Genomic DNA, 144,179 nt, shown 5'->3' on the forward strand with positions numbered 1-144,179 from the left:
AATGAATAGTTGGCTTAATTAAAAAAATCAAGTATGATTTGATTTACCTGTATGAGACTAGACTTCTCAAAAAAGCATAGAGACAATCAACAGCATGTATCTTATGAATTTTTATGGAAACTAGAATTAGTGGATTTGTAAAGCACTTAATACTATATCTAGAAGGTTGAAAATGACTTTTAATAATGGCAAAAAATATCTATGCAGAGGTAAAATTTTATGATAATAAACAAAACAGATGTCTGAAAACTTTCAGGAGTGAAACAGCTGAAAAGAAGTTCAGAAGCCAAGTTCAAATCATCCTATACCTTATATATCCATGCAGAGAGATCATAAGAACCTGTAATTTATAAAAATTGCCAAAAAGTCATACTGTAGATATTATCACACTTAATGGAATAGAAATCATGATTATGGCAAGGAAAGAGTATGCCTTATCCACAGGAAATGTCCAAAATATAAAAGATATCAGCAGTAGACCAATAAATAATTTGTATGTATAGAAATACAACTGATACAGGAAATTGATGAAAAATTTCAGGGTGAGGATAAATTAAAGGCTAGATATGATATTTTGAGGGATAATTTGGAATATTGGAGATTTTTAAAAAAAGAGTAATTAAACTAAGAGTGATCCAACAGAGTAAGTTTATTTAATTATAGTAACTTTCAAACAATGACTTTGAAATAAACTAAATTTTATAGGAACAAATGAAAAAATATTTATTTCTATTATAATGTAATTATGAATATCAGGATGATTGGATGATTTTTCTCCCATTCTTAATTGAAAGAGAGGCTTCTATGTCAACCCATTAGTCTTCTAAATAGTTCACTATCATATAAACGATATTTCAAGTGTAAAAATTATCAAACACCATAACAATTAGTTACAGTATATGCTAGATAATATATTAGACTGGTTTCAGTCTTTTTCTAAAGGAAAAGAATATGTGGGTACAGAATTATTTTGCACAAGATACTTTGCATTTGCATTTTACCTATTTGTAAATCTTTATCTTTTAATTAATTTATTTTTAATTGAAGGATAATTACTTTACAGAATTTTGTTTCAAATAATTTCAATCATTATTTGAAACTATGGGAAGTATAAAAATATAAGGAAAACTCACCATCAATTCTACCATCTACTAAGAGTAACACTAAGTATATATATCTTTAATATTTCCTCTTTTTAAACTCACTAAATTTTATTTAAAACTTACTATTTTATATTTATTTACTTCTTATTTTGATATATATTTAGACTTAATGAGGAGTTTCAAAAGAACTACAGAGAATTTCAGTATGCACTTCATTCTAAATTCCTCTAAGGATAACATCTTACATAACCATGGTACAATGATCAACAGTATGAAATTGATGGTGTTTTGATGCTATTAACTAAATTGTAGAATTGATTCAGATGTCATCAATTTTTCTGATAATGTCCTATTATGGTTCCAGGATTTTATCTAGGATAGATTATATTTAGTTGTTATTTCTTCTTAATCTTCTTCAGCTTATAATATGCCTCAATCTTCTATTTTATAGCCTTGACACTTTTGAAGACTACTGTTTAAATATTTTGAATAATGTCTCTCAATTTGATTTCATCTGATGTTTTATCATAATCAGATTATGCTATAAAATATTGGGAAAATAATCATGGATATACTTGAACAAAATTGAAAGTAGGCCCTTAATTTTGAAACTTGATTTTCTCAATATATTATGTCATATGCTTTTTGGTCATATCAGTGACAATTTTCATGGACATTCTTTTCTCATTGAGGAAATTATAAGGAAGTAATCAAATCAGTTCAGTTCAGTCACTCAGTCATGTCCGACTCTTTGCAACCCAATGGACTGCAGCATGCCAGGCCTCCCTGTCTATCACCAACTTCTGGAGTTTACTCCAACTCATGTCCATTGACTGGGTGATGCCATCCATCCATTTGATCCTCTGTCGTCCCCTTCTCCTCCCACCTTCAGTCTTTCCCATCATCAGGGTCTTTTCAAAGGAGTCAGTTCTTCACATCAGGTGGCCAAAGTACTGGGAGTTTCAGCTTCAGCATCAGTCCTTCCAATGAACACCCAGGAATGATTTCCTTTAGGATGGACTGGTTGGATCTCCTTGCAGTCCAAGGGACTCTCAAGAGTCTTCTCCAATACCACAGTTCAAAAGCATCAATTCTTCCACACTCAGCTTTCTTTATAGTCCAACTCTCACATCCATACATGACTACTGGAAAAACCACAGTTTTGCCTAGACAGACCTTTGTCGGCAAAGTTATGTCTCTGCTTTTGAATATGCTATCTAGGTTGATCATAACATTCCTTCCAATGATTGAGCATCTTTTAATTTCATGGTTGCAATCACCATCTGCAGTGATTTTGGAGACCCCCAAAATAAAGTCTGTCACTGTTTCCACTGTTTCCCCATCTATTTTCCATAAAATGATGGGACTGGATGCCATGATCTTAGCTTTCTGAATGTTGAGTTTTAAGCCAACTTTTTCACTCTCCTCTTTCACTTTCATCAAGAGGCTCTTTAGTTCTTCTTTGCTTTCTGCCATAAGGGTGGTGTCATCTGCATGTATGAGGTTATTGATATTTCTCTCAGCAGTCTTGATTTCAGCTTGTGCTTCTTCCAGCCCAGCATTCCTCATGATGTACTGTGCACTTAAGTTATTTAAAAAGGGTGATTATATATAACCTTGATGTACTCCTTTCCCGATTTGGAATCAGTTTGTTGTTCCATGTCCAGTTCTAACTGTTGCTTCTTGACCTGCATATAGATTTCTCAAGAGGCAGGTCAGGTGGTCTGGTATTCCCATCTCTTTCACAATTTTCTGCAGTTTGTTGTGATCCACAAAGCTTTGACATAGTCAATAAAGCAGAAATAGTTGTTTCTCTGGAACTCTCTTGCTTTTTCAATGATCCAGTGGATGTTGGCATTTTGATCTCTGGTTCCTCCACCTTTTCTAAAACCAGCTTGAATATCTGGAAGTTCACAGTTCACATACTGTTGAACCTGGCTTGGAGAATTTTGACCATTACTTTCCTAGCATGTGAGATGAATGCAATTGTGTGGTAGTGTGTGCATTCTTTGGGATTTGCTTTTCTTTGGGATTGGAATGAAAACTGACCTTTTCCAGTCCTGTGGCTGAAGTAATAATTAGATTACACACACACACACACACAATATGGCAACATATACATAACATAAAAAGGTAGTTATAAATCATTAATGATGTTTAATATCATCATGGATGACTAGTTGGCTAGTCAGAATTTGAGATGGCTTTGCAAGGTACAGGAAAGGGTACTAATTTAGGTAGGTTGTAAGTAAGCATCAGGCAAAAAAGGTGATTTAGAAATATGATGGGCACAGGATGGCAAGAAGATTATCCATCTAATTTTCAAAACTTTTCACAAGTCATTATATTCTAACAGCATAACTATGAAGTATCTCTCATTAACTATTTTAATTAATGAAATCAATTGAGACAAGAAAGAAATTTAATTATTCTTTACTAGACTGCCTTCCGTAAACAGAGTAAGAAGAACCAAATTCAGACAATTTGAATTTCTAATTTTATTGTTTTTCTATAATATTTGGGCTTTTTATTTTAATAATATTGTGACAGTGTTATTTGCTCAGTCGTGTCTGAATCTTTGTGAATCTACGGTTTATATAGCCCACCAAGATTCTCTGTCCATGGAATTCTTCAGGTAAGAATACTGGAGTGGGTAGCCATTCCCTTCTCTAGGGGATCTTCCCAGCCCAGGGATCTAACCCATATCTCCTGCATTGCAGGCAGATCCTTTACCATCTGAGACAATTTGGTATAAATTGGTGATGTAATAAAAATAATTCCTTCTAAATCATAATTTCTCTGTTTCGAATTTCTATTTTTAATTTCCTCAAGGAAATCAACCCTGAATATTCACTGGAAGGACTGATGCTTAAGCTGAAGCTTCAATCCCTTGGCCACCTGATGTGTAGGGCTGACCCAGTCTTTCCTGATGCTGGGAAAGATTGAGGGCAGGAGAGGAAGAGAGTGACAGATGATGAGATGGTTGGATGGCAGCACTGACACAGTGAAAATGAGTTTGAGTAAACTCAGGGAGATACTGGAGCACAGGGAAATCTGGCATGCTGCCGTCCATGGGGTCGCAAAGAGTGGAACATGACTGAGCAACTGAACAACAACAGTTTGCTTGATCTCTTAAACAGCTGAGACAGTTAACATTCTTTGCTTTGGTTCAGAAATTATATTTTTAAGTCTTTGAATACCTATGAATATTTCCTTTTGGTTGTCTTTACATGTAAGAGAATACTTGTATAAGGAAATATTTGAGGGTTAACATCTTTCATCAACATGCTACAGATACTGCTCTTATGCAGTTCAGTATTACTGAGAAGACTGACAAAACCCAGATATTTATCATTATTTCTAGATTACTTAGTAAGACAACAAAACATATAACAAATTTTAAAAAATAGTTTGATGCACAGAGATTTCATGTAATTTTAATAGGCAGTGCAGTCACATTTTCTGTACAAATATACACACACATTATGTTATCTCATGCCCACTATTATCCATTTGCCTAGGTCTCCCTATGTGATCCACAAGTAATCCTTGTTATTAGTTTCTTATGTATCTTTCCAGCATTTTATATTTATATATCATACATAAAATTTCTATATACAGTATATTTTCTTATTGAATACCAAATGAAGTCTAGTATTTATACTGTTCTATATCTAACATTTTCATATAAAATAAACATTGCAGATCTTTCCATAGAGAGTTTCATTATTATTATTTTTATAAATATATTGCAGTCTAATATCTTGTATATAGACTTCAGAGTCAGGAAAAATATTTAGTAACTATGAAAAGAGTGCATCAAGACTGTATATTGTAACCTTGTTTGCTGCTTCATATGCAGAGTACATCACGTGAAACGTCAGGCTGGATGTTTCACAAGCTGGAATCAAGATTGTCAGGATAAACTCAACGACCTCTGATATGCAGATGATATACAATAATACTAATTCACTAGTACTAAAACCTAGACAGCATATTAAAAAGCAGAGACATTACTTTGCCGACAAAAGTCCATAAAGTCAATGCAATTGTTTCTCCAATTATTATGTATGGATGTGAGAGTTGAACCATAAAGAAGGCTGAGCACTGAAAAAGTGATGCTTTTGAACTGTGGTGTTGGAGAAGACTCTTGAGAGTCCCTTGGACTGCAAAGAGATCAAACCAGTCAATCCTAAAGAATTAAACCCTGAATATTCATTGGATGGACTGATGCTAAAGCTGGAGCTACAATCCTTTGGCCACTTGATGCAAAGAACCAATTCATTGGAAAAGACCCTGATGCTGAGAAAGATTGAAGGCAGGAGAAGAAGGGGACAACAGTGGGTGAGATGGTTGGATGGCTTCACTGACTCAATGGACATGATTTTGAGCAGACTCCGGGAGATGGTGGAAGACAGAGAAGTCTGGCCAGCTGCAGTCCGTGGGGTCAAAGAGTCAGACATAACTGAGTGACTAAACAATAGCAAACATGGCAGAAAGTGAAGAGGAATTAAAAAGCCTCATGATGAGAGTGAAAGAGGAGAATGAAAAAGCTGACTTAAAACTCAGCATTCAAAAAACTAAGATTATGTCATCCAGTTCCATCACTTTATGGCAAATAGATAGGGAACAAGTGGAAACAGTGACAGATTTTATATTCTTGGGATCCAAAATTACTGCAGGTGATGACTGCAGCCATGAAATTAAAATGCTTGCTCCTTCGAAGAAAAGCTATGACAAACCTAGACAGTACCTTAAAAAGCAGAAACACCACTTTGCTCACAAAGTTCTGTATGGTCAAAGCTAGGCTTTTTTCCAGTAATCATGTATGGATGTGAGAACTGGACCATAAAGAAGGCTGAGCACCAAGGAATTGATGCTTTTGAATGTGTGGTGCTGGAGAAAAAACTTCAGAGTCCCTTGGACTGCAAGGCGATCAAACCAGTCAATCCTAAAGGAAATCCACTCTGAAAATTCTTTGGAAAGACTAATTCTGAAGCTGAAGTTCTAATACTTTGGCCATCTAATGTGAAGAGTTGACTCACTGGAGACCCTGATACTGAGAAAGACTGAGAGCAAGAGAAGGGGGCACCAGAGGATGAGATGGTTTGATGGCATCACTAACTCAATGGACGTGAAACTGAGCAAGCTCCTGGAGATAGCGAAGGACACGGAAGCCTGGCATGCTGCAGTCCATGGGGTTGCAAATAGTCAGACATGACTTAGGGACTGAACAACAACAACAGTGATATACATTAGGATAAGAAATCAGATAATTACTAACAATTTATCTTCATCTAAATGAATGTGTAGTGAGACAATGAAAAATTGTGTGGAGTGAAATTCAGTGAAACTGTTAGTTACTCAAGTCATTTCAGACTCTTTGAGATCTCAGGAACTTGTATCCCACCAGGATCCTCTGTCCATGAAATTCTCCTGGCAAGATTACTGGAGTGGGTAGCCATTCCCTTCTCCAAGGTATTTTCCCAATCCAGAAAGAATATTCTGACTTTTTCATCTGTCTAATGTCCTTGGCACTTAATTACAAAATGTCATTATTGCGCCACAATCACTGCACCTAAAAATTTTTAAAATAATTCTAAAGGGAGCTGTTGTCCCAGTTGAGAATCACTCTATCACAGAATAACTAATACTAAAATTTCTGCCTCATGAATGTTTGATAATGAGTGAAAACACAAACTTTCCTAAGACTAGAGTAGTTATAAAGAGTAATTGTGATTTGTATCCACCTACCTTTTGATTAGTCTTGTCTATCAATTGAATGACCTTTTGTCATTTGTCCTTTTGTCCATAGAGAGAATGTTAGAGAATGTTGTGAATCAGCTAGGTCTTTTCACACATCATTTCTGCAGTTGGACCAATGCTGTGTTTAAGGTTGGCTTAAAAATGTACCATCTGGTATATTCTGAGATTGATCTAGATGGTAAGATGTTATAGTAAATGACCTTCTGACACTCAGATGTTACAATTTCTATTATGAGATATTCACTAAATATTTATAAAAACCCTTAGGATAACTGAAGAAAACAAATCCCAATTATAATGCACTTCCCATGCTGCTATTTCAAACAATTATCTGCTTTCATAAAGACAACATTTTTGGGGGAAATAAAAGGTTTGAAGAGTTTGGGTTGTCATCCTTTCACTCACATTTCACAACTGATTTTGAGAAATAAAAGGACATGTCATATTAACTTTGCTTGTGTTGAATGATGTAGATTGTAGTTTCTGTAACTAAGCACGGCCCAATTATAGTCATGCATTCAGTGCTAAAATGTGACATTATATCAAATACTAGACATTTTAATTCATATTTTAGTACTTTCAGGTGGTTGTATAAAAACATTAGTCATCATAAGCTGTTCTGTGCTCAATAATGTAAGATCACATGCCTCTTCAACTTACCTCTGGAAATCAAGATTCATTCTGCTTGATGCTCTCATCTCACCATAAGTTGTGAAAAACAGAAATACAAGATCATAATTTAATTTCACATCAGCTTCTAGTCTTCTAAAATTTTCTTCTTTTGAAATACATATATACAAGTAAATGTATTCTCATCATGAAATCAGTGATTTTAAAAAGTTTGATAAACCAAATAACTGTTGGGCTATTTTATAAACTAACCATATTTTAATTATAAATATATATATGCATTTTGTGAACCTTGACTTTATGGATATTGATATTTTTATTGGGTTCATTTGCGAGCACCCTGATGAAAATGTTATCTTGTTATATATTAAGAACCTTAAAATGTCTGACTTTTGAATAAAAAAAATATTTGGGAAATATTTTCTTTGCTAATTATTACCTGAGGAAACTTGGTCATATTCTTTAAACTTGCTACACTTCTATTTTCTCATCAGTAAGGTATAAATACAAGCATCTTTCTTCCAAGGCTAATGAAAGGAATCATCATTAAATATATATTTTTTGTGCACATAAACCCTTGGTAAATGCCATTTCTTATAATACCACTTCTCTTTTATATAGGGCTTCCCTGGTAGCTCAGACAATAGAGAATCTGCCTGCAAATAGGGAGGCCTAGTTTCAATCCCTGGGTGGGGAAGATCTCTGGGTAAGGGAATGGCTACCCATTTCAATAGTCTTGCCTGGAGAATCCCATGGTCAGAGGAGCCTGCAGGGCTACAGTCTCTGGGGTTGCAAAGAGTCAGACATGAATGAGTGACTAACACTTTCATTTCACTTATATGTGATACTATTTTCTTTAATCTCAGCCATAATGATTCCTCTGTTCCCACTTTTTCCAAACACTGTCAGTTGATGTCTTTTTCTCTTAGGCAGAATGTGAAATTACTATTGATAAAATTCACAGGAGTCTTAAATGCAGCATATTCAAAACAGATACTTTAGCCCAAATTACTGAAGGGTTTCATGTGAGACCACTGTTGTTAGCAGTGCATACTGAGAAAAAAGAATTTTCCACATATTCTAAGTTTTTTAAATTTTAGAGAGATTTAATATACAGGTTATCTCCTGAAGAGACAGTGAAAATATTCTGGAAACCTAAGGCCTGGGAAGTAAACTCTAACCTAGCTATTGTTTGTGGAGAAGGCAATGGCAGCCCACTCCAGTACTCTTGCCTGGAAAATCCCATGGATGGAGGAGCCAGGTAGGCTGCAGTCCATGGGGTCGTGAAGAGTCAGACAAGACTGTGATTTCACTTTCACTTTTCACTTTCATGCATTGGAAAAGGAAATGGCAACCCACTCCAGTGTTCTTGCCTGGAGAATCCCAGGTAGAGCCTGGTGGGCTGCCGTCTGTGGGGTCACACAGAGTCGGACACGACTGAAGCAACTTAGCAGCAGCAGCTATTGTTTGAGAAGAAAATCTAACTCTAGCCCTTCTATCGAAAGGCTCTGTGCTTTTTTGATTTAACATTCAGTTCAGTTTAGTCACTCAGTCATGTCCGACTCTGTGTGACCCCATGAATTATAGGACGCCAGGCCTCCCGGTCCATCACCAACTCCCGGAGTTCACCCAAACTCATGTCCATTGAGTCGGTGATGCCATCCAGTCATCTCATCCTCTGTTGTCCCCTTCTCCTCCTGCTCCCAATCCCTCCCAGCATCAGAGTCTTTTCCAATGAGTCAACTCTTTCATGAGGTGGCCAAAGTATTGGAGTTTCAGCTTTAGCATCAGTCCTTCCAATGAACACCCAGGTCTGATCTCCTTTAGAATGGACTGGTTGGATCTCCTTGCAGTCCAAGGGACTCTCAAGAGTCTTCTCCAGCACCGCAGTTGAAAAGCATCCGTTCTTAGGCACTCAGCTTTCTTCACAGTCCATTTTCACATCCATACATGACCAGTAGAAAAACCATAGCCTTGATTTAACATTATGTTGCCATTATTACAAATTCTTAATAATTTTTAGCAAGAGTTTCTGTAAATTATGTAGTTGGTCTTGCATACACCAATGAGAACATAGATCCTACAAAATGTGCAAAGATAATGTGAATATCCTAAGCAAAACTTTACCATACATATTTTATGATTCCAATCAGGTAAAATAAAACAGACAAAATGAATTAATTTAGTTAGAAGTCAGTGGAGATTTTAATAGCTAGAATTGGATCATGAGAGATTCTGTGATATAGGTGAATCACATTTCATAATTGCAGTCTAATTGACACTTGTATGTTCACTTCATGAAAATTTATTGAGCCATATTCAAATACTTATTCATGTTGCTTGTGTATATTGCACTTCAATATAAAAATTAAATGAAGATCACTGAAATCTTGTTGTGTGAAAATAAGCAAATAGAAAAAGGGAGAGGAGGAAGAGGGGGAGTAGAAGATATGAAGAATGAGTTACGAAATTTAAATATAACAGAATAATAAGCCAGTCCTTGTTTCATATAGTCCCCTCTTTCAGGATGATATAGTGCTCCCAGACTACCAGTTCTTAGTCTCCCTTCCTTGGCAGTATGTCATCATGATACTCAGGATTGGACATTTATAAATACATGGAGCTGTTCTTTGTTTTGTATTTTTAAAATGTTTAAGTTATCAAGCTAATTTATATATGATATAATTCACCTATTTTACTTTCACAACTCAATAAGTTTTGATGACCATGTACCACCAGGAAACCATCATCACACTCCCACACCCCCAAAGGTTCTTCAAGCCGCTTGGAAGGAAATTCCCAGCTATCACCACTAGCCTGAGGTAACCATCAATATTTTTTCTATTACCATTGTTGTACATTTTCAAGAATATGAAATACAAGGGGTAATATAGTAGGTATACTTCTAAGTTTGGCTTCTATAACACATCATAAAGCTTTTGAGAGTCATCCATGTTGTTATATGTATTAATAGGATTTTTTTCCTTTAAGTTGCCAAGTAGTATTTTCATTGTAACAACATGCCAAACGTTGCTTGTCCATTCATTAGTCTGTGGGTGTTTTGGTTATTACTACTTTTTGGTGGTTGTGAATAAAGCTGCTATAACATTAGTGTACAAGTTCTGTGTGGATTTGCATTTTCATTTCCTTTTTAGTAGATACATAGGACCGTTGTTGCTAGGTATACTTAATGAAATTGTCAAAATGTGATTCAAACTGGTAATACCATATTGTATTCATACTGGGCTGGGGAAGGAAATGGCAACCCACTCCAGTATTCTTCCTGGGAAATTTCACGGACAGAGAATTCTGGTAAGCTACAGTCCAGAAGGTCATTAAGAGTTGGACATGACTTATTAAATAAGCACACACACATTCACATTGGAATTCCCAGGTGGCTCAGCCGTAAAGAATCTGCCTATCAATTCAGGAGCCACGGGAGACACAGACTCAATCCCTGGGTTTAGAAGATCCTCTGGAGGAGGGAATGGCAACCCATTCCAGTATTATTCTTGGAAGATCTCACAGACAGAGAAGCTTGGCGGGCTGCAGTCTAGGTGGGTCACACAGAGTCTGGCACAACTGAGCATGTGCATATTTTTTATTCACACAAGTAATGTATGGTGGGCTTCCCAAGTGGTGCTAGTGGTAAAGAACTTGCCTACCAATGCAGGAGACATAACAGATGCAGGTTTAATCCCTGGATTGGGAGGATCCCCTGGAGGAGGGCATACCACCCTACTCCAGTATTCTTGCCTGGAGAATCCCAAGGACAGAGGAGCCTGGTGGGCTACAGTCCATGGGGTCTCAAACAGTCAGACACAGAACAGAAGTGACTTAGCACAGCAGGCAAAGCATGAGGATGAATTATTCCAGATCCTCTATGATACTTGTTATTGTCATTATGTTTGATTTTAGCCATTTTAGTTGGTGTGTAGTTGTAACTTCTTGTGATTTTAATTTGCAGTTATCTAATGTCTACCTCCAGAGAAGGCAATGGCAACCCACTCCAGTACTCTTGCCTGGAAAATCCCATAGACGGAGGAGCCTGGTAGGCTGCAGTCCATGGGGTCATGAAGAGTTGGACAATTACTGCAAAACTTCACTTTCACTTTTCACTTTCATGCATTGGAGAAGGAAATGACAACCCATTCCAGTGTTCTTGCCTGGAGAATCCGAGGGACGGGGGAGCCTGGTGGGCTGCCGTCTGTGGAGTCACACAGAGTCAGAAAGGACTGAAGCAACTTAGCAGCAGCAACAGCAATGTCTACCTCTGTTTCATTGACTACACTAAAGCCTTTCACTGTGTGGGTCTTAACAGACTATGGAAAGCTCTTAAAGAGATGGGAATACCACACAATCTTACCTGTCTCTTGAGAAACCTGTATGTGGGTCAAGAAGCAACAGTTAGATACATGTCTGGAACAACTGATTGGTTCAAGATGGAGAAAGAAGTATGACAGGGTTGTGTGCTGTGACCCTGTTTTTTTTCACCTATACACTGAGTACATCATGAGAAATGCCAGACTCTATGACTGACAAGCTGGAATCAAGATAGGCAGGAGAAACAGCAACAACCTCAGACATATGGATAATACCACTCTAATGACTGGAAACAAAAAGGGACAAAAGAGCCTGTTGATGAGGGTGAAGGAGGAGAATGAAAGAGCCAGCTTAAAACTAAATATTAAAACAAAAACAAAAACACAAAAACTAAGATCATGGCATCAGGCCCCATTTAAAAAAAAAAAAAAAACTAAGATCATTGCTGCTGCTGCTGCTAAGTTGCTTTAGTCGTGTCCAACTCTGTGCGACCCCATAGACAGCAGCCCACCAGGCTCTCCCATCCCTGGGATTTTCCAGGCAAGAACACTGGAGTGGGTTGCCATTTCCTTCTCCAATGCATGAAAGTGAAAGAAAGTGAATTCACTCAGTTGTGTCCGACTCTTAGTGACCCCATGGACTGCAGCCTACCAGGCTCCTCAGTCCATGGGATTTTCCAGGCAAGAGTACTGGAGTGGGGTGCCATTGCCTTCTTCGTCAGGCCCCATTACTGCATGCCAAAAGAAGGGGAAAAGTGGAAGTAGTGACAGATTTGCTCTTCTTGAGCTCGCGAATCATTGTGGATGGTGACTGCAGCCATGAAATCAGAAGATGATTGCTTCTTAGCAGGAAAGCTGTAACAAACCTAGACAGAGTGTTGAAAAGCAGAGACATTACTCTGCTGATAAAGGTCCCTGTAGTCAAGGCTGTAGTCTTCCCAGTGGTCATGGATGAGTGTGAGAGCTGGACTGTAAAGAAGGCAGAACACCGAAGAATTGATGCATTCAAACTGTGGTGCCAGAGAAGACTCTTGAAAGTCCCTTGGACAGCAAGGAAATCAAACCAGTCAATGATAAGGGAAATCAACCCTGAATACTCGTTGGAAGGACTGATGTTGAGGCTGAGGCTCCAGTATGTTGGTCATCTAATGCAAAAAGGTAACTCATTGGAAAAGTCCCTGATGCTCCAAAAGATTGAGGGCAAACGGGGAAGAAAGCATCAGAACATGAGCTGGCTGGATGGCATCACCGATGCAAGGGACATGAACTTGGGCGAACTTCATGAGATGATGAGAGACAGGGCAGTCTGGCATGCTTCAGTCCATGTGGTGGCAAAGAGTCAGACATGACTGGGTGACTGAGCAATGATGACTACATTTTAGATTTCTTCTTTAGATATATTTTAGTGTGCTTATTATTCATATATCTTCATTGAAAAGTTCCTTTTAAATGTTTCTCTTATTAATAAAAAAAATTGATGGTTTGGCTTATTTTCAGTCGCAAGAGTTCTTTATGTATTCTAGATATAAGACCCCTACCAAATACATGTTTTGTTAATACTGTCACCAGTCTGTGGTTTGCCTTTTCATTTCTTTCTTTCTTTTTTCTTATCTTTCAAATAGGAAAACAAATGTTTATTGATAATGCTCAATTTATAACATTGCTTTTTAACAGTTCTTTTTAAAGCATATCTAAGCCTTCTCCTCATGCCCCCAACCTTCCCCAGCATCAGAATCTTTTCAAATGAGTCAACTCTTCACATCAGGTGGCCAAAGTGTTGGAGTTTCACCTTCAACATCAGTCCTTCCAATGAACACCCAGGACTGATCTCGTTTGGGATGGACTGGTTAGATCTCCTTGCAGTCCAAGGGACTCTCAAGAGTCTTCTTCAACACTACGTTCAAAAGCATCAATTCTTCGGTGCTCAGCCTTCTTTATAGTTCAACATTCACATCCATACATGACCACTGGAAAAACCATAGCCTTGTCTAGACAGAACTTTGTGGGCAAAGTAATGTCTCTGCTTTTGAATATGCTGTCCAGGTTGGTCATAACTTTCCTTCCAAGGAGTAAGCGTTTTTTAATTTCATGGCTGCAATCATCATCTGCAGTGATTTTGGAGCCCAGAAATATAAAGTCAGCCACTGTTTCCACTGTATCCCCATCTATTTGCCATGAAGTGATGGGACCAGATGCCATGATCTTGGTTTTCAGAATATTGAGCTTTAAGCCAACTTTTTCACTCTCCTCTTTCACTTTCATCAAGAGGCTCTTTAGTTCTTAACTTTCTGCCATAAGGGTGGTGTCATCTGCATATCTGAGGTTATTGATATTTCTCCCAGCAATCTTGATTCCTGCTTGTGCTTCTTCCAGCCCAGCGTTTCTCATGATGTACCTGCATAGAAGTTAAATAAGCAGGGTGACAATATACAGCCTTGATGTACTCCTTTTCCTATTTGGAACCAGTCTGTTGATCCATGTCCAGTTCTAACTGTTGCTTCCTGACCTGCATACAAATTTCTCAAGAGGCAGGTCAGGTGGTCTGCTATTCCCATCTTTTTCAGCATTGTCCACAGTTTATTGTGATCCACACAGTCAAAGGTTTTGGCATAGTCAATAAAGCAGAAATAGATGTTTTTCTGGAACTCTCTTGCTTTTTCAATGATCCAGAAGATGTTGGCAATTTGATCTCTGGTTCCTCTGCCTTTTCTAATACCAGCTTGAACATCTGGAAGTTCACAGTTCATATATTGCTGAAGACTGTCTTGCAGAATTTTGAGCATTACTTTACTAGCATGTGAGATGAGTGCAATTGTATGGTAGTTTGAGCATTCCTTGGCATTGCCTTTCTTTGGGATTGGAATGAAAACTGACCTTTTCCAGTCCTGTGGCCACTGCTGAGTTTTCCAGATTTGCTAGCATATTGAGTGCAGCACTTTCACAGAATCATCTTCCAATATTTGAACTAGCTCAATTGGAATTAGAGTTCTTATATCAGGATTATAATTACTGACAAACTTTACTTTTTGTACATAGTATGAGATAAGTTTTGAGGCTTATTTATTTTTAAATGAACATGCAGTTATTTTAGCACATTTTCTTGAAAAGATGATCAATACCATACTTGTGGAAGATCAGTTGGTCAGCCAATCTCTGGCCCTGACCTTGTCTCCCTTTATAGTCTTATAAGAATAAGTTTTTGTATTTTATTATTTCACTATGAGCTTAGACCCTGCTGACTTTACCCACGCCTCCTCATACACACACACTCTGTTTTCATCCCCTTGGATGGGTGCTTCCAAAACACTTAACTGGGGCCCCAAGACAAATCACACCCTCCACTTCTCTCCCTCCATCACCTAACTTCACTTCATTTCAGTCACTCAATCATGTCCAACTCTTGCCACCCCATGGACTGCAGCATGCCAGGCTTCCCTGTCCATCACTAACTCCTGGAGTTTTCTCCAATTCATGTCCATTGAGTTGGGGATGCCATCCATGCATTTCATCCTCTGTGTTCCCCTTCTCCTTCTGCCTTCAATCTTTCTCAGCATCAGGGTCTTTACCAAGGAGCTAGTTCTTTGCATCAAGTGGCCAAAGTATTGCAGCTTCCTCTTCAGTATCAGTCTTTCCAGAGAATATTCAGGACTGATCTCCTTTTAAATAACTAGTTTGATCTCCTTGCAGTCCAGGAGACTCTCAAGAGTCTTCTCCTATATCACAGCTCAAAATGCAAATTCTTCAGTGCTCAGCTTTCTTTACGGTCCACCTCTCACATCCATACATGACTACTGGAAAAAACATAGTTTTGACTAGACTGATGTTTGTCACAAAAGTAATGTCTCTGCTTTTTAATATACCATCTTGTTTTGTCATAGTTTTCTTCCAAGGAGCAAGCATCTTTTAATTTCATGGCTGCAGTCACCCTCTGCAGTGATTTTGGAGCCCAAGAAAATGAAGTCTGCCATTGTTTCCATTGTCTCTCCATCTGTTTGCCATGGAGTGATGGGACCAGATGCCATTATCTTCGTTTCCTGAATGTTGAGTTTCAAGCAGGCTTTTTCATTCTCGTCTTTCACTTTCATCAAGAGGCTCTTGAGTTACTCTCTGCTTTCTGCCATAAAGGTGGTGTCAGCTGCATATCTGAAGTTATTGATTTTTCTCCCAGCAGTCATGATCCGAGTTTGTACTTCAAGCAGTCCAGCTTTTTGCATGATGTACTCTGCATACAAATCAAATAAGGAGGGTGACACCTTGAAATACTCCTTTACCAATTTGGAACCAGTCTGTTGTTCCATGTCTGGTTCTAACTGCTACTTCTTGACCTGCATACACATTTCTTAGGAAGCAAGTAGGTGGTCTGGTACTCCCATCTCTTTAAGAATTACCCACAGTTTGTTGTGATCCACACAGTCAAAGGTTTTGGCACAGTAAATAAAGCAGAAATATATATATATATATATTTCTGGAAATCTCTTGCTTTTTATATGATCCAAATGGATATCGGTAATTTGATCTGTGGGTCCTCTGTCTTTTTAAAATCCAGCTAGCACATCTCAAAGTTCTCATTTCACATATTGTTGAAGCCTCGCTTGTTAAATTTTGAGCATTACTTTTCTGGCGTGTGAGATGATTACAATTTTTCAGTATCTTGAACATTGTTTGGCATTGCCTTTCCTTGGGATTGGAATGAAAACTGACCTTTCGCAGTCCTGTGGCCAGTGCTGAGTTTTCCAAATTTGCTGGCATATTGAGTGTAGCACTTGCACAGAATCATGCTTTAGGACTTGAAATAGTTCAGCTGGAATTCCATCACCTCTACTAACTTTGTTCCTTGCTTCCTGTGGCCCACTCGACTTCACACTCCAGGGTGTCTGGCTCTAGGTGAGTGATCACACCATCGTGGTTATCTGTTTCTTTAAGATCTTTTTTGCATAGTTCTATGTATTCTTGCCACCTTTCCTTAATCTCTTTTTCTTCTGTTAGGCCCATACAATTTCTGTCCTCAATTGTATCCATCTTTGCATGAAATTTTCCCTTGGTACCTCTAATTTTCTTGAAGAGATCTCTAATCTTTCACGTTCCATTGTTGTCCTCTCTTTGCACCTAGCTTGGTCCTCCAAAAAGAGGAAGAAACAATACATGAATTATGATAAGCTCAGCCATTTCTACCCTGGTGATCCACTTGCCCTTCCTTCAGGCAGAAGCTGGCCCAAATTATCTTTTAAGTCTAAGCCATGTACTCTATCTTCAAGAATGTATTTGTTTTGGAAACACTCCATTTCTGTACCCTCCCATATGTCTGCTGCTGTGCCAAAATGCCCAAGATTACTAAGAAGGACTAAAGTGAAATCGGTGGTCAGCTGACATGAGCCTAATCACAGCCAACACACGTATGTATATAAAGAGCAGAGGTACACAGTATCACTGCCAGGATTTCAGGAATTACATCCTACAGTATTAATCTGACTGGTGACCGAGGTTGCAGTAACGGCCCAGTGAGAACTGCAGCATCAAAGATATGCTCAAGAAAGGGGCATTCTGGAATTTTCTGATGTCTGTCCACAAGCCTTTCTCTGGACAGCATGGAAATGAGGTGGAATCAGTTCCCCTGCAGCCTTTACTGTCCTATGAGAAGATCTAATCCCTCCCCACCTTCTTCCCATTCTTTTGGACAGCTTAGATTTCAGGGAAAATTAAGGAGTATTTTGGGTCCATACCCGTCTTGATCTTGAGCCCTGGGCCAGGCTCCTCAAAAAATGTTTCAGGGTATGATGGGCAGGTGTTTGGTAGGTGGGCATAAGGCTTTGCTTACTTCCAACTATCCCATTACAGCTTCAACATAGTAACAACCCTAGTCACTAGCTGCACTCTCCATGGTCTTTGCACCACCCAGGGGTTGCATACTGGGGTTGCCCAATATTTACATGTCTCTTCTTCTCCACTGCTCTGGAGAAAGTACCAGAGGATGCCCCTCAATAAAAGCATCTGTGAATTAGCCATTCTCATATCACTCCAGGGATATGTTTACTCCCAAATTCAGTTGACTGATCTCCTGCAATATTATGTAACAGCTCCCCAGGGAGGGCACAATCCTCTGTTCCATCCCTTTCCCACTAATCCAAGTCCTTGACTAAGGGTTTGTGGACAAGAATATCAAAGTCAATACTGTGTCTACAGACATAGCACTCTCAAAATCAAGCAGCAAACAGGCCAAACATCTGAAATACTTATTGGGTTACTACATGGCCAAGATTCTGTCCAAGGTGGATAAAACCTTGACTTTGATGGACAGCCATTCATCTTCTTAAAGCCCAGGAGGCTAGGGTGGAAAGAAGAGGTTGGATCTGAATAGCTCTTCTTGTTTTCTTCCCAAGTTGATCTTCCTCAACTCATCCATGTACCTCTCTGTTCAAGATCATTTGTCACCACACTCTCCCTGAATCTAGGCTGAGTGAAGGAAAATCTAATTAACTCCTTAGTACAATAAATTAACTGGGAAGATAGAGATAGCACTTATTTTTTGGAAGGTGGATAGGGTTAGAAAGCTGAGAAATTAAGACTGGATCACATATAGTCTTCGTGGTTGTGAGGAAAATAACAATAAAAGAACTTACATCAAAAACAAGTATCAATGATCTTATATGTGTAAATCTGTTCCCAATCTATTATATCATTTATCTATATATCTCATTTTACCCTAACCTAACATTTTACTGGTTCAGTTCAGTTCTTTCACTCAGTCAGGTCCGACTCCTTGCAACCCCATGAACTGTAGCACGCCAGGCCTCCCTGTCCATCACCAACTCCTGGAGTCCACCCAAACCCATATCTATTGAGTCGGTGATGCCATCCAACCATCTCATCCTTTGTCATCCCCTTCTCCACTTGCCCTCAATCTTTCCAGGCATCAGGGTCTTTTCAAATGAGTCAGCTGTTCCCATCAGGTGGCCAAAGTTTTGGAGTTTCAGCTTCAACATCAGTCCTTCCAATGAACACCCAGGACTGATCTCCTTCAGGATGGACTGGTTGAATCTCTTTGCAGTCCAAGGGACTCTCATGAGTCTTCTCCAACACCACAGCTCAAAAGTATAAATTTTTCAGTGCTCAGCTTTCTTTATAATCCAACTCTCACATCCATACATGAACCAGAAAACCATAGCCTTGACTAGACAGACCTCTGTGGACAACATAATCTGCTTTTTAATATGCTGTCTAGGTTGGTCATAACTTTCCTTCCAGGGAGTAAGCGTCTTTTAATTTCATGGCTGCAATCACCATCTGCAGTGGTTTTGGAGCCCAAATAAACAAAGTCAGCTACTGTTTCCATTGTTTCCACATCTGTTTGCCATGAAGTGATGGGACCAGATGCCATGACTTCATTTTCTGAATGTTAAACTTTAAGACAACTTTTATATTCTCATCTTTTACTTTCATCAAGAGGCTCTTCGGTTCCTCTCACTTTCTGCCATTAGGGTGGTGTTATCTACATATCTGAGGTCATTGATATTTCTCCCAGCAATCTTGATTCCAGTTTGTGCTTTCTCCAGCCCACCATTTCTCATGATGCACTCTGCATAGAAATTAAATAAGCAGGGTGACAATATACAGCCTTGATGTACACCTTTACTGATGACTGTGGTTGTATATCAAGTCTTAAAATCAAGTTGTAGAAGTCTTTTAGAACTGTTTCTGCTTCAAATTTTTCCATTATTCTAGCTCCCTTTGAATTTCCACATAAATTTTCAATTTTAATTAGGTTTGCATTAAATCTAAAGGTTAGGAGAATTTGATGTCTCCTCAATTATGAAAATAGGATCTCCTTTTTAATGTCTTCTTTGATCCCTCTCATCAAGGTTTTATAGTTTTCAACAGAAATGAAAGGTTTATATGTTTGTTGTACATAATTGATTGAATTTGTTTCTAAGTATTTCATGCCTTTTAACATTATTTAATATGCTATTTTAAGATTAAATTTTTAATTGTTTTAACTAATATTCAGAAATATACTTAATTTTTGTATGTTAGCCCTGTGTATTGTGACCTTGCTAATTCTTATTCTAGTAGTGTTGTCATAGACTCTATAAGAATTTCTATACAGAAAATCATTGCATTTGTTATATGTTGGAATTTTTCATTTTCAATATTTTTGCATTTTGTTTCCTTATATTGCTCATTATCATTATCATTATAATAGAGAAAGGGGCTATATTATAAAAGAGAATAATGATAACATCTCTGCCTTATCCTAATTTTAGGGAGAAATTGTTCAATTTTTCACTGTTTAGTTCAGGTCAGTTCAGTCGCTCAGTCGTGTCTGACTCTGCAACCCCATGAATCGCAGCATGCCAGGCTTCCCTGTCCATCACCAACTCCCGGAATTCACTTAAACTCACGTCCGTCGAGTCAGTGATGCCAACCAGGCATCTCATCCTCAGTCTTCCCCTTCTCCTCCTGCCACCAATCCCTCCCAGCATCAGAGTCTTTTCCAATGAGTCAACTTTTCTCATGAGGTGGCCAAAGTACTGGAGTTTCAGCTTTAGCATCATTCCTTCCAAAGAACATCCAGGGGTGATCTCCTTTAGAATGGACTGGTTGGATTTCCTTTAGAATGGACTGGGTGGATCTCCTTGCAGTCCAAGGGACTCTCAGGAGTCTTCTCCAACACCACAGTTAAGTTTGCCATTAACTGTGGGTTGTTCATGGATGACCTATATTGGGTTGTGAAAATTTTCTGATATTCCTAGTTTGCTGACAGTTTTTGTTATGAAATGGTAAATACTGTAAGATATTTCATAAACATCAATTGAGAAAATCATTTGGTTTTCCATTTATTTTCTTAATGTAGTGAATCATATTGGTTGATTTTCTTTTTTTTTTTTTGTAATTCTAGTTTTTTATTTTTTAAATTTTAAAATCTTTAATTCTTACATGCATTCCCAAACATGAACCCCCCTCCCACCTCCCTCCCCATAACATCTCTCTGGGTCATCCCCAGGGTGGGATGATTTGGGAGAATGACATTCTAACATGTATACTATCATGTGAATTGAATCGCCAGTCTATGTCTGACGCAGGATGCAGCATGCTTGGGGCTGGTGCTTGGTTGATTTTCTAATGGCAAACCGATCTCTAATTTTGAGTAAATCACACTTAGTCATGAAGTATTTTCTTTTTGTATATTTCTGGATAGGATTTACTAATGTTTGTTAATGATTTTTGCACCTATATTTTTGAGGATTACTGATTAGCACTAGTCTTTTCTTTTTGTAATGTTTTAGTATCAGGTTAATGTTGACCTCATAAAATAAGTTGGGGATGGTTGCTCTCGGGAAAAACTCATGTAAAATTTTACTATTTCATCATGAGGCATTAAATAGAAACCACCAGTAAAGGCATCTGGATTTGATGCTTTTTGGGAAAACTTATTGTTCCTTTATTTTATTTTATTTTTTATAATATAAGGGTTTTTTTTTTTAATTTTAAAATCTTTATATCTTACATGCATTCCCAAACATGAACCCCCCTCCCACCTCCCTTCCCATAACATCTCTCTGGGTCATCCCCATGCACCAGCCCCAAGCATGCTGTATCCTGTGTTAGACATAGACTGGCGATTCAATTCTTACATGATAGTATACATGTTAGAATGCCATTCTCCCAAATCATCCCACCCTCTCCCTCTCCCTCTGAGTCCAAAAGTCCGTTATACACATCTGTGTCTTTTTTCCTGTCTTGCATACAGTGTTGTCATTGCCATCTTCCTAAATTCCATATATATGTGTTAGTATACTGTATTGGTGTTTTTCTTTCTGGCTTACTTCACTCTGTATAATCGGCTCCAGTTTCATCCATCTCATCAGAACTGATTCAAATGAATTCTTTTTTACAGCTGAGTAATACTCCATTGTGTATATGTACCAAAGCTTTCTTATCCATTCATCTGCTGATGGAGATTCCTTAAAAAATTGCAAATAGAACTACCTTATGACTCAGCAATCCCACTGCTGGGCATACACACCGAGGAAACCAGAATTGAAATATAAGGTTTTTCACATTATTTTTGAGCAAGCCTTGGTTGCTTGTATTTTTTAAATAATTTTTAAATCACATCTACATTGTATAATCTATGGATTTGGCTTTTAAATAATATTCTCTTATTATATTTCTAATGTCACTGTTCTATATAGTGATACCTCATTTTTTATTCCTGTTTTAGTAACTTATGACTTTACTTTTTTTTTCTTTATCACTTTGCTTAGATGTTTGTCAATTTCAGTGACCATTTTAATAATTCCTACATAGCATCAATGGTTTTCTCTATTATTTTTCTATTCCACTGATTTCTGTTCACATTTTTATTATTACTTTCATTCGGCTTACTTTCTGTTCACTTTGCTTTCTTTGTCTAGATTCTCAATGACTTTGGACTTTTCTTCTTCACTATTAGCATTCAATACTATAAATGTCCCTATAAGTATTTCTTTAACTATTGCCCATGTATTTTGATATCGTCTATTTTCATTTTAATTCACTTCAAAATAATTTTAACTTCCTTTAGATCTCTTCTTTGATTAATGCCATTTATAAAAAAAATGTTATTAAATTTTCAATAATGTAAGAAAATTTTTAGTTACCCTTCTGCTATCAGCTTCTAGCTTAATGACATTTTAGCCAGATACTATAGTTTATATAATTTCAATATTTTTAATTCTTGAGATTTATTTTTATGGGCCAGAATATTGTCTGTCTTCATGAGTTATCCATATGTTCTTGAAAAAAATATGTATCCTGTTGCAGTTGTGAGTTCTATAAATGTTGAGTGGGTTGATTTGTTCCTAGCATTATTCAAGTCCATTAAATCTTTACTGATTTTTTGGGCTATTCTTCTATCAATAAAAGAGAAGCACAGAAATGTGTTCCAAATTTCTATTTAATGTCTTTTCCTCGGCCTGGAGAGCTTCTGTTAACATCAAGTACATATCTGTTGTCAATTCATTCTTTCATCTTTTGCATGTCTTATGGGTTTTTATTCTACCTTAATATTTGAAAGACATTTTCTCTGGTTTTCCGTTCTAAGTTGAGTGTGTGTGTGTGTGTGTGTGTGTGTGTTTCCTCCCATGGTTAACTTTAGACTTTACAGATGCAATTTTCTTGTCAAGTTGCTTGCAGATGTTTTCACAAGAGGGTTAAAATTTAGATTGTTGATTCAATTTTAGATTTTATTGCATTCCTTCAGCGTGCATTGGATTTTGATCTGGCACACTGAAAAATCACTTGTGACTAGTGTGATTCTATCAAAGCTGTTATAATAGATTCAGAGCAGCTGTACAGTCCCACCGACTTAGCCCCATTATTAAGCTGTAAATCCTTTTGTAGAAGAACATTACAAGGACATTTTTCTACCTCAGTTCAGTTCAGTTCAGTCACTCAGTCGTGTCTGACTCTTTGTGACCCCACAAACTGAAGCACGCCAGGCCTCCCTGTCCATCACCAACTCCTGGAGTCCACCCAAACTCAAATCCACTGAGTTGGTGATGCCATCCAACCATCTCATCTTCTGTTGTCCACTTCTCCTCCTGCCCCCAATCCCTCCCAGCATCAGGGTCTTTTCAAATGAGTCAGCTCTTCTCATCAGGTCGCCAAATTATTGGAGTTGCAGCTTCAAAGTCACTCCTGCCAATTAACACCCAGGATTGATCTCCTTTAGGATGGACTGGTTAGATCTCCTTACAGTCCAAGGGATTCTCAAGAGTCTTCTCCAACACCACAGTTCAAAAGCATCAATTCTTCAGCACTCAGCTTTCTTCACAGTCTAACTCTCACATCTATACACGACCACTGGGAAAACTATAGCCTTAACTAGACAGACCTTTGTTGACAAAGTAACATTTCTGCTTTTTAATATGCTGTCTAGGTTGGTCATAACTTTCCTTTCAAGGAGTACGTGTCTTTCAATTTCATGGCTGCAATCATCATTTGCAGTGATTTTGGGGCCAAGAAAAATAAAGTCAGCCACTGTTCCACTGTTTCCCCATCTATTTCCCATGAAGTGATGGGACTGGATGCCATGATCTTAGTTTTCTGAATGTTGAGCTTTAAGCCAACTATTTCACTCTCCTCTTTCACTTCCATCAAAAGGCTTTTTAGTTCTTTGCTTTCTGCCATAAGGGTGATGTCATCTGCATATCTGAGGTTATTGATATTTCTCCCGGCAATCGTGATTCCAGCTTGTTTCCTCCAACCCAGCATTTCTCATGAAGTACTCTGCATATAGGTTAAGTAAGCAGGGTGACAATATACATCCTTGATGTACTCCTTTTCCTATTTGGAACCAGTCTGTTGTTCCATGTCCAGTTCTAACTGTTGCTTCCTGACCTGCATATAAATTTCTCAAGAGGCAGGTCAGGTGGTCTTTTATTCCCATCTCCTTCAAAATTTTCCACACTTTATTGGGATCCACACAGTCAAAGAATTTGGCATAGTCAATAAAGCAGAAATAGATGTTTTTCTGGAACTCTCTTGCTTTTTCAATGATCCAGTGGATGTTGACAATTTGATTTCTTGTTCCTCTGCCTTTTCTAAAACCAGCTTGAACATCTGGAAGTTCACAGTTCACATATTGCTGAAGCCTGGCTTGGAGAATTTTGAGCATTACTTCACTAGCATGTGAGATGAGGGCACTTGTGCAGTAGTTTGAGCATTCTTTGGCATTGCCTTTCTTTGGGATTGGAATGAAAACTAACATTTTCCAGTCCTGTGGCCACTGCTGAGTTTTCCAAATTTGCTGGCATATTGAGTGCAGCACTTTCACAGCATCATCTTTTAGGATTTGAAATAGGTCTACTGGAATTCCATCACCTCCACTAGCTTTGTTCATAGTGATGCTTCCTAAGGCCCACTTGATTTCACATTCAGGATGTCTGGCTCTAGGTGAATAATCACACCATAGAGATTATCTGTGTTGTGAAGATTTTTTTTGTACAGTTCTTCTGTGTATTCTTGCCACCTCTTAATATCTTCTGTTTCTCTTAGGTCCAGACAATTTCTGTCCTTTATTGAGCCCATCTTTGCGTGAAATGTTCCCTTGGTATCTCTGATTATCTTGAAGAGACCTCTAGTCTTTCCCATTCTATTGTTTTCCTCTATTTCTTTGCATTGATCACTGAGGAACGGTTTCTTATCTCTCCTTGCTATTCTTTGGAATTCTGCATTCAAATGGGTACATCTTTCCTTTCTCTTTTGCTTTTTGCTTCCCCTCTTTTAACAGCTATTTGTAAGGCATCCTCAGACAGCCATTTTGCTTGTTTTCATTCCTTTTCTTGGGGATGGTCTTGATCCCTGTCTCCTGTACAATGTCATGAACCTCCATCCATAGTTCATCAGGCCCTCTTTCTGTCAGATCTAGCCCTTTAAATCTATTTCTCACTTCCACTGTATAGTCATAAGGGATTTGATTTAGATCATACCTGAATAATATAGTGGTTTTCTCCACTTTCTTCAATTTAAGCCTGAATTTGGCAATATGGCATTCATGATCTGAACCAATCTGCTCCCAGTCTTCTTTTTGCTGACTGTATAGAGCTTCTCCATCTTTCGCTGCAAAGAATAAAATCAGTCTGATTTTGGTGTTGACAATCTGGTGATTTCCATATGTAGAGTCTTCTCTTGTGTTGTTAGAAGAGGGTGTTTGCTATGACTAGTGCATTCTCTTGGGAAAACTCTGTTAGCCTTTGCCCTACTTCTACTTCATAGGAACACAAATTCTTCACAGCCTTGTGGGAGCACAGGACATTCCATAACCTTTGTTGTACTTATTTTCTTGGCCCTATGGTGTTTTTCCTCATGTGCATGCAAATCAGCACTTATCCAAAAACTGAAGAGGATTACTCTGCCTATGTCAGGAACTTCCATTTTCTTTAGCACTTTCCCCCCCAAATTTTCACTACTTTTCCCTCCTTGAATTCTGGTCTCTGTCTTCTCAAATTCACCTGACTGACATCCTATTTTTGTATTCTCTTTCCCTGCTCTACAGTTTGGAAACTGCCTTCAGCTAGTAATCCAAAGTGATCATTTATTTCTCTTCTATCTGAAATCATAATGTTGTCCTGCCTGTTTTCCAGTGTCTGAAAAAAATGTGGTTTCACATATTTTTCTGGTCTCAAAATAGCAAGCATTTCTATAAATCCAGAAGTCTGTTTTCTCACTGTTCCTTTTTCCTCCCTTTTAGAATGTATGCTTCACCTGTACTGGAAACACTCACATCAGTTAAGATTTAAAAGCATTAGATTTATTTGAACATTTAAAGTCTGATGGGTATGTATGTTACATGTATTGACATTTTCAGAGTAGCATGTATATACACATCAGAATACACTGTAGTCAGTAATTAAGCATGCCAAGGTACAAGATACAGATAGACTGATCTAGGAATAACTCCACAAAGATTCATACAGTTAATTCTAGGCCTCTTCCTCCCCAATCTTGCAATTACTGTCCTTGGTTGCCACATTTTGAAACATTTCATGGTTTCTCTGGTATTATTTCTCCCTTGCTAAAGTACTTTAATAAAATTTAGTTTGTTTGACTGAAAAACATGTTTCTCATTATCTCTGGCTAACAGGATTTAAGAATAATTAACTCTAATTTGTTCACAGAAAACAAAGTCCTACTTTTGGTACGCATACTTTGGTATATGAATATAAATATTTTTATATACACTGTGTTTTTTCCAGTAGTCATGTATGGATGTGAAAGTTGAGCCATAAAGAAAGCTGAGCCCTGAAGAATTGATTCTTTTGAACTGTGGTGTTGGAGAAGACTCTTGAGAGTCTTGGACTGCAAGGATTTCAAACCATTCGATCCTAAAGGAAATCAGTCCTGAATATTCATCAGAAGGACTAATGCTAAAGCTGAAGCTCCAATACTTTGGCTACCTAATGCAAAAAACTGACTCGTTGAAAAGGACCCTGACGCTGGGAAAGATTGAAAGCAGGAGGAGAAGGGGATGACAGAGGATGAGATGATTGGATGGCATCACCATCTCAATTGACAGGAATTTGAGCAAGCTCCAGGATTTGGTGATGAACAGGGAAGCCTGGCATGCTGCAGGCCATGGGGTCACAAAGAGTCAGACACTACTGAGCGACTGAACTGAACTGAAGTACAAATTGTACTCTATTTAGCTTGCAAACATTCCAAGGTCTGGGGTATAAAATTGTATGCAAGCATCTCTGGCATCTGATGTTTTCGATAATTAGTTCAAAATTAAAAATTCAACTTAGAATATTTTTCATTAACTAAAATATTCATTACAAATTAAATATTTATGTCCTCCCATGCCAAAATTCACATTTGAAACCCAACCCCAAGAGTGATGGTGTTTGGGGATGAGGTCTATCAGAGGTAATTGGAGATGAGGTTATGAGTGTGGACCTTTGGAATGGTATACATTCCCAGATAAGGGGGCCTCCCTGGTGGCTTAGCTGGCAAAGAACCTGCCTGCAATGCAGGAGACCTGGATTTGATCCCTGGGTTGCAACGATACCCTGGAGAAGGGAACAGCTCCCCACTTCAGTATTCTGGCCTGGAGAATTCCATGGACTGTATAGTCCATGGGGTTGCAAAGAGTCGGACACAACTGAGCAACTTTCACTTTCCCTGATAAGAAGAGACACTTGAGAGTTGGCACTCTCTCTCAGCCATGTGTGGATAAAGTGAGAAAGTAGCCATCTGCATGTCAGGAGAAATGCTCTCACCAGAACCTGACTATGATGGCACTCTGATATCAGACTTCCAGCTTCCAAACTGTGAGAAAATAAATTTCTGTTAAGTCTCTCAGGTCATGGATTTTGTTATGGAAGACTGAGCTTTCCAATGCAATGTTTATGATATAATTTAAGTGGGAAGAGCATTTAATAAGCCTATGTATATAGCATGATCACCATTTTATTTTCAATCTATATACATACAGCATTATTTTATACAAATGCATCTACATGAAAAGCAGGTTGTGAGATTGTGTGTGATTGTTCTTGGTTTTAATTTAAATATTATGCCATTATATACAATGTAGAAAAGTCTACAAACATTTTGAAATTGAACTTTATCGTATATTCTATCAATTCTCTTCCCCATACTGCGTGCTGTTTCTCATATGTAAATAATAAGCAAAGCCAAGACCTGGTTCTTACTGTGGGTTTCTGCTTCCCTATTATCACCCAGGAAGTCTCTTATCCATCCAATTCTTTCTTATTCCCAAAATGAGTGCCTCAGGCTGGACCTCATTTTCTTTTAGTTATGAGTGCCCTCCTTACTTGTACTGTAGCCAAACTGACTTACCTTTCTAAAACATAAATCTGAGTGGTTTTAAAGTTTCCCTTAAAGGCTTCCCATTAATACACAAAATAAAAATAAAACTTATAGTTAGTTTCATTTAAATACTGCAGTCAAGTAAATTACTGAGGAGGAATGATTTTTGGCTTTTTGAAATCTAGCTTGCTGTGACTTCTCAATTGAGATGCCAGCAAACTGCATTCCTGTGACTTGGGAAAGAAAACATGGATATGTTTAAGTGCCACCTCAGGCAAACAGCTTACAATAAGCTCTTCAACGGAGTATGTTTTGGCACAATCATGACTTTGTTTCCTTCTTGAGAGAGGTAGGCCAAAGAAATTGGGTGTTTAGTGACTGATTATCTGTATAGGATAGTCTGTGTAGGTTTATATAACATTGTGTGTGTGCATTCAGTCACTCACTCATGCCTAACTCTTTGTAATCTTATGGGCTGTAGCCTGCCAGGCTCCTCTGTCCATGGAATTTTCCATGCAAGAATACTGTAGTGGGTTTCCATATCCTTCTCCAGGGGATGTCCCCAAACCAGGGATCAAACACACATGCTCTTATATACCATTAATTCATATGAATTATACTTTGGCCATCTGATCCGAAGAGCTGACTCATTTGAAAAGACCCTGATGCTGGTAAAGATTGAAGGCAGGAGGAGAAGCGGATGACACAGGATGAGATGGTTGGATGGCATCACGGACTCAATGGACATGAGTCTGGGTAAACACCAGGAGTTGGTGACTGACAGGGAGGCCTGGCATGCTGCAGTCCATGGAGTCGCAAAGAGTAGGACATTACTGAGTGACTGAACTGAGCTGATTGATGCTTGCAGGGCTCTTTAGAAAGTCTAACTTTAAGGCATGAACATAATAAACAAAAGATGGGTATCAAAAATAATGTAATATCATTATTTTTAATTTCAAAAGTTTAAAGTGTTCTATTCAAAAATTTTGTATTGAGCATTTCCTATTTTACAGGGACTCCAGTTTTAGAAACATGAATATTAGTCAGAATGTAACATGTATTGCTTTAAATAATTAATATCACTGTAAATAATATATTCCTGTAAAATATTACCAAGTTTAGCAAATCCAAATTATTTCAAGTTTCTGAGTTAGGGAAAAAAAAATGTTTCCTGTACACCATTTATCATATCTATCTACCTGATCTAGGCATAAGCATTTTGCAATGTAGTATTCAGTTTGCAAATGCTCCTGATATTGGAGTGGAGTAGGAGACATAATGCAAAATGCAAAAGTAGGAAGCCAAGAAACACCTGGAGTAACAGGCAAATTTGGCCTTGGAATATGGAATGAAGCAGGGCAAAGACTAAAAGAGCTTTGCTAAGAAAATGCACTGGTCATAGCAAACACCTTCTTACAACAACACAAGAGAAGACTCTACACATGGACATCACCAGATGGTCAACACTGACATCAGATTGATTCTATTCCTTGCAGCCAAAGATGGAGAAGCTCTATACAGTCAACAAAAACAAGACCAGGAGCTGATTGTGCCTCAGATCCTGAACTCCTTATTACCAAATTCAGAAAGAAATTGAAGAAAGTAGGGAAAACCGCTAGCCCATTCAGGTATGACTGAAATCAAATCCCTTATGATTATACACTGGAAGTGAGAAATAGATTTAAGGGTCTAGATCTGATAGATAGAGTGCCTGATGAAATATGGACTGAGGTTCATGGCATTGTACAGGAGACAGGGATCAAGATTATCCTCATGGGAAAGAAATGCGAAAAAGCAAAATGGCTGTCTGGGGAGGCCTTACAAGTAGCTGTGAAAAGAAGAGAAGTGAAAAGCAAAGGAGAAAAGGAAAGATATACCCATTTGAATGCAGAGTTCTGAAGAATAGCAAGAAGAGATAAGAAAGCCTTCCTCAGTGATAAATGCAAAGAAATAGAGGAAAACAACAGAATGGGAAAGACTAGAGATCTCTTCAAGAAAATGAGAGACACCAAGGGAACATTTCATGCAAATATGGGCACAATAAAGTACAGAAATGGTATGGACCTAACAGAAGCAAAAGATATTAAGAAGAGGTGGCAAGAATACACAGAAGAACTGTACAAAAAAGATCTTCACGACCCAGATAATCATGATGGTGTGATCACTCACCTAGAGCCAAACATCCTGGAATGCAAAGTCAAGTGGGCCTTAGAAAGCATGACTATGAACAAAGCCAGTGGAGGTGACAGAATTCCAGTTGAGCTATGTAAAATCCTGAAAGATGATGCTGTGAAAGTGCTGCACACATTATGTCAGCAAATTTGGAAAACTCAGCAGTGGCCACAGGACTGGAAAAGGCCAGTTTTCATTCCAATCCCAAAGAAAGGCAATGCAAAAGAGTGCCTAAACTACCACACAATGACACTCATCTCACATGCTAGTAAAGTAATGCTCAAAATTCTCCAAGTCAGGCTTCAGCAATACATGAACTGTGAACTTCCAGATGTTCAAGCTGGTTTTAGAAAAGGTAGAGGAACCAGAGATCAAATTGCCTACATCTGCTGGATCATGATAAAAGCAAGAGAGTTCCAGAAAAACATCTATTTCTGCTTTATTGATTATGCCAAAGCCTTTGACTGTGTGGATCATGATAAAATGTGGAAATTTCTTAAAGAGATGGGACTACCAGACCATTTGACCTGCCAGACTACCTGTCCTGCCTCTTGAGAAATTTGTGCGCAGGTCAGGAAGCAACAGTTAGAACTGGACATGGACCAACAGACTGGTTCCAAATAGGAAAAGGAGTACGTCAAGGCTGTATATTGTCACCCTGATTATTTAACTTATATGCAGAGTACATATGAGAAATGCTGGGCTGGCAGAAGCACAAGCTAGAATCAAGATTGCCAGGAGAAATATCAATAACCTCAGATATGCAGATGACACGACCCTTATGGCAGAAAGTGAAGAGGAGCTAAAAAGCCTCTTGATGAAAGTGAAAGAGGAGAGTGAAAAAGTTGGCTTAAAGCTCAACATTCAGAAAACGAATATCATGGCATCTGGTCCCATCACTTCATGGGAAATGGGGAAACGGTAGAAACAGTATCAGACTATTTTTGAGGGCTCCAAAATCACTGCAGATGATGACTGCAGCCATGAAATTAAAAGACACTTACTCCTTGGAAGAAAAGTTATGACCATCCTAGATAGCATATTCGAAACCAGAGACATTACTTTGCCAACTAAGGTCCGTCTAGCCAAGGCTAAGGTTTCTCCAGTAGTCACGTATGGATGTGAGAGTTGGACTGTGAATAAGGATGAGTGCTGACGAATTGATGCTTTTGAACTGTGGTGTTGGAGAAGACTCCTGAGAGTCCCTTGGACTGCAAGGAGATCCAACCAGTCCATTCTAAAGGAGATCAGCCCTGGGATTTCTTTGGAAGGAATGATGCTAAAGCTGAAACTCCAGTACTTTGGCCACCTCATCTGAAGAGTTGACTCATTGGAAAAGACTCCGATGCTGGGAGGGATTAAGGAAGAAGGAGAAGGGGACCACCGAGGATGAGATGGCTGGATGGCATCACTCACTCGATGGACATGAGTTTGAGTGAACTCTGGGCATTGGTGATGGACAGGGAGGCCTGGCGTGCTCCAATTCATGGGGTTGCAAAGAGTCGGACACGACTGAGTGACTGAACTGAACTGAGGAGACATAATTACTTCATCCATGATAACTGAAACGATAGTATACAAGTACAACTTAAAGGTGAGGGTTTATACTTGGTAAATTTTTTTATTCACTACACAGGACTGGAAAAGGTCAGTTTTTATTCCAGTTCCAAAGAAAGGCAATACAAAAGATCCTCAAACTACTGCACAATTGCACTCATCTCACATGCTAGTAAAGTAATGCTCAAAATTCTCCAAGCCAGGCTTCAGCAATATATGAACCGTGAACTCCCTGATGTTCAAGCTGGTTTTAGAAAAGGCAGAGGAACCAGAGATCAAATTGCCAACATCCGCTGGATCAAGGAAAAAGCAAGAAAGTTTCAGAAAAACATCTATTTCTGCTTTATTGACTATGCCAAAGCCTTTGACTGTGTGGATCACAATAAACTGTGGAAAATTCCCGGACCACCTAACCTGCGTCTTGAGAAATCTGTATGCAGGTCAGGGAGCAACAATTAGAACTGGATATGGAACAACAGACTGGTTCTAGATGGGAAAAGGATAACGTCAAGGCTGTACATTGTCACTGTGCTTATTTAACTTCTATGCAGAGTACATCATGAGAAACACTGGACTGGAAGAAACACAAGCTGGAATCAAGATTGCAGGGAGAAATATCAATAACCTCAGATATGCAGATGACACCACCCTTATGGCAGAAAGTGAAGAGGAGCTAAAAAGCCTCTTGATGAAAGTAAAAGAGGAGAGCGAAAATGTTGGCCTAAAGCTCAACATTCAGAAAACGAAGATCATGGTATCCGGTCCCATCACTTCATGGGAAATAGATGGGGAAACAGTGGAAACAGTGTCAGAGTTTATTTTTGGGGGCTCCAAAATCACTGCAGATGGTGACTGCAGCCATGAAATTAAAAGATGCTTACTCCTTGGAAGAAAAGTTATGAGCAACCTAGAAAGCATATTCAAAAGCAGAGACATTACTTTGCTGACTAAGGTCCGTCTAGTCAAGGCTATGGGTTTTCCTGTGGCCATGTATGGATGTGAGAGTTGGTCTGTGAAGAAGGCTGAGTGCCGAAGAATTGATGCTTTTGAACTGTGGTGTTGGAGAAGACTCTTGAGAGTCCCTTGGACTGCAAGGAGGTCCAACCAGTCCATTCTGAAGGAGATCAACCCCAGGATTTCTTTGGAAGGAATGATGCTAAAGCTGAAACTCCAGTACTTTGGCACCTCATGAGAAGTGTTGACTCATTGGAAAAAACTCTGATGCTGGGAGGGATTGGGGGCAGGAGGAGAAGGGGACGACCGATGATTAGATGGCTAGATGGCATCACTGACTCGATGGACGTGAGTCTGAGTGAACTCCGGGAGATGGCGATGGACAGGGAGGCCTAGCGTGCTGTGATTCATGGGTTCACGAAGAGTCGGACACGACTGAGCAACTGAACTGAACGGAACGGAAGTTTTAGTTATTTTCTAAGCAAGGAGGTGTTTGACAATTACAGATACCTTAGACATTAACTAGACTCTCAGATTCCTGGAGGAGCATAAGCCCTGGGAAAGAGGAGATAAACAGATAAAGATGAAAACAGTAATTTTGCAAAATCGTCTTTCTCAACAGGCTTTATTTCCTAGTTGTTGAGCTGTATTATAGAACACAGAGCCACATATAAATTTTATTTTCTAGGAATTTAAAATAAGCATAAGCATAAAATAAAATAAGTATTAAAAAATACACTCTGCTTTTTATCATATCACGATCATATTAATATAAAGCAAACCTCTGTCTCAATATTGGCTAAAATAGAGTTGTAAAAGAATTGATTTACTCAACCTTATTTTGAGATTAAACATAAATATTTATGAAGTACATTTTTAAGGATTATATATTTAAGATACAATTTTATTGCTAGTATATTTTGATTATATAATATATCCTTTATTTTTAATTAAATGCAACCCTTATTGGCTATGAGTTGCACTTTGCTTATCAATAGCAAAGGCAGTAAATAGATTTAAGGTAAGATATCAATACATAAACATTCTTAATGAAAAATCTTCCACATAATTCATCGAGTCTTCTCCCTTCAAAGAAGTGATGCATGGAGAAGAGCAAGGACAAACAAATCAAACTATTTAAATAAAGAAAAGCCATTAATCTGGGCTACAGGTATATATTCCAGGAAAGTAAGTAGAACAGACCTTTCTACAAATGCCTGGCATTCCTTTCCATTACTCTCTGTAACTTTTTGTTTGTTTGTTTGTTTGCTTGATCTTTTTACAGAAATCTGATTATAATTTAGTGTTGTAGGCCCTCATTAGTATGATATGCTGCTGCTGCTGCTGCTAAGTCCCTTCAGTCGTGTCCAACTCTGTGTGACCCCATAGACGGCAGCCCACCAGGCTTCCCCATCCCTGAGGTTCTCTAGGAAAGAACACTGGAGTCAGTTGTCATTTCCTTCTTCAGTGCACGAAAGGAAAAGTGAGAGTGAAGTCACTCAGTTGTGTCCAACTTTTAGCAACCCCATGGACTGCAGCCCACCAGGCTCCTCCATCCATGGTATTTTCCAGGCGAGAGTACTAGAGTGGGTTGCCATTGCTTTCTCCAAGTATTATATGAGAAGACAATAAATATTTAGTAGGATCAATAATAGTGATATCTAACATTTAAGAGTACTCTGAAAATTAAAAAGCACTTTTTATACACATTGTTTCTTTAATTATCAAATTGTTCAGTCACTCAGTCATATCTGACTTTGCAACTCCACAGATTGCAGCATGCCAGGCTTCCCTGTCTTCCACTATCTTCCAGAGTCTGCTCAAGTTCATGTCCATTGAGTCTGATGCTATCTAACCATCTAATCCTCTGCTGCCCTGTTCCCCTTTTGCCTTCCATCTTTCCCAGCATCAGAGTCTTTTCCAGTGAGTCACCTTTTCACATCAGGTGGCCAAAGTATTGCAGCTTCAGCTTCAATATCAGTCCTTCCAAGGAATATTCAGGGTTGATCTCCTTTAGGATTGATTGGTTTGATCTCCTTGCAGTCCAAGAGACCCTCAAGAGTCTCCTCCAGTACCACAATTTGAAAGCATCAGTTCTCCAGTGCTCAGCCTTTTTTATGGTCCAACTTTCACATATGTATATGGCTACTGGAAAAACCACAGCTTTGGCTATAAGGACCTTTGTTGGTAAAGTGATGTTTCTGCTTTTTGATACACTGTCTAGGTCTGTCATAGCTTTCCTTCCAAGAAGCAGCATTGTCTAATTGCATGGCTGCATTACCATCCACAATGAGTTAGGCGACCAAGAAAATAAAATCTGTCACTATTTCCAATTTTCCACATCTATTTGCCATGAAGTGGTGGGACCAGATGCCATGATCTTTGTTTTTTTAATGTTGACTTTTACCAAATAACCTTTAATAAATAAATGTACTTCTCCAAAAATATTTTCCAACTAATCATCCACCCACTGTTCTCTCCTTGTGGTATTATGAAGGTAATATTTACAAAAAGAGAGTCTATTGCAATTATTACTAAGCCAGTGAGTTAATTAAAACATAAAAAGTACATGAAAATGAAACCAATCTAACACATAAAATTATTTCTTTGGCATTGACTTAGGATATACCTTGGGCTTCCCTGGTGGCTCAGATGGTCAAGAACCTGCCTGCATTGCAGGAGACCTGGATTTTGTCCCTGAGTTGGGAGGATCCGCTGGAAAAGGGAATGGCTACCCACTCCATTATACTTGCTTGGGGAATTCCATGGGCAGAGGAGACTTGCAGGCTACATTCCATGGAGTGGAAAGAGTTGGATACAACTGAAGGACTAACACTTTTACTTTTCACAAGGATATACATTTCCATATATACAATCAAAGGAATAACTTTTTTTTTAATGTAATGTTAGTCATGACTGTATAAAGAAAATGGAAATTTATGCCAGTTAATACAGCAAACAGAATTGAAGACAAATAGTAAACTAAGACATAATATATGTAAAACATATAAAATTAGTTAATTTTCAATTTGTGTGTTTTAATTTATGCCTGATTTTGTCCTAATTGGATGTGGTAGACATAACACACAAGAAGCTTCAACAAAAAACAAAACAAAACCCTAATGATCCATGTATTGGACATGAAATATAAAGAAAAAAAACAGAAATGGCTGATAATATATAAAAAGTTGCTCAGTCACATCAATAATTAAACATGCAAATAAATAATAGTATATAGATCTCTCCTATCATGATTAAAAATTCTCATAACAGCATTATTTTTAACAGTAATAGTATAGGATAAATCAAGATGTTCTTACAAGAACACTGTTAGTTGAAAACAATGAAATAAATTAGAGTTCAAAATGTGTCGTAACTTATCCATCAATGTGAGAAAGTGAGCACAGTATTAAACAAAATGTTGTAAATAGCACATTTTATGCATGTCGTTATGTATATGTAGAGACTTTCATTTTATATGCAGTATCTCAGATGAATACATACATATCAAATATTGGAAAGGATTCAAATCACAAATATTTGTATTAAACCAAAGATTTTACTTGGAGAATCCAGACACGCTTATTATGAAAATATTCATTTTATAATAAGTTTTGGGCCGGCTCTACAACTACAGAAGGAAGTAAAATTATTAATCTTTTTGCAAAAGTATGAAAATACTTTCTAAAAAGAATTCTGATTAAGATAACCCTTTTGAAACTTTTATCTCTTATTCAATGTTAATTAAGTACGATTGGGACAGAAATGCTACAACATTAACAAGTATCCTTTCAAAACACAGAGCAGAACCTCAAATCTAAAAGCAGTTTTTCTCATGCTGTATGTTAATCTTCAAACAAGGAAGACAAAAAAAATGCTAAGTAGATGACTCTATTGAGAAAACAAGGTAAACAGAAGAACAGATCAGAGCATTTAATTTACACATCTGCAGCTGCTTTAAATGCTATTTGATAGGTAGTGCACTTATAAATCTGTTGGAAAGAACTGATCATCCAGAAGAACATACACACACACGCACACATGCACAAACATCTTATGAATTCCATTCTATGTGTGTGTATTTCTGTTAAGTAGAAGAGCTATAGGGTATTTGTGGTTTCCAACAAAGATATTTAAATCCTCTATGTCATTATGTTACCTTTAAAGATATTCTTAGAAAAAAAAATTATGTCCCTTGTACCAAGCTCTAACAGAAAAATGCTGTCACAATTCAGATTGCATATTTTAAATACATTTCCACAAATAAGTCCAACAGAAACCTTTTACAAGAAGTTTTGTTTTTTTTTTTTTCTTGGCTGCAGCACGAAATCCACTGAACTGTCTCTTTTCTCAAACATAACTTATATCCCCACTGATTATTTAGAAACAGATTACCCAGTTTATAAGTTTTCTAGGTGTTTAACTTCGTTCTTCTTACAGTTTTTCTTGTTTTTCAAGTGGGTCAATAGCTATGCTACTACCCTTAGAATGCAGCTCAAATGGAGCATACATTTTGAAGTTCAAATAGATCATACTGAATATATTAACTAGGTCACACATTAGATATGAAGTCTTCAACAAACAGTTTTGAAAAGTCCATTGTCTAGGAAATAAAAATAGTGACTATGGACTACTTATTATGCACTGGTCACTCATCTAAGCTGCATTAACTCCTGCATCTTGTGTTTCTTGCCCAGACTCTTGAACAAGTTGAGCAAGAGCTTGGACTTCTGATAAAGCTTTTCCAATATCACTATAATATGAAGGAACCTTGAAAACATTATGTTAACTAAACACCTAAGGACAAATATTGCATGTTTCCAAGTATATGAACTGCCAAGAATAGTGAATTTATAGAGGTAGGTAGCAGAGTACATATTACCAAGGACTGGTCAGGGGTAATGGGAATTACTGTTTAATGGTTACAGGACTTCTGTTTGATGATGAAAAGTTTCTGGAAATGGAAAGTGGTGATGACTGCACAACATTAAGAATGTAGTTAATGGCAATAAACTGTACACTTAAAAAATATTTAAAATGGTAAATTTTGTATTATGTATGTTTTACCACAAAATAATTGCCCCCCCAAAAAGTCATTTTATGGATTCTATTCTACAAAACAAATTTTAAAACACCACTTCTCCCCATTTCATCATTTACTTCCTTACTTCAAGTCACTCTCATCTTTAATCCAAAATTTTGTACTTGACCCACACTGATTTTTCTATTTCTGTCCTTGGTCACTTCATGCAGCTCCTTACAAAACATCCAGTGCCAGCATTTAAAGCATAAAACAGATCATGTTACACTTGAAATCTTCCAGTGACTGTTTCACATAGAGTCACCCCCAAAGTTCTTCACATAGGTTTTAAGGACTTACATGATCTGATTTCCCCATTAACTTTTTGTCATACCAAAGTAAGAGTGATGGAAGTGGTCTGCCCTGAGGAGAGGTAGGTTTTGTCATTGACATTGTGTACAGATACATGATGACAGTTGAAAGCTAAACTGCTTTTAGTCAGTTTTATTACAAGTTATAAGTTTTCTACCCCTTTAGGCTTCATCCAGGATTGGGCATCTGCCAAAGACTCCTTGCTGTTCCTTCGGACTCTAGCATTTTTCCTTTTTACATTCCACTCTGTCTACTTTCATTGCATTACCTATTGATGAAATTGACTTAACAAGTGTAGACTCAGGGCTATTGCACTTGCTGTTCTCTCAGGTTGGAACACTAGGTTTCTGTTAGCGAGGCAAGCTTCCTCATCTACATCAGGCATTATTTCACAAATCACTTTCTCTATATGGTCACCTTGACTACTCTTTTGCAAAGTACACTGTCACCATCATACCCTAAATTCTTTCCATATTCATTTCTTTGCAGGTTTTACCATCTAACAGATATCTTTCACTTATTTACTGTGATTATCATTATCTTGTCCACAGAAGTAAAAACTTTTGAGTGCAAGGATTTTTCACCTGGGGGTTCAATGTTATAAGTCCAACAAAGAGAGCACAACCTGGCTCACACTAGATACGTGATAAATTCTTGTGAGTGAAGGGAGGAAAGAAGGAAATCATTGATGTTTAACCATATACCCAGTAGATCTAAATATAACTATCTGCTTATCCAGAACACATATGAAAATATCAATTATCACTAGTAATTGAAACAAAATAAAGTTAATGATAAGCTTTCATTTTATCAATTATCAAACTGAGAAACATATATAATCGCAAATGGGTTAGTAAAGGAACATTATCCATCAGCGGGCAGACTGAGTACTCATATCTTTATCCATTAGAGAGCAGACAGAATGAAAACCACAGTCACAGAAAACTAACAAAACTGTTCACATGGATCACAGCCTTGTCTAACTCAGTGAAACTGTGAGCCATGCTGTGTAGGGCCACCCAAGACAGAGGGGTCACTTTGGAGAGTTCTGATAAAATGTGGTCCCTTGGAGAAGGGAACAGCAAATCACTTCAGTATTCTTGCCTTGAGAACCCCGTGAACAGTATGAAAAGGCAAAAAGATATGACACTGGAAGATGAACTCTCCAGGTCAGTAGGTGCCCAACATGCTACTGGAGAAGAGTGGAGAAATAGCTCCAAAAAGAATGAAGAGACAGAACCAAAGCGACACACAATTGTGGATGTGACTGGTGAAGTAAAGTAAAGTTTGATGCTGTAAAGAAAAGTATGGCATAGGAACCTGGAATGTTAGGTCCATAAATCAAGTTGAGAGAGTAACTTCTTCAGTTCAGTTCAGTCGCTCAGTCATGTCCGACTCTTTGCGACCCCATGAATCGCAGCACGCCAGGCCTCCCTGCCCATCACCAACTCCCCAAGGAGGTAAAAGGAGGTCACAAATAGGAGAAAATGACAAACTTTTTTTTTTTTTTTTCTACTTTGCTTTGTCTTCAGTTAGGTTCAGTTCAGTCGCTCAGCTGTGTCTGACCCTTTGTGATCTCATGGACTGAAGCACACTAGGCCTCCCTGACCATCACCAACTTTCAGAGTTTACTCAAACTCATGTCCATAGAGTCAGTGATGCCATCCAACCATCTCATTCTCTGTCATTGCCTTCTGCTCCTGCCTTCATTCTTTCCCAGCATCAGGGTCTTTTCCAATGAGTCTGTCACTGTTTCCACTGGTTCCCCATCTATTTGCCATGAAGTGATGGGATCAGACCCCTTGATCTTTGTTTTTTGAATGTTGAGTTTTAAGCCAGCTTTTTCACTCTATTTCACTTTTATCTCTTTAGTTCTTCTTCACTTTCTGCCATAAGGGTGGTGTCATCTGAATATCTGAGGTTATTGATACTTTTCTCGGCAATCTTGTTTCCAGACTGTGCTTCATCCAGTCCAGTACTTCTCATGATGTACTCTGCATATATGTTATAAACAGGGTGACAACATATGGCCTTGACATATTTCTTCACAATTGGGAAACAGTCTGTTCTTACAAACTCCAGTTCTAAGTGTTGCTTCTTGACCTGCATATAGATTTCTCAGGAGGCAGGTCAGGTGGTCTGATATTCCCATCTCTTGGAGAATTTTTCTCAGTTTGTTGTGATCAAAGGCTTTGGCATAATCAATGAAGCAGAAGTAAGTAGACGATTTTCTGGTACTCTCTTGCTTTTTCAATGATCCAACGGATGTTGGCCATTTGTTCTATGGTTCCTCTGCCTTTTCTAAATCCAGTGTGAACATCTGGAAGTTCACAGTTCAAGGACTTTTGAAGCCTGTTTTGGAAAATTTTGAGCATTACTTTGCTAGTGTGTGAGATGAGTGCAATTTTGCAGTAGTTTGAGCAATCTTTGGCATTGCCTTTCTTTGGGATTGGAATGAAAACTGACCTTTTCCAGTCTTGTGGCCACTGCTGAGTTTTCTAAGTTTGCTGGAATATTGAGTGCATCACTTAAACAGCATCATCTTTTAGGATTTGGAATAACTCAACTGGAATTCCATCACCTCCACTAGCTTTGTTTGTAGTGATGATTCCTAAGGCCCACTTGACTTTGCACTTCAGGATTTCTGGCTCTAGGTGAATGATCACACCATTGTGATTATCTGGATCATGAAAATCTTTTTTTTTTTTTTTTTGTATAGTTCTTCTGTGTATTCTTGCCACTCTTCTTAATATCTTCTGCTTTTGTTAGGTCCATACCATTTCTGTCCTTTATCGTGCCCATGTTTGCATGAAAGTTTCCCTTGGTATCTCTTATTTTCTTGAAGAGATCTCTAGTCTTTCCCATTCTAATGTTTTCATCTCTTTCTTTGCACTGATAACTGAGGAAGGCTTTCTTATCTCTACTTGATATTCTTGGAACTCTGCATTTAAATAGGTATATCTTTCCTTTTTTCCTTGACCTTTCACTTCTCTTCTTTTCATAGCTATTTGTAAGGCTTCCTAGGAAAACCATTTTGACTTGTTGCATTTCTATTTCTTTGGGATAGTTTTGATCACTGCCTCCTGTACAATGTCACAAACCTCGGTTCATAATTCATCAGGCACTCTATCAGATCTAATACCTTGAATCTATTTATCACTTCCACTGTATTGCCTAAGGGATTGGATTTGGGTCATACCTGAGTGGTCTACTGGTTTTGCCTACTTTCTTCAACTTAAGTCTGAATTTTGCAATAACAAGTTCATGATCCGAGCCACAGTTAGCTCCTGGTCTTGTTTTTGCTGTGGTTATGAGAGCCGGCTCACTAAGCGCGGGTGGCTGCGAGAAGAGCTACCCACGTCCGAGGTCAGGGTCAGCAGCCTAGAGTGAGAGGCAGCGATGGCGGAGGTACGACCAAGAGGAGCTACCCGGTGTCCGAGGTCAGGGGCGATGGCCGAAAGGAGCTACCCCACATCCGAGGCCAGTGGCGGCCGGGAGGAGAAACCCCGCATCCGAGGTCAGGGTTGGCCGGGAGGAACACCCTGCGTCCGAGGTCAGGGGCGATGGCTGAGAGGAGATACCCTGCGTCTAAGGCCAATGGCGGCCGGTAGGAGAAATCCCGCGTCCAAGGTCAGGGGCAGCCAGGAGAAGCCACCTCGCACCCGAGGCCAGGGGCGGCGACCCTGAGGAGCCACCCCGAGCCCGAGGCTAGGGACAGCAGCTGGAAGGAGCCACCCACGCCCGAGGCCAGGGCCTGCAGCTGGGAGGAGCAACCCAATGGTGGCTGCGCAGGTGCAGGAGGGCCTAGAGGAGCTATCACACGTTGAAGGTCAAGAACGGTGGCAGTAAGGAGATACCCTTCATCCAAGGTAAGGAGCAGCAGCTGTGCTTTGCTGGAGCAGCCGAGAAGAGATACCCCAAGCCCAAGGTAAGTGAAACCCAAGTAAGATGGTAGGTGTTGCAAGAGGGCATCAGAGGGCAGACACAATGACCATACTCACAGAAAACTAGTCAATCTAATCACACTAGAACCACAGCCTTGTCTAACTCAATGAAACCAAGTCATGCCTGTGGGGCAACCCAAGACAGGCGGGTCATGGTGGAGAGGTCTGACAGAACTTGGTCCACTGGAGAAGGGAATGGCAAACCACTTGAGTATTCTTGCCTTGAGAACCCTATGAAGAGTATGAAAAGGCAATATGATAGGATACTGAAAGAAGAACTCCCCAAGTCAGTAGGTGCCCAAATGCTACTGGAGATCAGTGGACAAATAACTACAGAAAGAACAAAGGGATGGAGCCAAAGCAAAAACAATATCCAGCTGTGGATGTGACTGGTGATAGAAGCAAGGTCTGGTGCTGTAAAGAGCAATATTGGATAGGAACCTGGAATGTCAGGTCCATGAATCAAGGCAAATTGGAAGTGGTCAAACAAGAGATGGCAAGGGTGAACGTCGACATTCTAGAAATCAGTGAACTAAAATGGACTGGAATGGGTGAATTTAACTCAGATGACCATTATATCTACTACTGTGGGCAGGAATCCCTCAGAAGAAATGGAGTAGCCATCATGGTCAACAACAGAGTCCAAAATGCAGTACTTGGATGCAGTCTCAAAAATGACAGAATGATCTCTGTTTGTCTCCAAGGCAAACCATTCAGTACCACAGTTATCCAAGTCTATGACCCAACCAGTAATGCTGAAGAAGCTGAAGGTGAATGGTTTTATGAAGACCTACAAGACCTTTTAGAACTAACACCCCAAAAAGATGTCCTTTTCATTATAGGGGACTGGCATGCAAAAGTAGGAAGTCAGGAAACACCTGGAGTAACAGGTAAATTCAGCCTTGGAATGCAGAATGAAGCAGGGCAAAGACTAATAGAGTTTTGCCAAGAAAATGCCCTGGTCATAGCAAACGCCCTCTTCCAACAAAACAGGAGAAGACTCTAACATGGACATCACCAGATGGTCAACACCAAAATCAGATTGATTTTATTCTATGCAGCCAAAGATGGAGAAGCTCTATACAGTCAACAAAAATAAGACAGGAGCTGACTGTGGCTTGGATCATGAACTCCTTATTAGCAAATTCAGACTGAAATTGAAGAAAGTAGGGAAAACCGCTAGACCATTCAGGTATGACTTAAATCAAATCCCTTATGATTATACAGTGGAAGTGAGAAATAGATTTAAGGGCCTAGATCTGATATATAGAGTGCCTGATGAACTATGGAATGAGGTTCATGACATTGTGCAGGAGACAGGGATCAAGACCATCCCCATGGAAAAGAAATGCATACAAGCAAAATGGCTGTCTGGGGAGGCTTTGCAAATAGCTGTGAAGAGAAGAGAGGTGAAATGAAAAGGAGAAAAGGAAAGATATAGGCATCAAAATGCAGAGTTCCAAAGAATAGCAAGAAGAGATAAGAAAGCCTTCTTCAGTGATCAATACAAAGAAATAGAGGAAAACAACAGAATGGGAAAGACTAGAGATCTCTTCAAGAAAATTAGAGCTACCAAGGGAACATTTCATGCAAATATGGGCTCGGTAAACGACAGAAATGGTCTGGACCTAACAGAAGCAGAAGATATTAAGAAGAGGTGGCAAGAATATACAGATGAACTGTACAAAAAAGATCTTAACGACCCAGATAGTCATGATGATGTGATCACTAATCTAGAACCAGACATCTTGGAATGTGAAGTCAAGTGGGCCTTAGAAAGCATCACTATGAACAAAGCCAGTGGAGGTGATGGAATTCCAATTAAGCTGTTTCAAATCCTGAAAGATGATGCTGCACTCAATATGCCAGCAAATTTGGAAAACTCAGCAGTAGCCACAGGACTGGAAAAAGTCAGTTTCCATTCCCATTCCAAAGAAAGGCAATGCTAAAGAATGTTCAAACTACAGCACAATTGCACTCATCTCACATGCTAATAAAGAAATGCTTAAAATTCTCCAAGCCAGGCTTCAGCAATACGTGAACCGTGAACTCCCTGACGTTCAAGCTGGTCTGAGAAAAGGCAGAGGAACCAGAGATCAAATTGCCAACATCCTTTGGATCATGGAAAAAGCAAGAGAGTTCCAGAATAACATCTATTTCTGCTTTATTGACTATGACAAAGCCTTTGACTGTGTGGATCACAACAAACTGTGGAAAATTCTTAAAGAGATGGGAATACCAGACCACCTGACCTGCCTTTTGAGAAATCTGTATGCAGGTCAGGAAGCAACAGGTAGAACAGGACATGGAACAACAGACTGGTTCCAAATAGGAAAAGGAGTATGTCAAGGCTGTCTATTGTCACCCTGCTTATTTAACTTCTATGCAGAGTACATCATAAGAAAGGCTGGACTGGAAGAAACACAAGCTGGAATCAAGATTGCCGGGAGAAATATCAATAACCTCAGATATGCAGATGACACCACCCTTATGGCAGAAAGTGAAGACGAGCTAAAAAGCCTCTTGATGTAATGAAAGAGGAGAGCGAAAATGTTGGCCTAAAGCTCAACATTCAGAAAACGAAAATCATGGCATCCGATACATCACTTCATGGGAAATAGATGTGGAAATAGTGGAAAAAGTGTCAGACTATGTTTTTGGTCTCAAGAATCACTGCAGATCGTGACTGCAGCCATGAAATTAAAAGACTCTTACTCCTTGGAAGAAACGTTATGACCAACCTAGATAGCATATTCAAAAGCAGAGACATTACTTTGCTGACTAAGGTCCGTCTAGTCAAGACTATGGTTTTTCCTGTGGTCATGTATGAATGTGACAGTTGGACTGTGAAGAAGGCTGACCTCCAGAGAATTGATGCTTTTGAACTGTGGTGGTGTAGAAGACTCTTGAGAGTCCCTTGAACTGCAAGGAGATCCAACCAGTCCATTCTGAAGGAGATCAGCCCTGGGATTTCTTGGGAAGGAATGATGCTAAAGCTGAAACTCCAGTACTTTGGCCATCTCATGAGAAATGTTGACCCATTGGAAAAAACTCTGATGCTGGGAGGGATTGGGGGCAGGAGGAGGATGAGTGGCTGGATGGCATCACGGACTCAATGGACATGAGTCTGAGTGAACCCCAGGAGATGGTGAGGGACAGGGAGGCCTGGTGTGCTGTGATTCATGGGGTCGCAAAGAGTCGGACAAGACTGAGCGACTGAACTGAACTGATACAGCTTCTCCACCTTCGGCTGCAAAAATATAGTCAATCTGATTTTGGTATTGATCATTTGGTGATGGCTTTGTATAGAGTCTTCTTTTGTGTTGTCGGAAGAGGCTGTTTTCTATGACCAGTGTGTTCTATTGGCAAAACTCTGTGAAGTTTTGACCTGCTTAGGTCTGTATTCCAAAGCCAATTTGCCTGTTATTCCAGGTGTTTCTTGACTTCTTACTTTTGCATTTCAGTCCCCTATAATGAAAAGGATATCTCTTTTGGGTGTTAGTTCTAGAAGATCTTCATAAAACCTTTCAACTTCAGTTTCTTCAGCATTATTGCTTGGTGCATAGATTTGTATTACTGTGTTATTGAATGGGTTGCCTTGGAAATGAACAGAGATCATTCTGTCATTTTTGAGATTGCATCCAAGTACTGCATTTTGGACTCTTTTGTTGACTATGATGGCTATTCCATTTCTTCTAAGGGATTCTTATTCACAGTAGTAGATATAATGGTTATGTTGATGTTCACTCTTGCCATCTCCTGTTTGACCACTTCTAATTTGCCTTGATTCATAGTTTCCCTGATAGTTCAGTTGATAAAGAACCCACCTACAATGCAGGAGACCCTGGTTTGAATCCTGGGTCAGGAAGATCACTGGAGAAGGGAAACTCATATTCTAGCCTAGAAATTTCCATGGACAGTATAATACAGTCCATGAGGTCGCAAAGAGTCTGACACGACTGAGCGACTTTCACTTTCACTATGTACCTAACATCCAGATTCCTGTGCAGTATTGCTCTTTACTGCATTAGACCTTACTTCCATCACCAGTCACATCCACAACTGGGTGTTGTTTTTGCTTTGGCTCCATCTCTTCATTCTTTCTGGAGTTATTTCTCCACCGATCTCCAGTAGCATATTGGGCACCTACCGACTTGGGGAGCTCATCTTTCAGTGTCCTATCTTTTTGCCTTTTCATACTGTTCATAAGATCTTAAGGCAAGAATACTGAAGTGGTTTGCCATTCCTTTCTCCAGTGGACCATGTTTTGTCTTAGTCAATATGAAAAGTACCTTGCTTGAGGAAATGCTTCTCTTTAACAATAACCTTCTGACTAATCTTATTAAGACATATATTGTGGGAGACTCTTCTATTGTTAGTTCTAATCTTGTTAATTTAAGGCACTTGTTGTGGGATGGGACTGTTAAAAGTATATAGCTCCCTTGTTAAGACTAGCAAGGGGGGCCACTCTCTGTACCCCTTCTGATGTCTATGTCAGAAGCTTTCTCTGTACTTTTTATACTTTAATAAAACTGCTACACAGAAGCTCTTGAATGATTAAGCCTGGTCCCTTGTCCTGAACTAAATCTTTTTCAGAGTAAATGCATCCAACATCATTCACTGTAAGCTATCAAAAGTAAATTGGAAGTGATCAAACAGGGGATGGCAAGAGTGAACACTGATGTTTTAGGAATCAGTGAAATAAAATGGATGGGAATGGGTGAATTTAACCCAGATGACTATTATCTACTTCTGTGGGCAAGAATCCCTGAGAAAAAATGGAGTACTCTTCATAGTCAATAAAAGAGTCTGATGCAATACTTTGGTGCAATTTCAAAATGACAGAATGACCTCTGTTTGTATCCAAGGCAAAGCATTCAATATCACAGAAATCCAAGTCTATGCCCAGACAATAATGCCAAAGAAACTGAAGTTGAACAGTTCTATAAAGACCTACAAGACTTTCTAGAACTAACACCCCCAAAAGATGTCCTTTTCATTATAGGGTACAGGAATGCAAAAGTAGGAAGTTAAGAAATTCCTGGAGTAACAGGGAAGGTTGGCCTTGGAGTATAAAATGAGGCAGGGAAAAGGCTGTTTTGCCATAAGAATGCACTGCTCATAGCAAACACCCTCCTCCAACCACACGAGATGACTTTACACATGGTCATCATCAGACTGTCAATACCAAACTCAGATTGATTATATTCTTGCAGCCAAAGATGGAAAAGTTCTATACAGTCAGCAAAAAGAACACCAGGAGCTGACTGTAACTCAGATCATGAACTCCTTATGGCAAAATTCAGAACACAAATTGAAGAAAGTATGGAAAACCACTAGACTATTCCAGTATGACCTAAATCAAATCCCTTATGATTCTATAGTGGAAGTGGTGAATATACTCAAGGGATAAGATCTGATAGAGTGCCTGAAGAACTATGGATGGAGGTTCATTACATTGTACAAGAGGTGGTGACCAAAACCATCCCCAAGTGGAAAAAAAAAAAAAAAGGAAAAATGGTTGTCTGAGAAGGCCTTACAAATAGCTGAGAGAAGAAGAGAATATAAAGGCCAAGGAGAAAAGGAAAGATATACCCTTTGGAATGTAGAGTTACAAAGAATGGCAAGGAGAGATAAGAAAGCATTCCTCAGTGATCAATGCAAGGAAATCAAGGAAAACAATAGAACAGGAAAGACTAGAAATCTCTTGAAGAAAATTAGAGATACCAAGAAAAACATTTCCTCCAAAGATGGGCACAATAAAGTACAGAAATGGTATGGACCTAACAGAACTAGAAAATATTAAGAAAAGGTGGCAAGAATATAGAGAAGAAACATACAAAAAATGATGTTAAAGACCCAGATAACCAAGATGGTGTGATCACTCACCTAGGGCCAGAAATCCTGAAGTCTGAAGTCAAGTGAGCCTTAGAAAGCAGCACAATGAACAAAGCTAGTGGAGGTGATGGTATTCCAGCTGAGCTATCTCAAATCCTAAAAGAAGATGCTGTAAAAGTGCTGCACTCAATATGCCAGCAAATTTGGAAAACTCACCAGTGGACACAGGACTGGAAAATGTCAGTTTTCATTCCAATCCCAAAGAAAGGCAATGCCAAACAATATTCAAACTACCGCTTAATTGCGCTCATCTCACACACTATCAAGTTGAGTTCGGTTCAGTTGCTCAGTCGTGTCTGACTCTTTGGGACCCCATGAATCACAGCACACCAGGCCTCCCTGTCCATCACCAACTGAGTTCACTCACACTCACATTCCTCGAATCAGTGATGCCATCCAGCCATCTCATCCTCTATCATCTCCTTCTCCTGCCCTCAATCCCTCCCAGCATCAGAGTCTTTACCAGTGAGTCAACTCTTCGCATGAAGTGGCCGAAGTACTGGAGTTTCAGCTTTAGCATCATTTCTTCCAAAGAAATCCCAAGGTTGATCTCCTTCAGAATGGACTGGTTGGATTTCCTTTCAGGCCAAGGGACTCTCAAGAGTCTTCTCCAACACCACAGTTCAAAAGCATCAGTTCTTCAGCGCTCAGCCTTCTTCACAGTCCAACTCTCACACCCATACATGACCACAGGAAAAACCATAGCCTTGACTAGACGGACCTCAGTCGGCAAAATAATGTCTCTGCTTTTGAATATGCTATCTACGTTGGTCACAACTTTTCTTCCAAGGAGTAAGCGTCTTTTAATTTCATGGCTGCAGTCACTATCTGCAGTGATTTTGGAGCCAAAAAAAAAAAAAAAAAGTCTGACGCTGTTTCTACTGTTTCCCTATCTATTTCCCATGAAGTGATGGGACCAGTTGCCATGATCTTCGTTTTCTGAATGTTGAGCTTTAAGCCAACTTTTTCACTCTCCTCTTTCACTTTCATCAAGAGGCTCCTTGGCTCCTCTTCACTTTCTGCCATAAGGGTGGTGCCATCTGCATAATCTGAGGTTATTGATGTTTCTCCCGGCAATCTTGATTCCAGCTTGGGCTGCTTCCAGTCCAGCGTTTCTCATGACATACTCTGCATATAAGTTAAATAAGCAGGGTGACAGTAGACAGCCTTGACGGACTCCATTTCCTATTTGAAATCAGTGTGTTGTTCCATGTTCACTTCTAACTGTTGCTGCCTGACCTGCATACAGATTTCTCAAGAGGCAGGTCAGGTGGTCTAGTATTCCCATCTCTCTCAGAATTTTCCAGTTTATTGTGATCCACACAGTTAAAGGCTTTGGCATAGTCAATAAAGCAGAAATAGATGTTATTCTGGAATTCTCTTGATTTTTCCATGATCCAGCAGATGTTGGAAATTTGATCTCTGGTTCCTCTGCCTTTTCTAAAACCAGCTTGAACATCAGAAAGTTCACGGTTCACGTATTGCTGAAGCCTGGCTTGCAGAATTTTGAGCATTACTTAACTAGCATGCGAGATGAGTACAATTGTGCAGTAATTTGAGCATTCTTTGGCATTGCTTTTCTTTGGGATTGGAAGGAAAATTGACCTTTTCCAGTCCTGTGGCCACTGCTAAGTTTTCCAAATTTGCTGGCATATTGAGTGCAGCACTTTCATATCATCATCTTTCAGGATTTGAAATAGCTCAACTGGAATTCCATCACCTCCACTAGCTTTGTTCATAGTGATGCTTTCTAAGGCTCACTTGACTTCACATTCCAGGATGTCTGGCTCTAGATGAGTGATCACACCCATCATGATTATCCAATCGTGAAGATCTTTTTTTTTACAGTTTTTCCGTGTATTCTTGCCACCTCTTCTTAATATCTTCTCCTGTTAGGTCGATACCATTTCTGTCCTTTATCGAGCCTATCTTTGCATGGAATGTTCCCTTGGTATCTCTAATTTTCTTGAAGAGATCTCTAGTCTTTCCCATTCGTTGTTTTCCTCTATTTCTTTGCATTGACAACTGAAGAAGGCTTTCTTATCTCTTCTTGCTATTCTTTGGAACTCTGCATTCAGATTCTTATATCTTTCCTTTTCTCCTCTCTTCTTTTCACAGCTATTTGTAAGGCCTCCCCAGACAGCTATTTTACTTTTTTGCATGTCTTTCCCATAGGGATGGTCTTAATCCCTGTCTCCTGTACAATATCATGAACCTCATTCCATAGTTTATCAGGCACTCTATATATCAGATCTAGGCCCTTAAATCTATTTTTCACTTCCTCTGTATAATCATAAGGTATTTGATTTAAGTCATACCTGAATGGCTAGCGGTTTTTCCTACTTTCTTCAATTTCAGTCTGAATTTGGTAATAAGGGGTTCATGATCTGAGCCGCAATCAGCTCCTGGTCTTGTTTTTGTTGACTGTATAGAGCTTCTCCATCTTTGGCTGCATAGAATAAAATCAATCTGATTTTGGTGTTGACCATCTGGTGATGTCCATGTGTAGAGTCTTCTCCTGTGTTGTTGGAAGAGGGTGTTTGTTATGACCAGGGCATTTTCTTGGCAAAGCTCTATTAGTCTTTGCCCTGCTTCATTCTGCATTCCAAGGCTGAATTTACCTGTTACTCCAGGTGTTTCCTGACTTCCTACTTTTGCATGCCAGTCCCCTATAATGAAAAGGACATCTTTTTGGGGTGTTAGTTCTAAAAGGTCTTGTAGGTCTTCATAAAACCTTTCAACTTCAGTTTCTTCAGCGTTACTGTTCGGGGCATAGACTTGGATAACTGTGATATTGAATGGTTTACCTTGGAGATGAACAGAGATCATTCTGTCATTTTTGAGATTGCATCCAAGTACTGCATTTCAGACTCTTTCATTGACCGTGATGGCTACTCCATTTCTTCTGAGGGATTCCTGCCTGCAGTAGTAGATATAATGGTCATCTGAGTTAAATTCACCCATTCCAGTCCATTTTAGTTCACTGATTCCTAGAATGTTTACGTTCACTCTTGCCATCTCTTGTTTGACCACTTCCAATTTGCCTTGATTCATGGACCTGACATTCCAGATTCCTATGCAATATTCCTCTTTACAGCATCGGACCTTGCTTCTATCACCAGTCACATCCACAGCTGGGTATTGCTTTTGTTTTGGCTCCATCCCTTCATTCTTTCTAGAGTTATTTGTCCACTGATCTCCAGTAGCATATTGGGCACCTACTGACCTGGGGAGTTCCTCTTTCAGTATCCTATCATATTGCCTTTTCATACTATTCATGGGGTTGTCAAGGCAAGAATACTCATATGGTTTGTCATTCCCTTCTCCAGTGGACCACATTCTGTCAGACCTCTCCACCATGACCCACCTGTCTTGGGTGGCCCCATGGGTATGGCTTAGTTTCATTGAGTTAGATAAGGCTGTGGTCCTAGGGTGATTAGATTGACTAGTTATGGTGGGAAGGAAAGAGGACCTGAAAAGCCTCTTCATGAAGGTAAAGAGGAGAGTGAAAAAGCTAGCTTGAAAGTCAACTTTCAAAAAATGAAGATCATGGCAGCTAGTCCCATCACTACATGGCAAATAGGTAGGGAAACAATGGAAACAGTGACAGAATTTATTTTGGGGGCCTCCAAAATCACTGCAGATGGTGACTGCAGCCATGGTGTTAAAAAATATGCTGGCTGCTTGCAAGAAAAGCTATGACCAACCTAGACAGCTTATTAAAAAGCAGAGCCATTACTTTGCTGATAAAGGTCCATCTAGTCAAAACTATGGTTTTTCCAGTAGTCATGCATGTATGTGAGAGTTGGACTGTAAAGAAAATGAGTGCCAAAGAATCATGCTTTTAAACTGTGGTGTTGGAGAAGACTCTTGAGAGTCCCTTGGACTGCAAGGAGATCAGACCAGTCCATCCTAAAGGAAACCAGTCCTGAATATTCATTGGAAGGACTGATGCTGAAGCTGTAACTGCAATACTTTGGCCACCTGACGTGAAGAACTGACTCATTGGAAAAGAACCTGATGCTGAAAAAGATTGAAGGCAGAAGGAGAAGGGATGCCAGAGGATGAGATTGTGGGATTGCATCACTGACTCAACTGACATGAGTTTGAACATGTTTTGGGAGTTGGTTATGGACAGGGAAAACTGGCATGCTGCAGTCCCTGGGGTCACAAATAGACATGATTGAGTGACTGAACTAAACTGAGATGAATGCCCATTTTATATATATATATATATATATATATATATATATATATATATATATATATGTATATACACACACACACATATACATATACACACACACATATATTTTTTGGTGTATGCATGTTTACCTGTGAGCCATAAAGACACTCATTTTACAAGAGACTCTTCAGAAGCACTCTATTCATCTTTTACCATATTTTTGTGTATTAATTGGGGCTTCCCTGGTGGCTCAGATGGTAAAGATTTTGCCTTCAATGAGGGAGTCCTGGGTTTGATCCTTGAGGCAGGAAGATCCCTTGGAGAAGGAAATGGTAGTTCACTCCCATATTCTTGCTTGGAAAATCCTATGGATGGAGATACCTGAAGGGTTACAAAGGGGTTGCAAACAGTCAGACATGACTGAGTGTCTAACACTTGTGCATTAATTATGTGAGGCTATCACTACTTCTTATGAAAACAGATGCTGTATTCAAGAGTAATTTGATTACCTACAAAGGAATCTATGGCTCACTAAATTAGACTTCTGTGGAAGCATGTTTTTGGTTTAGTTGCAAAACAAGAACCTATGAATGATGACATTAAAGGGAAGTTGGACATCTGGAATACTGTAGCATATCTGTGCTTAATGCAATGTCCTAGACACTACTAAGTTCTGATTTAAACATGTGTTTGATTCTCTCAAAATGTTTGAGAGGTTTGTATCATGTTGGCATATTTCTCCATATATTAGGGTATCCACATTCTTTAGTCACTTGATAGTGCTTTCTAAAAGTGCTGCTTTTTTTTAACCTGGAAATTACTGAAGCATTTTTAAGCAAGGAGCAACCTTATAAAATTATTAATTTATAGATTCAAACGAGAAATGTAAATGAACTTTAGGACTAGGAATCTCATATGAAAATGAAAGTCATCATTTCAGAAATAAGAATTACAAAATCCGAGTGTCATATAGGTAAGTATTAAGTAAAATAGGCACATTGTTCAGTTGCTAAGTCATGTCTGACTCTTTGTGTCCCCATGGGCTGCAGCATGCCAGGCTTCCCTTTCCTTCATTAACTCCCTGAGTTTGCTCAAGCTTATGTCCTTTGAGTCATTGATGCCATCCAAACATCTCATCCTCTGTCACCCCCTTCTCCTCTTGCCTTCAATCTTTCCCAGCATCAGGGTCTTTTCCAATGAGTTGGCTCTTAGCATCAGGTGGCCAAAGAACTGGAACTTCAGCTTCAGCATCAGTCATCACAGTAAATATTCAGGGTTGATTTCTTTAGGACTGACTGGTTTGATCTTGCTGTCCAAAGAAATCTGAAGAGCCTTCTCCAGTATCACAATTCAAAAACATCAATTCTTTGGCGCTTGGTCTTCTTTATGGGAATAACCTATAAATTAGTGCAAAAACACTCCAACTCATGTTATAATTATCACTATGTAGTAGCATTAATTTCATAATTATAAGTGGTGCCAACATTACATCATAAAGGTCAAGGAATGGGATCAGTCCCCTTCAATATTTTGCTAATTTTTAGATAGACTTTTTGTAGCTTAAAAAAACAGAAAGTACAACACTTACATGACATTGTTTGACAATTTTGAAACATTTCACCTAGAAGCAAATGGTGAACTCAGGTTGAATGAATGAACTGATGATGAGTGAATGCATGAATTCATTAATAATCTAATAACACATCTTACCCGTTTGGGCTGTTATAACAGAAATATCATAGATTGGGTGGCATATAAACAAAAACATTTATTTCTGAAAGTTTTTTCAGGGTGGAAATCCAGTATCAAGTCACCAGCATGCTTGCATTAGGGACCACTTCTGGTTCTGAGTTTTCACCATATTTACAAATGACAGAAAGATAAACTAACTCTCTGGGGTCTCCTTCATAAGGGCAATAGTTCCAATCATCAGAACTCTGTCCTTGTAACTTAATCACCCTCAAAGATGCCACATATTATCATTTTTGAGTATTAGGATTTCAACATATGTGAATCTTAGGGAAACATATTCAGATCCTAGCAATAATTTAAAAACCATTCAGTACAGTTCAGTCACTCATTCGTGTCCGACTCTTTGCGACCCCATGAATCACAGCACACCAGGTCTCCCTGTCCATCACCAACTCCCGGAGTTCACTCAGAAAACCAAATAACTTTTCTCTTACACTATAACATATAGTGTCACTAGTACGCTTAATAAAGACTCATCTTCTTTCCTGTTGGGTCTTGGAAATGAATCTCAAAAATATTTCTCAGATAATAAAGTTATTTTGTTGTCATTATCCTTTTAAGTTATTATGTTGATTGTTATATTTCAAAAGCTATTGCTACACTACTGATGTCACTATTAACATAACATATAATCTTTATATTGTTTAAAGCCATTTTGAGTCTAAAACATCATCCAGCTAGAAAATTGTGGCATTGTCTCTCAAATTCCTATTAAACTATTTAAAAACAAGAAATCAATTAAAATTGATGACTCCAAAAGGGAAGGCTGAAAACCAACATAATGCCTGATTATGAGTGGTATTTCACTAACTACAGGACAATGATGTTGGAGTCAGAATTCTCAGTGATGAACACAGGCTTTCCCACCATAAAAAGTCTGCTAGATTGAAAGGAAAATGGGTGTCACTTCATCTTTCTGCCTCTTCCTGATATCTAGTTCAGTCACTCAGAGTCTGTACCAAAGAGATAACTGGGCAGTCAGCCATCTATTTCTCAACCATTGATTCTTCTAGTAGCTAGAGCTTTGTCCCTATATCCTAACAAATACCTTTATTTCTACGTGAATTTACTGCCTGAAGTTCTTAAAAAACAATTGCATAGAAAGTGAAAGAACCAAAGGATCCTAAGGTGATCATGCACAGTGAAGTTTAGTTCTAACAAGCATATCATTTAGGTAGGGTTGAAATTAGGAATACATCTGTTGTGGAATGCAGCTTGAAAGTTTACAAACGTCAGTCACATTTTCCATATAAAAGTATTTATTAGTTTTAATAATTACCTTTAAGTCATACATACTTTCCAGTAACACATTTTCCAATGTGCTGGTTCCCAAGAGAAAAACTTTTAATAACTCTACCATATTCTCTTCACTCAGCGTGAGTAAAAGTGTGGTTAATCACCTATCTACTTCTTCCAAGTATTTGACATGTTCAAGTATTAATTATTTCTACTTTGTAAATGATATGACCCATATCCAGCATAGTGTTTGGTAAATATTGTACTAGTGTTAAAGAAAGTACAAGCATGTAAACCTAGTGGCAACTTTCTATAATGGGGTAAAAATAAGGAAGGTGGACCATGAGGTAGGTGTGTGTTGGCGCCAAGAAAAGTCACAATTATCAGCAGGATAAAATGAGAGATTTGGTGTCCCCATGAGAAAGATAAAGAAGGACTGACAAGAAGGGAAAATAGAAGCATGAACAATCCAGTGAATTTCAGGCTGCTGCTGCTACTAAGTCACTTTCAGTCATGTCTGACTCTGTGCAACCCCATAGATGACAGCCCACCGGGCTCCCTTGTCCCTGGGATTCTCCAGGCAAGAACACTGGAGTGGGTTGCCATTTCCTTCTCCAATGCATGAAAGTGAAAAGTGAAAGTGAAGTCACTCAGTTGTGTCCGACTCTTTTTGACTCCATGAACTGTAGCCTACCAGGCCCCTCTGTCCATGGGATTTCCCAGGCAAGAGTACTGAAGTGGGTTGCCATTTCCGTCTCCAGAATTTCAGACTACAGAGGTTTAAATAGGTATTAGAAGTCCTCAGGAGCTTCCCAGGTGATGCTAGGGCTGAAGAACATGCATGCCAAAGCAGGAGATGCAAGAGATGCATGTTTGATCCCTGTGTCAGGAAGATACTTTGGAGGAGGTCATGGCAACCCATTCTGATATTCTTGTCTGTAGAATCTTATGGACAGAAGAACCTGACAGACTACAGTCCATAGGGTTGCAAAGAGTTATACACCAATGAAGCAACTTACCATGTAAGTAATTCTTACCATGTAAGCGACTTACCACACATAAGCCCTCAGTGGCCATAGGAACTTCATGAAACAGGTTTGCTAATACTTAATTTGAATGTGTTTATATTGCTCTGATATCACATTCTCCTTCCTATCTTTTTCCAAATCTTCAATAACATTTAACAAACAACTGCATGTCTTGGGTTAAAGTGGTGTGTGTATTTTTGCGTGTGTGCAGGTGGTGGTTTGTTTTGCTTTATTTTTCCTCAGTTGAAAGGGTGACTCATTTTCAAGTCCTGATTGACAGTATTCTGGTCAGATTCTGAATATATTGCATGGCAAGAAAGCATATAAACCAATGAAGTAAAGAAATCATGGGAATATGAATCACTTTTACCATATTCCAAGCCACTTCAAAATACTTAGGGCCAATTCTGGAATTCCAGAGCATGAAAATTTCCATTTAGGCCAATCATATCTGGATCTCAAGTGGGAAGGAGGATATAAGACCCATGTAGCATGTGAGTTACAGTGAATGAATTGATAAATATTTATAGCATTGAAGAGACCAGTGAAATCAAGAGATCATTTTCTAATTTTACATATAGGAAGGAGAGGCAAAAAGAAGTGAAGTGATCTGAATAAATACATCAACAAGAAAGGGGCAAAACCAAAAATATAACCCAGGATCTCTGCTTTGTAGCATTCAAGGGTATCAGCACTCTTTCCAATAGTCTAAGATTCTGTGATTCAAATCCCTCTGGTTTAAGACTACACACTCCGAATCTGCTTTAGATTTCCTATCTGAATGCATTTAGGTATATCAATGGATTTGAATACAAGGTCATATTTCAGAAATCATGCTCAGAATCCAGTGTTTTTTCTATTAGTTTATCCTGGTTTGTATGATATATGCTTAACTAGCATACTAACTTGGATAGAAATTTTCTTCTCTGGGTCTCTTAATATTAGTAGGTTTTTTTTTCTTTTTTTTTTTTAACCTATATTGCTGAAGAAAACATATAAAATGAAAATAGATTTTCTAATTTATTGCTTCCTAAGTTTTAATGTAATGCCTCCCTTAGGTAGAAAAGTTATAAATAGCTGGAAAAAAGGAACTACAATATAAGTTCTATTACTAGAAATACTGAAATACAGATAGAATTTTGCTTGATTCTTTCAGAATTACTCACTTTATATTGTCTGTTTCCATTCTTTTTATAAGCATTAATATCAAGGATGTTAAGAATAGCAGCTACAGCATTTTCTATGAGTAAAAGTAGACCATGTTTCTATAAATAATGCATTTCAAATTAACTAGCTGCAACATCACTGACATGCAAAATCCTTCCTGGATCCAAGTTCTACACATAAAATATGTATACAAAATATAATCACCACCATCCATTACTACTATAGAATTTATTCTCTCCCAGTTGATTGATACCCAGTTTGTACTAAGAAATTGTTCAGCTATATAATTTAAATGGTGCTTATATTTATATTTTCCAACTTCTTAAATATTACAGAATATTAATAATTGTTTCCTGGAGGAAAAAATGGTACCTATTTCTAAAATTATGCAATCCATTTGAAAAATCTTGATACACTGAAAAAGTGAAACAATTAATATAATATAGGTTCTTATACCTCAAATTTAAATTAGTAAATTCAGGAATTTACAGATGATAAATATTTGTGAATATATTTACTAGAAACAAAATTCTTAGAGACAAGAGTTCAGGTGACTTAGTCATGTTTTAATTTCTTCCTTCCTAAGGTGTACAACCATTTTCTTTATACTTCCCCTCTATATTAGCATTATTAAAATATTTGTAATTCTGACTGAGTCCCATATTTCTTATGTAAAAAGGTCATTTAAAGGGTAAATTCTTATAAAACTTAAGTGTTTTTAAAGTGCCTTAATAAATGATATCTATTCCTTCTCCAGGGGATCTTCCCAACCCAGGGATCGAACTCAGGTCTCCCACATTGTAGGCAGACACCTTACCATCTGAGCTACCAAGTATAGATATGATGTCATGATTCTTAGTAAGAAATATATTGCTAGTCTTTGTTCCTTCTTGGGACTAAACTGAAATTTCTTAAGTGATACAGTTACTAAGTTGCCTTTGGATGTGTTAATGAGGTGACTTTTGAACAGCACCCACGGATGAAGGCTGGTTACCACGAGTACCAGTCAAATGATTAGAGGGTTGAACTTTCCAGTCTCACCCACTCTGACCTTTCAGAAAGAGCAGAGCTGGAGGTTGAATTTATTCCTCATGGACAATGATGTAATCAATGATTCCTGTGTAATGAAGTGTCAATAGAAATCCAAAAGTACTGGGTTTAGAGAGCTTCTGGGTTGGTAAACACGTGGTGATTTGGGGAGAGTGGCATACTTAGAACATAGAAGTTTTGTACTCTGTCCCATATACCGTGACCCATTCATCTCTATCATCTGACTGTTCTTGAGTTAGATACATTTATAATAAACTGTTGATCTAGTAAGCAAAATATTTCTCTAAGTTTTGTGAGCCACTCTCGCAAATTAATCTAACCCAAGGCCTTAGAACTTCCAATCTGTAGCTTGTCAGTCAGAAGCACTGGTAATAAATACCTGGGTTTGTCACTGGCAGTGGAAGTGGGGGTCAGAGTGGCAGGTAGTCTTGTAGGACTGAGTTCTCAGCCTATAGAAATTGATGCTATCTCTGGGTAGATGGTTTTAGAATTGAGTTTAATGGAGGGCACTCCATTGGTATCTGATAATTGCTTTTTCTTATAGGGAACCTCCTTGCCCCCTAATACACACATTGGAATCTCAAGGACCCAAAAGAGCAAGACAATGATTCATAAATGAGTAGTTTTCCAAATTTGTCAGTAAAATTTTAATAACCTTGGAATCTTCTGTTCTTGCTGTTTCAGAAAAAAAAAAAATAAATAAATTCTGTGATTTTGAATGGTCAAATTCCGACCCGTTTTCCAGATACTTCAGGTTCCTGAAAGAAATGTGTGGAAGAGACACTCAGGGCAAAAGGCCATTTTATTTCTATTAAACTTTGGGGACTCATAACCAAGGAGTATTAGGCTGAACCACATATGAGCACAATAAGTGATTTTAAGGTTCATATCTTGAAAACAAAAAACAAAAAAACAGGCTACCCACTTTGTCCTTGAGGCCTTAGTAGAGTTTATAGGTAGGTATTCTGAAGGCAGAATCCTACAGCAGGTACTTCTGGGATCTGTGGCCTTGAACCTGTTACAAACTTACTTAGGTTTAGGTTTGCTCCATATAACCCAAGGATTTGAGGTCAAGGATTAAGAAGATGAGGCTTAGGAAGTGCCTACCATTGAGTGAGACACAGAATTAGGATTCAATAATAATACTTAATGTTATTATTTTCATTTTTTTATGAGTTCATGAACTCAGTATTTCAATGCTAGGATAAAAATATTAACAGACAAACTTAAAAAAAAAAAAAAGCCAGAGACTTCTTAAGACTCAAACATGGATGAAATAACATACCATTCTCCAGTCATTTTTAGGACAGGTCTACAACCAAGCAAGAAACAGCCCCAAACAGTCCTACCATATGTTGGAGAGCTCTTTGACTTCACATGGTACAACCAAGCTAGTCTGTTCAAATATGGTTCATGGTCTTATCTCCAAATCACTTGTGAAGTTTATCATAAATATTAAGTAGCAATGATAATATTATCAAGTTCACCATTGCAAATGTTTGGGTTAGATAAGGAATATTTCAAATTTTTATTCTGAATAAATAAGTGGAATATATAAATGCAAAACTTATTTATATTATAACTCTTAACTTCAAACTTGGACAAATGACAATACACACAAACAGAAACACACGTAAGTAAACTTAATCACTGTTAATCACTGTATTCAGGTTAATCTGAGTTACATCTGTTATATTATGGACATCTTAGTTATTTAATATGAATCTAATTTACTCCCTCTTCTTTACCCCACTTTAGACTGATTGTATATTTCAATAATAAAACAGCATTGAGAAAGGTCTGTCCAGTCCTAGTTTGTATTCTTTCATGAAATGCATGTTATTATTTTGGCCATGATACTTCCATATTTCATAATGTTGGTGCCTCAATTTTATACACAATTACATCTAAGCTCCTTAAGTGGACACATACAATCCAACATTGACCACCTTTCTTCTACCTTCTCATTTTCTCTATTTCTCTGCTTCAGTTTCTATCCAGAAATACTGAACTGTTTCAAGTTGAAAACACAATATTTTACTGAATCTATGTCTTTGCTGATTTTTCTCTTTCTACTTGAAATAGTTTTATCTTGCTTCTTCAGTTGGCCCATTCTTTTTCATTTTTAAGATTCAGATCAGGAGTCACACTTAAGAAAATTTTCCTGACTGCCCATCTGGATACGCAAACACAAAGGCATACCCCTTTTGAGATGCATGTTCCTATTCTGGGTCTCCATGATACTCTGCCATTCACTAATCACAATACATTTTAATTATATTTTAAAGTTTATGTTTCCTTGCTTGCTTCACAAGAATATGACTGATGAAGCTGCATAATGCTCAATTCTCAGAAGGGTTCCACATCTGGGTTTCAATGATATACATTATTATTCTGAAAATTTTAATAATTGTATCTTGAATTTATGCTTTATAATGAAGTCTAATAGGAAAATGGAGTGAGTGTGTGTGTGTGTGTGTGTTGTGGTGGAGAAGGATTTGGAGACTTGGCTAACAGGTATCTGGACTCCTATTGCCTTCTACCTCCACTGAATGGGTTCTCTGTCCCCATTCCTCTGCCACCTCTTTCCCTGGGCTTGTTCCCTGGGCCCCACTCCATCTTCTTCTCCTCCTTCTATTCAGTGATGACTGCAACACTGTGCTCCAGGTGAGGCTGGCTACTCTGGGTCAGGTGTATGGCTCTAGAGTGTCTCAGTTGGGAAGTCTCCACCTTAGGCTGGCATATCACTGTGCATTCAGAGAGTGATTTGTTCATTGCTGGTCCAGAAATCAAACAGTGCTTGAATAGATCACAAGCTCCTGACTCTAGGATATCCCTTGGGGGTTAGGTCAGTGAGCCACTGGAAATAAGGACATAAGAAATAACTAATTAAAAAAAATGAGTCAAGAAAGACACCTTATATTTTATTACATTTAATGTCACCTCTTTCCTGTTTTTTAAACAAAGGTCTCAGCATTTTTTTTGTTTGTTTTGCTTTGAGCCTTGAAATTTATAAACTTGTCCCAATCTAAGACTATGAGCTCCTTAAGTTTAAGACTTTCCTATGTGACCCTGTAACTGCTTCACATAGGCTTGTACCTATTACCTAATGAGAACACAATATATATTTGTTAAATGAAAAAAAAAATATTGCAAAATTCAATTCAACATCTCACATAGGAAGGTATGTTTGAATAGTTAAGCTCTCTGATGAAGGTCTATTTGTGGAAAACTTTCAACTTGTACATCACAACACATAGTAAATAGCACATAAAAGTTGTAAAAATGAAAATAACATTTTCTGTACACATAAAATTGACTTCATGCTCAGCCTCCCTCCTTTCAATGTATAAGAATTAAATCTTTTTGCAAAATAATTTTGCTTTCTGCCATATTTTAGGAGAAAAATGCTCTAAATGTCTGCTCTTTGATTTGGTAGTATGATTAAAGAAGTAATCCTCATTTGCTTTTATCAGTAAAGGGTTTTGTAACTACACCAAGAAGCAGCACACCAGTACTTGGGTAGAAAATGTATTCATAAAAGAAATACATATTTACAAATGGACAGTAGTGATTAAGTAAATCAAGAGATGAACTTCTCAATGTACTCTAGGACCTAAATCATTTGACAATTTAATATGCTTATGATGCCTATTTTATCACTATGTATATTGATTTCAGTCCTATTGAAAAGGGAAGAAAAAGCTTGAAGGTGTAGTGATTTTGTGAATAAGCATGCATGCAATATGTCTAGTGAAAACTAGCTAAATATCAGTTTGCAGTCTTTTAGTTTAGTTGCTGGTGATACAATATTGAAAGGTATTACAGTTGGGTCTTACACAGAAAAACTCACAAGCATTACAAATGCAGATAGCTGGATAAAATGCTTTGAATATAAAGGGAATTGTGCTAGAAACACTAATCTTTATTTTACAGAACTATTTCCTTGAAAACAGTTTTGTGTGTCAGAAAGTGCATGAGGCACTTGTGACCATTTGTGACTCCATGGAATATGCCAGGCTTCCCTGTCCTTCACTATCTATCAGAGCTTGCTCAAACTTATGTCCACTGAGTGGGTGATGCCATCAAAACATCTCATCCTCTGTTGTCCCTTTCTCCTCCTGTCCTCTGTCTTCCCAGTGAGAGAGTTAATTCTTAGGTAGGTTGATAAGGAGTCCAGGGCCCTCAAGGAGTAAGGGGTTCATGGCTCTCGAGGAGGAGAAAAGGGTCCAAGGCTTTGAGGGAGAGAAAGGACAAACATTTTTTCCTACACTGTTGTCTTATTCACATAAGATTTTTTTTCTTAAACTCTGAGTTTCTATGACAACAATCTTTAAGACTAGCTTTCTTTGAGTCCACAGCTAATGATTACACAACAAAACAATTCATCTTGCTCAAGGACATGTTACTCCTTAACTAGAACCTTCTGACTAATCCTGTTATTTTATGTGGGAGTGGGTTCAGTAAGACCTTCCTATTATTAGTTCTAATCTTGTTAATTTAAGCCATATATTTGGGATTGGGTCTGGTAAAAATTAGGGGCTTCCCTGGTGTGTGAGAAGATAAGTGTCTGCCTGCAATGCAGGAGACCCGGGTTCGATCCCTGGGTTGGGAAGATCCCCTGGAGAAGGAAATGACAACCCACTCTAGCATTCTTGCCTGGAGAATCCCATGGACAGAGGAGCCTGGCGGGCTACAGTCCACGAGGTCGCAAAGAGTCAGACACGACTGAGCAACTTTACTTTCACTTTACTGGTAAAAATTTATAGGGCCTTGATCAGACTAGCCGGGGGGCATTCTCTGTCCCCCTTCTGATGTCTATGTCAGAAGCTTTCTCTGTCCTTTGTCACTGTAATAAAACTTCTGCCCCACGAAAACTCTGAGTTATCAAACCTGGTCCCTGATCCCGAAGCTAAATCTTCTTTTGGCGACCATGAATCCAACACCTTTCATTGTAAGCTATCACGAGCATCAGTGGCTTTTCCAGTCAGCCCTTTGCATTAGGTGGCCAAAGTATTAGAACTTCAGCTTCAGTATCAGTCCTTCCAATGAATATTTAGGATTGATTTCTTTTGGATTGACTAGTTTGATCTCCTTGAAGTACAAGGGACTCTCTAGAGTCTTCATCACAGCTCAAAACTCAATTCTTTGGCACTCGGCCTACTTTACAGTCCAACTTTCACAACTGTACATGACTATTGGAAAAATCATAGCTTTGGCAATAAAAAATTTGGTCAAAAAAGTGATGTTTCTGCTTTTTTATATACTGTAGAGTTTTGTCTCAGCTTTTCTTTTCTCCAAAGTGTAAGCATCTTTTAATTTCATGGCTACAGTCACCATCCACAGTGATTTTGGAGGCCAAGGAAATAAAATCTGTCACTGTTTCCACTTTTCCCCCATCTATTTGCCATGAAGTGATGAGATGGGATGCCATGATCTTAATTTTTTAAATGCTGAATTTTAAGCCAGCTTTTTCACTCTCCTTTTTCACCTTCATCAAGAGGCTCTTTAATTCCCCTTCACCCTCTGCCATTAGAGTGGTATCATCTGTATATCTTAGGTTATTGATATTTCCCCCAGCAATCTTGATTCCAGCATGTGCCTCATCTAGGCTGGCATTCTGTACAATGTACTCTGCACATAAGTTGAATAATCAGGGTGACAACAGATGTTGGCAATTTGATCTATGGCTCCTCTGACTTTCCTAATCCATCTTGTACATCTTGAAGTTCTTAATTCAGGTACTGTTGAAGCCTAGCTTGAAAGATTTTGAACATTACATAGCTAATATGTGAAATGGGGGCAGTTGTGGGGTGGTTTCAACATTCCTTGACATTGCCCCTTTTTGGGACTGGAATGGAAACTGACCTTTTCCAGTCCTGTGGTCACTGTTGAGTTTTCCAAATTTGCTGGCATATTGAGTGCATCACTTAAACAGCATCATATTTTAGGATTTAAAGTAGCCCAGCTGGAATTTCATCACCTCCACTAGCTGTGTTGCAATAAGGCTTCCTAAGACCCACTTGACTTCATACTCTAGGATGTCTGACTCTAGATGAGTCACCACACCATCATGGATATCTAGGTCATTATGGCCTTTTTGTATAGTTCTTCTGTATAATTTTGCCACCTCTTCTTAATGTCCTCTGCTTCTGTTAGATTCATATTTTTTTTCTTTTTAAATTGTTTGTTGTACCCATTTTTTCATGAAATGTTCCCTTGGTATCTCTAATTTTCTTGAAGAGATCTCTAGTCTTTTCTATTCTATTGTTTTCCTCTCTTTCTTTGCATTGTTCACTTAAGGCTTTCTTATCTCTTCTTGCTATTCTTTGGATCTCTTCATTGGAAAGGGTGTTTCTCTCTTTTTCTCCTTGGCTCTTTGCTTGTCTTCATTCCTCAGGTATTTGAAAGGCCTCCTCAGACTACCATTTGTCTTGTTGCATTTTTTTATCTTGAGGTTGGCTTTGGTCACCATCTCCTGTACAAAGTTGCAAACCTCCATCCATTGTTCTTCAGGCACTCTACCAGATCCAATCCTTTGAATCTATTTGTCACTTCCACTGCATAATCAAAAGGGATTTGATTTAAGTAATACATGGGTGGCCCAGAGGTTTTCCTTACTTTCTTCAATTTAGGTCTGAATTTTGCAATAAGGCATTCATGATCTGAGCCACAGTCAGCTCCAGATCTTTTTTTTTGCTGATGTTATAAAGCTTCTCCATCTTAGGCTGCAAAGAACAAAATCATTCTGAGTTCTGTATTGACCATCTGTTAATGTCCTTGTGTAGAGTCATCTCTTGTGTTGTTGGAAGAGGGTGTTTGCTATGAACTGTGCATTCTCTTGGCAAAGCTCTGCTTGTCTTTGCCATGCTTTATTTTGTATTCCAAGGCCAAACTTGCTTGTTACTCTGTGTAACTCTTGAAGTCTTACTTTTGTGATCCAAACGCTATGATGAAAAAGGCTTTTTTTTTTTTTTTTGCTACTAGTTCTAGAAGATCTTGTAGGTCATCACAGAATCATTCAACTTCATCTTCTTCCCCATTAGTGGTTGCGGCATTTACTTGGATCATTCCAATGTTGAATTGTTTTCCTTGGAAACAAACTTTGATCATTCAGTTGTTTCTGAGATTGCACACAAGTACTTCATTTTGGATTCTTTTGTTGACTATGAGGGCTGCTTCACTTCTTCCAAGGGATTCTTGCCCACAGTAGTAGGTACAATGGTGATCTGAATTAACATCCTTGCCATCTCCTGTTTGGCCACATCCAATTTACGTTGATTCATATACCTAACATTCCAGGTTTTCTTGGCAAAATTATATTAGCCTTTGCCATACTTCATTCCATATTCCAAGGCCAAATTTGCCTGTTACCCCAGATGTTTCTTGATTTCCTACTTTTGCACTTCAGTCCCCTAGAATGAAAAGGACATCTTTTTGGGGTGTTAGTTCTAAAAGGTCTTGTAGGTCTTCATAAAACCATTCAACTTCAGCTTCTTCCGTGTTACTGGTTGGCACATAGACTTGGATTACTGTGATACTGAATGGTTTGTCTTGGAAACGAACAGAGATCATTCTGTTGTTTTTGAGATTGTATCCAAGTACTGCATTTCGGACTCTTTTGTTGACCATGATGGGCACTCCATTTCTTCTAAGGGATCCCTGTCCACAGTAGTAGATATAATGGTCATCTGAGTTAAACTCACCCATTCCAGTCCATTTTAGTTTGCTGATTCCTAGAATGTTGACATTCACTCTTGCCATCTCCTGTTTGACCACTTCCAATTTGCCTTGATTCATGGACCTGACATTCCAGGTTCCTATGCAATATTGCTCTTTACAGCAATCAAATTCAAGCAACCAGAGGTCAAATTGCCAACATCTGCTGGATCATGGAAAAAGCAAGAGAGTTACAGAAAAACATCTATTTCTGCTTTATTGACTATGCCAAAGCCTTTGACTGTGTGAATCACAATAAACTGTGGAAAATTCTGAAAGAGATGGGAATACCAGACCACCTGGCCTGCCTCTTGAGAAACCTGTATGCAGGTCTGGAAGCAACAGTTAGAACTGGACATGGATCAACAGACTGGTTCCAAATAGGAAAAGGAGTATGTCAAGGCTGTCTATTGTCATCCTGCTTATTTAACTTATATGCAGAGTACATCATGAGAAATGTTGGGCTGGAAGCAGCACAAGCTGGAATCAAGATTGCCGGGAGAAATATCAATAACCTCAAATATGCAAATTATACCACCCTTATGGCAGAAAGTGAAGAGGAACTAAAAAGCCTCTTGATGAAATTGACAGTAGAGAGTGAAAAAGTTGGCTGAAAGCTCAACATTCAGAAAACGAAGATGATGGCATCTGGTCCCATCACTTCATGGGAAGTAGATGGGGAAACAGTGGAAACAGTGTCAGACTTTATTTTTGGGGGGCTCCAAAATCACTGCAGATGGTGACTGTAGCCATGAAATTAAAAGACGCTTACTCCTTGGAAGGAAAGTTATGACCAACCTAGATAGCATATTCAAAAGCAGAGGTATTACTTTGCCAACAAAGGTCCATCTAGTCAAGGCTATGGTTTTTTTAGTCATGTATAGATGAGAGTTGATTGTGAGAGTTGGACTGTGAAGAAAGCTAAATGCTGAATAATTGATGCTTTTGAACTGTGCCATTGGAGAAGACTTTTGAGAGTCCCTTGGACTGTAAGGAGATCCAACCTATCCATTCTAAAGGAGATCAGTTCTGGGTGTTCACTGGAAGGACTCATGCTAAAGCTGAAACTCCAATACTTTGGCCACCTCATGTGAAGAGTTGACTCATTGGAAAAGACTGATGCTGGGAGGGATTGGGGACAGGAGGAGAAGGGGACGACAGAGGATGAGATGGCTGTATGGCATCACTGACTTGATGGACATGAGTTTGGGTGAACTCCAAGAGTTGGTGATGGACAGAGAGGCCTGGCATGATGCAATTGATGGGGTCACAAAGAGTCGGACACGACTGAGCGACTGAACTGGACTGAACTGAACATTCCAGGTTCCTATGTGATATTGTTCTTACAGCACTGAACTTTACTCTCATCACCAGACACATCTCACAACTGGGCATTGTTTTGCTTTGGCTCAGCCTCTTTATTTCTTCTGGAGCTATTTCAGTGCCCTTCTCCAGTAGCATATTGGACACCTATGGACCTGGGGAGTTCATCTTCCATTTTCGTATCTTTTTGCCCTTTCACAATGCTCATGAGGTTCTCAAGGCAAGAATGCTTAGGTGGTTTGTCATTACATTCTCCAGTGGACCACAATGTGTTAGAATTCTCCAAGATAACTTAAGCTCCTCAGTAATGAAAGGCATTAAGCAATTAATTAGAGATATTTTTGTAAACATTTATATTTGTAATATGAGATCTATCCTAATTTGGGGAGCAGTACCATGAAAGACTTTCCTGGGTAAACTGTGTTTAAACTGAGGCCTGAGAATAAGGAGTAATTAGGTAGACTAAAATAGAAGTTGAAAGAGCATTTCCAACTTTGCTATTTTTGCTAACAAATCACAAATCTATTTCTAAAATGATGTACATATTTTGAAAAAGGAATGAAATAAATTTTGAAAAGCAGAATCACTAATTTGTAATGAGTGATGTGAAAGTGTTAGTTGCTCAGTTTTGTTTGACTGTTTGCAACCCAATGGACAGTAGACTGCCAGCTCTTCTGTCCATGTAATTTTCTAGGCAAGAATACTGGAATGGGTAGTCATTTCTTTTCCAGGAGATGTTCCTGACCCAGGTCTCAAACCCAAGTATCCTGCATTGCAGGCAAATTCTTTACCATCTGAACCACTGTGAGTGTAAATAAATTAATCAGTTGCATTTGTACTAATGTAGAAAGATTTAATTTGCTTAGCAAATTAATGGAGGAACTTTCACTTTTAATGGAATCTTGAACTACTGAACTGAACTGAACTGAACTGTACTATTCAAAAGAATGACCGAGTAAATAAAACACTTATTAAAAAAAAAAAAGTAGCATTTCAATACAATTCAGTATTTAAGACTGGCCTTCTTGAAATTTCCTCTAAATTAATGGGATATTATACTACAATAGTGTTTTACACTCTCTGCAAGTAACTCAGCCAAGAATTCTTCCAAACTATGTACCTGCTGTAACATATTGGACAGATAATTTAATCTCTCTGAGCCTCTGTCTCCTCATCTATATTATAGGGAAAAAAATTTCCCCAGGCCATTTAATTCTGGTGAGCATTATACCTACTACTATGGGCAAGAATCCTTTAGAAGAAATGGAGCAGCCCTCACAGTTAACAAAAGAGTATAAAATGCAGTACTTGGGTGCAATCTCAAAAATCGTAGAATGATCTCAGTTCATTTCCATTCAATATCATGGTAATCCAAGTCAATGTCCTGACCACAAATGCTGAAAAAGATGAACGGTTCTGTAGAACCATTTATATAAGACTTTCTGAAACTAACACCAAAAAAGATATCATTTTCATCATAGGGGATTAGAATGTAAAAATAGGATGTCAAGAAATATCCAGAGTACATGCGAGTTTGGCCTTGGAGTACAAAATGAAGCAGGGAAAAGGCTAACAGAGTTTTCCCAAGAGAATGCACTGGTCATAGCAAACACCTTCTTCTAACAATACAGAAGACATGGGCATCACCAGATGTAAACTCAGATTGATTACATTCTTTGCAGTCAAAGTTCAAGAAGCTCTATACAGCCAGTAAAAACAAGATGTAGAGCTGACTGTGGCTCAGATCATGAGCTCCTTTTTGCTAAAAATCAGGCTTAAATTGAAGAAAGTAGGGAAAACCAGTAGGCTATTCAAATATGAACTAAATCAAAGCCCTTATGAATATACAGAGGAGGTGATGAATAGCCTCAAGGGATTAGAGTGCCTGAAGAACAATGGATGGAGGTTTGCAACATTTTACAGGAAGCAGTGCCCAAAACCATCCTTAAGAAAAAGAAGTGCAAGATGGCAAAATGGTTGTCAGAGGAGGCTTTACAAATAGTTGATAAGAGAACTGAAAAGTAAAGGTGAAAGGAAAAGATACACCCAACTGAATGTAAAGTTTCAGACAATAGCAAGGAGGAGTAAGAAAGCTCTCGTAAGTGAATACTACAATGAAATAAAGAAAAACAACAGAAAAGGAAAGACTAGAGTTCTCTTCAAGAAAATTAGAGACACCAAGGGAACATTTCATGTAAAGATGGGCACAATAAAGGAAGAAATGGTATGAACCTAACAGAAGCAGAAGACATTAAGAAGAGGTGGCAAAATTATACAGAAGAACTACAAACACACAAAAAAGCCTTAATGACCCAGATAACCATGATGGTATGGTGACTCACCTAGAGCCAGACATCCTGCAATGTGAAGTCAAGTGGGTCTTAGAAAACCTTATTGCGAATAAAGCTAGTGGAGGTGATGGAATACCATCTGGACTATTTGAAATCCTAAAATATGATGCTGTTTAAGTGATGCACTCAATATGCCAGCAAATTTGGAAAACTCAACAGTGGCCACAGGACTGGAAATGGTCAGTTTTCATTCCAAACCCAAAAAAGGGCAATGTCAAAGAATGTTCAAAACACCTCACAACTGCACTCATTTCACATATTAGCAATGTAATGCTCAACATCCTTCAAGCTAAGCTTCAGCAGTACCAGAACTTCAAAATATGCAAAATTGACCAGGAAATTCAGAGGAGCCAGAGATCACATTGCCAACATCTGCTGGAACACAGAAAAAGCAAGGTAATTAAAAAAAAAAAATCCACTTCTACTTCATTGACTACACTAAAGCCTTTGAATAGATGGATCACAGGAAACTGTGGAAAATTCTTAAAGAGATGGTAATACCAGATCACCTTAACTGTCTTCTGAGAAACATGTATGAAGATCAAGAAACAACAGTCAAGAATTGATAGTTAGACATGGAACAACGACTTGTTCAAAATTGGTAAAGATGTATGTTAAGGCTGCATAATTAACCTTGCTTATTTAACTTATATATGGAGTACATCATGAAAAATGTCACGCTGGATGAATCTCAAGCTGGAATCAAGGTTGCCAAGAGATATAACAATGACCTCAGATATGCAGATGACACCACTCTAATGGCAAAAAGTGAAGAGGAACTAAAGACCCTCCTGATGAGGATGAAATACAAAAGTGAAAAAGCTGGCTTAAGGCTCAACATTCAAAATACTAAGATCATGGCATCTGGTCCCATCACTTAATGGCAAATAGGTGGGGAAAAAGTGGAAACAATGACATATTTTATTTTCCTGGGCTCCAAAATCACTGCAGATGGTGACTGCCTCTATGAAATTAAAAGAGTCTTGCTCACTGGAAGAAAAGCTATGATAATCCTAGACAGCCTATTAAAAAGCAGAGACATCACTTTACCAACAAATGCTTATATAGTCAAAGCTTTGGTTTTTCCAATAGTCATGTACAGATGTGAGAGTTGGACCATAAAGGAGGCTGAGTGCTGAGAACTGATGCTTTCAAACGGTGGTGCTAGATAAGACTCTGAGGATACCTTGGAAAGCAAGGAGATCAAACCAGTCAATCCTAAAAGAAATCAACCCTGAATATCCATTGGAAGGACTGATACTAAATGTGAAGCTCCAAAACTTTGGTGAAGCTCCAACTCATTGGAAAAGACCCTGATGTTGGGAAAGACTGAGGGCAGGAGAAGTGGGCAATGAGAATGAAATGCTTGGTTGGCATCACCAACTCAATGGATATAAGTTTGAGCAAGCTGCTGGAGATAGTGAAGGACAGGGAAGATCGGCATGCTGGAGTTTATGGTGTCACAAAGAGTAGGACACGACTTAGAGACTGAACAACAACAGCAGGCCATATGTGAGAATTAAATAATTACATGGAAACAGAACATTAAAGGTGTTATTCTATACTACATACTATGTAATCAACAGATTTTGCTTTCTTTCTTTATCTAATCATTTATCTTTTAATTCTGTTGACGAACATAGATGAAATTATCTGCTCTTCAACCATATGTAGCATAAAGATTTTATAGGCAAATCAATATATTTTCAAGTTGTATCTGTACTGCTTAGTGGTTGCATAATTGTGCATAATTATCTAAATTCTCTGACCATTTATTTCTATGTATTTGAAACAGAAATAATATCCTTCAGAAGCATTGTAAAACCAATTGCATTATATATCTAAAATCAACTAGCAAGTAAAATTTATGTAGAGCAAATGCTTGTTTTCTTCTACTTTCCATTATTATTTATTAGACATGTAATAGGTACAATGGAGAAAAAATATGAATTATCATCCTCTCCTCATGGAATTGATGTACTCATATGGGGAAATAATGCAAATAATTCGAATATATCCTAAAATGTGCATTTTTACACTAAGAAAAACATAAGAGGAAAATAACGTATAATAAACATTCAAAAAATGAAATAACTAAAATGAATAGTACTGTCTTCCAGAGAAAAATATTTTTATGTTTCTGTTTATCTTATTTATATCAACATTTATCTATATTATCTTGTGAATGAAATGCAGTTACTTTTCAAGAGACTATGCTTGATTTAAAATAGGGATGTTAGTTTAGTATGATAAATGTTTTGTTAAAAATGATTTGGTGAATTTAGAATTTAATCACAGAAATTTGTATCCACATACTTTACATTACAGTTGTCAACTTTATTTTTGATGTTACTGTCAAATGAAAAGGAACTTCAATTTTACCAAAAGGCATTATTTTTCCATTATTAATTTCGACTCCTAGCTATTATACAATGCTGCTGCTAAGTCACTTCAGTCGTGTCCAACCCTGTGCGACCCCATAGACGGCAGCCCACCAGGCTCCCCCATCCCTGGGATTCTCCAGGCAAGAACACTGGAGTGGGTTGCTATTTCCTTCTCCAGTGCATAAAAGTGAAAAGTGAAAGTGAAGTCGCTCAGTTGTGCCTGACTCTTAGCGACCCCATGGGCTGCAGCCCACCAGGCTCCTCCATCCATGGGATTTTCCAGGCAAGAGTACTGGGGTAGGGTGCCATTGCCTTCTCCATTATACAATATGGATGGTCAATACAGTTAAGAACTAAAAATGGTGGAGAAATTACACACAATTTTAAGGCCTAAGAGAGCTGCACAAGCAAAAAGGAGTAGAGGGACTAAATTTTTATACAGGAAAGCAGCCTTTAAGAGTAAACTCATGATTTCCAACACCTTTTTTCTTGGCAGGAATTTACTGAATCTTGTGGATTTGGCTTAGCTCTCCTGGAGAACAGAGAAACCAGCAAAGTTCTTGGTAGTCAGACAGAATGAAAAGTGATAAGTTCCACACTTGAAGGGTCTAGGCAACAAGGATAATTCAAATATTCAATATCTAAATAATAATTTCATTCAGTTTACAACCCTTGGTCATTCTTATTGTGTTAGTGTATGTCAGGACAGAAGATCTGAAGGGAGAAGGGGTGAGACATACTGCTTTAAAACGTAAAGTTGTGTTTACTACTAGGATTCAGGCTTCCCTGGCAAGTCTGGCTGCCTAATGTGATAGACCTTTAAAGACCTCTTTGCATAATGGTTAGAGAAAAGTGAGAAATAAGTTATTGTAACCAAAAGCAAGTTGACAAACACTTCAGGTGAACCAATAAAACATTTTTAATTGTCAGAGAAGAGGGTCTATTATAATGCTTCTATAACTGCAATATACACTATGCAATGAAAGAGGTATTTAGGATTCTATTTTATGGTAAATATCAACCAAGTGACCATTTGTATTAAAGATAGAAGAATAAAATTTTACTCTATATCACATTATCTGAGGAAGGACAAAGCTAGCTAAGAGAATGTTATCTTAGCAAGCAAGTAGAATAGGCATGTAGAGAGTGAAAACATCATTATTAAAGGAAACAGGTAACATTGCGTAATGAACACTAGAATTAAAAAAAAAATGCCCACAATCAACTGCTAATTAAATTTTGTTAGAAAGTAAATTTCATATTTTATTTAGCATCATGCTTTTTCTAATATTTTAATTTTCTGTTAATATTAAAATATTAATATATCAAATATTGGAAAATAAAAATACTTTTCTGATTAAGTACATATCAAGATCATCATATCAAGCTTGCTTTGATGAAGACAGTATAGTAAAAAAATTAGACCTATGTAATTTTTTCTTTCCAATCACAGCTATGTAAATTTTTGTATCTTTATACAGTAAAATGTTATGCCTAAAATGAAATAATATATTAGGAAAATATATAATGACATTCCATCTTTAATTTTCCTTCTAGTAGCCCCCATCCCACTCCAACCTGAAATGACTGAAATCAAGAAATCAGACGTCAGTACAGAGGTGCAGACAGAGAGAGCTCTAGGTAAAGCCCTTTAGCATAGGCTGAATTGTTGGAGGTAAAGCTTCCAAAAAAGAGACTACATTACCGTTCTTGTTTCCTTCCTTCCTTCCTCCTTCCTTCTTGCCTCCTTCCTCCCATCCTTTCATTCCTTCTTTCTTTCCTCCCTTCCTCTCTTAATATTTTTCTTGTCCCCAAGAAACATCATGGTATGGGGGGCAGCATTCAGGAATGTGAACCCAGTGGAGTCAAATAGAGGAAAGCAAAGTTCCTTTTCCTTTGATGGAGCTACAGTTCTAAGAAAATTGAATCAACCTTCCCTACCCTCTTGCTTGTTTTCTCTCTGTGTATTTTTACAACTCAAGAGTCACAAATTTCTGTTCAAAGGAACAAAAAGGGAGCCCAAGGGAATCAGAAGGTATCATAGAAATCACACAGAAGGATGAGATCAGGAAATATGGGCCAATACAGTTGATGAATTTTGGCGCTCACCTCCAAGGTATACATGCACAAATGTGATGCTAATGAACACACAAAAGACACTGAGAAACTGAACTAAGAAAGAGATCATCTTGAGGTTGTTCATTGACCATGAGGTGGAACACGTCCAGGAAAGATTTGAAGAGCTCCACAAAGGCTTTGAGAACTAAACTAATTTTGAAACCACAGCCAACAAAAGGGGAACTGGTATTTTTGTTCTATAGCTAAACAGGTAACGTTGCCTGCACACACGCATACACAAAAAAGACATTTTCCATAAGATTTAAATGATCCGGTGTTTCATAGTATAATACGTAAATACTCTAGAAAACAATCCAAAGTTATTTGGCAAATGAAACACCATCTGCACTTCTGCTCACATAGTTAAAGATAAGCAATGGACATGAATACATTCTGACAAACAAAGCAGCTATTATAAACAAGCTCAAATGAGCAACCAGGAACACTCTTAATACCAAGCAATAATAGAATTTTTTAACAATAAATAAATAAATAAAGGATATAAAGAAAAACCATGTAGAGATTTAAAACTGAAAAAAATACAATACCTAAAATGATAAACTTGCAGGGTGGATTTAATAACAGAATAGACATGGCATAAGAGTCAACTAACTTAAATCTACGCTTTAACCTCTGATCCACCAGGGAAGCCCAATGTAAATCTAGATGAGTGGAAATTATCCTATCTCAACAGTAAAAAGCATAAAACAAATAAGGGGAAAAAGTCCTATTTATTTGGGAAAGTGAAAGTGTTTGTCACTCAGTCATGTCTGACTCTTTGCTACTCCATGGACTGTAGCCCCTCAGGACCTCCAGGCAAGAATACTAGAATGGGTTGCCATGCCCTTCTGCAAGGGATCCTCCCAACCCAGGGGTCAAACCCAGGTCTCCTGCACTGCAGGCAGATTTTTTTTACAATCTGAGCCTCCTGGGAAGCCTATAACAAAACTCTAGCATTTTTGTAATTAGAATCTTAGAAGTAGAGGGAAAAAGTGTCATTCTGAAAAATTATTTGTAGAAATAATGCCCCTGGAAATTCCTAAGGTTAGAAAATATACAAACTTTGAGAGTCAAGAGGCTGAATGAACCTCAAACTGATAAATCTATAGAAATGGAGAGTTAGATATATTATGGTCAAAGCTGAGAAATCTAAAGAGATAAAATCTTAATTTTTTTTTTTTAAATTGGAGGATAATTGCTTTACAATGTTGTGGAAAGATACAATCTTGAAGCATCTATAAAAAAATAATCTATATCCTATAGGAGAACAATGAGTAAAATGACTGCATATTTTTCATCAGATATTGTGGAGTCCACAAGGATGTGACATAACATTTTAAAGGACTGAAGGAAAGAAACCCATAAATCTGTAATTCTACATTTAGTAATAATATTCCTCAGGGATAAAAGTAAAGTAATGACATTTTCAGATGAAGGACAGTTAAAACAATTCATATTAAACAGATCGTCTCAATAAATGTTTTCTGAAGGAAATTCTTCAAACTGAAGAGCAATGACCAGAAAAGATGCAAAAACAATGGAAATAGTAAATATCTGGTAAATATAACAGATTTTTCTTATAATTTTTAGTTCTTTAGAATTTTTCTGAAGATTCAGAGCAAAAAAACAATTTCTTCTGGAGTTTTCAATGTGTAGAATGTAATATATGAAACAAGTATAGCGTGAATAGCCCCATATGGTGATAGTATTTCTACATTAAAATTGAAGTGCTAAAAGGTGATAATGCTTAATAGACTATGAAAGGTTAAGTATGTGTAATCCCTAGAGCAATTGAAAGAAAAAAAATACAGATAAGGTAAAAATCATAATAGATAAGTTAAAAAGGAATACAAGAAAAGGTCAAATAACATTTTCCTCCCCCAAAATGGAAAAGAGCAAAAATAATATAGTTGACCTAAACATACACATGTCAATAATTGTACTAAATGTAAATAGTCTAAACATACTAATTAAGAGACAGAGATTGTCAGAATGGAAAAAAAATGAATCATATATGTGATATTTACAAAAAACTGACTTCAAATACAACAGTGAGCTAAATTAAAATAATTGTCCAGGAATAGGAAACTAGAACAAAAACCCTAAATCTGGAAGAAACCTAGAATGCTTAATGATACTTTGCTAAATACATTATGACTGCATTAAGAAACCAGAGTTTATACATGAAAAAATTTTAAAGACAAGTAATTCCAAGTTATGAGATTAGAGAATCTTTTTATTTTCCCGGTGCTTTTCTTTCCTTTTTTTTTTTTTTTTTGCATTTTTTTTACATTTTCTAAAATGAATATTACTGATTTTTTTCCTGAAATAATTTTTAATAAATGCTTGAGAGATAAAATGGAAACACAGATTTCCTTTCTTTTTTTAATCTATGGTTAAAAGTTTTAAGAATCAATTAAGGAAGTTGCATGCAGGCAGGGTGAGGGGGTGGTAATGGGAATGAGGAACATTTGTGTTTTAGAAGATGTCAACAGTACATATACTCAAGAACCTATGAGAAAGGAAATATGTACTGGAAACTGATAAGCTCAATTTAGAAAACAGTGAGGGAAGATTTGGACTGAGAAGTTAGTAATAATTAACTGAAAGCTGGAAGTTTAGGTACAAATTTCAAAAATGTTACAGGTAGAAATATAGCTTGGGAAAATGAACAGATAAATAGAATATAGATTTAAAGGGCATGGTTTAAAAATCTGTTTATGAAAAGATAATTTATTTAAATGGCTGAATATATATCATGGAGTTTTATATTCTGAAGCCGTGGCATGAAGAGATTTATTACTAACATTAAGTGAGAATGGTAGATGTTATATCCTAAGGGCAGTGGTGTTAATATGCATATTTATAAGAACAAGAACTTCCTTCTCTATATTTTACCACTTAAGTATACCTCTGATTGCTACAGTAATTTAACCTTCACCTAATTTCACTAAATTACTTGTAAACATCAGCTTGTAAAAGTTAATTGAAGAAAATGTAATTGGATACTTTAAGTATGGCCCTACTACTCTATTAAACAATTCTTTGTAACTGATAGTTTTAATGAGACATCAATTCAAAGAAAGCTTGGAAATATATATTACTGACTTTTGTTACTGGGTTTCAAATGAAGGAAATCCTGATGGGAAAAATAGCTGTATTTTTTAGTCAAGAAATATTTGTTGAGTATTGGCAAGGAATAAAGCAATCATTCATTAGTAGCCTCAATATTTTTTTCTTTTAACATTTATTCAACTACCACTGGTAGTTCAAAATTAATATCAATATTTAAAAAGGTAATTGAATATGGAGGGGCCAAAAAATTGACTATATCAGGAATACCATTTTTATTTAATTGTATAATTTTGGAATATGTCAAGGATAAGAGAAGTGAAAGAGTAAGACTAGATTAAAGGCTAGCAATGGAAGGAACATATAGCACAAAGAAATGCAATCAATGTAGGTGCTATATTTAGTCTTATATTTGAGCAATTTCAACCAGAGAATTTGACGTAAAACCCTAAACACAAGGAAACAGCTATTCCAGTTTATATCTGTGAACCCATAAAAGAGATGGTTTTCACAGTAGGACCTACAAAAATACATTGTAGAGGAGTAAAATTTTCCACCCCAATTTTCATCTCTTTTGTATGGGAGTTTAAGTTGATCGTTTTTTAAAACTAAGGTACCCAGCAATTATTTCTTTTTAACTCTGTTAGCTCTTTAAAGAATTTAAATAAAGGGCCCATTTCTGGAACAGAGCTATCACCAAAAATATCTATGATTATAGTAACTAGGTGTGGTGAGGGAAACTCAGCAGACCCTAGAGATCAGTGTCTACTCTGTGTCTCACGGTCTTTGCTTGGCCGAGCAGACTTTTTTTTTTTTTTTTACCATCTCCATGTGAATTGGTTTCCTCTGAAGTCTCCAAAACACTACCTCAACACCCACTTATGTCTTTAGATATATAGGTTTTTTAATGTGAAGTTTTCAGTCATTTTAATGAGGTACTCAGTTTTCCTGGGTCTCTCCGAGGTTTACATGTTGCTAAACTTTTGTTTGACTTTCTCCTGTTAATCTGTTTCGTGTTAATTTTGTTCTTAGGTCAGCCAGAAGAACCTGGGAGAACAGCAGAAAATTTATTCCTCCTTGACAATGTGAAGCACACAAAATTAAGAACTGGTTCCAAGCTGGATCAAAGAGCTAGTTTAAGTCATAAGTGAAAAACAGTTTCACTATTTCCCAATGAGAAAGGAGCAAAATCACATTCTATTTACTGCTTGATATGTTAACATTTGGCTAAATAAATGTTACTTTCATTATTTACTAGTGTTAAAAGAATTAACAAAATAGAGTCATTTTGGCCCCCAGGACAGCAAACCCAAGAGCACAACCAGAAGATGACTTTAAAACAAAAAACTGAAATTTCTTTTAAAAATTTATTTATATTTTTAATGGAAGATTAATCGCTTTACAGAGTTTTGTTTTCTGTCAGACATCAATAAGAATCAGCCATAGGTATACATATGTCCCCTCCATCTTGAAACTCCCTCCATCCCCTTTCCCATCCCACCACTCTAAATTGTTACAGAGCCCCTGTTTGAGTTCCCTGAACTCATACAGCCAATTCCCATTGACTATCTAATTTACATATGGTATTGTGAATTTCCATGTTACTCTCTATATACATCTCACCCTCTTCTCCCTTCCCCCAAGTCCATAAATCTTTTTCTATATCTGTTTCTCCATTCAGTTCAGTCACTTAGTCATGTCCAAGATTTTGTGACCCCATGGACTGCAGCACATCAGGCTTCTCCATTTATCACCAACTCCCAGAGCTAGTGCAAACTCATGTCCATCGAGTTGGTGCTGCCATCCAACCATTTCATCCTCAGTCGTCCTCTTCTCCTCCTGCCTTCAATCTTTCCCAGCATCAGGGGCTTTTGTAATGAGTCAGTTCTTCACACCCAGTGGCCAAAGTACTGGAGTCTCAGCTTCAACATCAGTCCTTTCAAAGAATATTCAGGACTGATATCCTTTAGGATGGACTGGTTGGATCTCTTTGCAGTCCAGGGGACTCTCAAGAGTATTCTCCAACACCTCAGTTCAAAAGCATCAATTCTTTGGCATTCAGCTTTCTTTATAGTCCAACTCTTACATCCCTACATGACTACTGGAAAAACCACAGTTTTGACTAGACAGATATTTGTCAGCAAAGTAATGTCTCTGCTTTTCAGTATGCTGTCTAGGTTGGTCACAGTTTTCTTCCAGGGAGCAAGCATCTTTTAATTTCATGGCTGCAGTCACCATCTGCAGTGCTTATGGAGATCAAGAAAATAAAATCTATCACTGTTTCCACTGTTTCCTCGTCTACTTGCCGTGAAGTGATGGGACCAGATACCATGATCTTAGTTTTTTGAATGTTGAGTTTAAAGCTAGCTTTTTCACTCTCTTCTTTCACTTTCATCAAGAGGCTCTTCAGTTCCTCTCCACTTTTTTGCCATAAGGATGGTGTCAGTTGCTTATCTGAAGTTGTTATTTCTTCTGGAAGTCTTGATTCCAGCTTGTGTTTTATACAGCCTGGCATTTCACATGATGTACCCTGCACAAAAGTTCAATTAACAGTGTGACAATATATAGCCTAGATGCACTCCTTTCCCAATTTGGATACAGTCTGTTGTTCCATGTCCAGTTCTAATGGTTGCTTCTTGACCTACATGCAGATTTCCCAGGAGGCAGGTAAGGTGGTCTGGTATTCCCATCTTTTTCAGAATTTTCCACATTTTGTTGTGATCCACATGGTCAAAGGCTTTGGCATAGTCAATAAAGCGAAGTAGATGTTTTTTGGGAACTTTCTTGCTTTTTCTATAATCCATCAGACGTTGGCAATTTGATCTCTGGTTCTACTACCTTGCCTAAATCCAGGTTGAACATCTGGAATTTCTCAGTTCATGTAATGCTGAAAGCTCACTTGGAGAATTTTGAGCATTACTTTGATAGCGTGTGATATGAGTGCAATCGTGCACTTGTTTGAACAGTCTTTGGGGTTGGAATGAAAACTTACCTTCTCCAGTTCTGTGACCACTGCTGAGTTTTCCAACTTTGCTGGCATATTCAGTGAAGCAAATTTCACAGCATCTTCTTTTAGGACTTGAAATAGCTCAGCTGGAATTCCATCACCGCCACTAGCTTTGTTTATAGTGATGTTCCCTAAGGCCCACTTGACTATGAACTGCAGCATGTTTAGCTCTAGGTGAGTGATCACACCATCGTGGTGGTCTGGGTCATTAAAATCTTTTTTATATAGTTCTTTTGTATTCTTGCCACCTCTTCTTAATGTCTTCTGCTTCTGTTAGGTCCATACAATTTCTGTCCTTTATTGTGCCCATCTTTGCATGAAATGTTCCCTTGGTATCTCTAATTTTCTTGAAGAGATCACTAGTCTTTCCCATTCTACTATTTTCCTCTATTTCTTTGCCTTGATCATTGAGCAAGGCTTTCTTATGTGTCCTTGCTATTCTTTGGAACTCTGAATTCAGGTGGGTATATCTTTCCTTTTCTCCTTGGCCTTTAGTTTCTCTTCTTTTCTCAGCTATTTGTAAGGCCTCCTGAGACAAACATTTTACCTTTTTTCATTTCTTTTTCTTGGGGATTGTCTTGATCATTGCTTCCTGTACAGTGTCACAAACCTCTGTCAATACTTCTTCAGGCACTTTATCAGATCTAATCCCTTGAATCTATTTCTCACATCCACTGTGGAATCATAAGGAATTTGATTGAGGTCATATCTGAATGGTCTAGTGGTTTTCTCTCCTTTCTTCAATTTAAGTCTGAATTTGGCAATAAGGATTTCATGATCTGAGGCACAGTCAGCTCCTGGTTTTGTTTTTGCTGACTGTATACAGCTTCTCCATCTTTGGCTGCAAATAATAAAATCAATCTGAGTTCCATAATGACAATCTGGTGATGTCCATGTGTAGAGTCTTTGCTTGTGTCACTGGAAGAAGGTGTTTGCTGTGACCAGTCTGTTCTGTCCACAAAACTCTGTTAGTCTTTGCTCTCCTTCATTTTGTACTCCAAGGCCAACATTGCCTGTTACTCCAGGTATCTCTTTACTTCCTACTTTTGCATTCCAGTCCTCAAGATGAAAAGGACATCTTTTTCTTTTTTTGTTGTTAGTTCTAGTAGGTCTTGTAGGTCTTCATAGAACCAATTCTCAACTCCAGCTTCTTCAGCATTATTGTTCTGGGCATAGACTTGTATTACTATGATATTGAATGGTTTGCCTTGGAAATGTACAGAGACCATTCTGTCATTTTGAGAATGCACTCAAGTTCTGCATTTTGGGCTGTTTCATGTACTATGTGGGCTACTCCATTTCTTCTAAGAGATTCTTGCCCACAGTAGTAGATGTAATGGTCATCTGAATTAAATTTTCCCATTCCAGCCCATATTAGTTCACTGATTCTTAAAATGTTGAAGTTCACTCTTGCCATCTGCTGTTTGACCACTTCCAATTTACCTTGATTTACGGACCTAACATTCCAGATTCCTACGCAATATTATTCTTACAGCATCATAATTTACTTCCATCACCATATACATCCACCTCTGGGCATTGTTTTTGCTTTGGCTCCTTCTCTTCATTCTTTCTGGAGTTGTTTCTCCACTCTTTTCCAGTAGCATATTGGGCACCTACTTCCCTGAGGAGTTCATCTCTTAGTGTCATAAATTTTTGCCTTTTCACACTGTTCATGAGGTTCTCAAGGCAAGAATACTGAAGTGGCTTGCCATTCCCTTCTCCAGTGGACCATGTTTTGTCAGAACTCTCCACCATGAGCCAACTGTCTTAAATGGCCCTACATGGCATCGCTGCCCTCCAAATAAATTCATCAGTGTCATCTTTCTAGATTCCATATATATGCATCAGTATACAATGCCTTATCTTTCTCTGTCTGACTTACTTCACTCTGTATAATAGGCTCTAGGTTCGTCCACCTCGTTTGAACTGACTCAAATGTGTTCCTTTTTATGGTTGAGTAATATTCCATTGTATATATATACCACAGCTTCTTTATCCATTCATCTGTTGATGGACATCTAGGTTGCTTCCATGTTCTAGCTATTATAAATAATGCTTCAATGAACATTTTGGTATGTGTGTTGTTTTCAATTTTGGTTTCCTCAGGGTGTATGCCTAGTAATGGGATTTCTGGGTCACATAGTGATTTTATTCCTAGCTTTTTAAGGAATCTCCATACCATCTTCCATAGTGGCTATATCAATTTACATTCCCACTAGTAATGCAAGAGGGTTCCCTTTTCTCCACACCCTCGCTGGCACTTACTGTTTGTAGACTTTTTGATGATGGCCATTCTGACTGGTGTGAAGTGGTATCTCATTGAGGTTTTGACTTGCATCTTTCTAATAATGAGCAATGTTGAGCATCTTTTCATGTATTTGTTAGCCATGCGTATGTCTTATTTGGAGAAATGTCTGTTTAGGTCTTCTTCCCACTTCTTGATTGGGTTGTTTGTTTTTCTGGTGAAATTTCTTGATCAGCACTATTGAAGAGGAAAATCTCTGCAATATGGAGACTCTTGCCCCTTTCACCAAAAGAAAATGCCTGGCTTGAAACAACCTTTCCTTTTCTTTTGCTAATATTTTGTTGTCTTATCCTCCTTCTGTGTATGAAGTCTTCCGTTTTGTACAGCTTCTCAGAGCACCTACTTACTACTTGAGATTCTGTCAGTTCATGAATCTTTGAATAAAGCCAATTAGATCTTCAAATGTACTCAGTTGATTTTTGTTTTTAATGCTACAAATGGATTATGGTATGACTCATCATAATATTCATTTTTACTTTCTGACAAATATTTAAGTATTTATTAAAGTTGTCTACATTAAATATTTGTGAATTCAAAGTAATGAAATATACTGATCAATATAAATAAAGAACTTTCATTATTTTTAAAATAGACTAGGCTTGACATACAATATTATATTAGTTTCAGGTGTACAATATTTGATATTTTTTACATTATGAAATGATTACTATATACTTCTAGATAGCATCTGTCACCATAAAAAGTTGTTACAATATTACTGACTATATTCTCTATGCTGTACTTCCTCATGGCTTATTTAGTTTATAGTGGAAAATTTGTACCTCTTAATCCCCATCACTTATTTTTTCAGTCCCCCCACCTCTCTCCACTCTGGTAGCTACATTTGTTCTTTGACAATTTCTGTTTTGTGTTTCAGTGAAACATATAAATGAAATCATACAATGTTTTGCTCTGACTTATTTCACTTAGTATAATATCCTTCAGACCCATACCTGTTGCTACAAATGGCAAAATTTCCTTCTCTCTTAGAGTTGATTAATATTCCATTATACATGTATTCATATTTTGTTAAACGTGTCTATATGTACATATATGTATGTGTACTACATCTTCTTTATTCATTCACCTATTGATAGATAGGTGAATCCATACCTTGGCTATTATAAATAGTGCTGCAATGCCCATATGGGTAGATACATCTTTTTGAACAGTGTTTTCATTTTCTTTGGATAAATACCCAGAAATGGAATTGTGGGACTGTATGATCTTTACTTTTTTTGAGAAATTTCTACACTGTTTTCCATAGTGGCTGCACTATTTACATTCCTACCAACAGTGCAAAAGTGTTCCCCTTTCTTCACATCCTTGCCAACACATTGTTTCTTTTTTTGATAACAGCCATTCTGACAGGTGGCTTTGATTTGTATTTGATTATTGATATTGAGCATCTTTCTGTTTGTCTGTTGAACATCTATAAGACTTCTTTTTTTTAATTTTAGATTGCTTTTTTAATGTAAATTTATTATAATTTGAGGTTAATTACTTTACAATATTGAATTTTGTTTTGTCGTATATCAACATGAATCCACCACAGGTATACACGTGTTCCCCATCCTGAACTCCCTTCCCTCCTCCCTCCCCATACCATCTCTCTGGGTCGTCCCAGTGCACCACCCCCAAGCATCCAGTATCTTCATCAAAACTGGACTGGCGATTCATTTCATATATGATATTATACAAGTTTCAATGCCATTCTCCCAAATTATCCCACCCTCGCCCTCTCCCACAGAGTCCAAAAGACTGTTCTATACATCTGTGTCTCTTTTGCTGTCTCGCATACAGGGTTATCATTACCTTGTTTCTAAATTCCATATATATATGTTAGTATACTATATTGGTGTTTTTCTTTCTGGCTTACTTCACTCTGTATAATAGGTTCCAGTTTCATCCACCTCATTAGAACTGATTCAAATGTATTCTTTTTAATGACTGAGTAATACTCCATTATGTATATGTACCACAGCTTTCTTATTCATTTGTCTGCTGATGGACATCTAGGTTGCTTCCATTTCCTGGCTATTATAAACAGTGCTGCAATGAACATCGGGGTACACGTGTCTCTTTCACTTCTGGTTTCCTTGGTGTGCATGCCCAGCAGTGGGATTGCTGGGTCATAAGGCAGTTCTATTTCCAGTTTTTTAAGGAATCTCCACACTGTTCTCCATAGTGGCTGTACTAGTTTGCATTCCCACCAACAGTGTAAGAGGGTTCCCTTTTCTCCACACTCTCTCCAGCATTTACTGCTTGTAGACTTTTGGATCGCAGCCATTCTGACTGGCGTGAAATGGTACCTCACTGTGGTTTTGATTTGGATTTCTCTGATAATGAGTGATGTTGAGCATCTTTTCATGTGTTTGTTAGCCATCTGTATGTCTTCTTTGGAGAAATGTCTATTTAGTTCTTTGGCCCATTTTTTGATTGGGTTATTTATTTTTCTGGAATTGAGCTGCAGGAGTTGCTTATATATTTTTGAGATTAGTTGTTTGTCAGTTGCTTCATTTGCTATTATTTTCTCCCATTCTGAAGGCTGTCTTTTTCTAACACCATACACAAAAATAAACTCAAAATGGATTAAAGATCTAAACGTAAGACCAGAAACTATGAAACTTATAGAGGAGAACATAGGCAAAACACTATCTGACATAAATCACAGCAGGATCCTCTATGATCCATCTACCAGAATATTGGAAATAAAAGCAAAAATAAACAAATGGGACCTAATTAAACGTAAAAGCTTCTCCACAACAAAAGAAACTATAAGCAAGGTATAAGACTTCTTTAGAAAAGTCTATTCAGATCTTCTGATCATTTTTTAATCAAACTTTTTTTTAAACTGAATTGTATCAGTTCTTTATACATGTTAGATATTAACACTTTATTAGATATATCATTTGCAAATATCTTCTTCATTCTTCTTTCCCTTCATCACACAAAAGATTTTTAGCATACTGTATTTTTATTCATTTTTGGTTTTGTTGCCCTTGCCTGAAGTACGTGGGGTCTAATTCCCTGAACAGGGATGGAACCCAGGCCCTCTGCACTGAGAGCACAAAGACTTAGCCACTGAAACACTAGGAAAGTTCCTAAAGGCCTTTCAATTTAAAAGTGAAACTGGCTTGTAACCACAATTCTGCCTTTCCTAAATATGCTGCAAATTATTACTAAAGTCAAAAAAAGGAAAATGTAGTAAACTTAGGCCAGAAAAAAATGATGCAATAAAAAAAATAACACTTTACATGTATGAACAAAACTCTAAGTAGAAATTTAAATAAAATATTCCTTAAGAACTTAGGCTGCAAAATTTCATCAACAAAAGTTACACTAAGACTTTTCTTCCATAATTTTAAATTACTGAATAAAAGGGAAATTTCCAATGGATTATGAAAGAGAAATATTATACACCTAGAACTTTATATTAGCCAACTCTCTTTTCTCTATAAGAGTAGCAGGCTTATAGTTTTGGATATAAACCATCTTATTTATTCTTATTAAATTGTCATTCAATCGAGTGAGTCATTAATTGAAAATGAAAATCTAGTCTGTGAGAGTTTAATAAAAAAAATCTGGTATTCTCTTAAACCATCATTAAACACTGCCATGTAGAACAGTATATTATGAATAACACAAGATGAGGAGTTGATTTCAACTCTATAATTTTAAACAAATTACTTTTCTTCACTTAATGATTTATGCAAGCAGTAGATCAGTACAATCAGCCTCTGTATCAACAGGTTCTGCACTCACAGGTTCAAGCTATTTTGGATTGAACTGAATCTGTGGTTGGTGAACCTGGGTGGAAACAGAGGGTCAATTGCAGTACTCCATTTTATATGAGACTTTAGCCTCCAGCAATTTTGGCATCTGCAGGAGTCCTGAAACCTATAACCACTGATGCTGAGGAATGACTATATCATAACCCCTGATACTGAGGAATGACTGTATCACCTTCTTTCTAAGTCCTATTTCAATGTGAAAGAGAGTTAAAATGCTATAAAAGATAAATATATTTTAAATGTCAATAAGTAGCAACTATTATTATAAGTAATTCATATAATTAACTTATTTAGTTCTAGAACAGCACTGTAAAGCATGTAGTATTATTACTGACTACTTTGCACGTAAGAACAACTCTGGCACAGAAATGTTAAGTCAGACAGCATTTAACTGGCAGAGCCAGTTTTCAGGCTCAGGCATTCTGGATGTATATTCTGTGTTTTGAGCCATTATTAAAAGAGATTCTTATTACTTACTTAAAAACTTGCAAATTATAAAGTATTCTCTTATATTTTGGTATTTTTGCAACATTTTAACATAGATTTTTACATTTTTACATTTTACTTTTACATTTTTATAAATGTAGTTGGCATAGTATAAGTTTCTCTATAAACTACTCTGTTAGGTTAAACTAATAAAACAACTATTCCATATTTATCAAAAACTAAACTTTGTCTTTTTGTCAAATTTTAACATTTGATCTTTTTTCTCAGTTTTTTGTTTTTTGTTTTTACTGTTCAGAATCTGATCCCAAAACATCTCTAATTTCTTTCTGTAATACAGAAGATGTAGGCTTCTTCTTTTTTCTATGTCTCCCCTATGTCATAGATAGAATTCTCAAATGAACATGAAAACTCACATCTTCTGATATACAAATTCTGGTAATTTCTTCCCTTTGAGTTCAGGAAGAAACTGCACATATTTTGGGATACTGTGCTTGTGATTCAGTAACCTTATTATAGCAAAGGTGTATTAATATTGCAGATATAATAAAAGGCACTAATATATTGACTTTCTGGATATCAAAGATATCAAAACAGTCAATCCTAAAGAAATCAACAATGACTATTCACTGGGAAGACAGATGCTGAATCTGAAGCTTCAATACTTTGGCCACCTGAAGCAAAGAGCCTATTTATTGCAAAAGACCCTGATGCTGGGAAAGACTGAGGGCAGCAGGAGAAGAGGGCATCAGAGGATGAGATAGTTGGATGCATCATCAACGCAATGGACATGAGTTTGAGCAAACTCCGGGAGAGAGTGAAGAACAAAGAAGCCTGCTGTGCTACAGTACCCGAGGTTGCAAAGAACTGGACATGACTTAGCAACTGAACAGTAACAAATATATTGACTTTAGGTTAATCAAAAGGGGCATTTCCTGAGTGGGCCTGATCTAATCATGTGAATAGTTTAAAAGATAATCTAGAGTTTAGCAATGGAAAAAATCAGGAATAGCTGAAATGAGAGATTCTCCTGCTGAATTTGAATCAATAACCTGCCAAGTTTCAAGAAAACCAGGTGACTGGATTCCAAGGGTAGTATCTAGGCTCTGAGAGTGAGGTCCAGCTAATAACATGCAAGAAAATGTTGACTTTAGATTTTAAACTGCAAGGGAATGAATTCTGCTAACAACCTAGATCAGCTTGCCAACAGATGTTTCCCCAGTGATGCCTCCAGATGAGAAGGCTGACACTTTGATGTCAGCTTTGTGAGACCCTGAATGAAGGATCCAGATAAACTGTGACCAGACTCCTGAGCCATAGAAATTATATGGTTATAAATGTTTGTCCTTTTAAGCTGCTAACTTGGTGGTAATTTGATATTCAGCAAATAAAAAGTCAATATATTCTATATTTGTTTGCTTTCTTGAAGCCTTTTTATAAATTCAACTGTTTTTTGGTACTGATTATCTACTATTTTTATAAAAAGTGTCCATTTTACATTCACTGTTCGACTTCAATTTTCCTCCACTCAAAAGCCTTTCCTGATGATTTCAAATCACTGATCTTCCACAATCTTCTTGTAATTTACCAATCTACATACATAATTATATATTATGTAATACTAGTTTTATTTTCTACTTTTCTCTATTTCAAAATTGAGAACTTTTTTATTTTATATGAATTTTATTGACAGCTACTTTCAATCTGTGTAAGGCTAATAATGTTCACTGAACACTGTAATAGCATAGACAGTTTTACTGTAAAGTGTTTTAGTGATTTTCACTGTATAAAGTATAAGCAATGCATTTTTATTAATAAAAGAGGCAGCTATTAAACTTACTATAATTCATTATAAAAAGTATATTCTGAATGAATTGTCAACAAACTGTTGCTAACAGTTATCAGTACAATGAAATTTTAGATGATTTTTTTTTCTTCCAAATGATAGTAAAGTTCAAATTATTTATGATAAACCATACATTACTTTATAATCAAAGCAGTTCCCTTGTGAAAAATAGGAAGGGAATTGTGAGAAAATATATACTAAAATATTGACAGTGATTATCCTTGATTGATGAGAACATGAATAGTGTTGTTTTCTATTTTTATTATAGCAATTTAAAATAATAACTTGAATATATACTCTATACAAACAATTTAAACAACACAGGGTATATAGAGTAGAAATTGAAAATATTTACCATAACACTTGCATTTCTATACTCAATCCTAATGTAACACTTCTTTCAATTTAAATATATTTTTTAAAAAATAGCTCCATTCCCTCACATACAATAGTTGTGGGGGGAAGAATAGCAAATAATCTATATCCTGAGAGGTAGAGAAACAATTTAGTACTATCTTTACATATTTGTTATGTAATCAGTTTCTTCTTATTCATCTAGGTCCCAAAAGAAAGTGAGAAAGGAAAAGAAACTCCTAGCCAAAGCATGCAATTTGATGCATTTTGACATGTATATACATTTGTAAAATCACTGCCGACATGAAGGTACAGAATATTTTCTTCACCAAGTGTTTCTTTGCACTATTTTGCAATCTTTGCACACTGTTTACTGTCATTGTAAGTTGATTTTCTTTCTCATATATATATATGTATGTATATAATCAGTGATCATAGACTTTTATTTCTGGCTTTCTTCACCTGGCTAAATGATTTTAAGATTCATCATGTTGGGTTTTTGCATCAGCAGCATGTTCATCTTTAGTGCTGAGTAGCATTCTTTTGCATAGATTTTCACATTTTGCTTAGCCATACACCAGTTGATGAACATGTATTGTTTTCATTTTTTCACTATTATGGATAATAGTTGCTATGAATATACTTATGCAGTTCTTTGTTAAAAAATGTTTTCATTTCTCTGGAGTATACCTATAAGTTGAATGGATGAATTTGTGACAGGTGAATATTTAGCTTTTAAAGAAACCATTGAACCAGATTTCCAAAGTGGTCATACCATTTCATATTCCTACCAGCAGGGTATTCTCCAACAAGTTGTTCTCTGTCTCACCAATTTTGAACTTAATTCTTTTTAATTTCAGCCATTCTAAGAGTTGTACATTAGTATCACATTGTGTTCTTAGATTGTAATTCCCTCATGACTAATGATGCTGAGAATGTGTGCTTATCAGACATTTGTATACTCTTTTTTTTTATTTTTTTTATTTTTTTTTGAAAATTTTTATTTTTTTTATTTATTTTTTTTTAATTTTAAAATCTTTAATTCTTACATGCATTCCCAAACATGAGCCCCCCTCCCACCTCCCTTCCCATAACAACTTTCTGGGTCATCCCCATGCACCAGCCCCAAGCATGCTGCATCCTGCGTCAGACATAGACTGGCGATTCAATTCACATGATAGTATACATGTTAGAATGTCATTCTCCCAAATCATCCCACCCTCTCCCTCTCCCTCTGAGTCCAAAAGTCCGTTATACACATCTGTGTCTCTTTCCCTGTCTTGCATACAGGGTCGTCATTGCCATCTTCCTAAATTCCATATATATGTGTTAGTATACTGTATTGGTGTTTTTCTTTCTGGCTTACTTCACTCTGTATAATCGGCTCCAGTTTCATCCATCTCATCAGAACTGATTCAAATGAATTCTTTTTAACGGCTGAGTAATACTCCATTGTGTATATGTACCACTGCTTTCTTATCCATTCATCTGCTGATGGACATCTAGGTTGTTTCCATGTCCTGGCTATTATAAACAGTGCTGCGATGAACATTGGGGTACAGGTGTCTCTTTCAATTCTGGTTTCCTCGGTGTGTATGCCCAGAAGTGGGATTGCTGGGTCATAAGGTAGTTCTATTTGCAATTTTTTAAGGAATCTCCACACCGTTCTCCATAGTGGCTGTACTAGTTTGCATTCCCACCAACAGTGTAGGAGGGTTCCCTTTTCTCCACACCCTCTCCAGCATTTATTGCTTGCAGATTTTTGGATCGCAGCCATTCTGACTGGTGTGAAGTGGTACCTCATTGTGGTTTTGATTTGCATTTCTCTAATAATGAGTGATGTTGAGCATCTTTTCATGTGTTTGTTAGCCATCCGTATGTCTTCTTTGGAGAAATGTCTATTTAGTTCTTTGGCCCATTTTTTGATTGGGTCGTTTATTTTTCTGGAATTGAGCTGCATAAGTTGCTTGTATATTTTTGAGATTAGTTGTTTGTCAGTTGCTTCATTTGCTATTATTTTCTCCCATTCAGAAGGCTGTCTTTTCACCTTGCTTATAGTTTCCTTTGATATCTGTTCATATCATTTGCCAATTTTTCTATTGGACTGATTCTTATTATATAAAAGTTCCTTAATATTATGGATACAGGTCCAGTCATTTGTAAGATTTATTAATAATATTTTCTTCAGAACTGTGTCATGCTATTTATTTTCTTCATGATATTCTTTCACGATCAAAGGTTTCAACTATGATAAATTCTGATTTATAATTTATTGTTTTAATTTTATGCTTTTTCCTTTATACTACTACCTAATAAATATTTGACAATATTAGTCATAAGGGCTTCCCTCATAGCTCAGTTGGTAAATAATCTGCCTGCAATGCAGGAGACCCAGGTTTGATTCCTGGGTCGAGAAGACCCCTGGAAGAGGAAATGGCAACCCGCTCCAGTATTCTTGCCTGGAAAATCCCATGGACAGAGAAGCCTGGCAGGCTACAGTCCATGGAATTGCAAAAGTCGGATGTGACTTAGTGACTAAACAATCAAAGTCATAAACATTTTTATAGAAATTTTGTAATTTTAGCCTTTATATTTAGAACCATGGCTCATTCTATGTTTATTTTTCTGTAGAGTAATGAGGTAAAGCTTAAGGTTCTTTTTTATTTATATGGCTTTTCAGTTCTTCAGGCACCAATTATTTCCAAATCTTCCCATTTTCCATTTAAGCACCTTGAAAACTTTCGGGAAAATTAATGAAAGATCCATTCAAGTTCTATTGCTATACATTCTATTTTTCTTTTGATTTAGCATCTATCATCTTGCCAAACCACTTTCTCTTAAATAATGAAGTTTTAGAATAAGACTTGAAATCAGGTAATATAAGCTCTACAACTTTTTCTTCTTTCTAAAAATACCTTTGAGAGACTTCTAGTCTGGACAAGTTTGTGTAGAACCATTTTTCACCCCCTCTGCTTATCAAATATAAGTATAAAATCCTAGAAATGACACAAGAAATAAACATACGAGAATTCTGAAGATAGTAATAGAAAGGTAAGGAGTTGGCTGACCACAAGAATGGAAGAATAGCATTATTTTAGTGTGTCTGGTGTTTCCCAACAGAGAGAAGCAGTATATTAACAGATGTCTTCCACCCCCAACTTAGCAACAGAGGCAGCCCAGGTAAGCTCATCCTTTCCACCACCAAGGACAATTCCCTATGGCAACAACAGGCAAGCTTCACAGAACTGTCAAGGGGTGCCAATTGGGAGCTCCAAAAAGAAGTGCCCAGGGGAAGCATTCTTGATCCCACTGAGGCTTAAACACTCTTTATTGTCTAGAGATAAAAAGGTGGAAGACTGGACTTTGCAAGAGAATCAGCCACACCAGATTTTGCAGCAATTCACAATCTTGGGATTCCCCTCCCCTGCCCGGGACACAGGCAGAAAAAGAAACTGTGCCCTAGTCTGGGAGGCCCATTTATATCCACAGATTAAAACATTTTTCTCCCAGCTGGAGATATGAGGGCAGCCAAGGAGCACTTAGACACTTCCGGTGATTCTGGAAAACCTGTTTTGCCTACTCCTGCAACATCAGCAGAGACCAATTTATCTGGTACATAAGCAGTACCAGATAAACCAAACAGACCAAAATAAGATTTCAAAGACTTTCAAAATTAAGCTCCCACTGGAAACACAGCCTCCTCTACTCAAATACATGATTTTAAGACTGCAAAGAAAAGGATGGTATGATTCTAAATGTATACACACCAAACAATGGAAACTCAAATGGCATGAAGGAAAACTGATAGAGTTGAAAAAAGAAAACAGACAAATCTGAAATTATACTTGGGGACTTTAATTCACCTGCCCCCCATCCTCAAAAACTGAAGGAACTCTTTAGAAAATCAGCAAACACATAAAGCACCTTAACAATGCCAGCAGCCAAATGAATATATTATACATATATAGCATATCACCCTTAACTAAATAAGACTGTACATTTTTTTCAAGTGCTCTTGGAACATTCAACATTAGCCCTATCTTAGTCCATAAACACACACACACACACACACACACACACACAAAGAAAAAAAACAAACAAACAGAACTTCAATACATTGAAAATATACAAAGTGTGTTCTCTAACCATAATCAAATCAAATTAAAATCAATTAAAAAAGACAACTGTCAGATGACTTTATATCTTGATTATACTGGTAATTAAAAGAATCCACGAGGGTAGTAAACTTGCATATTTTTATGTGCATATATTGAGCTTAAATACTTGAGTATAGTGTTAAATAGTGGTAGAACAAGCATCATTGTCCTGTTTTTAATCTTACAGGAAAAACCATTAAAATTTAAAAAAAAAGAAAAAGAAAAGTCAAAAAAAAATATATATATATTTCAACATCAAGTATTCATGAGCTTTATATTTCTCCTAAGTGCTGCTGATGCTGCTACTAAGTCACTTCCGTCATTTCCGACCCTGTGTGACCCCATAAACCACAGTTCACCAGGCTTCTCTGTCCCCGGGATTCTTCAGTCAAGAATAATGAAGTGGGTTGCCATTTCCTTCTCCAATGTGTGAGAGTGAAAAGTGAAAGTGAAGTCGCTCAGTCGTGTCCGACTCTTTGCTACCCCATGGACTGTAGCCTACCAGGCTCCTCAGTCCATAGGATTTTCCAGGCAAGATTACTGGAGTGGGTTGCCATTTCCCTCTCCAGAATGACTTTTACCAAATTGAGAGTTTCCTTTTGTTTGCTGAGTGCTTTTGTTAAAGAATGAATAAGGAGTGTTCTGTCAAACTATTTTTCTGCATTTATTGAAATAGGTTTTATCTCCTTTGCTAATGATGAAATATATGGATTAATTTAAGTACATTCAAATGCCCTTCTATTCCTATTTGCTCAAAAGGTATTATCCTCTTAATTATTGTTGGAGTCAACTTGACAAAACTATTAACGATTTTTATGTTTATGTTCATGGTGGATATTTGTCTGATTTTTTTTTTTTGTATAATTTTATTGTCAGGCTGTATATTCAGTTGTGAACATGCTAAGTCGCTTCAGTCGTGTTCCACTCTTCTTCACTCCAAGCAAGATTACTGGAGTGGGTTGGCATCCCTTCTCCAGGGGATCTTCCCCACCCAGAGATCTAATCCTGGACTCTTAGTCTCCTGCATTGACAGGTAGGTTCTCTACCACTAGCGTCACCTGGGAAGCCAGAGTTCAGTTTAGTTCAGTTCAGTCCCTCAGTCGTGTCTGACTTTGCAACCCCATGAATTGCAGCATGCCAGGCCTCCCTGTCCATCACCATTTCCTGGAGTTCACTCAGACTCACATCCATCGAGTCAGTGATGCCATCCAGCCATCTCATCCTCCGTCGTCCCCTTCTCCTCCTGCCCCCAATCCCTCCCAGCATCAGAGTCTTTTTCAGTGAGTCAACTCTTTGCATGAGGTGGCCAAAGTACTGGAGCTTCAGCTTTAGCATCATTCCTTCCAAAGAAATCCAAGGGTTGATCTCCTCCAGAATGGACTGGTTGGATCTCCTTGCAGTCCAAGGGACTCTCCAGAGTCTTCTCCAACACCACAGTTCAAAAGCATCAATTCTTTAGCACTCAGCCTCCTTCACAGTCCAAATCTCACATCCATACATGACCACAGGAAAAACCATAGCCTTGACTAGACGGACCTTAGTTGGAAAAGTAATGTCTCTGCTTTTGAATATACGATCCAGGTTGGTCATAACTTTTCTTCCAAGGAGTAAACGTCTTTTAATTTCATGGCTGCAATCACCATCTGCAGTGATTTTGGAGCCCCCCAAAATAAAGTCTGACGCTGTTTCCACTGTTTCTCCATCTATTTCCCATGAAGTGATGGGACTGGATGCCATGATCTTCGTTTTCTGAATGTTAAGCTTTAAGCCAACTTTTTCACTCTCCTCTTTCACTTTCATCAAGAGGCTTTTTAGCTCCTCTTCACTTTCTGCCATAAGGGTGGTGTCATCTGCATATCTGAGGTTATTGATATTTCTCATGGCAGTCTTGATTCAAGCTTGTGTTTCTTCCAGTCCAGCGTTTCTCATGATGTACTCTGCATAGAAGTGAAATAAGCAGGGTGACAATATACAGCCTTGACATACTCCTTTTCCTATTTGGAACCAGTCTGTTGGTCCATGTCCAGTTCTAACTGTTGCTTCCTGACCTGCATACAGATTTCTCAAGAGGCAGGTAAGGCAGTCTGGTATTCCCATCTCTTTCAGAATTGGCCACAGTTTATTGTGATCCACACAGTCAAAGGCTTTGGCATAGTCAATAAAGAAGAAATAGATGTTTTTCTGGAATTCTCTTGCTTTTTTGATGATCCAGTGGATGTTGGCAATTTGATGTCCGGTTCTTCTGCCTTTTCTAAAACCAGCTTGAACATCAGGAACTTCACGGTTCATGTATTGCTGAAGCCTGGCTTGGAGAATTTTGAGCGTTACTTTACTAGCATGTGAGATGAGTGCAATTGTGCGGTAGTTTGAGCATTCTTTGGCATTGCGTTTCTTTGGGATTGGAATGAAAACTGACCTTTTCCAGTCCTGTGGCCACTGCTGAGTTTTCCAAGTTTGCTGGCATATTGAGTGCAGCAGTTTCAGAGCATCATCTTTCAGGATTTGAAACAGCTCAACTGGTATTCCATCACCTCCACTAGCTTTGTTTGTAGTGATGCTTTCTAAGGCCCACTTGACTTCACATTCCAAGATGTCTGGCTCTAGATGAGTGATCACATCATCATGATTATCTGGGTCATGAAGATCTTTTTTGTACAGTTCTTCTGTGCATTCTTGTCACCTCTTCTTAATATCTTCTGCTTCTGTTAGGTCCAGACCATTTCTGTCCTTTATTGAGCCCATCTTTGCATGAAATCATCCCTTGGTATCTCTGATTTTCTTGAAGAGATCTCTAGTCTTTCCCATTCTGTTGTTTCCCTCTATTTCTTTGCAATGATCTCCGAAAAAGGCTTTTTAATCTCTTCTTGCCAGAGTTAGTTAGTCTTGAAAAGTGTTTCAGAGAGGGAGAGTTCCGTTCTCTTCTGCTTTATCAGAAAAAAAAAAAGAAAAGAAAAAATCAGGATTGAATGTTGGAACTCTCAGTGAAAACATCTAACTATCAAGTTTTCTTTGTGAGAAGTTTTTTTGATAATTCCTTTTTTTTTACATACATATTGGACTTCTCTGGTGGCTCAGATGGTAAAGCGTCTGCCCACAATGCGGGATACCTGAGTTCAATCCCTGGGTCAGGAAGGTCTCTTGGAGAAGGAAATGGCAACCCACTCAAGTATTCTTGCCTGGAAAATCCCATGGATGGAGGAGCCTGGTAGGCTACAGTTCATGGTGTCACAAAGAGACGGACACGATTGAGAGAATTCACTCATATGGGGGAAAGAAAGAGAGAGAGGGAGGGAAGGAGAGAGAGGAGGTCAAAAATCTGCAAAAGTTAGAATTTGAGCTAGCGAAGATTGATTGCTTGTTAACCATCTGTTGGCAAGAACATGACTCTGCTCTTTCAGCAGGTCCTGGAGCAGGTGCAACCACTGATATGCTGGGATTGTTAAGTACAGCAATCTGGAGACTCATTAGCTGCAAGTCTTGCTGGGATAAGGAAAACGAATTCTAGAAGTTTCCCGAGCCCATCATCATAAAAACCAGTGTCCTAGTAATTGCAAAAGGGCCACAAAACAAATCAGCCCCCCAAACCTCAGCAACCAACAGCAGCTAATGAGGTGTGCAGGAAGAAAATCAACATAAGAGATTTCTCAGTCAGAGAGACCATGAAAATACTTCCAAAACTACTTCCGGTCTAAGCCTGCCGGCCAACCCCAGCCAGCCTGCCTCTGAAGAACCTCAAGCATCACCACTGGTCGCCAGGCCTCCATGCCTGCCGCAGCAACAGCTCTGCCATCCGCCCACTTAGGCTCCTGAAAGGTGTAAGGCCGTCCCGGGGGGCCGCCCCTCCACTCCCTGCCACTGGTGGGGGAAGTCCCTAACAGAAGGAGCCTCCCAGATCCCAGGGACCAATGACAGTACACTTCGCCAGCTAAAGCTGCCCCACCCCAGCCACATAGAAGGACCTGTCAACCCGCAACACCTTGGCCTGGTGACCTATCCAAACCCCGTCCATCTAGCCTGACCATCCCTCTCAACGAATGTATAAAAGCCACCCCCAACACTGTCCGGGCGCGGACTTCCTCGACTTGCCTCGCTCAGGTCCGGGAACCCTGCCCGGGAGCGCTTTGCCATTAAAAATCCTGTTAGACACTTTTTTGGTGTCCTGGTCTTTTACCAAACAAAAGGTGCCAGTCTTCGTCCTTTGCCTCAAGCCCTCAGTATCACCTTAATGGAGGCCAAGCTAAGGAAGCAATCGCAGTTCCGGCAGCCAGCCTCAGTATAGCTTCCCTGAGGTTTCTGTGAGGCTGCAGGCCTCGTCCCCCGGCTTCACAGTGACCCGGAGGCCTGAGGGGGCCCAGGCTCTGGGAACACACATCCCTCCCCTGTTCTGCAGGAAGCCCACCTCTGTCCAGGGTGCGAGCCTCTTGGAGGCTGGCCCATGCTCCTTGGAGAGGCCAGTCAGACGTTCGGTACCTGCCATCTGTGCCCACCAGCGGTGGCGTGAGCCTCGGCAGACTCAAAGCCTAGGCTCTGCCTCACGGTCTCAAGCAGAAGAGGGGTGAACTTCCATGTAGTTCAAGTGCAGCGTCGACTGGAAATGGGGGGTCCCTGACTGACAGGCCCCATATCCTGAAGTAAGCCCTGTGGAGGTACTGGAGGATGCCTGGAGCCGAGGTCCAGTGCGGCCAGCTCATAGCACCTCTGTGCCCTCAGGTCTGTGCACTCCAGTTAGCAGCTGTCAACTGCTCGGTGTGGGGTTGAGGAGGGCACGTAGTGTCTTCGGAAGCTCTGTCTTCATACCTCAGATTTTCTGAGTCAAAAAGACAGCTTTTCTCCTTTTTAAATTTTGTATAGAATCTTCCCTTTCTGTTTCATTAATATGTACTTTTATCTTCATTTTATTTTTCATTTCTACTTTTAGTTTTTATTTTATTTTATTTTTTTAATGCAGAATTTTGTGTTATAAAACCATTGTTTATTTTTTACCTGCATCACTCGGCCTGAGGGATCTTAGATCCCCTACCAGGATCAAACCTTCACTCTAAGCAGTGGAAGTGCAGAGGCCCGACTGTTGGACCACCAGGAAATTAATTCCCTTGTCTCAAGTTTTGTAGGCTGTATTTTGTGTACCAGTATCACTGCAGATGGTGATTGCAGCCTTGAAATTAAAAGACGCTTACTCCTTGGAAGAAAAGTTATGACCAACCTAGATAGCATATTCAAAAGCAGAGACATTACTTTGCCGACTAAGGTCCGTCTAGTCAAGGCTATGGTTTTTCCAGCAGTCATGTATGGATGTGAGAGTTGGACTGTGAAGAAAGCTGAGCACTGAAGAATTGATTCTTTTGAACTGTGGTGTTGGAGAAGACTCTTGAGAGTCCCTTGGACTGAAAGGAGATCCAACCAGTCCACTCTGAAGGAGATCAGCCCTGGGATTTCTTTGGAAGGAATGATGCTAAAGCTGAAACTCCAGTACTTTGGCCACCTCATGTGAATAGTTGACTCACTGGAAAAGACTTTGATGCTGGGAGGGATTGGGGGCAGGAGAGGAAGGGGATGACAGAGGATGAGATGGCTGGATGGCATCATGGACTCGATGAACGTGAGTCTGAGTGAATTCTGGGAGTTGGTGATGGACAGGGAGGCCTGGCGTGCTGCAATTCATGGGGTCGCAGAGAGTCGGACACGACTGAGCAACTGAACTGAACTGAACTGAAGATGAAATTGTTCTATAATATCTCCTTTGGTTATTATTGGTTTATCTGATGGGTTTTTTAAAAATGGATTTAATTGTAAATATTTAGTTTTCCCACATATGGTTAATAATATCTAATTTAATTATATTGTGATCAGAGTTTTTTCCCATGTGATTTCAATTCTATTAAGTTGGTTTAAACTTATGGCCCAGTTTATGGACCATCTTGGTGAATATGAGTGCCTAAAGAATGTGTATTCTGACATTATCATATGTAATATTGTATAATAATTTTTAGAAACAAGGTTGTGGATGTTGATTACATTAAAGTTTGTTTGTTTTTTGGTCTAGTTCAGTCATCTGATCAAGGGGACTGTTAATTCCAAAGTTATAGTAGAAGATTTTAACTAGTTTTTTCTTTAATGTTGTAGCTTTTGCACCATGAACATTATCTTATCTCATATTAAAATAGGTAATCCAGTCTTCATATGCTTATGATTTGTATTATACATAATTTCTACACATTTACACTCACTCTATCTGAGCTTCATATTTAAATTTCATCTCATATTTAACATAGGTTCTGCTTAATTAGGGGTTCATCAATAAACACTGTGTGTCATTACTGATGTCATTTGGTTAAGTTCACCATTTTATTATGTAATTTCTGAATGTATTTTCTATTTTATTACCCTTTCGTGACTTTCTGTTTCTTTAAGTGAATTTTAGAATTCCACTAGAAATTATCAATTTGGATTTTTTTAGTAATTGATCTAGGATTAAGTCTTTATGGTGTATATAGATTTAATATTTTACTACCTCAAATGATACATAGAAAACCTACAACCATGTGGATCCATTTAGCATAAATTCATCATTCTATGTATGTTAATTATAATTAATGCTAAAAAATGTTATACACAGAAAAGACACTCTAATATTTTTTGCTTTAAATAGTCATGTGTGTGTTAGCTAACCTAAGAGAAAATCATATTTTATCAGTATATTAATTACTTATGTTGTTCTTCCCAGATAGTCCCTAGTTTATTTTCCCTCTAGGATTTTTTTTTTTCAACTGCAAGAAATTCTTTCGGTGTTTCTTTTAAGTGCAGTACTGGTGTAAAAGTTTCTTATTCTTTTATTTGAAAATGTCTTTATTTACCATCCATTCTTTGTTTTAAACTTTTTAATGTTACATTAGTGTACAGCTAATTAACAGTGTTGTGGTAGTTTCAGGTAGATAGCAAATGGACTCAGTCATACAAGTATCCATTCTCCAAACTCCCCTCCCATCCAGCCTGCCACATAACACTGGATAGTTTCCTGTACTATATTATAGGTCCTTGATTATCCATTTTAAATATGGAAGTGTGTACTTGTTATTCCAAACTTGCTAAATATCCCCTTCTCCCATATAACCACAAGTTTGTTCCCTAAGTCTGTGAATCTGTTTTGTTAATAAGTACATTTCTATCATTTCTTTTTAGATTCCTCATATAAAGGATAGCATACAATATTTCTCTTTCTCTGTCCTACTTTCTTCTCTCAGAATGACAATATATAGCTGCTTCCATATTGCTGAAAATGGCATTAATTCATTCTTTTTAATGGCTGAGTCATTCAGTCAGTCAGTTCAGTCATTCAGTCATGTCCGACTCTTTGCAACCCCATGGACTACAGCACTCGAGCCTCCATGTCCAACACCAACTCCCAGAACTGACTCAATTTCATGTCCGTTGAGTCGGTGATACCATCCAACCATCTCATCCTCTGTCATCCCCTTTTCCTCCCACCTTCAATCTTTCCCAGCATTAGGGTCTTTTCAAATGAGTTAGTCCTTCACATCAAGTGGCCAAAGTATTGGAGTTTCAACATCAACAACAGTCCTTCCAATGAATATTCAGAACTGATTTCCTTTAGGATGTACTGGTTGGATCTCAGTGCTGTCCAAGGGACTCTCAAGAGTCTTCTCCAACACCACAGTTCAAAAGCATCAATTTTTCAGCACTCAGCTTTCTTTATATTCCAACTCTCACATCCATACATGACTACTGGAAAAGCCATAGCTTTGACTAGATGGACCTCTATTAGCAAAGAAATGTCTCTGCTTTTAAATATGCTGTATAAGTTGGTCATAACCTTTCTTGTAAGGAGCAAGCGTCTTTTAATTTCATGGCTGCAGTCACCATCTGCAGTGATTTTGGAGCCCCCCCCCAAAATAAAGTCTGTCATGGTTTCCCCATCTATTTGCCCTGAAGTGATGGGACTGGATGCCATGATCTTAATTTTCTGAAAGTTCAGTTTTAAGCCAACTTTTTTACTCTCCTTTTTCACTTTCATCAAGAAGCTCTTTAGTTCTTTGCATTCTGCCATAAGGGTGGTGTCATCTGCATATCTGAGGTTATTGATATTTCTCCCATAAATCTTGATTCCAGCTTGTGATTCATTCAGCCCAGCATTTCACATGATGTACTCTGCATATAAGTTAAATAAGCAGGGTGACGATATACAACCTTGATATACTCCTTTCGCAAGTTGGAACCAGTCTGTTGTTCCATGTCCAGTTCTAACTGTTGCTTCTTTACATGCATACAGATTTCTCAGGAGGCAAGTAAGGTGGTCTGGTATTCCCATCTTTTGAAGAATTGTCCTCAGTTTGTTGTGATCCACACAGTCAAAGGGTTTGGTATAGTTAATAAAGCAGAAATAGATGTTTTTCTGGAACTCTCTTGCATTTTCTATGATCCAACAGATGTTGGCAATTTGATCTCTGGTTCCTCTGCCTTTTCTAAACCAGCTTCAACATCTGGAAGTTCACAGTTGACATCTGTTGAAGTCTGGCTTGGAGAATTTTGAGCATTACTTTGCTAGCCTATGAGATGACTGAAATCGTGCAGTAGTTTGAACATTCTTTGGCATTTCCTTTCTTTGAAATTGGAATGAAAATTGACCTTTTCCAGTCCTATGGCCACTGCTGAGTTTTCCAAATTTGCTGACATATTGAGTGCAGCAATTTCACAGCATCATCTGTTAGTATTTGAAATAGCTCACTGGAATTCCATCACCTCCACTAGCTTTGTTTTTAGTGATGCTTCCTAAGATCCACTTATCTTCACATTCCAGGATTTTTGGCTCTAGTGAGTGATCACACCACTGTGATTATCTGGGTCATGAAGATCTTTTTTTTTATAGTACTTCTGTGTATTCTTGCCACCTCTTCTTACTATATTCTGCTTCTGTTAGGTCCATATCATTTCAGTCATTTATTATGCCATTTTTACATGAAAAATTCCCTTGGTATCTCTAATTTTCTTCAAGAAAACAGAAGATGGCAAGAGTGAACATCAACATTTTAGGAATCAGCTAAATAAAGTGGACTGGAATGGTTGAATTTAACCCGGATGACCATTATATCTACTTCTGTGGGCAAGAATCACTTAGAAGAAATGGAGTAGCCATCATAGTCAACAAAAGAGTCCAAAATGCACTTCGTGGATGCAATTGAAAAAATGACAGAATGATCTCTGTTTGTTTCCAAGGCAAACCATTCAGTGTCACAGTAATCCAAGTCTTTGCCCCAGACCAGTAATGCTGAAGAAGCTGAAGTTGAACAGTTATATAAAGACCTACAAGACCTTCTAGAACAATACTCAAAAAAGATGTCCTTTTCATTATAGGGGACTGGAATGCAAAAGTAGGAATTTAAAAAATACCTGGAGTAACGTCAAATTTTGCCTTTAAGTACAGAATGAAGCAGGTCAAAGGCTATAAGAGTTTTGCCAAGAGAACACACTGTACATAGCAAACACCCTCTTCCAATAATACAAGAGAAGATGCTACAAATGGGCATCACCAGATGGTCAATACCAAAATCAGGTTGATTATATTTTTTGCTGCCAAACATGGAGAAGCTCTATACAGTCAGCAAAAACAAGGCCGGGAATTGACTGTGGCTCAGATTATGAACTCCTTATTGCCAAACTCAGACTTAAATTGAGGAAAGTAAAGAAAAACACTAGACCATTCATGTATGAACTAAATGAAATCCCTTATGATTATACAGTGAAAGTGAGAAATAGATTCAAGGGATTAGATCTGATAGAGTGCTTGAAGAACTGTGGATGGTGGTTCATGACATTGTACAGCAGACAGGGATCAAGACCATTCCCAAGAAAAAGAAATGCAAAAGGCAAAATGGTTGTCTTAGGAGGCCTTACAAATAGCTGAGAAGTGAAAGGCAAAGGAGAAAAGGAAAGATATACCCATTTAAATGCTGAGTTCCAAAGAATATCAAGGAGAGATAAGAAAGTCTTCCTCATGATCAATGCCAAGAAATAGAGGAAAACAAGAAAATGGGAAAGACTAGAGATCTCTTCAAGAAATTTACAGGTACCAAGGGAAATTTTCATGCAAAGATGGCACAATAAAGGACAGAAATGGCTGAATAGTATTCCAGTTTATATATGTACTGCATTTTTTTATCCATTCCTCTGTTGATGAATGTATAAGTTGCTTAAATGTCTTGGCTATTATATTTACCAATCATGCTGGTTGATATTTATACTTCATAGAAAATTCTGTACTTGTTTTCTGCCTTCTTACTTCCATAACTTCTAATATGGAGTCTGTGATGATATGAATTATTCTTTCCTTGTGTATAATATGACATTTTTAAGTTAATTTCAAAATTTTCTCTTTCTGTTTGATTTTTAGCAAGTTGATTTGTCTTTACTAATATTTAGATTTTTTTAAAAATATTATTCTCCTGTGGATTTACTCAGCCTCTGGTCTGTATAAAAGTATGTCTTCCATAAATTTGGTAAGTTTTTGTCCATTATTTTTCAATTTTTATTCTATCTTGATGTCACTCAACTAAAGCTTCTTTTGCTCAAATTACATGTAATTTATGCTTTTGACATGTCCTACAGGTTCCTGAAGCTCTTCATTTTTTTCCAAACATATCTTGGCATTCTGAAGATTGTGTTATTTCTATAGATCTACCTTCAAGATTACTGATTCTCTACTCTATCATCTGTATTCTGCATACCCAAAGAATGTTTTATGTAGATATGCATTTTTATTGTTTTTTAAATCATATTAGATTTTCTAGATTTTTATGAGTATTTCTTCTTCATATACCACACACATATACCTCCCTCAACACACACACACACACACAAACATACACATGCTAGCTGCTTTAAAAGTCCTTCTATGATAATTCCAACATCTGGATAATCTAAGGGTTCAGATATGTTGATAATTTTTTCCTGTAAGAATGAGTACCTCTTAAAAAAATATTTATTTGACTGCACCAGGTTTTAGTTAAGACATGTGTGATCTTTAGTTGTGTCATGTGGGATCTAGTTCCCTGACCAGGAATTGAACCCCAGCTCTTGCACTGAAAGCATGGAGTCTTAGCCACTGGACCACCAGGGGAAGTCCCAAGAATGAGTAACACTTCTAATTCCTCATACGTGGGTAATTTTGACTATATCCCACTAATTGTGAATGTGATATTATACATGTGATATATTTGCATTCGGTTATATTCTTAAGAATGGTGATATTTGCTTTGTTTAAATAGGCAATTGGTTTGATTATGTTTAAATTTTAAATATTACATCTCAACTCTAAGTTCAGTTATTTTAGAATCATCACAACTACTTTGAGTCTACACCATACATTTATGAGTTAGGAGCCAGGCTGAGACTTGGGTAGAGCTTATACTCATAACTTGGGTTTCCTCCTCTGTGACATTCTCCTTTCCAGAGATCTCCTCTCAATTTTTTCAAAATACAGTTGCTTTGAAATATGTCTTCTGGTTTTTCAGGTAAGGAAGTCTGCAGAATTTCTCTAAGAATTATAGTCACTTCACAAATTGAAAATGTTGGCCTAACTTCAAAGTATAATAAAAGCCAGGAGGAAAAAGCCACATATTCACACAGTACCATTCTTTTTTGACAAGTGTCAGTTCAGTTCCTGAATGTACCTGCATTTGATTACTCTCCATTGCCTTCTAGACATTCTTTATTTTATTTTTTGTAGTTTATCTGGAGTTTATAGTTGTTATACACAGGAGGGTTGGGTCCAGTAGGAGCTACTTAATCATGTTGGCAGTGATAGTCCTTGTCTTAATTTTTTTTTATTACTTGTTATTTCATAACTCCATGCAGGGAAACAGGAAAATAGGAGCCAGAAGTTTCAAGAACTGGGGCTGGCATGAGTTTCCTACAGTGAATAATATTTGTCCTCAATTTTGGGGAATGCTGATACATTTGCCCAGATTTCAACAGTTGCAGTATGTGTGTGTGTGTGTATGTATATAGGAAAGGAGTTCTGAATTATATCTTACAACATCTCTTTATAACTTTTTATCCTTGATATATATTAATATTATCTCCTGTTCTAAGTGAGAGTAATAGAAAGGTTGTAATTTGAACGTATTTAAATGTTCACAAAATAACAAGGCTTCAAATAAATTATTTTCTTATCTCATATTTTATTCCATTATAATAATTAAATTAATACTTATATTATTCCATTATAATATAATAATGTTATATAATGAGACAGTAACATTATATTAATGTTACTGAGCTCTAAAAATATGAAAATATCTTCAGTGGCAGCATATTCTGGATATGTCCAGAAAAATAGCCTGGATTAATTTAGATCTGTAGAGTCATCAGCAGAAAACTCAAAATTGCTTTCATAAGTATTCCGGGGAAGTAAAAATCTATATATAATCTTTATATTGACATTTTATTCTTCAGAAATGCCATATGCTTACTAATGCAAGATAAAGTAGACACCTTAAACTTATTTGTAAGGGAAAATAGCATCTCAGTGTCAGTTCCTATGGTGATTGATTGATGAGCACAAATTAAAGTGCATATCTGTATTAATTAATGACTTGCAATGAATCAATCAAAGATGAATAGGTCAACCAAATAAATTTTTCTAAATATACTGCCATTGGTATTTCATTAGGAAAAAAATCACAGCTATCAAAAAAAATTGGTTCAGACTTCAAATGCTTATTGGGTCATTAAATATTCTAGATACATCCTCATTTTCAACTCTTAAGTGATACAGTGAGGCAACTCCATAAAATTTGAAAATGAGGGAATTAATTTACATGGACCTCTGAATAGTTAAACAGTGAACAAACATTTAATAGGGAAATTTGATAAATTCTTAAAGATTTAGGAAAAGTTTATGGATTTCTGCTAGTCAAGCTGTCAGAGTATAGCTTAAGGCCAAACTCTGTAGAAGCAAGACAAATTTAGGTCATAGAAAATGACATTAATAGTCACAGAGGGAAAATCAATAGCCATAGAAGATAAAACAACTTAAAGAAAAGGAGTCTATTTACTGAATATTGAAATATTCTAATGTTGAAAATAATTGTTTTCAGTTTCACTGAAATTGCAATATTCAGTACATATTGAGCATGGTCAGTGTGAAATCAGAAAGTCAAAGAAGCTATTATCATTCGTATTCTTGTGTAACTGGAAAAAATAGTAAAACAGGTAATAACTGATATGTGTATTAACTGCTCGCTATATCTCAGGCTTCACATGCTTTTTCTTTCAATGCTAATGGCAGTGCACTGTTTTTCAATTGTTGTTGCTCAGTCACTCAGTCATGTCCAACTGTCTGCAACCCCGTGGACTGTAGCCCGCCAGGCTCCTCTGTCCATGGAATTTTCCAGGGAAGAATATTGGAGTGGGTTGCCTTAGCTTTGTGTAAATTAATAAATTGAATTTATTTTGCCTACTTTAATATTATATACATATATTACTTTATATTTGTAAGATTAGGCACATAAGGGACAGATTTTTTTTTCTGGGCATTGAACAACAAGCCTGAACTTTCAAATAACTTTTATAATAGTGAACATGTCCAAAGTAGTTGAGATAATATTTATTGTTGCTGTTTAAATTCATCATTTTACCTCTTGCTCTTTAATTCAATGACATTGATTCTCATGTAAAAATATATTAAAAGATATATGAAGCTTAAAATTGGTATATTACTAACAAGCATAGAATGCATTTCAAAAAACATGACTATAATAAAATATAATTTGCCATTCACAGAATAAGTTAAATGGTGAGTTATGGAACTGCAGTAATAGCCAAAGTCATCAGCAGTACTATACAGAATAGGCAAATTGAAATTAATGGAGGACAGAAAATGTCACGCTGTTGGAGCAATGAAAATAACAAGAATAAAACATAAAACTGAACATATGCTGAACTGTTAGCCCAAGAAGGAGATTTTGAATTGCAAGGGAGTAAGCCTAAACTGATTCATGATGGAAGATAGAGGAAAGGAGCTTAGCTGGGAAAAAGGATGAGATTTTGGGTATTGTATTCAGGTTAGAAACTTATTTCCTTTAGCAAATAATGATTGTTTTTCTTTCTGGATAAATTTAGGATTTATTTTTGTCCTAAGGAATAAAAATTTTTCCAATTAGTTAAATATACTATAGCATATACAAAATTTTTATTCATGTAGAAGGAAGAAGGTTACTTATATTTTTCAATGGTTCCTGTTTGAATAAGTACAAACTTCTATTACTGTTGCTAGATAGTTTAAAATTTATCCATGAGAAATAATGATATTTTTTCATATTTTATATTTATGCAGGTGTGTATATTTATGCACTGTACGAGAGATTGATTTCTCCCAGGTTACATACTTACCTAGAATTCATATTGAAAGTTTCTGACTTTGTCTGCTTTTCACTTCCTTATAATACATTTGCAGTGTTAGGTTGTGTGGTCCTTGATTAGGAGATAAGGTATATGTCCCTTCCAGGAGAAGGAAATGGCAACCCACTCCAGTATTCTTGCCTGGAGAATTCCAGGGACAGGGGAGCCTGGCTGGTTTCTGTCTATGGTGCCGTACAGAGTTGGACACGACTGAAGCGACTTAGCAGCAGCAGGCTTGAATTCTTAATTTTTTGTATATATCTTGTCAGAGGGCTTTAGTATTTATAATTTTGTCATCTGCAGAAAGCAGGCGGTGTTATTGCTAATCTTTTGAGTATTTGAGAGAATTTTTATTTCATGCTGGAAAAATATAGTTGGATTTATATTACTGGTTTGTAATATATTCATATCAAGGTGTATTAACATGTATTTCATTTTATTTTTGACTTTTATGTTGAATTTAATGTTGTAGAGGCAAATTCTGAAGCCAGTTTAACAGCTGTTGCTTTTTTGCATGTGACTTGTTCTTAGGACATATTTACTGATATTGTTAGTTGATTGGTTGTTTACCTTGTTTTGTTCCTTTTCTTTTTGTCTTGTTTTTATTTTGCTGATTTTGTCCTCATTTCTCCTTAAGATTATAGTGCTTGCATTAAACCTTCATAAATTTCAGGACAAGTTTCAGTTGGTACTCAAGTGTAAATGAATACATTACTTACAAAATAAATAAATAAATAAATTTATTTAATAAATAAGTAAAGCAAACCTCTCTGAAATTAAATTGTTTGCAGTTAACACATAGATTCTTTACACATTGTCCCAAATAAAAAGTTGTTGATAATCAGAAATTATACCAAACCATTTAAAATACTTCAAGAGCATTGTTCTTAATTAATGTTTTTGTGTATCTATGTATGCATACATAATTTAATTGAAAATAATTGAAAATGTAAAAATATTTTTAAATACTTAAGGAGTTGTGTTATTGAAACGGATTAGCTGACTCTTTTGTGATTCAAAGTGAGAGAGGAATATAAAGTTGGCATAGGTTTAACAGTAAGTTATTAACAGAGATACAAATAAAGAATTATGGATGCCTGAAGGAGAGATTGCTATTTACTTGAAATGAGTAATTCATTGCATGTCTTCGATAACTGTTTTAATATTCCCAAAACAAAAGGTTCTTCATAGGAAATCCATATAATCCATTTACCTATTATAAAACTTATATATTACTACTCTAGAACTAATAATTTTTATTTGTATGTGTCAATTAAAGACTTAGGTTAATTTCTATAATTTAAATGATCTGTATTTTTGGTTGAAAATAAAGATTATATATGTATTATTTTAACTTTTTTAAATAGAATTTTTAAATAATGCTATAGAGAAGGGATGTATATTAAAGTTTCTTCCTTCAAAATAAATCCTCCTATAGAGAAAAGAGAAGGAAAGGAGGAAATATTTTCTTCTTTTCTTCTTAGTTTAGGTCCTCTTAATTTAGGTCCTCAATCTAGTCATACTAACCTGGTCTTACAAGATGCTATTGCTTATATGTGGGCACAAGTATCATCTTATTGGTAGAACTAACTCAGAATTTAATATAAATTCATATATTTATTACTTTAAAAATTGTCCTCATTTCTTTATTTGTTATCATAAATTTATTAAGAAATCACATTAAAGTATATGATGAATATAAATCTAGATGTTTTCTTTGTCCCTAATATATTAAGCCTGGTTCCAAATAGGAAAAGAAGTATATTTCCTTTCAATATAGAAAGCTGTATATTGTCACCCTGCTTATTTAACTTATATATAGAGTACATCATGAGAAACACTGGGCTGGAAGAAGCACAAGCTGGAATCAAGATTGCTGGGAGAAACCTCAGATACTCAGATGACACCACCCTTATGGCAGAAAGTGAAGAAGAACTAAAGAATCTCTTGATGAAAGTGAAAGAGGAGAGTGAAAAAGTTGGCTTAAAGCTCAACATTCAGAAAACTAAGATCATGGCATCTGGTCCCATCACTTCATGGCAAATAGATGGGGAAACAGTGGAAACAGTGGCTGACTTTTTTTGGGGGGGCGGGCTCCAAAATCACTGCAGATGGTGATGGCAGCCGTGAAATTAAAAGACGCTTACTGCTTGGAAGGAAAGTTATAACCAACTTAGACAGCATATTAAAAAGCACAGACGGTACTTTGTCAACAAAGGTCCTTCTAGTCAAGGCTATGGTTTTTCCAGTAGTCATGTATGGATGTGAGAGTTGGACTATAAAGAAAGCTGAGTGCTGAAGAATTGATGCTTTTGAACTGTGGTGTTGGAGAAGACTCTTGCGAGTCCCTTGGACTGCACAGAGATCCAATCAGTCCGTCCTAAAGGAGATCAGTCCAGGGTGTTCGTTGGAAGGACTGAATGTTGAAGCTGAAACTCCAATACTTTGGCCACCTGATGTGAAGAGCTCACTCATTGGAAAAGACCTTGATGCTGGGGAAGATTGAAAGCAGGAGGAGAAGGGGACGACCGAGGATGAGATGGTTGGATGGCATAACCCACTCAATAGACATGAGTTTGGGTGAACTCCAGGAGTTGGTGATGGACAGGAAGGCCTGGCATGCTGCGGTTCATGGGGTCGCAAAGATTCGGACACAAATGAGCAGCTGAATTGAACTGAATACATGATAAAATGTTTATCCTCATTGTAGTTCAATGAAAAATGAACTATTGAAAAATGGTATATAGTACTGAATGTATATTCTGAACCCCATTTTCCAGGAATGTTTTCCCACAATAAGCTATGCTCTGACACTGTCTGGGTGTCCTATGAGCTCAGTCATTCAACCGTGTTTGACTTATTCGACCTTATAGACTGTACCCTGCCAAGCTTCTCTGTCCATGAGATTTCCCAGACGAGAATACTGGAGTTGGTTGCTATTTCCTCCACCAGGGACTCTCCTGACCCAAGGATCAAACCCGCATCTGCTACATCTGCTGAACTGACAGGCAGATTTTTTACCACTGAGCCACCTGAGAAGCCCCTGGGGTGTCCTACAGTGCAGCTCAATTCTGGCATTGCATCCCAGAGATAGCATCAGATCTCACAGGTTAAAGACTGCCCCTTAGATTATAACCTGTCCTAACCAATGGACTATAAATCAGAAGTTCCTACAACTCCTTCCTTGGATCGATTAATTTGCTAGAGTAGCACACAGAACTCAGAAGTATTTTACTTACTAGGGTCTTCAGTCTATTATAAAATAATGCAATTCAGAAACAGGTAGATGAAAGAGATGTATAGGGAAAAGTATGTGGGAAAGAACGCAGAGCTTCAATGCCTTTTAGCATCTTTCTCCCTAAATCTGCACATTCACCAACCCTCATATATGCAGAACCTAGTCCTTTTAAGTTTTTATGGAGACCTTTATTACATTGACATTTTGGATTAAATCACAGGCCATTGGTGATTGATTCAACCTCCAGCCCTTCTCCACTCCCCAAAGATGGAGGTGATGATGGGGAGACTGAAAGTCCAAACGCACTTGTCATGATCACATGGTCTGCTGTCCAAGTAAACAGCCCCACCTCATGAAGTACTAAAAACACCTTTCTGGCTCTTGTCACTTGGGAAGTTACAGGAGTTTTAGGAGCTCTGTGCCCAAAATGGAACTGAAGGTCAAATATATATACATATATATTAAATTATATATATAGACTTTTTTACTATAAATCAGAATATCACAGTACTATTTCAGCATTCTGGCTACAGATGTTTAGTAGTAAGAGCATGTGTTAGGAGCCAGGCAAACTATGACTTTAAGGTTATAATTTACTTCTGTGACCTTCAGCTTTCTTACTTCTGATGAGTAGCTTCCTGAATATGCTGTTATATTGATTAAAACTATTAAAAATAGAATGATTAGGAGAATGAATTAGCAGTATTCTGAATACTTCAATTATAGAGCAAGGCCAAATCCACTGTGAAAAATGGAAGTTCTTTTAGACTTTTAAAAAAGACAGTATTCATAGATTATTGATACTAATTATTTGTTCCCTTCTAGGGCATTTTAAAACTTTTTGTGAAGTCATTTAACTTGTATTTGTTTAGCTGGGACTCTATCAACAAAAGAAAAATCTACTATAAATGGTGCAACTGATTTTCTATGCTTCTATTTTGGAAAATATGAGCCAATCTGTCACCCACTTATGGTAGATATGAAGGATATTAGGTTTTTGTTTATGCTTGATGCTTTAATCCTGGCTTCATCTGCTAATCCTCTGTTATGGTGGTGGGATTTTTAAGCCACTTAAACGCTGCTCCAATTAACTTAAGCTATGTGAACTTAAGTTACGTTAAATCCCTAGGTCTGGATTTTCTATGTGGTAAAATAGAGTTAAAGGTATCTAATTGAAGAGGTGTGTGAGGATTAAAATATATGATGTATAGAGAGTACATGCTAAAGTGACTAAAATTATGCAAAAATTAGATAATTGCTATTGCACACAAGCAAAGGCTCACTACTCAACAGGAATAGAAGCCAATGCCATGGCACCAGCTTTTGAGAAATTAAAAAGCTTTATTTTGAGGTCAAGTGACAAAGACATGGAGAGGGGAGAGCTAATATCTGTCTCCTTGCTTTGGCTTTTGGTCAAAATTAAATGAGTTAGGGCAAGAGAGTGGAGATGCAATAGCACTGGCAGGGTGGGTTTACATTGGAGAGTTTGGGAACTTAGCCATTTATAGTAAGATATAACAATACCATTATACAGTGGAAGTGAAAAATAAATTCAAGGGATTCGATCTGATAGAGCACCTGAAGAACTACGGAAGCGGGTTTCTAACGTAGTATAGGAGGTGGTGATCAAAACCATCCTCAAGAAAAAGAAATGAAAAAAAGGTAAAATTGTTGTATAAGGAGGCCTTACAAATAGCTGAGAAAATAAGAGAAGCTAAAGGCAATGCAGAAAAGGAAATATATACCCATCTGAATACAAAGTTAAAAAGAATAGCAAGGAGAGATAAGAAAGCCTTCCTCAGCAATCAGTGCAAAGAAATAGAGGAAAACAATAGAATGGGAAAGAAAAGAGATCTCTTCAAGAGGATTAGATACCAAGGAAACATTTCATGCAAAGATGGGCACAATAAAGGACAGAAATAGCATGGACCTAACAGAAGCAGAAGATATTAAGAGGAAGTGCCAGGAATACATAGAAGAACTATACAAAAAAAAAAAAAAAAATCTTAATAACCCAGACAACCATGATGGTGTGATCACTCGCCCAGAGCCAGACATCCTGGAATCCAAAGTCAAGTGGGCCTTAGGAAGCATAACTATGAATAAAACTAGTGGTGGTGATGGAATTCCAGCTGAGCTATTTCAAGTCCTAAAAGATGATGCTGTGAAAGTGCTGCACTCAATATGCCAGCAAATTTGGAAAACTCAACAGTGACCACAGGAATAGAAAAGATCAGTTTTCATTCCAATAACATAGAAGGGCAATGCCAAAGAACATTCAAACTGCCGCACAATTGCACTCATTTCACATACTAGCAAAGTAATGCTCAAAATTCTCCAAGCTTGGCTTCAACAGTACGTGAACCAAAAACTTCCAGGTGTTCAAGCTGGATATAGAAAAAGCAGAGAAACCAGAGATCAAATTGCCAATGTCCATTGGATCATTAAAAAAAAAAAGCAAAATAATTCTAGAAAAAAATCTACTTCTGCTTTATTGACTACACCAAAGCCTTTGACTATCAGGATCAGAACAAAATGTGGAAAATTCTTTGAGACTGGAATACCAGACCACCTTACCTGCCTCCTGAGAAATCTGTATGGAGGTTGAGAAGCAACAGGTAGAACCAGACATGTAACAATGGAGTGGTTCAAAATTGAGAAAAGAGTATGTCAAGGCTGTATATTATCACCCTGCTTATTTAACTCTTATGCAGAGTACATTATGTGAAATACTGGGCTGGATAAAGCACAAGCTGGAATCAAGATTGCCAATAACCTCAGATATGCAGATAACATCACCCTTATGGCAGAGAGCAAAGAGGAACTTAAGAGCCTCTTGATGAAAGTGAAAGATGAGAGTGAAAAAGCTGGCTTAAAATTCGTCATTCAAAAAACGAAGATATTGGCATCCTGTCTCATCACTTCATGGCAAATAGATGGGGAAACAATGGAAACAGTGACAGACTTTATTTTCTTGTACTCCAAAATCACTGCAGATTGTGATTATAGCCATGAAATTTAAAAATGCCCCTTGAAAGAAAAGCTGAAACAAACCCAGACGTATTTAAAAAAATACCTAGCTTATTTAAAAGCAGAGACATTGTTTTGCTGACAAAGGTCTGTCTAGTCAAAGCTATGGTTTTTCCAGTAGTCAGGAATAGATGTGAGAGTTGGACCATAAAGAAGGCTGAGGGCTAAAAAACTGATGCTTTTGAACTGTGGTGCTGGGGAAGACTCTTGAGAGTCCCTTGAACTGCAGGGAGATTCAACCAGTCAATCCTAAATTAAATCAATCCTGAATATTCATTGGAAGGATTGATGCTGAAGCTGAAGCTCCAATACTTTGGCCACCTGATGGATAGGGCCGACTCCTTGGAAAAGACCCTGATGTTGGGAAAGATTAAAGGCAGGAGGAGAAGGGGACAACAGAGGACGAGATGTTTGTATGCCTTCACCAACTCAATGGAAATGAGTTTGAGCAATCTCCCGGAGATGATGAATAACAGGGAAGCATGGTGTACTGCAGTTCACGGAGTTGCAAAGAGTCAGACATGACTGAGGGACTGAACAACAACAATGATAATCAGACTTCAGCACTGGGGCTTCCCTGGTAGCTCAGTTGGTAAAGGCTCTGCCTGCAATGCAGGAGACCTGGGTTCAATCCCTGGGTTTGGAAGATCCCCTAGAGAAGGGAAAGGCTACCCACTCCAATATTCTAGCCTGAAGAATTCCATGGACTGTACAGTCCATGAGTCAGACACAACTTGGCAGATGGTGCCATAATAATTATGGCATCATTAATGTAATGAACATGAACTTGGGCAAACTCCTGGAGATGGTGAGGGACAGGGGAGCCTGGCCTGCTACAGTCCATGTGGTCTCAGAGTTGGACATGACTGGGCAAGTGAACAACAACAGTAATAATAATGTATATTTTAGCGACTGATTAATTTCTGTTCTTATACTTATTTTTATGTAAGAAACCCTATATTCAAGAACTAGTTAAGACATAAATGAATAAATAAACTCAATGTTGCAATGATTTTACTTTCATCACTTTGACATTACTCATAATTTTGTTGTTAGTCATTTCTCTTTTACCTTCCCTATATTAATGTTCCTAATTTCAGATAAAAACATCAGAGATTTGTTTTGTTTCATTTTGTTTTTAGCTCAGCATCCCAGCTTTCCCTGATCCCTCTGCTCTGTAAATTTGAATAAGGCAAAAATTTCTCTTTCTTTTCTTTCCAAGTATTGAAAGCTAAATCTCGGAATGAAAGAAAATGGAAACTAAATGAAAAGCCCAACTAATTTTACTTAAGCAGTTACAGCTTTCACAGTGAATGATTTGAAACTCTTCAGTGTTACTTAGTGAATGTAATCACATGTATTTGTCTTGTTGAGAATTATATTGTGACATATGCATGGTAAGCAGGACTGCTATTATATAAATTTCCCAAGATTTATCACTTGCAGTTGCAGAGTACAAATTGAAAGCCTGCTTGGAGTTTTCTTGACAAAAATATTTTCATTATTTAAAGAAACCTTGTGTATGTAAGTTGTTAACTAATTAATAAGACTAATAATTTCATTAAATTTAAACATTATTTGAGTTCAGTGACAGAAATGCCTACAATGTTTAGTAAGTGAAATAGAAGGGGAAAATGGGATGGTGTTCTGAAGTGCAGGCTGCTGCTGCTGCTAAGTTGCTTCAGTCGTGTCTGACACTATGCAACCCCATAGACAGCAGTGCACTGGACTCCTCTGTCCCTGGGATTCTCCAGGCAAGAATACTGGAGTGGGTTGCCATTTCCTTCTCCAATCTGAAGTGCAGGACAGGATTCAAAGTTCACTGGTGGCAAAATATAATAGTCTATGATATAGTTTTCCCTTCTTTTATTTCCCTAATTGTTTTAATTCATCTATTTTTTTTTTCCAGCATACACTCTTATATGTCTTCTTCTATTTTCTTCTTATTGCATTTCTCCTATTAGGATTACATTTCCTTTCAGTTGATGCTTCAGTATTATTTCTTTTGTCTTCTTGAAATGGCAGCGTTGCATGCAAACAGAATGAGAGGAATGTCATGAGGTGAATGATTTGGATTGCAGTAAACAGAGAATGGTGCTTCCCTGGTAACTCGGCTGGTAAAGAATCCTCCTGCAATTCAGGACACTGCAGTATGATTCTTGTGGTGTGAAGTTCCCCTGGAGAGAAGGGATAGGTTACCCACTCCAGTATTCTTGGGCTTCCCTGGTGGCTCAGACGGTAAAGAATCTGCCTGCAATGTGGGAGACCTAGGTTCGATCCCTGAATTGGGAAGAGACACTGGAGGAGGGCATGGAAACCCACTGCAGTATTCTTGCCTGGAGAATCCCTATGAACAGAGGAGCTTGGCAGGCTACAGTCCATGGGGTGACAAAGAGTCAGACACAACTGAGCAACTAAGAACAGCACATCACAGACACATAAGGAGATAGCATACTAAAAAGCAGAGACATCACTTTGCTAACAAAGGTCCCTATAGTCAAAGCTGTAATTTTTCCAGTAGTCATATAGCGATACGACAGTTGGACAGTAAAGAAGGCTGAGCGCTGAAGAACTGATGGTACTGGAGCAGACTCATAAGAGTCACTCGGACAGTAAGGAATTCAAACCAGTCAATCCTAAAGGAAATCAACCCTGAATATTTACTGGAAGGATTGTTGCTGAAACTGAAGCTCCAATATTTGGCCACCTGATGTGAAGAGCCAACTCATTCGAAAAGACTCTGAAGCTGGAAAAGATTGAAGGCAAAAGTAGAAGAGGACAGCAGAAGATGAGATGGCTAGATTGAATCACTGACTCAATGAACGTGAATTGGAGCAAACTCTGGGAGTTGGTAAAGGACAGGAAAGGCTGGTGTGCTGCAGTCCACGTGGTCACAGAGATTTCGTGACTGAACAACGACAAACATATAAGGAAGACTCCATGGATCTGCTCAAATCCATGTTTGGTAGAAACCCTAAGGTACATAAATCAGGAAAAAGGCAATGGTGAAAAGAGGCCTCTATTTATAGTCTTTCAACTGATTTCTTTTTTCTTCAGTAGTTAAATATTTGCCATTACTGTTCATCAGCGCCACAGTTGGTTCCATAATTATTTGAAGAATATCCAGAGTTCAGGTAAACAATGAGCACTAGTTTTATATTTTTTAAACTAACATCATGATTAAAGAAAACATTTCTGTTTTATTTTACTCCCAAATAATTTAAATGAGTAATTAAATAGTATGGAGGACATTAAGTTTTCCACACATAAATTTCTGGATGGCAATGAAATGACACTAGCTGACTGCAACTTGCTGCCCAAGCTGCACATTGTCAAGGTGGTGGTGAAAAAATACTGCAACTTAAATATTCCAAAAGGAATGACTGACATCTGGAGATACCTAAGTAATGCCTACAGTAGGGATGAGTTCACCAACACCTGCCCCAGTGATAAGGAGGTTGAAATACAGTGATGTAGCCAAGAGACATACCAAATAAAAGAGCACTTACAAGAGAAGTGCCTACAAAAAAAAAAAAAAAAGCTTAACTAACAGTAAGATATTATCTTGAAACTGAGTTTATTTCTACATTTTTGGCTAGTAAATTCTTGGCTTCATTCATCCCATATAAATTCAATTTTATCTCCATAATTTAATAAGAGTGTAGCTTTAGGATATCTCCTGCTTAGGGGAAACAATTTCATTATTAATATTACCTTAGAATAGAAATTAATTTCTAATTATGTACTGAGAAACAATTCCTTAAAAATCCTCTGAAATAAAGTCAATATTATTTCCAAAGATGAAGCTTTCATTGCTGCTTTGTCATTTAACCTATTTTATTGGCAAGACTCACTGTATAAGAGTTGAATGATTATAACATTTTTATCTGTTCTCTATTTCATACTCATAGGCACCCTATATTCAAGATAGGCTAGTAATATTATTTCTACTTTTATTTTTTATTTATTTATTTATTTTTTAATTTTAAAATCTTTAATTTTTACATGCGTTCCCAAACATGACCCCCCCTCCCACCTCCCTCCCCACAACATCTCTCTGGGTCATCCCCATGCACCAGCCCCAAGCATGCTGCACCCTAAGTCAGACATGGACTGGCGATTCAATTCTTACATGATAGTATACATGTTAGAATTCCCATTCTCCCAAATCATCCCACCCTCTCCCTCTCCCTCTGAGTCCAAAAGTCCGTTATACACATCTGTGTCTTTTTTCCTGTCTTGCATACAGGGTCGTCATTGCCATCTTCCTAAATTCCATATATATGTGTTAGTATACTGTATTGGTGTTTTTCTTTCTGGCTTACTTCACTCTGTATAATTGGCTCCAGTTTCATCCATCTCATCAGAACTGATTCAAATGAATTCTTTTTTACGGCTGAGTAATACTCCATTGTGTATATGTACCACTGCTTTCTTATCCATTCATCTGCTGATGGACAGCTAGGTTGTTTCCATGTCCTGGCTATTATAAACAGTGCTGCGATGAACATTGGAGTACATGTGTCTCTTTCAATTCTGGTTTCCTCGGTGTGTATGCCCAGCAGTGGGATTGCTGGGTCATAAGGCAGTTCTATTTGCAATTTTTTAAGGAATCTCCACACTGTTCTCCATAGTGGCTGTACTAGTTTGCATTCCCACCAACAGTGTAGGAGGGTTCCCTTTTCTCCACACCCTCTCCAGCATTTATTGCTTGCAGATTGTTGGATCGCAGCCATTCTGACTGGTGTGAAGTGGTACCTCATTGTGGTTTTGATTTGCATTTCTCTAATAATGAGTGATGTTGAGCATCTTTTCATGTGTTTGTTAGCCATCCGTATGTCTTCTTTGGAGAAATGTGTCTTTAGTTCTTTGGCCCATTTTTTGATTGGGTCGTTTATTTTTCTGGAATTGAGCTGCAGAAGTTGCTTGTATATTTTTGAGATTAGTTGTTTGTCAGTTGCTTCATTTGCTATTATTTTCTCCCATTCAGAAGGCTGTCTTTTCATCTTGCTTATATTTTCCTTTGTTGTGCAGAAGCTTTTAATTTTAATTAGATCCCATTTGTTTATTTTTGCTTTTATTTCCAGTATTCTGGGAGGTGGATCATAGAGGATCCTGCTGTGATTTATTTCTGAGAGTGTTTTGCCTATATTCTCCCCTAGGAGTTTTATAGTTTCTGATCTTACATTTAGATCTTTAATCCATTTTGAGTTTATTTTTGTGTGCGGTGTTAGAAAGTGATCTAGTTTCATTCTTTTACAAGTGGTTGACCAGTTTTCCCAGCACCACTTGTTAAAGAGATTGTCTTTCCTCCATTGTATATTCTTGCCTCCTTTGTCAAAGATAAGGTGTCCATATGTGTGTGGATTTATCTCTGGGCTTTCTATTTTGTTCCATTGATCCATGTGTCTGTCTTTGTGCCAGTACCATACTGTCTTGATGACTGTGGCTTTGTAGTAGAGCCTGAAGTCAGGCAAGTTGATTCCTCCAGTTCCATTCTTCTTTCTCAAGATTGCTTTGGCTATTCGAGGTTTTTTGTATTTCCATACAAATCTTGAAATTATTTGTTCTAGTTCTGTGAAAAATGTGGCTGGTAGCTTGACAGGGATTGCATTGAATTTGTAAATTGCTTTGGGTAGCATACTCATTTTCACTATATTGATTCTTCCGATCCATGAACATGGTATATTTCTCCATCTATTAGTGTCCTCTTTGATTTCTTTCATCAGTGTTTTATAGTTTTCTATATATAGGTCTTTAGTTTCTTTAGGTAGATATATTCCTAAGTATTTTATTCTTTTCGTTGCAATGGTGAATGGAATTGTTTCCTTAATTTCTTTTTCTACTTTCTCATTATTCGTGTATAGGAATGCAAGGGATTTCTGCATGTTGATTTTATATCCTGCAACTTTACTATATTCATTGATTAGCTCTAGTAATTTTCTGGTGGAGTCTTTAGGGTTTTCCATGTAGAGGATCATGTCATCTGCAAACAGTGAGAGTTTTACTTCTTCTTTTCCAATTTGGATTCCTTTTATTTCTTTTTGTGTTCTGATTGCTGTGGCCAAAACTTCCAGAACTATGTTGAATAGTAGCGGTGAAAGTGGACACCCTTGTCTTGTTCCTGACTTTAGGGGAAATGCTTTCAATTTTTCACCATTGAGGATAATGTTTGCTGTGGGTTTGTCATAGATAGCTTTTATTATGTTGAGGTATGTTCCTTCTATTCCTGCTTTCTGGAGAGTTTTTATCATAAATGGATGTTGAATTTTGTCAAAGGCCTTCTCTGCATCTATTGAGATAATCATATGGTTTTTATTTTTCAATTTGTTAATATGGAGAATTACATTGATTGATTTGCGGATATTGAAGAATCCTTGCATCCCTGGGATAAAGCCCACTTGGTCATGGTGTATGATCTTTTTAATGTGTTGTTGGATTCTGATTGCTAGAATTTTGTTGAGGATTTTTGCATCTATGTTCATCAGTGATATTGGCCTGTAGTTTTCTTTTTTTGTGACATCTTTGTCAGGTTTTGGTACTAGGGTGATGGTGGCCTCATAGAATGAGTTTGGAAGTTTACCTTCCTCTGCAATTTTCTGGAAGAGTTTGAGGAGGATAGGTGTTAGCTCTTCTCGAAATTTTTGGTAGAATTCAGCTGTGAAGCCGTCTGGACCTGGGCTTTTGTTTGCTGGAAGATTTCTGATTACCGTTTCAATTTCCGTGCTTGTGATGGGTCTGTTAAGATTTTCTATTTCTTCCTGGTTCAGTTTTGGAAAATTGTACTTTTCTAAGAATTTGTCCATTTCTTCCACGTTGTCCATTTTATTGGCATACAACTGCTGATAGTAGTCTCTTATGATCCTTTGTATTTCGGTGTTGTCTGTTGTGATCTCTCCATTTACATTTCTAATTTTATTGATTTGATTTTTCTCTCTTTGCTTCTTGATGAGTCTGGCTAATGGTTTGTCAATTTTATTTATCCTTTCAAAGAACCAGCTTTTGGCTTTGTTGATTTTTGCTATGGTCTCTTCTGTTTCTTTTGCATTTATTTCTGCCCTAATTTTTAAGATTTATTTCCTTCTACTAACTCTGGGGTTCTCCAACTCTTCCTTTTCTAGTTGCTTTAGGTTTAGAGTTAGGTTATTTATTTGACTTTTTTCTTGTTTCTTGAGGTATGCCTGTATTGCTATGAACTTTCCTCTTAGCACTGCTTTTATAGTGTCCCACAGGTTTTGGGTTGTTGTGTTTTCATTTTCATTAGTTTCTATGCATAGTTTGATTTCTTTTTTGATTTCTTCTGTGATTTGTTGGTTATTCAGAAGTGTGTTGTTCATCCTCCATATGTTGGAATTTTTAATAGTTTTTCTCCTGTAATTGAGATCTAATCTTAATGCATTATGGTCAGAAAAGATGCTTGGAATGATTTTGATATTTTTGAACTTATCAAGTTTAGATCTATGGCCCAGGATGTGATCTATCCTGGAGAAGGTTCCATGAGCACTTGAAAAAAAGGTGAAATTCATTGTTTTGGGGTGAAATGTCCTGTAGATATCAATTAGGTCTAACTGATCTAATGTATCATTTAAAGTTTGTGTTTCTTTGTTAATTTTCTGTTTAGTTGATCTGTCCATAGGTGTGAGTGGGGTATTAAAGTCTCCCACTATTATTGTGTTATTGTTGATTTCCCCTTTCATACTTGTTAGCATTTGTCTTACATATTGTGGTGCTCCTATATTGGGTGCATATATATTTATAATTGTTATATCTTCTTCTTGGATTGTTCCTTTGATCATTATGTAGTGGCCTTCTTTGTCTCTTTTCACAGCCTTTGTTTTAAAGTCTATTTTATTGGATATGAGTATTGCCACTCCTGCTTTCTTTTGGTCTCTATTTGCGTGGTATATCTTTTTCCAGCCCTTCACTTTCAGTCTGTATGTGTCCCTTGTTTTGAGGTGGGTCTCTTGTAAGCAGCATATAGAGGGGTCTTGTTTTTGGATCCATTCGGTCAGTCTTTGTCTTTTGGTTGGGGCGTTCAACTCATTTACGTTTAAGGTAATTATTGATAAGTATGATCCCGTTACCATTTACTTTATTGTTTTGGGTTTGGGTTTATACACCCTTTTCGTGTTTCCTGTCTAGAGAATATCCTTTAGAATTTGTTGGAGAGCTGGTTTGGTGGTGCTGAATTCTCTCAGCTTTTGCTTGTCTGTAAAGCTTTTGATTTCTCCTTCGTATTTGAATGAGATCCTTGCTGGGTACAGTAATCTGGGCTGTAGGTTATTGTCTTTCATCACTTTAAGTATGTCTTGCCATTCCCTCCTGGCCTGAAGAGTTTCTATTGAAAGATCAGCTGTTATCCTTATGGGAATGCCCTTGTGTGTTATTTGTTGTTTTTCCCTTGCTGCTTTTAATATTTGTTCTTTGTGTTTGATCTTTGTTAATTTGATTAATATGTGTCTTGGGGTGTTTCGCCTTGGGTTTATCCTATTTGGAACTCTCTGTGTTTCTTGGACTTGGGTGATTATTTCCTTCCCCATTTTAGGGAAGTTTTCAACTAGTATCTCCTCAAGGATTTTCTCATGATCTTTCTTTCTGTCTTCTTCTTCTGGGACTCCTATAATTCGAATGTTGGAGCGTTTCATATTGTCCTGGAGGTCTCTGAGATTGTCCTCATTTCTTTTAATTCGTTTTTCTTGTTTCCTCTCTGATTCATTTATTTCTACCATTCTATCTTCTATTTCACTAATCCTATCTTCTGCCTCCGTTATTCTACTAATTGTTGCCTCCAGAGTGTTTCTGATCTCATTTATTGCGTTATTCATTATATTTTGACTCTTTTTTATTTCTTCTAGGTCCTTGTTAAACCTTTCTTGCATCTTCTCAATCTTTGTCTCTAGCCTATTTATCTGTGATTCCATTTTGATTTCAAGATTTTGGATCATTTTCACTATCAATATTCGGAATTCCTTCTCAGGTAGATTCCCTACTTCTTCCTCTTTTGTTTGGTTTGGTGGGCAACTCTCCTGTTCCTTTACCTGCTGTGTATTCCTCTGTCTCTTCATCTTGGTTATATTGCTGCGTTTGGGGTGGCCTTTTTATATTCTGGTAATTTGTGGAGTTCTCTTTATTATGGAGCTTCCTCACTTTGGGTGGGGTTCTATCAGTGGCTTGTCAAGGTTTCCTGGTTAGGGAGGCTTGTGTTGGAGTTTTGGTGGGTGGAGCTGGGTTTCTTCTCTCTGCAGTGCAGTGGAGTAACCCGTAATGGGTTACGAGACATCAAAGGTTTTGGGATAATTTTGAGCTGCCTGTATATTGAAGCTCAGGGGAGTGTTCCTGTGTTGCTGGAGAATTTGCGTGGTATGTCTTGTTTTGGAACTTGTTGGCCCTTGGGTGGAGCTTGGTTTCGGTGTAGGTATGAAGACATTTGATGAGCTCCTATTGCTTAATGTTCCCTGAATTCAAGAGTTCTCTAATGTTTTCAGGCTTTGGATTTAAGCCTCCTGCTTCTGGTTTTCAGTTTTATTTTTACAGTAGCCTCTAGACTTCTCCATCTATACAGCACCGATGATAAAACATCTAGGTTAAAGATGAAAAGTTTCTCCACATTGAGGGACACTCAGAGAGGTTCACTGGGTTATAAGGAGAAGAGAAGATGGAGGAGGTAGTTAGAGGTAACTGGAATGAGATGCGGCGAGATCAAAAGAGAAGAGAGCAAGCTAGCCAGTAGTCACTTCCTTATGTGCGCTCTATAGTCTGGACTGCTCAGAGGTTATTTACAGAGTTATACGGGGAAGAGGAGAGGGAGGAAGTAGACAGAGGTGACCAGGAGGATCAGAGAGAGAAATGAGTAGGAGAGAGACAAATCCTGCCAGTAACCAGTTCCTTAGGTGTTCCCCACCGTCTGGAACACACAGAGATTCACAGAGTTGGATAGAGGAGAGATGGGGGAGAAAAGAGACAGAGGCCACCTGGTGGAGAAAAAGGAGAGTCCAGAGGAGGAGAGAGTGGTCAAGCCAGTAATCTCGCTCTCAGGTAAACTGGGGTAGTGAAGTTTGGGTTTTTAAATGTACAAAATTGGCAATAAACACCTAAAAGCAAAGATTAAAAATCTAGAGTAGAGGTTGGATTTTCAAAGATAGAATATTAAAGAGAAGCAGAAGGAAAAAGGAAGAAAGAAAAAAAAAAGAAAGAAAAAGAATTATTAAAAAACAAACAAACAGACAGACAAACAATCAAAAAAAAAAAAAACCATCAACAACCATCCAAAGACTATATATGGTGTTTGCCTTAAAAAAAAAGTCTTTTAAAAAAAATAGTAATAATAGGTTATAGAAATAAAAATTAGAGGAGAAATAGAAGACTTAACAATTAAAAAAAAAGTTAGACTAAAAAAGCAAAAAAAAAAAGGAATGATTTTAAAAATATTAAAAATATATATCTGTCCCTTTCTGGTGTTATGGGCCATGTGGGATCACTTCCAAGGTGGTTCCCTCTGTTTAACTTCTTCTGTTTGCTGGTTTTTTAGGCTCACTAGTTCAGTCGCACTGTGGGGAGGGGGGATGCTGCAAACAAATAGCACTGTCGTGTGCACACAGTATCTCTGCCCCGCTTGACCTGTCCTTTCTCGCGGCGCACAAACCGCTCCGGTTCTAGGATGCTCAGCCAGGAACCGTCTGGGGCCGGCCCTGGGCTGCGTGCACTTCCCCGGTCCAAGCTGCTCAGGTTTGGCTCTCAGGCAGCCCTCAGAGGCTCAGATTCAGCTGGAACTGCGCTTTGTGCCCTTCCCAGGTCCGAATAGCGCAGGAGTTTGGCGAGCGCAGGAGTTTGGCGAGCGCGATCGCCGCAGCTTGTCACCTTTTCTGCAGCTGCTGCTCAGCTTTCTGGGTGGACCGCTGGCGCACCCTGTGAGGCAGATTGTGACTGTCCAGCACCCCCAGAAGTCTTAGCAAAGGAGCCTGCTTGCAGTTAGGTAAGTAAAGTCTCTCCGGGTCTGCAATTGCCCCTTTCCAGACCTTACGGCTCTGGCTGCCTGTCCCCGGCTGGGGATGGTCTGCAGCCGGCTTTTTCCGTTCCGTCCTTTGTTCTGTGCTCGGTCCTGGCAGTGTCTTATGTTCGAGCTTTTCACGTGGTAGCTATCCCACAGTCTGATTTGCTAGCCCAAGTTAGTTCGTTCTGGTTGCGCGTGGGGCGTTCCTGCCTGATTCTTACAAAGCTCTGCAGCCCGCGCCTCCCGCGCGTCCCTGCCCTGCCCCCACTTCCCAGTGGCGGATGCAGGCGTCTGTGCTGCTTCCCGGCTGGGGGAGTTACTGATGGGCTTGTAATCTGTTGGTTTTAATTATTTATCTATTTTTCCTTCCTGTTATGTTGCCCTCTGTGTTTCCAAGGCTCGCCACAGACTCGGCAGGGAGAGTGTTTCCTGGTGTTTGGAAACCTCTCTTCTTAAAATTCCCTTCCCGGGATGGGCTTCCTTTCCCGGGACGGAGCTCCCTCCCCACCTCCTTTGTCTCCTTTTTCGTCTTTTATATTTTATCCTACCTGTTTTTGAAGACAATGGTCTGCTTTTCTGGTTGCCTGATGTCCTCTGCCAGCCTACAGAAGTTGTTTTGTGAAGTTTGCTCAGCGTTGAAATGTTCTTTTGAGGAATTTGTGAGGGAGAAAGTGGTCTTCCCGTCCTATTCCTCCGCCATCTTTCCTTCCCCTCTATTTCTACTTTTAATATGACCAAATAATATCTTAGTAGCCCACTAGCATAAATCTAAAATATTCAGTTTAGTTCAGTTCAGTCGCTTAGTCATGTCCGACTCTTTGTGACCCCATGAATCACAGCACGCCAGGCCTCCCTGTCCATCATCAACCCCCAGAGTTCACTCAAACTCATGTCCATCGAATTGGTGATGCCATCCAGCCATCTCATCCTCTGTCATCCCCTTCTCCTCCTGCCCCCAATCCCTCCCAGCATCAGAGTCTTTTCCAGTGAGTCTACTCTTCGCATGAGGTGGCCAAAGTATTGGAGTTTCAGCTTCAGCTTGGTAGACTATAAATAAAACATAGGTCTTGTAACACCAAGTAATATGTATGTCTTTCCTAGCAAAACATACTTTGTCTATTAGTAGGGATTTGTTTTCATTTTAGAAGATACATTTTTCAGCACTCTGTTTAAGAAATCAGTTTATGGTTGTATTTGTACATGTTCTGCCAACCAATTGGAAATACATCAAATGTCACTTTTATAATGTGAAATTATTTTTTAAAATGTTTACCATTTTTTATTTTGCTACTTAGTAGCCATGTGACCTTAAACGTTGCTTAACAGCTCAGTCTGTTTTCTCATGCCCCCCAAAATGGAAATGATAATTTTACCAACTGCAGACAGTTTCTTTGTAGATTATATGAGCCAATATATTTAAAGTACTTAGCATAGGGCCTGGCACACTGTAAATGCTATATAAATGTTAGTTATTTATAGCATCATCATCATTAATCCTTTTTAAAATATGGCATCAATACTTGGATGAGGAATAAAGTTTGCCAGTGTGTTTACATGATCTTTTAAGACAAAGAATAAATGTCAAAATTATGTAAGAAGTGAACAAAATGGTTCTAGTAAAAGAATAAGAAAAGTTATAATTAAGGAATAAAACTAGGTCTCAACTTTCCTTTGATTAAAAGTAGGAAACATAAATTGTATATTTATTGATAACTGAATAATGTAACAAAGTCTAGATTTAAAATATAGCTGTTAAAGAAGCTATGTGAGGACTATTACACAGTAAGTATTAGAGATTTTCCTATGTATGTTTAATATTGATTGCCTTCAAATGTCACCTGAGATGAACAGTTATTAATCAGGATATTAATAGGAAAATGGTAACAGTATGGTGCTTCAAACACTGATCCTCATTCTCATTGTGATATAGTGATGTAGCTAGAGATGCAGAACATGGTATAGTTGATCTTAAATCTATAAAATAATTAAAAGATTAGCACAGTTGCTCAGTCATGTCCGACTCTTTGCAACCTTATGGACTATAGCACACCGGGGGCTTCCCTGTCTATCACCAACTCCTGAAGCTTACTCAAATTCATGTCCTTTGAGTTAGTCATGCCATCAGACCATCTCATCCTCTGTTGTTTTGAAAATGAGTAAGGAGGATTACAGACTTCAGTGTTCAGTTAGAATATAGTCATAATCAGCTGTGGCCTCTTTTTCAGCTGTAGCTACAAAGTGGCCTTGAAGGTTTATCTTCTTGGGCACATGACAATGATAACCAAACTTCCCAGGAAATTAAGTCCCGAGGTAATAGTTGGATTAGGAATAAACCTTTGCAACTTCAGTAGTTTTCCGGAAAGGAATTTAGAGATATGGTCTGCAACTGTTCAAGAAATTCCCAGCTTAAGGAGCAGTGTAGAAGATCCTGAGTGAAGAGGTACAGTAAAGAAAATAGTTACAGTGAAGTTGAGCAGAATTCAGTAGGGAATCTTAAATAATACAAAAAACAAAATGTACATGAAGAGTTCTTAACCCTGACTTTCCAGAAAAAAAAAAAAATCTTAGTTCTAGCTATGGGCTGTCTTAACAGATAATTTATTTTTCAGGTTATTTTCTCTAAATATTACAGGTAGATCTTTAGGGAGATAGATACAATTGATATTCTCTGAGAGTTGCACATGTACCGTCTCTTGAGTTCAAGAAAACACCTTGTATTCCTAGCTTTTGATCTATGATCTTCCCAGTTTTGATTCCTTTTCTAGTCACCAGATCAAATATTTTAGTGATATTATTCAGAATTTTGGCAAAGTTTTAACTATGACATATAAAACTCTGTGTACTTTTTATGTTTCTCTTATGAATTAAAGTGAGACCTAAGTAAGGCAGATAACAACATTCCAGTATTCTGTGGATAAAGATAATCAGATCGTCTAAGTTTATATCTAGTGCTTAGTATTCTTCCAAAGTTTGATGGTTTTAATAAAGTGAAAACTGTCTTATTGTAGTTTGATCTCTGACATTGACGTTGTAGTAAGAGGTTTGCAAATCTTTAAGAAAACTTTTGGTGATACTGAAAACATAATATTGATCAGAATGAACAAAAATAAAAAGTTCCGTATTTTCCCTTTCAAAAGATTTGGGTAGTTATTTCTTTAATTTATGGCCAGGTAGAATATTCCAACTGTAATAAAGGTGGCCTGAAATGTTTTAAAAGAAGGATATTAAGATAGTATAAGAAAGTACAACTTTTATAGTCAAGAAAATATTTTTCAATAGCATTTGCCTTTATTATACATTATTTCCCTGGATGTGTACTCAGAGGTAAAAAATGTTTTGGTTCTTGTTCTCCATCTGCTCAGGGCTTTGCAAACATTTTAGTGATTTATATGTTTCTTAGACATGAGTGAGATTGAAAACTTTCCTGCAGTACTTCTACTGTTTTTAGTTCCAGTTTTCCATACATTTCCAATTGATCAATTTATTTAAGAAGTTTGCTACCTCTCCAAATAAATGGGTTTTCATATATATTAACATGTATTGCATCAATTTCCCAGGCAGTATCAGACAGGGAAAATACACAAAGCATGTGTTAGCAATCAATGCTCACACACACATGGATCATATATTTGTCATATATATTATGCATGTATATATTTTACACATAATTCAATAGAGTAAATAATGTATTATTTATTATATAGGTGTTTTGTAAATCTGACTAGACAGCAGCATTCGAAACCAGTTATAACTCTTCCTTCAAATTGGTCATTGGACATTATATTGGTCTGTGAAATAGCATATATATTTCATATATGTGGCTCATATATCTCTTCATTAGTAGCACATACAAAGATATGAATCTAGTCACATTAATAGTAAAAATTCCATTAAAATAATTCTTTATTCACCATGTGTTCTTTGTTTATGCTGATGACCATTCATTATTGAAAAGGAAGGAGTTAGCATTAGACCTACAATCTCTTTATTCTCTATTTGGAAGACCCAGGAAAGAGAGAGAAATGAATTCTAAAATCCACCTTAATCATTCTGATTACAGAAGTTCTGATAAGTATACCATTAGGGCTTAGTAGAAGGAATGAGCTTTTCTGTGAAATGCTTTTAGCAGTATATACCTGTCTGCATGTATCTTACCTGTCAAACTTCGAAATCCTTCTGAGTTACGAAAAGGAAGAAGCATTAGCAAGTATGCTGTTATTGGTCATCCTGTGGGTGACCCATATATCTGAGCTAGAAAAACCCTACCATGGTGGGAAGTATGTGGATCCAGAGAAGGGATAAACTGTGGCAAACAAAGGATGTTCATTAGTGAATCATGAACTTAAGTAAGAATACGATCAAATTATTTACACAGGAGTACCTCAGAACAAGAGAAGATTGCTAACTATCTCTGTCCAATGCCACTAGGCATTCACTAGTGGCAGATGCTGGAAGAAACTTCTGGATCCATTTTTCCCAGAAAAGAAGAATTAGGCTCTTGATGATTTATTGACTTTGCCCAAAAACTCCACCTAGATAATTTGGTGAAAAGAGGTGACATAGTACTCTTGATAACTCAGCTTATCACTAGCCACCTACTACCATTTGATTTATGGTTTATACTCTATATTTACCATTCTGGTTATTTTTCTGATTACCTGGGGAAAATACTACCAATGAATCAAAGAGGGTGGAGAATACTGAACAGCAGAGCTTCTGTCATTTTGTGTGGCTGTTAATCAAAGTGATACAGCTGAGACAGCTGCCTGGGTGTGACAGAAAGCAGATTGCTTCTGCTTCCCAACATGTCAGAAGTTTGTTTGCTACTTTGAATATATGGAATGTCAATGTCAGTGGAATGCATTTAAAGAAGGTATAAATGGAGCCTGAAGAGCCTCAACAGAGTTTGCATGTGCTTTGGTGTCCTGATTATACCAACAATGCCCTCTGGAGTTACATAGGGGATATTTACATGATACTTTATATCACAGCAGTTGGGGATACACTAGGGGATCAAATATATCTAAGAGTTTCACAGGGCACAGTGTTTAAGGGAATATAGCTACCAGAAGTGAACAAAACCAATAAAACATAGATAGCAGTAATACATATTTTAGATTGATAGAACTGACCATTCAGCCTAAGATAATCTGTGAAAGATTTAAGGAGTTAGTCTTGTAATACTAAGTGTGGCCAAAATGACACTACTAAGATTTGTCATTAGGTGTCAAAGACTTGCTAAAACAAATAGAACACTAGTGAGAACTAGAGGGATCTCTATTTCAGGAGAATGACCCTATTGCAGGAATCAACCTGGAAGATTTAGTAAAGATATAAGCAAATGGATAAATTGAATAATAATTCTTATGGAAAATCAATAGCAATGTTGGAAGAAATCTTATACTTTCATATAGAAAGGACTTTAGAATATAGTATTTTTAAAAGTCAATGGTTAGTGCTAGAGGGGAACAGGAAGGTGTATTGGTGGGATCTGTTGCAAGTCTAATTTAAGGCATGTTGTCAGTAGAAATTGTGGCAAATACTATTCTCTGATGCCATTGTTCACAAAATAGCACTGAACTTTTCTTCTCTATGATGAGTTGATTGGAATTAGGTAGACCAAACAATGGCACTTTTTCCCTATTATAATATTACATAATGGCACTTGGAAGCCAGTACTTATAAAACCTATATGATATATTTGGAATATGGTTATGACTACCAAAAAGATGAAGTCCACAATTTACTGAAATAGGAGCATACCAATTAATGAGGGTTTTGATACATAAGAATCTCTGTTGCAAAGAATAATTATGCTATATATTTTTCTCTTTTAATGAAACCACTGGGGAAAGGGCAGTAAGCTCTGCAAAACACAATATAAAGATGAAGACACATTGCCCCTAGAGAAAGGATTAAAAATAACCTCTATAGTCAATGGAGAGGGGAAGAAAACCACCTGTGTTCATATCATTAGACGTTTCCTATCACTGGGGAAAGGTTAGAAACTATGAAAATCTCAACCTTTTAGACCCAGGGAGATATATAGATATAGATAGATATATGGAGAAGGAAATGGCAACCCACTCCAGTATTCATGCCTGGAAAATCCCATGGACCGAGGAGTTTGGTGGGCTATACAGTCCATGGGGTCACAAAGAGTCAGACATGATTGAGCGACTTCGCTTCACTTCATGTGTGTGTATATATATATATATATATTTTTTCTTTTTTACCTATTTGCTATCACCATCTTAGCAAATCTGAAGCAACTGTCAAGAACTTAGCTGAGCCTGTTAGAGCTGAGCTGCCAAGAGTCAGAGTGGGCAATACAGATAACAAGTTGGAATGAAAGTAACATTGAAGCCCTTAATCTCTTACTGCAATAGTGTAGAAAGAAGTTAAACTGGAGAAAGCAGCTCCCTGTTCCATGTCCTCATATGGAATGGCTCAGCTGCTGAAAGTTGAATCAGCAAAGATACTGTGGTCATCTCACTATAGGGTAGGGACCCTGAACAAATAATGCTTGCAATATGATGGACCTGAATGCTAGAAGAGGGGTAGAGAAAAGGGATAGAAGTGGATAAATACTGAGTCAGAGTAGTGTCTTTGACATTTCCTTTCTTTCCCTATTGAAGAGGCCTCAAAACAGGCCTTAGGAAGGTGTTTGCCAAATGGCCCAGGTAAAGAAGCTTCTTATGAAGCAAAACTAGTGGAGGTTACAAAATTCCAGCTGAGCTATTTAAAATCCTAAAAGGTGAACTTATTAAAATGCTGTGCTCAGTATGTCAGCAAATTTGGAAAACAGCAGTGGGCACAGGACTGGAAAAGGTCAGTTTTCATTCCAGAAGAGCAATCTCAAAGAATGTTCAAACTACCATACAATTGTGCTCATTTCACATGCTAGAAAGTTTAGGCTTGAAATCCTTCAAGCTAGACTTCAACAATACATGAACCAAGAACTTCCAAATATACTAGCTGGGTTTAGAAAAGGTAGAGGAACCAGAAATCAAATTGTCAACATTTGTTGGATCATGGAGAAAGCAAAGAAATTGACTTCATTGCTTCATTGACTATGCTAAAGCCTTCGACTGTATGGATCACACAAACTGGAAAATTCTTCAAGAGATGGGAATACTAGACCACCTTACTTGTTTCCTGAGAAACCTGTATCAGGTCAAGAAGCAACAGTTAGAACCAGACTTGACTCAATGAACTGGATCAAAACCGGGAAAGGAGTACATTGAGGCTGTATATTGTCACTCTGCTTATTTAACTTATATGCAGAGTACATCATGCAAAATGCAAGGCTGGATGAATTACAAGTTGGAATCATGATTGCCTGGAGAAAAATTCATTAGAATTGTTCCATACCATCTTACAGAAAAATCCAAACAAATTTTTTGGCAAACCCAATGATTAAATAGCAGAGATTTCTTTTTTGGGCTTTCTCTTGAATCTGAAGTTGTTAAGGTTTGCCTTTACTTTAGAAATAAAAATATTCTTGAAAAAAACTAGAAATAAAATACTTTTGATAAAACAAAAGATGAAAAATGATATTACTAATGTAAATCAATAAAATGAGAAAATACATTCAAAACAAAAAATTCACTTCTATGAATTTTCCAGGTTTAAAGAGTAAACTATAGAGCTGAAATGAATGGTGCTGAAGATCTTAAAAGTATATCAGGGATCTCAGTTTTGCTATTGTAGATATTATAACCCTCAACTTGTGAAACTTTGCCAGCAAAAATACTTCATATATTTAAAATAATAGTTACAATCAGCTTTAAAAGTATGAAACACTCTTCAAAGAACATTTCTTTTATTCATGACACTTAAAAAGCAATTTATTTTCCTGTAAAGATATGAGCAGATCACTCAAGCCTTTTATATATACAGTTTCAAAGTTGGTATATACATTGTCACCCTACTAATTTTAGCATGATGATAGTGATGATTCCCAAGTGGTGCAGTAGCAAATAAAGAATATGCCTGCCAATGCAGGAAACACAGCAGATATAGATTCAACCCATAAGTTCAGAAGATCTCCTGGAATAGGAAATGGCACCCCACTCCAGTATTCTTTCCTGGTACCAGTAATTGAGCAGGTAGCTCAGCTGCCTACAATGCAGGAGACTCTGGTTCTATTCCTGGGTAAGGAAGATCCACTGATAGGCTCCCCACACCAGTATTTCTTGTGCTTCCTTGGTGGCTCAGCTGGTAAAGAGTCTGCCTGCAATGCAGGAGACCTGGGTTTGATCCCTGGGTTGGGAGGTACCCTGAAGAAGATAATGGCTTTCCACTCCAGTTTTCTGGCCTGGAAAATTCCATGGACTGTATAGTCCCTGGGGTTGCAAAGAGTCACACATGACTGGGCCACTTTCACTTTTTCTAGTATTCTTGCTTGGGAAATTTGATAGGCAGAGAAGCCTGGTGGGCCACAGTCCATGGGGCCACAAAGAGTCAGACACAACTGAGTATCTGAGCACAGAGCACAGAGTTGATTTACATTGATAGTATTGACCAACTTGGTCCTGAGAACTTTCTTTAATGTTACTTCATTTAGTTTTTCTTTAACAAGGAAGAATAGGAGTTAGTCGCATGCCATGTGATATTGGAGAAGACTGGAAGGTCCCTTGGACTGCAAAGAGAGTCAATCTTAAAAGAAATCAACTCTGAATATTCATTGGAAGAATTGATGCTGAAGCTCCAATACTTTAGCCACCTGATGCGAAGAGCCAACTCATTAGAAAAAAACCTTGAAAATGGGAAAGATTGAAGGCAGGAGAAGGGGACACCAGAGGATGAGATGGTTGGATGGCATCACTGACTCAATGGATATCAGTTTGAGCAAACTCCGGGAGATGGTGAAGGATGTGGAAGCCTGACATGCTGCAGGCCGTGAGGTTGCAAAGATGGAGTGACTGAACAACAACAACAATGATAATCCTCATAAAAGTTAACTTTCCTATCAGTGTCTTCTTCCCAGGAAACTCAACCTAAGATAATTGATATCAGAAGTGGATCAAAAAAGTAGGTGATAGGGTGATGTGTTATGGCTGGATTGCTTGCTGCAAGACTGGCAATAAGGATGTCCCATTGATGTTTCCTATTGGTGGACACAGCTAATTTCTGGCCCAGGATAAAAGTGCAATTGTTAAAATTTTTATTTTTGGCAAACTGCAATGGTATTCTGCTGAGAAAGAATGTGTTAGTTGTTATGAAGTATGCAGCATTTGAAAATGTAAGAAAAATAGTAACCGTAAGGTCAGTGGTATTAGGTAGTTATTACTAAGCACTGTTAATGTTGTAAGTGATCAAATGATGAGAGAAATTATTAGGCAAATAAAATCTACATGCAAAAGCCAGAGAGTCTCTGTAGTTTAATTTTGTATGTGCATCATCCCTTTCAAGGGAGAGCAGAGAAAACTGAGGACTTGGCTTGGGGATAAACCACCAGATTAGCTGAGCTTCCAATGAGGTAGGTCTGATATGCCAAGGTCAGGGTCCTATTTGGGGTAAAGAGGGACCTTGATAAATGAGATAGGAAATTTGAATAGGTGCACTGAAAAGTCTCAGAAGTCCATGTTCTTCAGGACCCTCTGACCTTGTATAAATGGCCCAGTGCATGCATGCTCTCAGTAAGTTGTGACGGAGTCTGTGACTCCAGGGACTGTGGGCTGCCAGGCTCCACTGTTCATGGGATTTCCTGGGCAAGAATACTGGAGTGGGTTGCTATTCCCTTCTTCAGGGGATCTTCTCATCCCAGGGATTGAATCCACATCTCCTGTATTGGCAGGCAGATTCTTTACCACTGAGTCACAAGGGAAGCCCCAAATGTTCCAGTATTTCCTGTTAAATTCTATCACTGCAACTTGGTTGAAGAGGTCAAAGAAACTTCTCCCTAAGAAAATATGCATCTCTCAAGATATGTACTCGGTTTCCCACCTTGACTAAATACCAGTAAAAAGAGTTGAATTACAACTGGTTTATTTAAGGATAAGCAGGGTGTCATTAAAAATGAAAGGAACTATAACTTCAAAAAGTAAGAGTTAACTAGTGCATACTAGCAGAAGCTGGGAGAATGTGCAGAGGATATATTTCTGAGTGTATTTGATCAAGGGATGTTGAAACTAAAGTTGAATTAAAGCTTATTAACCTGTGAGTATCTTCTGAAATACAAGATTTAATATACTAACAGAACCCTTGGAAATAATATAAATGTGTTACTAGGGTGGCTTTTAAAAGAATGAGAAAAATGACCCTGTAACATAATTCAATTATTAGTTTTTCCAGGTTATTTTATAGATTCACTTGGATTTTCTACCTCCACATTTTATGTAAATAATAATAACTGCTATTATTATTAATTGATATCCAAATTATATTTCATGACACATCAAATTTATCATGAGCTTGTCAAGATTAAATTCTCTTTCAGTTCAGTTCAGTTCAGTCACTCAGTCGTGTCCAACTCTTTGCAACCCCAAGAATCACAGCACGCCAGGCCTCCCTGTCCATCACCAACTCCCGGAGTTCACTCAGACTCATGTCCATCGTGTCACTGATGCCATCCAGCCATCTCATCCTCAGTCGGCCCCTTCTCCTCCTGCCCCCAATCCCTCCCAGCATCAGAGTCTTTTCCAATGAGTCAACTCTTCACGTGAGGTGGCCAAAGTACTGGAGTTTCAGCTTTAGCATCATTCCTTCCAAAGAAATGCCAGGGCTGATCTCCTTCAGAATGGACTGGTTGGATCTCCTTGCAGTCCAAGGGACTCTCAAGAGTCTTCTCCAACACCACAGTTCAAAAGCATCAATTCTTTGGCGCTCAGCCTTCTTCACAGTCCAACTCTCACATCCATACATGACCACAGGAAAACCCATAGCCTTGACTAGACGGACCTTAGTCGGCAAAGTAATGTCTCTGCTTTTGAATATGCTATCTAGGTTGGTCATAACTTTTCTTCCAAGGAGTAAGCGTCTTTTAATTTCATGGCTGCAATCACCATCTGCAGTGATTTTGGAGCCCCCCAAAATAAAGTCTGACACTGTTTCTACTGTTTCCCCATCTATTTCCCATGAAGTGATGGGACCGGATGCCATAATCTTCATTTGTAACTCTAAATTATTTTTCTTCTTCATGTTGTTTGAATTGGGATTCCTAATGTCCTAATTATTCTGTCTCATCTAACTTTTATATTATATTTCTGACTTAACTTCTCTTTGTTTCTGTTTGTTGTTGTTCCGTTGCTAAGTCATGTCCGACTCTTTGTGACTCCTATGATCTGTAGCCCCTCAGATTCTGTCCATGGGATTTTCCAGGCAAGAATACTGGAATGAGTTGCCATTTCCTTCTGCAGGGGATCATTGTCTAAGGCTAATCATATCATATGAGAAAAGGCAGAGAAACCAGAGATCAAGTTATAAACATCCGCTGGATCATCAAAAAAGCAAGAAAATTCCAGAAAAACATCTCTTTCTAATTTATTGTCTATGCCAAAGCCTTTGACTGTGTGGATCACAAGAAACTGTGGACAATTCTGAAAGAGATGGGAATACCAGACCACCTGACCTGCCTCTTGAGAAATCTGTATGCAGGTCAGGAAGCAACAGTTAGAACTGGACATGGAACAACAGACTGGTTCCAAATAGGAAAAGGAGTATGTCAAGGCTGTATAGTGTCACCCTGCTTATTTAACTTATATGCAGAGTACATCATGAGAAATCGTGGGCTAGAGGAAACACAAGCTGGAATCAAGATTGCCAGGAGATATATCAATAACCTCAGATATGCAGATGATACCACCCTTATGGCAGAAAGTGAAGAAGAACTAAAGAAGCCTCTTGATGAGAATGAAAGAGGAGAGTGAAAAAGTTGGCTTAAAGCTTAACATTCAGAAAACTAAAATCATGCCTCTGGTCTCATCACTTCATGGCAGATAGATGAGGAAAGAGTGGAAACAGTGTCAGACTTTATTTTTTTCTGGGATCCAAAATCACTGCAGGTGGTGATTGCAGCCAAGAAATTAAAAGACACTTACTCCTTGGAAGGAAAGTTATGACCAACCTAGATAGCATATTCAAAAGCAGAGACATTACTTTGTCAACAAAGTTCTGGCTAGTCAAGGCTATGGTTTTTCCAGTGGTCATGTATGGATGTGAGAGTTGGGCTATAAAGAAAGCTGAGCACCAAAGAATTGATGCTTTTGAACTGTGGTGTTGGAGAAGACTCTTGCGAGTCCCTTGGACTGCAAGGAGATCCAACCAGTCCATTCTAAAGGAGATCAGTCCTGGGATTTCTTTGGAAGGAATGATACTAAAGCCAAAACTCCAATATTTTGGCCACCTCATGCGAAGAGCTGACTCCTTTGAAAAGACCCTGATGCTGGGAATGATTGAAGGAAGAAGGAGAAGGGGCCGACAGAGGATGAGATGGTTGTATCTCATCCAACACATCACTGACTCAATGAACATGAGTTTGGGTAAACTCCGGCAGTTGGTGATGGACAGGGAGGCCTGGCATCCTGCAGTTCATGGGGGTCATAAAGAGTCAGCCACGACTGAGTGACTGAACGGAACTGAATCATATCATAGGCTTGGAACATATTGGTTCTTGCATAGAGATTACCTCCTCAGTCTTCTGAATATTCAACTATTCTTCTGAAATGAATATTTCCCTTTGGGTTTTCAGTACCCTTAGCACTCTGGCCTTTGAAAAGAAAATTTAAAAATAATAAAATTTTATTTATTCTATTATACTACCATCTCAAGATGACATCCTGTTTTTTAAATATCTTTTCCATTCTAGCAAAACGTTAAAAAAGTATTTAAAGTATTACCTCCACTTATTTGTAATTTAGTCAGTATTAAAACTACTATAATTCTAATTAAAAAAAGTATCATCTACACAAATTATTCATCTCAAGTCAGCAATAAGATCTTATTTAACTAAATACCTTAGACATGCTTTATTATTTATCTTGATACAGCCTTGATACTTGAAACTTTTTCTTCCGTGACTTAAATAAGAAACCAATCTCCTACTTTTCCTCTTGTCTTTCTAGAAGTGTGTAATTCTTTATTCAGATGTGAAATACTTGAGTTCCTCAATACAAGTCTTCTGTTCTATCCCTTTTTCCTTACGTGATATCCCTAGGAAACCTTATTCATATCCAAGATGAAATTGCCACTTATAAAAAGAAGCCATCATAACTTCCATGCCTGTGATCTATCACTTCTCTGAGCTTGAGTCTTGTATTTAATTGTTTACTTGAATTCTCCTTTTGGATCCTTAAAAAGCAGGTAAAATTCAACATGTCTAAAATTGAATTCTATAGAGTTATTTGTATTGTTCTTAAAGTTCACTAATGGCACTGTCATCCAACTATAATGTATATAAGTTATGCAAATATAAGCATTATTCTATCCACCTATCTACCTCTCCCATAACCAGTGTATTGTATATACAACTTTGGTAGATCAGATTATAGTTCCAATTCTTCAGTCCCCTAGAATAGGGTAGTTTATTCATGCTACTTCCCATTTTATTTATAACATTTGTCTCATACTTCTCCACTCTATGGATGTGATTAATTTTTCCCTCTTGTACTTTCGTGAACACAATTAAAATAGCAAGTTCCAGGTAGCTGTACCTCTTTATCCCTAGCCTTGGAGGAAAGGCACATAGAACAGACCTGAACCCAGCCTTGTCTCTGACAAGTACAGTTGAGATATAATAAATGCTGTTAATTTTCATGCCTGCAAATCTATAATCTATGAGCATGAAAATGTTGTAAGCCAGAAAGATTGTCAAGCAGTTTTTTAAAAATAATATGCCATAGAACCTGATGATTAAGATTATTAATCTTATTAATTGTACCTCTTCAATATCTCTTGAACTGATTTAATTTTCTGCATTTCTTTCCTCTAATCAATTACTATTATCTCTTAAATACTGAAATGATTTCCTAATGACTCTACCTGTGTTAATTGTCTCATCAACTATTTTCATAACTTTGTTCCCAGCACTATCCTTTGGAGATATGAATTTGATCAAAATACCTTCATTTTCTTCCAATACTCCTTTATACTTACACACTTCAAATGGTATTTTTCTTCCTTTTAATAAAAGAGACAAAATTTTCGAAAACCTTTTATAATCAGGCTTGTTGCTTACATTTTCTTCCATGATGCCCCACCCCTTTACTTCAAACTGACTTTGTTTTGTTCCTTTATACTTGCATTTTACTGGCATTGGAATTGTACCATGTTGTTTCTTCTGACTGGCATATTTATCCAGTTGCTATTTTTCTAGTTAACTCTTTGCCTCTGTTCAGATTTCAAGTAAATTATCCCTTTTTCAAAAAATAATCCGTGTATTTCCTGACCAGATCAAACTATATCATACCCTCTCATTACATTTTGGCTTTATAGTACTTTTAACACTTGAAAATGTATATCTATGAATCTTATTTTTATTTCTATTTTATCAGAAAATGTAAGTCACTGAGAGCATGATTTATAGACAATGCCTGGCCAATAGGACGATGCCTGATATATAAATTTACTCACTGAATATGAAGAAGATTTTGTTTCAAACATTGCCTCCAGAATAAGTCACACCAAAACTTACTGCTAACAACTTTTGCATTGATGTCTCACTTAGCCACATCTCACTTATTTTGAACTGAGACATCTTTGTTGAAATTGTTGCTTGGTGTGCAGGCATATATAGTTGCTACATCTGATCTTGCATATATGCAATCAAAGTTTTTTCACTTTGCAAATCAGTCAATTATGTTTTATTGTTGCCTTGATTGTGTTAGATTACAGTGACTCATTTTTAAAAGAATTTTTTCTTCTTGATCTCTTAAAATGTGGCTCAGACTGAATGCTAAAATGAAGTTAAAGCCTGGATTATTCTATTTTATTTCTGTACTTGTCTATAAGCAAGCTTTAACTTCTAAAATGAGGACTTTTAAACTTTATTATTTTTGACATGTTTGAGCCTTATATAATTTCATTCATAAGAGAAAGCAAATCAAAAAGAAATTAAGAAAATTTGTGAAGAACATGTTATTAAATGTGAATATTCACTAAGAATATATATATATATATATAATGAAATCTATTCAATTTTTAAGAAGATACCCTGTAATTTTTTTTTTTTGTCTTTTCACTTGTTCAAGCAATGGTTAAACCTTCTAGAAAGGGTTAGTTCAGTTCAGTTCACTTCAGTCGCTTAGTGGTTTCCGACTCTTTGTGACCCCATGAATCACAGCATACCAGGCCTCCCTGTCCATCACCAACACCCGGAGTTCACCCAGATTCACGTCCATTGAGTCAGTGATGCCATCCAGCCATCTCATTCTCTGTTGTCCCCTTCTCCTCCTGCCTCCAATCCCTCCCAGCATCAGAGTCTTTTCTAATGAGTCAACACTTTGCATGAGGTGGCCAAAGTAATGGAGATTCAGCTTTAGCATCATTCCTTCCAAAGAAATCCCAGGGCTGATCTCCTTCAGAATGGACTGGTTGGATATCCTTGCAGTCCAAGGGACTTTCTTTTTTCTTTTTTTTTTTTAATTTTAAAATCTTTAATTCTTACATGCGTTCCCAAACATGACCCCCCCTCCCACCTCCCTCCCCACAACATCTCTCTGGGTCATCCCCATGCACCAGCCCCAAGCATGCTGCACCCTATGTCAGACATGGACTGGCGATTCAATTCTTACATGATAGTATACACTTTCAAGAGTCTTCTCCAACACCACAGTTCAAAAGCATCAATTCTTTGGCGCTCAGCCTTCTTCACAGTCCAACTCTCACATCCATACATGACCACAGGAAAAACCATAGCCTTGACTAGATGGACCTTAGTCGGAAAAGTAATGTCTCTGATTTTGAATATGCTATCCAGGTTGGTCATAACTTTTCTTCCAAAGAGTAAGTGTCTTTTAATTTCATGGCTGCAGTCACCATCTGCAGTGATTTTGGAGCTCCAAAAAATAAAGTCTGACACTTTTTCCACTGTTTCCCCATCTATTTCCCATGAAGTCATGGGACCAGATGCCATGATCTTCGTTTTCTGAATGTTGAGCTTTAAGCCAATACTTTCACTCTCCTCTTTCACTTTCATCAAGAGGCTTTTTAGCTCCTCTTCACTTTCTGCTATAAGAGTGGTGTCATCTGCATATATGAGGTTATTGATATTTCTACAAGCAATCTTGATTCCAGCTTGTGCTTCTTCCAGCCCAGCGTTTCTCATGAAGTGCTCTGCATATAAGTTAAATAAGCAGGGTGACACTATATAGCCTTGACATACTCCTTTTCCTATTTGGAACCAGTCTGTTGTTCCATGTCCAGTTCTAACTGTTGCTTCCTGATCTGCATACAGATTTCTCAAGAGGCAGGTCAGGCGGTCTGGTATTCCCATCTCTTTCAGAATTTTCCACAGTTTATTGTGGTCCACACACTGAAAGGCTTTGGCATAGTCAGTAAAGCAGAAATAGATGTTTTTCTGGAACTCTCTTGCTTTTTCCATGATCCAGCGGATGTTGGCAATTTGATCTCTGGTTCCTCTGCCTTTTCTAAAACCAGCTTGAACATCAGGAAGTTGACGGTTCACGTATTGCTGAAGTCTGGCTTGGAGAATTTTGAGCATTACTTTACTAGCATGTGAGATGAGTGCGCTTGTGTGGTAGTTTGAACATTCTTTGGCATTGCCTTTCTTTGGAATTGGAATGAAAACTGACCTTTTCCAGTCCTGTGGCCACTGCTGAGTTTTCCAAATTTGTTGGCATATTGAGTGCAGCACTTTCACAGCATCATCTTTCAGGATTTGAAATAGCTCACCTAGAGTTCCATCACCTCCACTAGCTTTGTTCGTAGTGATGCTTTCTAAGGCTCACTTGACTTCACATTCCAGGATGTCTGGCTCTAGATGAGTAATCACACCATCGTGGTTATCTGGGTCGTGAAGATCTTTTTTGTACAGTTCTTCTGTTTATTCTTGCCACCTCTTCTTAATATCTTCTGCTTCTGTTAGGTCCATACCACTTCTGTCCTTTATCAAGCCCATCTTTGCATGGAATGTTCCCTTGGTATCTCTAATTTTCTTGAAGAGATCTCTAGTCTTTCCCATTCTGTTGTTTTCCTCTATTTCTTTGCATTGATCGCTGAAGAAGGCTTTCTTATCTCTTCTTGCTATTCTTTGGAACTCTGCATTCAGAAGCTTATATCTTTTCCTTTCTCCTTTGCTTTTCACTTCTCTTCTTTTCACAGCTATTTGTAAGGCCACCCCAGACAGCCATTTTGCTTTTTTGCATTTCTTTTCCATGGGGACGGTCTTGATCTCTGCCTCCTGTACAATGTCACGAACCTCATTCCATAGTTCATCAGGCACTCTATCTATTAGATCTAGGCCCTTAAGTCTATTTCTCACTTACACTGTAGAATCATAAGTGATTTGATCTAGGTCATACTTGAATGTTCTAGCAGTTTTCCCTACTTTCTTCAATTTAAGTCTGTATTTGGTAATAAGGAGTTCATGATCTGAGCCACAGTCAGCTCCTGGTCTTGTTTTTGTTGACTATATAGAGCTTCTCCATCTTTGGCTACAAAGAATAGAATCATCTGATTTTAGTGTTGACTATCTGGTGATGTCCCTGTATAGAGTCTTCTTTTGTGTTGTTGGAAGAGGGTGTTTGCTATGACCAGTGCATTTTCTTGACAAAACTCTATTAGTCTTTGCCCTGCTTCATTCCGCATTCTAAGAGCAAATTTGCCTGTTACTCCATGTGTTTCTTGACTTCCTACTTTTGCATTCCAGTCCTCTATAATGAAAAGGACACCTTTTTCAGTGTTAGTTCTAAAAGGTCTTGTAGGTCTTCATAGTACTATAAGCCATTTAGCTTTGACTGTCATTTAAAATTATTTTTTAGTTCCCAACCAAAATTATTGTCCATTTTTTTCAGATAAGAGGTTGAAAATTTAGCTCACTTGAGCATAAGAGTCCATCTCCTCATTCTTGCAAACTTGAAAAATCAGTGTTGTTATAAACTATAGGATAGGGAATATCATGCATGGCATAAGATGTGTCATTAAAACCAGAAGAAGAAAGAGGAATTCCATTTTTTTCTGATCCAAAAAGAATGGACTAGAATCAAAGGAAATAGAACATGGGCAAAGAAATAGAGCATGGATATACCCACCTCTTTAAGCCAAAGTCCAACATGGGAAATATATTAGAAACTGAGGAGAAAACTGAAAGTAGAACAGATTTTCACCTGTTCCTGTTTGGAACCCTAAGAAGAAAATCATTATACAAGGAAATCTCTTGTCTACATAATATTGGTGAAGAGTCATAAGACAGCAACAGCAGAGGAGGAAAGCTAGATTATCAGTGTTGCTTTTTGGTGTTTAGGAGATCAAAACATCTCTTTGCACTCCAGTGAGAGGAAAGAGAGGTGCAAAGAAGGCTATTAGACAGTCAAAGGTGTAGTGTACATCCCTTTCAGTCTTAAAATTTTTAGTGTTAAAATCATGTTTATAACCTGAGAACACTTATTATTAGCAATATACCTGATAAATAATTTGAGTAGTTTGCATTTAAAATGTAGTAAGACTTCCAGTTTCAGCCTGCCACATAAATAACATAGACTTCATTACTTCCTTCCTCACAAGAAAACCTGAACAAACTGAAAATCAAAAACTCTTTTTTGATCCATCACATAATTAAAGTCACAAAGAAAATCACTAACACCCTAAACTAAAAAGATAGATGAATACAGAGAACCATGTCTTAAGCTGAGCAGCTGCTGGAGCCAAAAACTTATAGGAGAACTTAAAGATAATTTCTAATTGCTGGAAACTGAGCCCTGTCAAGCTTGAGAGAGGAAACACCTGAAAGCCCAACTTTAGGAGGAATTCAATACTATTCATGAGTTTTACTTCTAGAAGCCCCACCAGGTTCTCAGAGTGAAGACTGGAGAAAAATCCTCTCTACCCTCCAAGAAAAGGAGGAGGAAAGTAACTTTTTGAAATATGCTCAGATACTTCTGTCTCCTAAACACCCAAAGGCTGCCATTAGAAGAAACTGTGTTAACAGGGCCCAGCTATCTCGGGAGAAAGGAAATGTCTGACTACAGCCTCCTTTCACTT

This window comes from Ovis canadensis, chromosome 2 (assembly GCF_042477335.2).
Source record: "Ovis canadensis isolate MfBH-ARS-UI-01 breed Bighorn chromosome 2, ARS-UI_OviCan_v2, whole genome shotgun sequence".
NCBI classification, from domain to species: domain Eukaryota; kingdom Metazoa; phylum Chordata; class Mammalia; order Artiodactyla; family Bovidae; genus Ovis; species Ovis canadensis.